This window comes from Grammomys surdaster, unplaced genomic scaffold, assembly GCF_004785775.1.
Source record: "Grammomys surdaster isolate TR1022 unplaced genomic scaffold, NIH_TR_1.0 149, whole genome shotgun sequence".
NCBI classification, from domain to species: Eukaryota; Metazoa; Chordata; class Mammalia; order Rodentia; family Muridae; genus Grammomys; species Grammomys surdaster.
In genome coordinates, this window is record NW_021604607.1 from 7,067,650 (window position 1) to 7,196,498 (window position 128,849).

The 128,849-nt window shown below is 45.6% G+C and overlaps 1 protein-coding gene across 1 annotated transcript; it reads right to left on the minus strand.

Annotated features, from left to right (window-relative positions):
- Nucleotides 1–34,542: 34,542 nt before the first annotated feature.
- On the minus strand, nt 34,543–113,391 carry Epas1 (endothelial PAS domain protein 1). Its single transcript, XM_028765084.1, has 16 exons — nt 113,284–113,391; nt 68,983–69,173; nt 62,509–62,660; nt 61,997–62,081; nt 58,426–58,544; nt 58,103–58,308; nt 49,327–49,433; nt 43,896–44,043; nt 43,101–43,315; nt 41,987–42,177; nt 41,141–41,251; nt 39,721–40,226; nt 38,879–39,005; nt 38,645–38,759; nt 38,264–38,437; nt 34,543–36,791 (listed from the first exon to the last, which is right to left on the minus strand). The coding sequence occupies exons 1-16, from the start codon at nt 113,307–113,309 to the stop codon at nt 36,640–36,642; spliced, it is 2,625 nt and encodes an 874-aa protein (XP_028620917.1). The 5' UTR covers nt 113,310–113,391; the 3' UTR covers nt 34,543–36,639.
- Between the last annotated feature and the right edge of the window lie 15,458 nt (nt 113,392–128,849).

Here is a 128,849-nt window from a genome sequence, read left to right on the forward strand (position 1 = left end):
ACCATCTCCCTGTATGATTACAGATGTCTGTCATCATATCCTGCTTTTGTATGCGGCTTCCAGGGACTGAACTCAGGTCACCAACCTTGTACAGCAAGTGCTCTCATGCTGATGTCAGAAGATCGTTTTAAAGAAAGAAAGAAAGAGTGTGAGTCTCTGACCCAGGAATAGCACGGTACAGACAATCAGATGCCTGTAGACTTGGGCTGTAATGACTTGAGCTTTCAAACACTCGGACAAGTTGAGCTTTGGCCTGTACCTAAACTCACCATCAAGGAATCCAAACATATCATTCTATTGACCATGGACCTTTATTGAAGGTGGAGTTCATTCCAGCCCACAAGACTAGGGGCAGGAGAAAATTCTTCCCAGCTCCAGTGTTTCATGAAGGCTTTAAGGTATTAATCGTTAGATGAAGGCATGGAGGTTTTAATCTTTAGAAACTGCAAAACTTGGAAATGACATTCCCCTCTGTGAACGTGCCATAGGGAAGCGTACCACTGTGTGTTGGTCTCTCTTATTCATATTCTGTCTTATTTCTTGATTTGTCTCTTTTGCCTATTTTTCCTTCAGCCTGTGTTTCTCACTGAAACACACCTGGATGTCTGTAACTGCCACAGATTTCTTTGGGAGCGAGTTGGGCAAGTCTACGTTTATTAAGAGCTGACTGTTCTAGAGTGAAGGTCAATATACTGTGTGGATATTCCAGAGGAGAAAAGAATAGGAAAAGGTCAGAGAACACAGGTCAGGTCCTGCCTGCCTCTCCTGCAAAACCCACTGGACCTCTTAAGGTTGCACATACCATCTCAGCCTGTGAGGTGGCACTATCATAATGCATCACAGACGTGTTCCAGAAGGGAATCTCTGGGACTGGTTTCACCAGAAACCAGGTCAGACTTTGTCATGGTTGGGGTCAGCCAAACACACCCTGTCTCAAGACCCCATGACCACAGTTAGCCTCACGTCGGGAAGCAGTGGAAGAGCCTCTGGGCAGAACTTCTTTTCAAGTGACACAGTCTACAGAATGGCAGGCATATCTGACACCTGGTTATCACTCTCAGTAGATAAGTTCATGTTATTTCACCGTACAAGAGATAGGTGAGCCCGAGTGTGTGGCATAGAAAGAACTAGGTGTGTCTCCCTGTTACTGAACTAAGGGTCACAGTCTGTATCCCAAGAAGCCAAATTTGGACACCTGTCATTGAGAAGCCAATTAAAACAGCCAAAATAATAGTGAAAAGCAGAAAAGGGGTATTTACTCAATTTAGCCACGTGAGAAAGAGGGGTAAAGAGCTTTAATGACCCTCTAACACCAAAACTGTCTTCAGGGTCCTGATGTGAGATTAAAGTTTAAATAGAGGACATATCAGCAGTCCTGGTCAATGTATGGTCTTGTCCACCACTGACCCATCCCTGTCTGAGTTTAATCTCATTCTGTAAGGCATTCTAGGAGAATTATGTCTAATCTTTGAGAAACAGGTCTCCATTTATCTATTTATCTGGAGCCCTTTCCTTCTCCAAGCATGAGATTCATGAGAAAATTTCCACTTGGGGTCCATTGTCCTAGTAGTTTGACATTCAGATTGTGAGATGTGTCTCTTTAGAATGCCTTCACTCCTGTGAGGACAGTCCTACCATGGGATATCAGTCTTCAAGGTGAGAAATGTGTTCTTGGCCATGGCCTCTTTCTTTATGTCTCCAAATTCAGTGTTCTTTCTCCATCGATAGTGCCTCCATTTCTTGGAACAAGTGTGTACATCCTTAAAGGCCCCTCATAGATGCTTCACAATTCCCTCCACAGCACTGACAGTTGTCCCTCTACACATGGGGTTGCTGCATCCTGTGGTCTGGAACATGCCTTGTGTTATTGCCACTGTGACCAGATCCTCTACTGATCATAGCACCAAGACTCCAATTAGATAGTAAACACACACATCTCAACTGTCACTTTGTAATTTTTGTAGACATGATCTTGATTCTACATGTCAGTAGGAGAGCGAGACCTCTCTTCCTCTTCCCCCACCATTCTGAATTGTCTCTTTCTAACTCCGGTGTATTATCATTAGCCGTATTCAGGGACTCAGTTTCTCTGTTTCCTGGGGTAACAAGTCAAGCCCTAAGCATGAGCAGATTAGAAAGCATAGGCTCACGTCTACTTCGCCAATGTTCTGCATTGTGGGCCTGCTCTATACATCTTCTTAATAGATGAAGAAGGGATGAAGAAGGGTCGTGACTGTAGATGAGCCACAGCCAAGGGGACGTACAAGCAGCCGGGAACAAGCTTGCATCGCCTCTGAAACCCTTCTCACTGTCTCTTCCATTTATGTCCCCATCAAGCCACACAATGAACCTAACAGGCACTGGGGAGGACACCACACATGTAGGAGAGCATTTGATCCAAAGGGTGGGACTTGAGAAGAGACCCAAAAGCTGGGAAGAGTACAATATTTTGCTAAAGCACCTAGGTACCTTGCTCTGCCTGGTACATTAGACATTGGATATTGAGGTTCAGACATTGGAATCTTATGAAATCTACTCATTTTAGTCCTATCTTACTAAAGAAAAGCTTAGATAATTTCATCAGTGTTTAAATAAATGTATTTTAGCTCCTGCTGCCTCCTGCTAAAGCCTGCACTAGTTTTCTTTCTCCCTTTCCAGACAATGCTATTCTATTTTCTTCAAGATCCTATAGAATGATCGGTCTCAGAAAATCATCTCTGACTACAGTATTTACGTGTTTTTACAAAGGGCTTCTTGAACTGGGCATGGGCTCAGGGGCAGAACACTTCCCTTTCCAGGTTCTGTTCCTAGCACCCCAAGGACAAAAGTACTTCTGGAGTTGCCTTCATTCCTGATGGTGAATCTGACGACAGTGACACCCACAGGTGGGACTAAGAGAGGCTTGGACACACTCTTACTACCTTTTCCAAGGCCCTTGTCCAAATCACGACTGAGTCTTGTCTTGAAATCAGTTCAATGGGACATAAAAATATTGTTCTCAATGAAGTGGAATAGGCTGGAGAGAAGCAGAATCAAATCGCACGTGTGAAGGTTAAAAGTTGTTCCACCAAGCCTGGATCTTGTATGTATACATACAATGTGCATGCAGAACTGCAATGTAGATGTGTTTAAAATGCACAGAACCCAGAGTAAATCATGCATCATGGCAACATCAGCACAGTAACACAGCCAGTGTGGTTTCTGAAACTAAAACAGACATGCAAGCAATGTAGTAGAATAGAAGACCCAGAAAAAAAAACACACACACAAATAGTCACTTTGACTAATTAAGCAAAAATATACACTGGAGGAAAGACAGCCTGGTGAACAAATGCTGCTGGGGAAAGTGGAAATCCACAAGAATAATGAAACTAGACCCTATCTTTTACCCTGTGCAATACTCATTTCAAACTAGATCAAAGACCTCAATGTAAGACCTGAAACTTTGAATCTGCTAGAGGTAAGCATAGGAAAAACACAGAAAAGACTGTCTGAAAGGACTTGTAGCTCAGGGAAAGATGCCAAGAACCAGCGACTAGGGTTGTATCAAATGATAGTGTTCTTTTGAACAGAAAAGGAAACGATAGCCGTATTTGGGCTGGGGACAGATGTAGAGGCAGGAAGAATGAGTTTGAGGTCAGCTGGACTAAATGGTGAGAGCTAACTCAAAATCAAGAACAAACAAAAGCAAGCACCAAGGCTGGGCCTGGTAGAGAGCTTGCAGCATGGGGGGGGGCATTGATGGAGAATCATGGGGGCCGAGGACAGGAGGAGAGAGAGTGGGGAAAGGCTATTTAGTAGATAAAACAGAGGTTTAGAGGTTTCTTTGGGTGCCATGAAAGATTTTGTAATTAAATAGAGCTGGTAGTTATATATCATGTAAATGTACTATATACCGTCAAGTCCAGAACTTTCAAGTGACTGATTTTTATGTTGTACAAATTCTACCTCATCCAGGGACAGTCACACAGCCTCAGAGGGAGACAGGAATATCACTTCTTTCTCAGAAATAGCCAGAAGCAGGGATTTGAGGGTGTCTTGGCAACAAGCTGGGTCTTTCTGCTTTTCTCCTGTTGCATCATGCCTCATGACTGTTCACAGAGTCCAGGGCAGCCTACAGCTTCCGGTGTGCATCACAGGGCTGCATCAGTCTCTGGTAAAGTGTGTCTGTATTGTATCACCCCTCAATCATCTGTGGATTAGAGTTCTTTTTGGGGAGAGGCTAGAGACAGAGTTTCTCTGTATAGCCGTGGCTGTCCTGGAACTTGCTCTAGACCAGCCTGGCCTCAAACTCAAAGATCTGTCTGTCTCTTGTGGATTAGATTTCTCAGAAAATATAAAGGGGCCTCTGCACAGTAATTCTCCTCAGCAAACTGGATAAAACACACAAAGTAAAAGCAACCACTTTGTGGGGCATCTACCTCCTATGTCTTCCCATCCCCCCAGGTGGAATGAAAGATTCTACCACGGGGGGGGGGGCTCCTGGCCATTGTTGATGGGGTTCTCAGCCTTGTGTCCAGAAGGTCCTTTACTAGGCAGAACAGGCTTGAATTACTGAAGGTGCCAGGACTCTGAGGAGTTATCGTGTTTTTCATTTCTAGCACCTCCTCCATTAGTGAGTCTTCTCAGCTCTATGTTCCACACAGATCCCAAGTCCCCTTACCCTCCAAAAGGCCCTGAATTAACAACCCCTCTCTACAAAGCCTCAGAGGTAACGGTAAACTGGATCTGGGCTCAACTCTCCTGAACCCTTCAGCACCTTTCTGTTGTAATTAGAACAAATGCTAATTGCTTACTAGAGCCTCTCAGTCTGGCTCAGGAACAGGGGCACTGGATGGCTGCCAGTCTCAGGCCTAAAGCCACCTAAAATGCCTTTAGAAACACTGAACCCTTTGCTTTTCCATAGATCAACTAAACCAGAGCCTTGGGTGGATGAGAGTGTTCAGCTGACTTTGCGATGCTCTCGGCATTGATAACTGCTATCACAATAGCCTGGAGGCCACCTGCCCTTCTCATGGCCATAAACTTGCTGTAGTTGCTCAAGCCCAAACTAGTTCATCAAGACTTGCTATTCTGGAATTCACTCTGTAGACTAGGCTGGCCTCAAACTCAGAGATTCACCTTTCACTTTCTGATGGTGCTTAAATTTTGTCTTCTGAATCTGAGCATTTGATCTACAGTGCTACCACATTTCTCCCCCAACCAGACAGTAAAATACATTGTCTTAGTGATTTTTCTTGTTATTGTGATAAAGATATTCAGCAGGCACAACTCTGGAAGGAATTATTTGGGCTCATGCTTTCAGAGGAGTCCATCACGGCAGGAAAGGAGTGGTGGAGAAATCAGCTGACGTCATAACGGGCCAGAATGTAGAGGAAAGTGACTAAGATAAAATATAATACCCAGGCACATGCTCTAATCACTTACCTCCCCCCACCCCGTAGGTGCTTCTACAGACACCCAGGACTGTTTCTTAAGAAAGTCAGTCATGCACTGCAGTGGTGGCACATGCCTTTAATCCCAGCACTTGGGAGGCAGAGGCAGGCGGACTTCTGAATTCGAGGCCAGCCTGGTCTACAGAGTAAGTTCCAGGACCCAGAGATACACAGAGAAACCCTGTCTCGAAAAACTGAAAGAAAAAAAAAGACCAGAAAAAAACCCAAAAAACAAAAAAAGAAAGTCAGTCGCTCTGCCCATTAAAATTAACCACTGCACTTGTTAATAATAGTTTATGTGTTAAACTATGTGTTGAGATGATAATCCTTTTATATATTGGACTAACCAAAGCATGTTATTAAGATTAAGCTTTATTTCTTTCCCTGCTATCTTGTTATGTGGTTACTAGAAAATTTAAAATCATACGCATGGCTGCCAGTCAGCTTCTGTTGTCTGTGCTCGCTGGAAGTCTCTCCCGTAGCTCCCACAGTTGCACAGTGCCTGCACTGGGAGTCTCACGCCAGGAAATCTGTAACTTTACAGGTTCCTATTTCTCTAGCAACTGATCATGGAGTTGCCCAGCTAAGAGGCTTTATCAGTTTTCCTTGAGACTCCTCCCAACCAGCCTTCTCTCTCTGGCTCTCTTCTTGAGTTTTTGTTCTAAACCAATTAGTAACTCACCTTCTCCCTCAACAATGGCTGCTCAGCAGCAGTCCCTCCTTGACAAGGCTTTCCTTTCTTAGGCTCCAGTTATTCATAGTAACCATGGTCTGAAAATATTAAGTGGAAAATCCCAGAAACAAGCAATTCATAAACCTTAAGTTGCATGCTATTTCAGAATGCATGACAAAACCACTTGCCCTGTTTTCTCCTACTTGAAACATTTGTTTCTTTATCCAGAGTATCCATACTACACAGGCTGCCTGCCCCTTAGACATTTGATATCTGTCAGTTATCAGTTTGACTATTTCTGTATCACAGTGCTTATGGTAAATCCTTATTTTATTTAACAATAGCCCCCGAATCATGAGTAATAATGTTGATTGGTAGGATATGGCAAGTAAAGGGCATAAACACTTCTTTTGAAAGAAGAGAGATCTCAGTGTATATGCAGCATTTGGGACTCTCTGGGGTCAGACACCCACTGTGAGTCTTGAAACATATCCCTCTACAGATTCTGGGGGGAAATAATGTATACTGTTTGGAAGTCTTGCTTTTCATTTTCTATTGTATCTTTTCTAAGAGACACAGAGACCATCAAAGAAAAATGAGGATTATAAGAGCTGGAATTATGAGAGTTTTGAAGTCACTCTTCAAATAATACAGATATTAATTGGTTATGTGAAATGTGATATTTAAGCTATATTCCAAATACTCAAGTAATCTGTGGTATTGGCAGGTAGCAAAGCACTAGCAGAATGTGACAAACAACACATATGTTTCAGGATATGAGGAGAGGACACTGGAAGCTTGTGTTGGAGCTGAAAGTGCACTTACACTAGGAGGGAGGCTTGAGTTTAAGAGATGGGGACTTTCAGGGACGGTTTTCTCTGTGTAGCCCTGGCTGTCCTGGACTTGCTTTGTAGACCAGGCTGGCTTCTAACTCACAGGGATGCTCCTACCACTTTAGGACTTCCTTAAGCCCTGAGGTGACCTGGAACCACAGGCATATTGGTTTTTCCAGATTTAGCCCTCAGAAGGCATTATTTTAGTAGCCAAGAGATTCCTGAGGATATGAGACACATGTATTTAAATCCTTATTTTGAGGCAGGAGACATGGCTCAGTTGCAGAGCTCTGGCCTAGCATGTGTGGGAATAGTCTCAACACTGAAAAACATTCTTGTGTCGGTCAGTAGACTTCTAGGTGCATGAATAAACCCCTTTCATTCATATAGGATATTTTTATCTACGTGAGTGAGTAACATAGGCTTGCAATTTTCCTTTCTTAAAATATTCTAGGTTACAGTTTGATATTAAGAACATGTTGATCTTAGAAATTCTTTCAAAGCTTGTTTTTCTTTTGATACTATGAAAATTTGTGAGAGATTCCTAAATTAATTAACTGTGGTATATAGTTCACTTGTAAGCAGCTAAACCTAAAAACTTTTTTTATAAGATTTATACATTAAGTTTCTCGAAGAGTGTTTAGCTTTTGATTTTTCTATCAGTTTTAACATATTTTAATATTTATTTATGTGTGCATCTTCATGTGTTTATGTGCATATGTGTAGGGCCCATGGAGATCAGAAAGTGTTGGAGCCCTGGAGTTACAAGCAGCTGTGAGCATCCTGGTATAGGTGCTGGGAATTAGCGTATGGTCCTTCGTAAAAATAGCAAGTCAAAATAACAAGTGCTCTGTGTGTGTGTGTGTGTGTGTGTGTCTGTGTCTGTGTCTGTATCTGTGTGTCTGTGTCTGTGTGTGTTTGGTTTTTTTGAGTCAGGTTTTCTCTGTGTAGCCCTGGCTGTCCTGGACTTGTTTTGTAGACCAGGCTGGCTTCTAACTCACAGAGATGCTCCTGCCTCTGCCTCTGCCTCTGAGTGCTGGGACTAAAGGCATGTGCCACCATGCCCAGCATGAATAGCAAGTGCTTGTAACTGCTGAGTCATCACTCTAGCACATTTTACTTTCTCCAGGAATTTTTCCATTTTTTTTTTACAATTTCAAAATTATTGTTTTTCTTTTTAAAATATTTCTTCAGAGATATGACTGAGAGCATCATCTCTGTAGGATCTGTAGTGATGCCTCTGTATTCATTCATAACATTGGATATTTGAACTTTCTCACTTACCTGAACAATCCAACCATGATTCATTAATTTTATTTGAATTTAAAAAACATTTTTGTAATATTTATTTTTCCTATAGAAGCCTACCCAAAAGTCTATGAATAAATATATATTGATTGCATATGTGTATATTCAGTCATAACTCAAATTAAGAAACTGTTAAATAATATAATCTAGTTTATCTTCACAATTAATGTATGTGACAAGAAGCTAAAAATACATAACATTGTTAAAACATCATAGATTATTTTTCTTGGGCATATCCATGTGTTCTGCATATGGATCAATAATCTCCTGAGGGGGGAATGGGTTGTTGAAAACAATCAATAGTATCTTAATGAAAACCTTATTCTCTGTGAGTGTTTTGTTGACTATTTTTACATCTATGTTCATGAGGGGAATTGGTCTGTAATTCTCTTTCTTTGCTGAATCTTTGTGTGGTTTGGGTAACAGAGTGACCGTGACCTCATAAAATGAATCCTACCACAATGACACTTGCTCAACTATGTTCATAGCTGCTTTTTTCATAATAGTCAGAAACTGGAAACAACCTATATGTCCCTCAGCTGAAGAACAGATAAAGAAAATATGGTATATCTACACAATGGGGGGTTACTTAGCATTTAAAAACAATGATATCATGAAATTTGCAGACAAATGAATGGAACTAGAAAAAAATCATCCTGAGTGAGGTAACCCAGATCCAGAAAGACAAACATGGTATGTATTCACAGGTGGACATTAGATGTTAAGTACAGAATAACCATGCCACAGACCCAGAGAGGCTAAGTAACAGCAAGGAGGGTTCAAGGGAGGGAAACATGGATCTCCCAGGGAAGGAGAAATAGAAAAGATCTTGCACTGGACTGAGGGCAGATGGGGATGGGAACAGGAAGGATCGATTGGGGGCCTGGGGAAGAATGAGGGGGAAAGCACTGGGGAAGACAATTGGAACTGGGAACACTTGGTGGGCAATGTGGAAACTTAGTGAAATAAAAACTCCCTGGAATCTATGACCCTAGTGAAGACGTCTACTAATGAAGGATATGGAGCCCTAGCCAGTAGATGTCTTCAATACCCAGACAAGACTTCCAGCAGTGGGACTGTGACATGAGCCCAGCCACAAAACCTTTAACCTACAATCTGTCTTGCCTGAAAGATGTGCTGGGCAATAGTGGTACAGAACTTGTGGGAGTGGCCAACCAACGCCTGATCTAACCTGAGAATCCTTCCATAAGAGGGAGCCTACGCCTGACATTGCCTAGATGGCCAAGAACCAGAGTCTGGACATCCCAGAGACCCAGAAAAAAAAAACCCACATATGACTGGCAAAAAAAAGTCAGTGAAATTATTTCTAATTACATTCTGCCATACTCAAAGATCAGTGCCTATCTCAGTTGTCATCAGAGAGGTGTCAGTCAGTAACTGATGGGAACAGATGCAGAGACCCTCAGCCAAACACTAGGTGGAGCTCTGGGAACTGCGAAGGGGAGAAGGAGGAGGAGAAGGAGGAAGAGGACGGGGGGGGGGGGAGGGAGAGGAGGAGGAAGGATTGTAGAAGCCAGAAGGGTTGATACCATGAGAATACAACCCACAGAATCAACTAAGCAGGGGTCATATGGGCTCTCAGAGACTGAACCAACAATCACTGACCCTGTATGGGTCTGGGCTGAGTTCTTTGCATATGCATGATGGTTGTGTGGTTTGGTGTTGAGAGGGAGTGGTGGTGTCTCTGACTCTTTTCCCTGCTCTTTGACGCATTTCCTCTTACTGGGTTGCCTTGACCATCCTTGACAGGAGGGTATGTTCCTGGTCTTATTGCAACTTCTTATGCCATGTTTGGTTGATAGCCCTGGGAGGCCGGCTCTTTTTTTGAAGGGAAATGGAGGAAGAGTAGTTCTCAGGGAGTGGGGGGGGGGGGTGGGAGGGAGGCTGGGAGGAGTGGAGAGAGGGAAACTGGTCAGGATGTCATGTATGAGAGAAGAATAAAGAAAAACTTTATACTTTTTTGTCTTTTAAATAAAGTTACTATGTTTGTAAAAGCCAAGATTTGCACAAGGTTTGTATTTCATTGCTAGTAATGTCAGTTTAGATGTCTTTTCCTAAGTCTTTGTGGTTCTAGATTTTTTATTGGAAAAACCACTCACTGGGCTAATTACAGTTGAAATCGTCAATATGCTGCTTGACCTGGTAACAAAGCTCACATATGTGGGCGGATAGAGTCTCACAACATGGACTGCTTCTAAGGAAATGCACCACAGAGTTTCATTCAACATCCTCATCAGCCTAAGACAGGATCTAGATCCTTACCACAGCGCTAAGCTCTGTTCTTTTCACACTTTCTGGTGCTTAGACACTGTGATAAGATGAGGCCATGAGGTAGCAAAGACTGTGGGAGTTATTTTCTGATGTCTTTGCTTGTGAATCCTCCCTCAGAATCATGCAAGTGTGTTCACACCCTTGCTTCAGCCTGGTGTGGTGGGCTGCAGTGTGAGTCCTGCATCTCTCCCTACTGTTTCCTCTGACTTTAAACTCCACCCCCTTCAGTGTGGGGCTAGCCGATGCCTGCAGCTGTGAGGAGCATCACTCCCGTGCCTGATTTGTTGAGCACTGTGGTCCTCAGAGGATGTTGAATATTGTCAAAGTCTTTTTCTACACCCATTGAGATGATCATTCATTTTTAGCTTTCACTTTGTTAATATAGCATATTGCATTTGTTGATATATATGTACCACTTGTACACCCATCAAGGAGTAAATTATACATGATTCTGATAAATAATATTTTACATATGCAGTTGAATTTGGTTAGCTAACATTTTGTAGAGGTTTTATGCCATATGAAATATGTTCTCTGGCCATAATGGAATTATATTAAACTGTAGTAAAATATCTAGAAAAATGTCCAAGCATTCAGTAATATCAGTTCAAGAAAGAGAAAGAATTTTTAACAGAAGGGAAATGAAAAAGACATAAAAAATTACAAAATAAGTCATTTTTATGTGGTATATATGTGTGTGGGGGGAGGGTATATAGTGTGTGTGTGTGCTTGTGTGTGTGTGATGTGTGGTATGTGTGAATGTGTGTGTGATATGTATGTGTATGGTGTGTTGTGTGTCTGTGTGTATGATGTGTGTATAGGGGGTGGTATGGCATATGTGTATGGTGTGTTTGTATGTGTGTGTGTGTGTGTATGGTGTGTGTTTATGTGTGTGGTATGTGTGTATGGTATGAATGTGTGGTCTGTGTGTATGGTGTGTGTGCATGTGTGTGTGGTGTGTATGTGTGGTGTGATGTGTATGTGTGTATGTATGGTCTGTTTGTGTGGTGAGTGTGTGTGTATGGTGTGTATATAGCCTGTGTGTGTGTGTGTGTATGGTGTGTGATGTGTGTGTGGTGTGTATTTGTATGATGTGTGTATGTATGTCTGTATGTGTGTGTGATGCATATGTGGTGTATATTTGTATGATGTGTGTATGGTATGTTTGTATGTGTGTGTGGTGTGTGTGTATACTTTGTGTATGTGGTGTGTGTGTGTGTATGATGTGTGTGCATGTGTGTGTGTGTATGGGGTGTGTGTGTATATGTGTGTGGTGTATATATATGGCATATGTGTATGGTGTGTGGTATGTGCATGTGTGGTGTGTGTATGTGTGTGTGTGTGTGTGTGTCTGGTGTAGTGTGTATGTGTGTGTTTGACAGTCAGAGGTTGATGTCAGTTGTGTTCCTCACTTCTTTCTTTCTTTCTTTCTTTCTTTCTTTCTTTCTTTCTTTCTTTCTTTTTTGATTTTTAAAAGAAGAGCTTTACTTAAGATCTATGTCCAGCTTGTAAATTGAACAGAAGAAAAAAAATAATGAGCACATACCCACCATTGGACTGGTGCTTTAAAACTAACATTTCTCCTCTGAGATCATAACAAACATTTCGAGCTTTCATCTTAGATCAGGAATCCAAAAGAGACTTGATAACTTAACCAATAGACATTCATTTTCTCTCCATTCTAGAGACCTGAGATCCTAAGATCAAGTCCAAGCAGATTATATCCTAGTGAGCTCTCCACGCCCGGATTTAAAGGGCTACCTCTGGACATGTCTCCATGTGAGCATCCTCCCCTTTGCTTTGAATTCCTGGGTGCCCTATGGATCAATCAAATTGACCTACAGACATAACCCTCATAATCCTCTTCTGAACTTACACATCATCCCCACCATAAACCTATGGCATCATATATAATCAGCAAGTAAGGAAAAGAAAAGCGCCATGCTCCTACATCAGCCTACAGCTATCCTCTGTATAATTAAAAATGGATTCTTTCCTCAGAAGATGATGTAAAGTCTTCAGCTGATGTTTGCTTCTCCCGATACCTCATCAGAATATAATGTCCTGAACTGTGTCTACCACTCTATATTCATATATGAAAACCTCAGATCCAACTGTATCTGAAGACAGGGGCATTTGCAGGTCATCAAGAACAAATGGACTTATAAAGGTAAAGCCTTAACCCAAGACTGGCTTTCTAAAAGAAAAAGGCAGTGAGAAGCAAAGGGGAGGACGCCTCCACTACTTTCTATCTAATCAGCAGAGTCAAGGTCCTTGACTTGAATGCAGAGCTCACTGCGTTGGCTAGTCTAGCCAGCCAACTTGCCCAGGCAGGGCTTGTGTCTCCCACTCCTCGAGCCCTTGGATCACAGGCAGACTGCCACGCCCACAGACATTTCTATGTCTGCTAGGGATCAGAACGGTGATCCCCAGGCTTGGGCTTGGCTAGTTCTCTGGTCAGCTCCTCCTTTCCTTGTATTCATGATGTTTATTTTCCTTGGGGTTTGTTAAAACTTTGGTGTCTGTAGACCTGCAGTTTGTATCATTTTGGGAATGTTTTTCAAACAGTATTTTTGTTCTCTTTTTTCTCCAAATAAATTTGCTTTGTTTGTTTTCTTTGCCCACATTCTTTTCTCCCATGGCCTTAAAAGTCTTTTTAAGCTTATGTCCTATTTCTTGTCTTGTTTTATTTTTCTACCTAACATGGACTGGAGCCATCTGGGAAGAAGAACCCCGACTGAGAAGAAGTCTCTATCACATTGCCTGTAGACATGTCTCTAGAGCATTTTCTTGATTCACGATTGATGTGTGAAGGTTCAGTATGTTGTTCTGGAGCTACCCCTGGGCTATATAAGAAAATCTGGGCAAACCATAAGAGCAACCAATAAACAGGCTCCTCCATGGATCCATGTCTGCTTTAGTCCCTGCCTCTATGTTCCTGCCTTGAGTTCCTGCCTGTCTTAGTCAGGGTTTCATTGCTGTGACACCATGACCAAGGCAACTCTTGAAAGGACGACATTAATTGGGGTTGGCTTACAGGTTCAGAGGTTCAGTCCATTATCATCAAGGCAGGAGCATAACAGTGTCCAGGTATGCATGATGCAGGAGATGTTGAGAGTTCTACTTCTTCATTTGAAGGCAGCTAAGAGAAGACTGGCTCCCAGGTAGCTAAAGCCCATGCCACAGTGACTTAGCTACTCCAACAAGGCCACACCCACTTCAACAAAGCCATACCTCCTAAAAGTGTCACTTCCTGGGCCAGGAATATACAAACCATCACACTGCCCTAGCTTCTCTTCCTGTAAGATGTAAGATGAAATACACCTCTTTCGTCCCAGATTGCTTTTGTTCATGGTGTTTTATCACAGTAATATAAACCTAACAAGACAGCCTAAAGCGGATGATTGTTTTGTATAAGTGTAATTACAGTATAATGTTTTGATCTAATCTATATATGCATTGTAGAAAAATTAGCCATGCTAATTAGTATGTCTATTGCCTACACAGTTTGTCTTATGTATGTGCAGTGAAATTATTAAAAATCAGTTTTAACAGAACTGAGATACACAATACATGATCAACAGCTGTGGTCACCAGGCTGTACTAAATCGGATTCCTCAGTCTACCTAACAGCAGCCATGTGCCCTTGAGTCCCACTTCCCTGGCTGCCCTCCTCTGCAGTTCATTTCCAATACTTCCTGTTGCTACGTGCCATCATTTCTGTTTGTAAAGCTGTTTTCCCTCGGATTGAAACTTTCCCTCTTGGAGGGAAGAGGGTGGGTGACCAAGGTAACAAAACTCACAAGAGACTCAGAAAGCCTTTCCTTGAGGCTGTGATCCATAAACAGGGGTGAGTGAAGGAGACTTGCATGGTACAGCTGCCTGCAAGCTGCACTAGGAGCCACAGTGATAAAGCACCCATGAGTCATCGTCCTCATCTGAGTAATCCCTCACCCACTCTCCTGCAAGTAATCCCTCTCTGGTTATTTACCAGGCTAGATGCAGATGGAATTGTTTAGTCTGTCAGTGTGCAGTTTGGGATAGATGGAAGCAGTCTCCTGATAGATGAGAAGTCACACAGCATCTGTTTATTCTGTCTAATGTTTCTTTTTGGACACTGAAGTTTTTATTTTTAGAGCTTGACTTGGGCTTTTCTACACTTTACTGTCTCTACCTAACTAACATACTTGGCCATCCTTTGCATTTTTTTGTGTACATGGTTATGTTAATTATTTAATAGTTTTGCTTGCTAACTTTATCACTTGTAGCATTTTGTGTGTGTTTCTATTTAGTTAATTCTTAATTTTGTATTTTCCTCTTTCTTTGTACATATTTTTTAAAAACTTCAAACTCTAGACAGGATTATGAGCTTTATGTTTTTAGGTGCTGCATACTTTCTGTTTTTCAAGACAGGGTTTCTCTGTGTAGCTCTGACTCTCCTGGAACTTGCGCTGCAGACCAGGCTGTCCTCGAACTCACAGAGATCCTCTTGCCTCTCCCTCCTGAGCACTGGGATTAAAGGTGTGTACCAACACATCTGGCTACTAGTCTCTTCTTGAACTTATTCTCTTTGCAGGAAGGGTCCAACCTCTCTGCCTTGTCCCCTTTGGAAAGAAAGTCTCTTGTGCCACCAATAAATTTAGCCCTTTGAATGTCACATCTAAAATAGGACTCAGTTTTTATGCAAGTCAGCCCTTCCTGGCTGAACTCCTTATAGGAGGACCAGGTAAGCTTGTGACAGAGCTTTTCCCAGCTCAAACCTCAACCACATCCAAGGAGAAGCCAGTGAAGAATTACTACAAACAAGGTCCTCAACACTGGGTTCTGAACAGGAATCAGTGATGAGCCAGAAAGAAGACAGGATGGTCACAAAAGAAGAATAAAGCTATGTAAATAATTTAGTTGAGGGCCAGGCATGGTAGGATGTACCCTTAATCCCAACACTGGAAATCACAGATAGGTGGATCTCTGTGAATTTAAGGCCTGCATGGTCTACAAATTGAACTTCGGATCATTCAGTAGGATTCTGTATCAGAACAAAACAAAACTAAAACAAAACAAAAGAAAAGACAAAAACCAAATTATTTAGCTGACAACTTTAAACTGTGCCTGAATTTAGACTACCAACTTCTTGAGAGATAAATTCAGTCAATTTTTAGTAGAATACCAGGAAACTGTGTCATTCATATTACCTGAATTTATCTGACTCTATCACAGTCTTGTCTATTCATGTCAGTTATTTATAAATCCTAAGCATAAATAACTTCTGTCAATTATAATTACATAGTTATATCTATAGAAATAATATGATAAACACTAACAAAAGCCTCCTCCACCACAATGGAATGAGGTGTTAATCCAATTAATTCACTTTATGAAATGTCAAAGTAGCTTTGGTCTCAAAAAGCCATTCCAAATTTGTAGCTTTTGTTTGAAAATTCATAATTTTATTGCTGTGTATGACCTGGAACAGCCTTTGGACAATAGCCACAAGTCTTTCTCATCCAAGAGTATGTTAGTTCAAGTTTAAAAGGAAAAACCAATATTTGTCTAGAGAGTGAGGGCTGTGTATTCATCAATTGTGCCATAAACTTATTTCTTTCATTTGTTTGTTTTAAATTGGGAGTCTGAGAGCTCCTGGATTTCTTTCCTCTGGCGTCTTAGGGCTGTTCATCCTGGTGCTTGACAGAGAAATAGATTTGGAGAAATTCACTGTTAAAATTTCTTAGCAGTCTGATGTTAGGCACAAAACAGGTGCTTGGGATGTTAGTGGGTTTCCCACGTTACTTATACTATGAGGTGGCAAAAAAAATGCTTACCCTGATGAGCCATTAGGCTCACTTCCTGCTGTCAACCAACACCAAACCTTTGTGCTATTTGAGTGTCTTCAGCCTTCTCTGTTAGATGCTGACACTTGGCAACATGTAGGACTCGAGGCTATCAAACTGCAGTTTACTTTGTCCAATGAGGTCAGCTCCCAGCCACCAAAGGCAGCCACCTTCCCTGCACACTTTACTGTCTGAGCAGAGTCTCTGTCACCTAAACATTTTGGTTTGCTGGCATCTGGCCCTTCTGCTCCCCGTAACTGCCTCTCAGGCTGTGTTTCACCTTGAGGCTGTGGGAGGTTAAATCCAGACTCTTTAACATGTAATTGCATCCTATTATTAGGTCCCTGGGATAGCTCAGTTTTAAATGACAAATCCACTCTCACTAGTTCCTGCCATTGCCCTCCAATCATGCAGAACAACATAACAAGCTTTCTAGCTACCTTGCTTCAGGATCAGTGGTTCTCAAGCTTCCTAATGCTGTGACTCTTTAATACAGTTCTTCATGTTGGGATGACACCCAGTCACACAATTATTTTTGCTGCTATTTTGTAACTGTATTTTTTTTTTTGCTACCGTTACGAATTTTAATGGAAATATTTTTGAATACAGAAGATTGCCAAAGGGGTTGCAACCCATAGGTTGAAAACCTATGGCTCAGTTGACTCACTGCCAGAGGAATCAAAACCAGTAAGTGAATTTGAGGCTTGTCACGGTTGCGTGCTTTTATGTAGCAGGATACGTATTCTGCTACATTGTATTTGCAGTGGATCTCGGTGATTAGGCAGTAGAAGAGGAGGTGGAGCTGGGAGAAGACAGGAAAGGGAGGGGAGAAAAAGAGGAAGAGGAGGGGAGAAAGAAAGGAAGGGGAGGAGAAGAAAGGGGCTAGCAGCCATTGAGAACAATGGATGAGTTGAAAGCTGTCCTGGGTAGCAACTTCTTTCAAAAGGTTAGATATTAGGTAACAACTCTAATTGTGTGGGCATATTGTTGATTGAGCATTTCTAAATATATAAATCCTTTAGATAATCATTATGCTCTAAGAGTCTCATTTCTACTGGATACCGGAGGGAGAGGAACCCAAGATATTGTCTGGGGTTCAGCCGAGATTTGTGGATGCAGCGTGGTAGATTGGCAGAGCCATCCCCCATTCTGGCATCTCGTGGGTGCCAGGGATTGTGCATCTAGCTAGCTGGAGCCCTGGCCAGAGCCGACGAGCAGCAGGAACATGGTGGCTGCCCAGGAACAAGGCAGACAACAAAACAAACAGGTGCTGTTTTCTAAATAAAACAGCTACAGAAATGTTTTTGGATACAGAAGATTTCCAAAAGGATTGCAACCCATAGGTTGAAAACCTATGGCTCAGTTGATTCACTGCCAGAGGAATCAAAACCCAGTAAGTGTATTTGAGGCTTGTCAGGGTTGAGCACTTTAACTGAAGAGGATCATGAGTCTTGAATCTCTCATCATCTGAGTCTCCTGGTTTTCTTTTAGATGTCTGGATTTTTTTCCTTTGCAGAGTCTCATGTATCCTAAGATAGTTTCAGATTCACTGTGTAGCTGAGGATGACACTAAACTTCTTATTCTTCTATCCCATCTTCCAAGTGCAGAGATTACAGGAGTACACTACTGTGCCTGGCTTATATATGGTGTTAGGGACTGAGCCCAGGGCTTCATGCATGTTAGGCAATCACTCACCCAACTGATCTGCACCCCATTCCCTTGGATGTGTTACAGATTTTCTTTCTCTGCTGGATTCTTAGGTTGTTAAGAAACACATAGACAACAAAGAGAGAGGAAGGCACAGATTTTATAAAGCAAAACAAAGGTACTGGCGACCTGGAGGGGACCTGGAGATAGCTTACTGATGAAGAGACTGTGTCTCAGAATTTTCAGGGTGTAAGTGAGGAAATGTACCTCACTGGTTTGTTTATATGCAAATGAGGTGAGAAGATAAGAGCCAATCAGGAGCAAATTTGCCAGACAGAGCCAAGTTCTCAATTAGGATCATAACTCTTCCTTCTCTTTCTGTTCCTTGATGGTATAGTGGATATGGGGAAAAGAAACTGAGGAAGTGGGCCTTTCATGGTTTAGAGGCCTGGAAATTCAGGGGAAATGAAATGATTTATAACACAGAGTTATTTTTTTCAGGATCTTGCAGATGGAATGTTCAGTTTCTGAATCCAGTCTGTCAGATATCATGAGGCTTTCAGACAAAGATGGATGCCTCAATGATACAGAGAAACCTTGGGTGGCTGACCAGGCAACCAGCTGTCTCTGTCATTTTTGTAGTTTAGGAAGCGGCTTGCCCTGCACGTCCTGTTTACTCAAGTAACATTTATCCTCCTCAGGTCTCTGATGGGGTTGAAGACTAGATAGTTATAGTCTTACAATTTTCCTTATTAAAGATCAAAGACATAAAAACTTAAGTTGTAAAGGATATAAGGAAGTGCTCTAGGATGAAAAGATGTTTTTAGGTGGATAAATGCAAGTTATGATAAGAAAGTGATTTAGGTACAGAGCTTTAAAACTTGTTAGGATAAGAGAGATAGTGGAGGACTTTCTCCACAGTTGCCAAATACATACAGACCGGATGTTGTAAATATAATTCTTACTTGATAGTTCTCATAATTGTTCTTAGTGTATATAGTTTATTAACATTATTGGAAAAGCCATTTTTGGACTAAAATGGGGAAAGGTAATGAAAATTTTAGTTCTACAAAATCCAGTTATGTTATATGGATGTTTTTGTTTTAATCCCAGGCATGGGGTAAGAGGCTGCTTCACAGCAGGTGATTATGATTTGCCTTGTGCACTAGCAAGGAGGGGGATGACTTTTGACAGCTGCAGAGTTTAATTCTGCAGACTCTGGAGAGGGTATGTAGCCATGGAGGGCCTGGGATGGTGGCGGCTGCTGCTGCCCCCACTGTTGCTGGTCCCTGCTGCTGCGTTTGCTGGATTGCTCGTTTGCTATTGCTAGATTGCTAGCTTTCTGGGTGTTCTGATGATGAAGACTGGACTTGCTCCTAGGAAGCCTATTCTGCAAATCAGCAGGAAATAGTCTAAAAAGTCTATGCCCCCTCTTTTCCTCTAGCCTTCTCCTACCTAGTGGTGGTGAGGTGTGGTGGGGTTGGAATTGATTAGGCTGGAGTAAGAATTGGGAGGGTGGTATGTATAATAACTCAATAAAATAGCTTAAAAATGCCATCATTCCGATCCCAAGCATCCATGCAAAAGACTGGGTATGGTGTCATGTGCCTGGAATCCCGGTGTCAGGAGGAAGAGACAGAGAATCCCAGGGCCTCACTGGCCAGCCGGCTAATCCTATTAGTAAGCTTCTGGTTCAGTGAGAATCTTTTTCCAAAAATAAACAAGATGATAAAGAAAATATCTAACACTGACCTCTGATATCCAGAGATGCATGCATAGGCATGTGCACATACATAAACATATACACACACCTACCACACATACACTATACACCACACACACCCCATACACATATACACCACACACACTCCATACTCACCCACCTACACACACATACAGCCCCCACACACACATGCAGCACACACACATCACACATACACCATACATACCCTATACATACACACGCCACACACACACCACACACACCTTATACATACACACACATGCCACACATACACACCCACACACATATAAACACACAACATACACACACACCACACACACACACCTTATACATACACACACATGCCACGCATACACACCCACACACGAATAAATACACACCACATACACACACACCACACACACCATACACACCCCATACATACACATACACCACACACACCACATACACACACACACCCACACACATACACACATACCACACACACCACAAGGTAGGGGGAAGATAAATGAAACTCTTAGGTGGTCATACCAATTGATCCTTTTACCAGTGATGAAGGGGAGCTCCAGTTGTTGACATCTGGTGGCTGTTTCCAGCTTTAGTCATTCTGGCAGTGGTTTCTCACTGCATCAGTGACTGCTCAGTTTAACCCTGAGGTTAAGCATCACTTGCTGCCTCCATAAAACTTTTGTCATTGTTGTTCTTCAAGTTAGGGTCTTGCTGTGTAGCTCTGGCTGACCTAGAACTCAATATGTAGGCCAGGCTGGCTTTGAACTCACAGAGATCTGTATGGCTCTGCCTCCCAAGTACTGGGCTTTAAGGTGTTGCACCACTAGGCCTGGTAGCTATAAAAGCTTTGCTGCACATTTTAAGTCTTGTGTTTATTTTGCCATGGGGCAGTTTTGATGGACTGATTTGAGGAATTCGTTGGACATCCTGGGTGAAGCCTTTGCTGTATGTAGGAGGCTTACGTCATCACTTACTCCGTGCATACGCTTTTCTTGCTCAAGGAGTCCTCTGCTTCTTGTGCATGATCACAGCATGCTCATCTTTTGGAAACTGTCTCTGTTACATTTTCTCTGCTGTGAATATGAACGTTTTATGTGTAGAGTGAGGAGACAAGGCGGGTTTTCAGAAAGGCTATTCTATTGAGCTTTATTGAATCTGTCCTTTTCACGTAGCCCTGCTGCATAGATCTGGTCACGTGGCGTGCCTAAACAGGACCAGGTCAATGTTTAAACTATGTTGTTCTGATCTGTTGTATTGACTCACTTTTTTCCTTACACAATACCCTACTGTCCAAGTTACTGTAATTTTATTTAAGTAGGTGTATGTGTGTGTGAGCGCATGTGCATGTACAGTGAGTGCATATATGTAAGTATGTGCCCGTGTGTGAGGAGGTCAGAGGACAACCTTGGGTGTTGGCTCTTGCCTTCCACCTTGTTTGGGACAGTGTCTCTGCTTACTGTTCCATGGTACAAGAGTGGGGATTGCAGACATGTGCTGTTGTATCTGGGTTTATACGGGTTCCGGGAATTCAAGCGTGGGTCCTGAGATTCCACATACAGCAATATACCCTCTGAGCCATCTCCTTAGCAGTAAAGTAAGTTTTACACACACACGCACACACATGCACACACATGCACAGAGAGAGAGGGAGAGAGAGAGAGAGAGAGAGAGAGAGAGAGAGAGAGAGAGAGAGAGAAAGTTGTACTTACGCCTGAATTTGAGGATAACTGACATTTCAAACTATAATAACTCATGAATATGGGGTAGCTCTTTATTTGGTATTCTGTTTTTAATATTTTGAAGCTTTTTATTTAGTTTTTATGTATGGTCTTTGATTGTCTTCTTGATTTTCATTAATTTGGTATATTAAAACTCATTTAAAATGGAACTTTTCAATAATTCATTGCTGTATATAAAACGTAGTTAGTGTGACATATTTGAATCACTGATTTAGCTAAATTCACTAACTAACCACAGTGATTTATCTCCAGGTCCTTTTGCATTTTGTATATATACAATCATAAAAGTTGTATATAATGATATTTCCTCATTTATGATCTCATACATTTTTCTTATTTTATAGCACTGCTTATATCACTTAATATAATGTCTAAAACATTACCAAATGTATATAGTTGATCTTTATCCTCTTTCTAACAACTTCTAAAATCCTTGGAATTTTCCAAGTGACGAGAGGCTATTGTATGCTAAGGTGGTTGGGACCTGGGGTTCCCTAGAGAACTTCAAGATTGGGATTGATCATCAGAAACACTAAGGCAGGGTGAGACAGTAAAGGCCTTCAGCCCCTAAACTCTACTGAAGCGGGGGAGGCACCAAATGGTGATCAGCTATTGTCGATGCCCTAATGATGACAGAGGAATGAACCTTCCATAAAACTCCAGAAGGAAAGGGTTCAAGGAGCTCCCAAACAGCTGAACACATCCTAGCAACACAGAGAGGTCCCTGAAGGAGTGTGGAAGGCCCCTGTGCTGTCAGCAGCTAGCTCATAGCCTCTTTGATTTCTATGGACTGTGTTAGCCAAATAGAGGTAGTACCTATGACTTGCCGCTGGAGTGGGAGTGGAGGCATTCTTGTAGGACTGAGTTCTCAACAGGCAGGATCTGATGCTATCTCTAACATATAGTGTCAGAATTGAATCGGTGTCTTCTGGAGAACTGTTTGGTTGGTCTGTGGGGAAAACCCTTCACGGTGGGCATCAGAACTGTGACATTCAGTATGAGCATAGAATAAAAAATGACTTTGTTTCTCTGTATCATTAGAGTTGAAGAGATGTGGGTTAGTGACCTTGTCTGGTTTCTCTTGGGAAGCTTTCCTTTTTTTTTCACTATTAAATGTGAGTTTTAACATTGAAGAAGTTCATCTCTAATTGCAAAATAACAGTCTCAGTTTCACTAAACGTCTTCTCTGTGTCTGTTGCTATGGATTTTTTCCTTTGTCTTCTTAATTCAGTTAGTCACACTGGTCCATTGGTCTGTGCTAAATACCTCTGCATCCCTTTGATAACCCCAGCTTGTTCACAGCACACGGTCCTTCAAGTATTACTGTATTTGATGGTAGCTTGTGGACGGTATGGGAACTGCTATGAGTCTGACACTGAGTCTATAAGCCATCTTTCTCGCTCTGTATGTGTTAAGGTTTGGCTCTTAAATGTTGTCAGAGCATATCTTACCTTTTATTCTCTAAGCATGTTTGACGTAGAGTGATATTTCTCAAATATTTGGAAGAATTTAATGCTAAAGATATCTGGGATTGAAGTCTTCCTAGTGGTAAAACTTTTATTTAAACTAAATTTTCTAGGGCTGGAAAGATGGCTCAGTGGCTAAGAGCCTGTGGTGCTCTTGCAGAGGGCCAGAATTCAGTTTCCAGCACCACATCAGGTAACCCAACCACCTGGAAAGCCTAGTTTCAGGAGACCTGACACTCTCTGTGGCCTCTGTGGCCTCAATGGGCAATGCATGCATATGGTACATTTAAATTCTCTCTCTAGTCTCTGTCTCTCTCTCTCCCTCTCCCTCTCCCTCTCCCTCTCCCTCTCCCTCTCCCTCTCCCTCTCTCCCTCCTTCCCTCCCTCCCTCTCTCTCTCTCTCTCTCTCTCACACACACACACACACACAAATAAATATAAATACATAAACAAATAAATGACAATTCATGTACATTCTTCTTAGTCTTGATTATTTTCAAAGAGATTATTTTACTTAATGTAGCAATACAAGATAGATTATATTAACTTTAATTTTAATTTCTGTTATTACCTAATGCTGGTTCTTGATAAAAATCTTGCTAGCTGCTTACTAATCTTATTGTTATCTTTAAAGGACTAATTATGGCTTTGATGATTTTCTTGGTTTTTTTTTGTTGTTGTTGTTGTTATATTTAAAGGCTGTTTGCTTTTTTAGCTTTTTGTTTGTTTGTTTGTTTGTTTGTTTTGAGGCAGGACCTTGCTAAGAAGGGCTCATGGTGAACGTCCTGCCTCAGCCTCCCAAATGCTGAGATTAGAGACAATGTGGCACAGGCTCAACATTCCAACTTCTTGTTATCAGTATGTACCCCGTTGATTCTCAGGGTGCCCTCATTTCCAGTAGTCACGTCTAAGGCTCTGGGCTCCTCCTTAAGTACAGCTGCAGCTGTGAGTCGTTGTTCCCATTGATATTTCAGATGTATTACTATTTTTTTGTTTTGTTTTGCTTTTCTTGAGATACTCTTACTCCACGGCCCAGGCTGGCCTGGTACTCCTGGAAATCCTCCTCATCCTCCTCGTCCTCCTCAGTGCTGGGATTACAGATGTGAGTCACTCTTCCTGGCTAGGAGTGTCTCCGTTTGCTTACTTACTTATTCGATGGTGGTACTGAGGACTGAACGTAGGCATATCGGGCAAGTACTCCACCATTTAGCTCTCTCTCCTGCTCTCAGTGGCTCCCCATCCTCTGCTTCTCTCTTTCCTCCCTCTCTTCTTTCATAGGTTATTTCAATTCCATACTTAGTGATTCATAAACTTACATGTGGTTATTGATTTGTATCATCATTACTCTGTGGCCAGGAAATATATTCTGAGTCATTTTAAACCTTTGAAATGCGTTACAGCTTGCTTAGTGCTGGTATGCAGCCTTCGGAAATTACCCTATACCTCTCAAAATGCCTAGTTTGTAGTTGTCGGGTAAAGAATATTTCAGTGCACTCTTATTTCTTAGTTAGAAATTTTAACTTATTGTATCATTATTTCATTTCACGGGGATAAAAAAAATCTACATGTCAAGACCCTTTAAAGTGTACAGTTCAGTGGTGTTTACTGTGTTAACAGAATTACAGAACCATGTCTAACTTCACAATGTTTTTACAATCCTAAGGAGAAACCATCACCCTTTCCCCTTTCTCTGGCTCTTGGAAACCACAGATTTAGTTCTGCCTCTGGATTTACTTATTCTGAACATTTCATGTAAGTGCAGTCATGCAGTGTGTGGCCTTCTGCTTGACATTTTTCACACATCGTCTTTTGAGGTTCTACAGTACTTCACTGCTTTTCTTTCTTTCTTTTTTTTCTTGTCCTCCAAATTTATTTTTTTTATATTCTTTTTTTTTATAATTTTTTTTTCCAAATCGTAATTCATTCAAACAGGGGTTATAAACACAGAAAGGCAGGACGTGGGGAAGGGGATGACACTGGAGTGTGGATATTCAGGGGGAATACAGATATCTTTCAGAACCGGGTATCGGCTGGGTGAAGGTTCAGGGGACAAGTCACTATGACTCTGCCTATGATTCACTTGCCCTTATCTAAGTTGGTATTGTCTGCCAAGGCTACCTATTTACAAGGTCTATGACTACTCCGGCTGGTAAATTTCCACAAAAGCTGCCTGTTTACAATAGCTTATAGTCATCAGTTTCAATGTTTTTCTACACCCAAGACTTGGTGTTAGTATACATGTAGGACAGGCCTATTGCTGATTTCAGGCCTATGGCTGATTTTAGGCCTTCAGTGTGTAATCAGGGCTGCCCCTGACATCTCCTCCCTTCTCTAAGCTTTTCTGTGGTTGGTAGTATTCCCTAGTATGGATAAACTGCATCCAGCTTGTTTATCCGCCCGCTGGTGGCTATTTGGGCCATTTCCCCTTTGGAGACTTATGAATAACGCAGCTCGTGTAAATATGTTTTAATTCTCTTGGATTTGTGCCTTGGAGTGGAGATGCTGGATTGTATGGTAACTCTGTTTAGAAAACTTTCTAGGAAGTTCTAGATTCATGGAGGATTCATACCCCACCAACATTGTTGTCCACATAGGATTCATTCACTCCAGTGGTCTCTGAAGTAGGAACTCACTATGGTCTTGCTTTGCGTTTCCTGGTGACAACAACTGAGCTGACTGGCCATTTGTCTATCTTCTTTAGAAAAATGTCTGTTCGGGTCTCTTAACTGTGTTTAAATTGGGTCATTTTCTTTCTAGTTGATGGTGTGTAGGCATCCTTTATATATTCTGGATAAGTCCCTAACTGGATGCTGGGTTTGAAAACAGTACCTCCATTTGCATGGACATGTGCACTTTCTTGACCCCCCTGTCCTTCCTACTTGCTTTACCAGCCAGTAGATAAAATCCCCTACTAAGATCACAGGTTCTCTACTTTTCTTAGTAGGTTTATCAGGCATTTATAAATACAGTATTACTAAGAGAAGGCATGTGTAGCATGTGTGAGGCCTTGAGTTTGATCCCACACCACTGCAAACAGAAGAAAAGTCAACAGGGAGACACAGCCTGAGTGTACCTTACTATTGAGGACCCCTCCGTTGCTGTGAACACGGGTTGCCCTGCTCCTTGTTTTGGTGTCTTATGCACAGCCTTTCTGTTAGGCACTGGAGTGGGCTCCAGTCCTTTCTTCAGTTAGCATCTGCACTGTATCCTTGTTGCCCTTTTCTCTCATCTGCACCTTTACTCACAAAGCATGTCTCTGGTGTGATCTCCTTTTATTCTCTTATTTGGTGTAATGTTTGCCCCTTAATGGAAGTGGTTAGCCTGCTTCTGTTTTACACAACTGCCAATAGATTTAACCTAGCATCTTACTGGTCGCCTTCCATTTGCTCCCCTACTCTTTTTTCACATACTTTTTAAAAATAAAATTTAAATTTCCCTATTTGTCTTGTCACATATTTCTTTAAAATTCTTTCATATCACCAAACAGATTGCAGTATCCATCCATCACTTATTAAGGCCGAAAAAAATTAGCATATTTACTACTTTCTAGATAATCCAGAGACTATATCCTGCTTAATTCCATTTACATTTTCCATCTTTGTGCTATTATTTAGTGTATATCAATCCTACCTTACTTTACACGGTTGTTGCATTTTAGATTTCTTTATTTAATTCTAATGTGTGCATTGTACCTACATGTATGTATATGCACCACCTGTATAACTAGTGTCTGAAGATATCAAAAGGCATTGATCCCCAGGACCTGGAGTTACAAGTGATTATAAGCTACCCTGTCGGCGCCGGGTCCTGAACCTGGTTCTTTACCAGAGCAGCTGCCTCTCTCCGGGGATCACTGTAACTGTCACTCTGCTCACAGACATTCTCTTCCTTTGAATTCATACTGCTGTTGCAAGGGTTAACATTCATTCACGTGAATTTGCTCATTTGCATACCTTTTGCACTGCATTCCTTCTTATAGGTTTCTTTTTTCTTTTTTTGCATATTTTTGTATATATGTTTTCCAGGGATCAATTTTAAATAAATTTTATTTTTGGAGTAGTTCTTTACAAAGATTAAGATGAATTGTCAGATTTGCTCCCAGCTGTTTCCCTCAACACATTTCATCACTAAGAGACTCTTTTTTTAAAAAAAAAAAAAAACCAGTGAACCAATTATTTGGAACGAAATGGCACATTATTTGAAATGAAAGCCCTTACTTTGTTCAAATTTCCTTGGTGTTTTTTTTTCCCAAGTAGTTTTGTTTCTGGTATTGCATCCTAAGGGGTGACACTATATTTAATTGTCCTCTGGCTGTCCTTAATAGAGACCATTTCCAACATATCTGTTCTGGGAAAGGCTGACACTTTGAAGAGCAGGGGTGAGCTAGGTCTGAATGATTTTTCCTCTTTGGGATTTGCTTGCGGTCCCTCATATAATTTATTCCAGTAGAGACCTTTGACGGAGAAGACATTGAAGCATCTTGACACTTTTTTGTCACAGAGGTATATATAATATTGTCTGGCTCCTCGAGCTGTAGACACACCCCTGAATATAGAAGTGACCACAGGCCCTGAGGGTGATGGTAAGGAAGAGATGTGACAAATCATATTTCTCCCAGGACTTCTGTCACCTGTCCGCCTTCAGGAGGTACCTGGCTGTGCCGAGTGGAGCTGTGTACCTTCTCTGTTACTCCTGGTGTAAGATAAACACTTCATCAAGTGCTTGTCCCAGGGAACTAGTAAGCTGCCCCCAGAGGAAGGACCGCTAAATGTGAGGCGGATCTTCTCAGGGCTCACTCTCAGGGTCATTCTGACTTGTGGGACTTGTGCCTTAGTCACTGACTTTTGGTGGGGTTCCACAGTGTTTCCAAGGACCACATAGTCCAAATCAATAGTAACAAAGGAAACAGTTTACAACTCTCGAGTGAACATAATTTCCAGTTTCCTCTGCCCCCGCTTCAGGGGCAAGGCCACTCCCTTCTCTTCATTCTCAGTTCCTGGGCCCAGCCATCTCTGAGGACCAGCACGGCCTGCACAAAGAGCCTCATATGGATTTGAAAGGGTAGTTTTTAATCTCCCCACATCCCTGCAGGACATTATGTTCTTCCATCTCTCCTATGCTTTCTATGTCATACTGAGAAAACACAAACACCAAGCTGAGGGGTAAGTGGACTCTGGGTAGGCCTTACAGACAGAGCCCTGCCCCTCACCTGGAGGCCTGTGTCCATCCGGGTGCACCTGGAAGAACCCCATTTACTGTGTCTTTCCAGGTGTCTGAAGCTGGTCTTTTGAGCTTCCTTGAATCTTATTTTCTCTGGAAACACTTCCTTGTGTATTTAATTCAATTTGGTGACATAGTTGAGAGTCCCTTTGCCATTTGGTCATCTTTCTTAGAATCGAGTTTTGTTTTTCTATATCTCTTTTAAAGTATGGTGCCTGGAGAGGGACATAATATATAGGGGTGGCTACCCAGCTATCCATAATACTGTAGGGTTACCAATTTCTGTCACTCAGCCTATTTTTTTTTTTGTTAGTGGAGTGCAGGGACACACTGTTGTTATCTTATTAAATAAATGAGCTGCACTCCCTTGCCAGTGTTGTACTTTCTCCCAGTTAGATAGAAAGAGCCCATAACTACCTCAGTACCTGGAGTAGTTACCCAGAGTGGTTTTCTTCAGAATGACTGACCCTCAGACTGAAGCCACCCTGGCTGACATAGTCAGCACTCTGGGATTTAAGCAGCAGGAATGAACACACAGATTTTTTGCATTCCCAAACTTGCTCCTGCCAGCCTTCCCCAATGGGAGACATCTTTACTTCCCAGAGTTGAATGCTGGAACCATGTCTTGGCTCTCATGAGGCTCCCTAACGATTGTCAGTGTTCACGCTCAGCTTCCCTCGCCTCACCCAGGCTAATGAGGGTTGGGAAGAGTCCTTTGTTTGGAACCAACTGGATCTCCCGGCTGCAACTGTCTCCTTTTTTTCTTTGGTCAAGTACTGGGCCCCCTCGTAGGGGTTAAAGCCCAGATTGGACAGAGAAGGAGAGAGCTGCCCCGGCAACTCTTATACTTGCTTCTGGAAAGCAAAGGTAAACACACACAAACGCACATGTTCACAAACGCACATGTTCAGAGTGCACGTGTGGGATGGCTCCTACGTGCTATAGAATATGAGGGAGGCAGGGGAGTTGTCATGGATACTGAGGAATCAGAAGCTCTCCCCCATGCTCCAAGAGAGGTCTGCCTCAGACTTAAGCCTCTGAGAGACTACCAAAACCCGGATTCATGATGCTTCTCAAGTGTCTTTATCTCAGAAGTCAGGACAGACCAAGGCTGCCAGGCTGCCAGTCAGAACTCAGCCCTGTACCCATGTGTACCCATGGCCTGTACATCTGCATCCCCTCCCACTCCTCTCCACTCTCCAGGTCTCCTCCCGCTCCCCACTCCCTCCCCCATCCCCTACTCCCCCCATCCCGATCCTGATCCCCACTGACGGCCAGAGCTGCCAGGCCTGGCCTCCCTCCAGTCATGAGCCATATCTTCCCTGGCTCTTCTCTCTCTCTGACCTCTACTGTCCCCTGGACCAGAACGAGCTCCCCCAGACCTTCTCCATTTATTTCAACCACATCTGAAACTTCAAATCTTGCTCTATTTTAAAGTTCACAGATTGTAAAAATCCCCCTCCTATTGTGTTGTGTGTGTGTGCATGTAAATTCTTAGAATCATCATATAGTATATAGAGTAATTTCAATTTTTCAAAGAACTCGCGCATAGTGTCCCTTTATATTCAAACTGTTCCTTTCCCTTATGCTCTGACAAAGATCTGTTCTCCGTTTACTTTTTTGCCTTTTCCGAGCGTGACAAACACAGAATGAGGTAGGATGTTCTGAACATCTTCTGTCACTGAGCCTAACTCCTTTGGGATCCCCATCCTGTTGCTTGGGTCCAGCATGCTCCCCTTGGAGCTCAGTACATCCACTCCATTGAACGGCTGTACCAGAACTGCTGTGATCTGGGCCTTCTGTTAAAAACCAGGTTGTTTTGTTTCTTGGTTACTATGAAAAATGGTGCTTAGACATTTGTGTGCAGGTTCATCTGAACCTAGTATCTGCACTTCTTTAGAATACCTAGACATGGTATCACTGACCCTGTGGTTAACCTGTGAGGTCTCCTTTCCTCTGACAACTCCCCTCTCTCTGCTTGGTTTCCTCTCTCTAACCATTAGGTGACCCAAGAATCATACAATTTCCTAACCCCGCCCTTTGTTTTCATTGACTATCACATCTTAACTATTTTTCTTTGCTCATCATTCAAGATAGCTTTCACAGTCCATTGTAATGGACACTCTGTTTTGTTTGGGTGCTTTTAGTTGTTTTGTTTTTGAGACACAGTTTTTCTGTGTAGCCCTGGCTGTCCTGGAACTCACTCCATAGGCCGGGCTGGCCTCAAACTCAGACAGACCTGCCTGCCTCTGCCTTCCAAGTGCTGGGATTAAAGGTGTGTGCCACCACTGCCTGGCATAATGGACATTCTTATTGGAACATTCACTTTCAAGGTTATTTATTTACTTAGTGTGTTGGGAAGGCAGGGCGTGCATGCAGTGATGCACTTGTGGAGGTCAGAGGACTTTCAGACCCACGTCTTTCATTTACTACATGGGTCCTGAAGACCCAATTGGAGCTCTAGGATAGAACTAAGGCTGGTAGGATTGACAAAATGTGTCTTCACCCACTGAAGCCTCCACAGGCCCTGTGTGCAGAGTTCTTAAGTCTCTCTCATGCACCCTCCTGCTGAGCCTGTGTCCTGGGAGGCTCAAATTTATCCATTCTGCTCTCATTAGAACAGGAAGATGTAGTTGGAGGGAAACACAGTGACTGTGATAATGGTCCATATATGACCGTAACTCTCCATCACCTTGCTTCCAGTATGACTGTTTCACACTGTGTGTCCACAAATGTCCCACAGCCCCACTCTCAGCCCTGGAGATAGAAGCAGTCCATCTGGAGCTGGCTCCTCACCTTCCCACCACTCTCCTTTTCCCTGACTGACTAAGTCCCCGCTCCATCCTCTGCTGTCCCTCCGTCGAAATGTCCAGTTGCCTCTATCCAGAGCTCCCTGCCCCTCAACCCCATGGCTTCTCTCGGGTCCCACCCTACCTTTCCTTCATCTTTGCTCTTGCAAAGATTTCTTCTTTTATGCCTTTATCATGTGCTCCCTCCATTACCACCATGCAAACATTTTCTAATATGTGACACCCCCTGAAAACCATCGAGTTTACAGTAGCGAGAGCTGACAAACACAACCTCAGCTGAGGGACCAAGGTTCTGTCAGCCGTGATAAGTTGTGATCACATATACTCTTGATATAAGGTGATAAGAATGGCATCTGGCCGTTGAGGTCTCCCTGCCATGCCCATCACCCCTGTATAGCCAGAAGACCAAGCAAGAGATCTAAATGAAAGGATGTTCTGAGAGCACATGTCCCAAAACTCAAGGTAAGCAAGACAAACGCAGACAGTGTGCACTCCAGAGTCGGGAGCAGGAGCTCTGTGAGTTCGAGGCCAGCCTGGTCTACAGAATGAGTTCCAGGACAGCCAGAGCTACACAGAGAAAACCCTGTCTCAAAAACCAAAACCATCCAACCAACTAAAAAAAAAACCCCACCTCACCCCCAAAATCACACCATACACACACACACACACACATAAACACACACACATAAACACACACACACACACACACACACATAAAGTTTAAGAGGCTTAAGGACACAGTCTTGCTCAATGGAATGTGCTTTGGATAGATTAAAAAAGGTGAAGGGCAAGAAAAAAATCAGGTTAAAAACTATACAAATTTTATTGCCAATATTTTAAAATTTGTAAATACTTACTTTATGTGTGTGGTGTTTTGCCTACATGTATGTATATGTACCATATGCATGCCTGGTCACCATGGAGGCCAGAAGAGGGCTTCAGATCATCTGTGAGTAAAGTTACAGAGTTATGTGCCCATATGGATGCTAGGAATTGGACCTAAATCCTCTGGAAGAGCAGCCAGTGCTTGTAACATACCTACTTCTACAATACAAACTTTAAATAATTTACTGACATTAGCTCATTAATCCTGACATCTATACTATATGCTAACAAAGGAGGAGAAGCACAAGAAATTATAATTCTGACTTTTCTATAGTGGAACCTGATTTTTTTCTTGCCCTTCACTTTTTAAAAATCTATCCAAAGTACATCATTCCATTGAGCAAGATTGTGTTCTTAAGCCTGCCTTAAACTTTACTGTGTGTGGGGAGAGGGAGTTGTGGGAGTTGGTTGAGAATTAGAAAATACCCTTTGTAAAGGAAGAGGTAGAGGCTGGACACCTGTAGGGACATGCTGGGGAAGAGACAATGTATGGGAGGTCCTGTCTACTGGTCAAGACCTTGGTCCCTGTCGCTATGATGCTAGCCTGGGCTCTGCTCCCAGCCATGCCTCTCCATCTCTGTATGGCTTTGCTTCCCTGATTCAGACTCCTTTGCTATCAAGTCTACAAGTTGAAAACTTAGAATGGGGTAGGCTTTAATCATCTCTCAGCATCCAGAGTTGACTTGCTGATCTGGGGATCCCCCTGCTTCAGGAGAAAAATAACAGGTTAATGTGACCACTCTTCTACAGAGTACACATGCTTTTTCACAGAAGCACAGGATGGGCAGGCAAAGAGAAAAGGGCAGGGGATGGTGGAAGCTTGGATGTCATAGAGGAAATGGGTCTGCATCATATCTTCAGCTAAACCACAGTTCAGCATTTGACCAGTCTGTCTTGCTTTGAGGGGATGGGGTTGGCCAAGCTCCATGTGATGAGGAGGAGCCCCTGATACTCCAACCTTGGGGGTCTGAGTTCCCCTCCCAGAAAGAGTTCTGATCTGGAGGCTACCATCTAGATTGAGGCTGAGCAATCCACTGAGAGAGGACAAACCTGCTGTCAGGAAGAGCTCAAGAGGCTCAATAGCTGTCCCTTTCATGTAGGGACCTGGTCCTGCTGCTGTGTGCACTGCATGGAGGGTCACACCTGCTTCTAAACAGCAATATAAAATAAAGAACAGCTGATACAATACATGAAGCAGCAGTGGCTGACGTGGGCTCTGTGTCTTATGCATACACATTCCAAAGAAGACCAAACTCCTATCAACCCACTAGGAACAATGGCATCCTATCCTTCCTCTTTGCTTGCCTGCTGAACTTAGCAGTCAGAGATGTTGAATACTGTCTCCATTCCACCAGGGCCTGGAGGGTCAATCACAGCTTTAGGTATGGTTAAGGCCATAGAACAGCATTATAGGCCCCTCTGAAGTCCCCAGGGACCGGGAGAGTGCTCCTCCAGGTGAAGTGTGCCATTTTCATAAGAGCTTAGGAAAAGGACAGTTGATGCTTTCAGGAAGCCCAAGATGGTGGATGAAGGTGAGGAGCCTGGCTTGGTCCAGATAATCCACCTCAAGGTCCAGAGACCAAGTCAGGAGGAAAAGAATAGAAACAACATATCCAGAATGCCTAGAGTTAAAAATAAGATTGACTGGCGTGTTCTTGTTTAAAATTTCCTTTCATTTATGACTTTATGTGGTATATATGTTTTGCTCACGTGTGTGCATGTGTATAATGTGCATATCACAAGCACCAGAAATAGGCATCAGAGCCGCTGGGACCAGAATTACAGTCGTGAGCCATCATGTGGGCGTTGAAATGTAATCTTCTACAAGGGCGAGTGCTCTTAATCGCTGAGCCGGCTCTGCAGCTCAGACAGAAATTTTCTATTTGAAAATGCCAATGGGTCCTAGCATAAGCTGTATTTCATAGCCAGCTGTGATGCGTGAAAGCAGCACTCAGCTTGACCTGTGTGACATGCGGAAGTCACTGTGGGTCTTGATCTCATCTACAGAATCATACACATAGCATTGCTTAGGCCGACAGAGCTAACAAGGTAATTGTGAACTCAAGTGTCAGGCGCTTATGGGGATGTTTGGACGGCTGATCATACGCAGGGCTGACTGTAAGAACAGAGATGCTGCTGGCCTTCTCTCTCCCCCTTGATCACCAGAAGAGTGGCTTTTACAGAAGCCACATCTGGAATAGGGACCCATCAAGTCCATGCCTAGCACTGAGCTTCTACTGTGTTCTGTCTCTGGCTGAAGACTTTTTCTTTTCTACCTATTATCTAGGAAGACCTTGCCGCCACACTGATGCCCTCACTGACTTGGCCCCGGGGGCCCTTCTCCTTGGAACCTCAGTGCCTCATGTGGGTCTCTGAGGGGAGAGACCATGTTTCTTCCCTTCTCTCCCAGCATGCAGGAAAAGGGCCTTAGTCAGACAGTGGCTACAGAAATACTTAAGATAGCGTACGGCTTCTAGGCTCAGGCAACTGTCAGACACAAATGTCTTCCTTCCTTTGTCAGACTTCCTGTGGGTGGTCTTAAGCTGGTCCAGCTCAGTTCCAAAGTTCGTTTCTGTACGCTATTGAATAAGAACCTTATTTTCCAGGGGTGCAGCCCATGATAAATGCACAGCAAACAAGAGGCACAAGCGGTGTAGGATCAGAATACTTTAATAAGATATCAGTGTCAAAATACATTTCCTTATAAAGTTAAGCTCCCGTACAGTTATAATGTCAGTAGGAATTTGACAATGCAGTAATGATCATGAAGTTGTTACATGGACAGGAAAGGTTAATATGAGACTCGGAATATTTCTCAGAGTGTTTTTAGTAAAACAGCAAAGGGAAATGCCCTTAATGCTGAGGCAACAACACAGGAAATCAAATACCAGCATTTGCATGTCAATAACCCTTCAAGTTCTGTCACTGTGTGTGTCAGGCCACACTGTGCACCGATGTGCAACTTGGACAACACCATGCCTAGGTAATTTCAGGTAGATTGACTTTCAAAGTTAATTTTTGGTTTGAGCAGCAAGTCCCTGTAGGCTTACTGCACGCTTGCCTGATGGCTTTGTGTGTATTGAAAATTTTATTGTACCCGAGTACAATCAACAACACCTTATGTTGATTGGTATCACAAACCTAAAAGGTGCTTCCCCTCCCGCTCAGAGAGTTACAAAGTGCTCTTGGAACACCATTTTCAGTGCTTTCTACCTGTTCATGTCACCTCATGTGACTGAGACCTCAACTAGAGGCTGTCCCTGGAGATCTGCCCGCTGCTCGCCAGCAGGGGGCGCTGCACCAAGGCTTCGCAGGGCTATTTGCCCTGCAAGCTGTGATTTGTGGCAGGGTGTAGGGCTGGTCAGACCTGCTACCCTCCACCTGGCACCCTCTCCCAGTTTAGCTCCAAAGCCTGGGTCCCTACATTTGCGAGTCCTCACTTGCTTCGTGAATTCCCATTAAAAAAACCATTTCATGGTGGCTGCGGAAACACCGAAATGTGCAGCATGAGAGAGATTGACAGTCACAGAGCTCAGTGCACTTGAAGGGCTAGCAACACTGCCTAAAAAAAAAAGTGAAAGCGCTTCCTTCCCGCCCATGACGTGACTTCAGAGCCTACGACCTGCCTTCAGAGTCCTCCGACAGCAACAGCGCACATATCCATAATGCACAGAGAACACAGGCGAGAAGATAGCTTGCAATGTTCCCCCTTAATAACCTCACTCCTGGGATCGTTTGTTACACGGATGGCATGTCACGAAAGCAAAAAGTCACCAGAGAGAAAGAGAGTGAGAAGATCGTGGCGGTTAGTACAGGCTTGCGCAAGTACTGCACAGGTCTACAGTGTCCAGAACACTGAGAACAATAAGATTAACAGCCCTAAAAAGACCTTAAAAGTGATTTCTGTGAGTAGGATTCCATTTCTAAGCTTTTAGATATTACAAAGTACCCATATATATGATGAACGCTAAACCAGGATATAAATTTTTCTTTAAAAAAAAAAAAACAAAACTCAGTTTTGCTTTTGAATAACAGTTAAAAAAAATCCACTGGAACCGGGGTGAGATGGGAGAGGTCACCAAACGGCTTAGGACTGCCACCACATGGCTTCACAGGTGATCCTAGAGGTGATGCTTCACATTGCCTTTTTTTTACCCCATGTAAGTCGTATGAAAATCGGAGCAAAGAGTTGGCTTTAAAAACACTAAATTTTACAATATGGTGATTAGGGGTGTGTGTGTGTGTGTGTGTGTGTGTGTATGAGAGGTGGTGTGGGGGAGGGACAGGGATGAGAGGGAAAATCCACAGCAGAGCTTGGAAATAAAAATTCTTTTCTCTTTGGCAACAACAAGGACAAGAACACTTTAGTTGAATGAAGCCAAAGCTTTCCTAAGGAGAGGCAACAGCCACCATGCTTGTTAGTATGGATACTGAATGTGAGAGAGAAGCCTTTGGGGAATATAAATTAGAAGTAATTCAAGGGAGGGACGGGGAAATCTTATAAAATTTCAGAACACTTTCATCAACAGTAAAACATAGCAGGTAAAACAACTATGTGTTTTTAAAACATGGATAATAAAGTGAACATGTCAGATAAAGGCCACTGCTTGGTGACCTGGCCACTAGGCCAGTGAGTACATCTCGTAAGAAGTGTGCTGGTGTTAGAGATACCTAATTGCAACACAGACGGAAGTGAAGCTGGCAGGACAAGATGGCGGGGCAGGGACATGCCCGGCCAGAGGCCCTGGCTCAGGTGGCCTGGTCCAGAGCTCTGAGAAGGTCTCTCCCCTGCAGGAGTGTGGAGCTCCCGGGCACGGGGACGTTCACCTCACAGTCATATCTGGTCAGTTCTGGCAACAGGTAAGGCTCGAACGATGGCCCCAGCAGTCGACTTGCCATGCCTGAAAGGAGGGGGGAAAAGGGTGTGAGGACCGGCACAGTACCTACTCCGCTGTGGATGACCCGGGAGAAGGGCATGCATGCAAACAACTGTCGCCAGCTTCCGGCAACTTCCGGTGCAGTAACCCTCTCGCCCTGGGCTCCATTCCCTGAACTGAGGACAGAGCCAGAAGAGAAAATACTGCGGCAACGCTGAGACCCAAGGATGGCTTGAGCAACAACAGGGCTCAGTTTCGAGACTGAGCGGAATCCCAGTGGCCTCTCCCTTCTGGGCTCCAGCCTTCCCCCTGTTGCCTGCACTTCTAAGAACAGATTGCCTCGTCCCTTGTTAATTTCACCTCTGCCTTCAATCTATGGGCAAAAATGATCTAAGTTGAACTTAGTTTTGCTTTCATTTCGACAGCTGGGGAAGTCTGTTATTTGCTGACTATGGCTGACCAGATGTGTATACCAGGGGTGAGTGATTGGTGGTTCTCTCTTTTAAACTTTCTCTTTAAGTCTTCTGGCTTGCCAGTCCACCTGCTGGTAAACAGCAGAACTGGAATATCAAGCCCAGGGCTTTTGGGGTTCCACAGAGGGAATTCTAAAGACACAGCTATAAATTTTCCCCAACTCTACTATTATAGACAAGGCTCTGGAATTTTCTTACTTAAACCACAAACTGTGCTGAGCAGATGCATCGGTGGGAACTCTTGTGTGTTTCAGTGGCAATAGCTGAACTTCCTGGATCACCAGGCTACCCCCTACCCCCACCAGTGAGTCCCCTGTGTAAGCTTTCAGAGAAAGCTTGTGGTGTATTTGTACACTTCAGGCAATGAGGAGCTGAGGAAAAGACAAAAACTCTTGGTCTTGTGATGCCAAGAGCCCAGGCCTGACCTGACTGATTACTGAAGGATTCCATCTAGAGTCCCATGGACACAGCCTTCCAGCCCACCTTTCCAGAGCAGCAAGCTTATCTTGCTCAGAAGTCCAGCACAGCCCTGGGCCCTTGCCACACTAGCCATTTCCTTCTCCCAAGGTTTCCCTAGTCTGAGTTGGTGTTAGAGTTTTAGGCCCATCCTCTGGGGAGCCTGCTTGGCCAGAAGTAACTGCACCTCTGCCCTCTCTCAGAGACAATAGCAAGGCCCCTTTCCTTACTCTCATCTCAGATTCTCAGTGAGGGAGCTTGTACCCTTCCAGGCCTTCCTTGTTCTTTGAACAAGTCATTGTCAAATACTTCCAGGGCCTGGTATCATGCAGGCTCTGGAATAAAGAAGAGGAAACTTGGTCCTGGCTAAACCATCCACATGGAGCTTGTCTGCATTACGAGCCCTGTGGACTGTAGCTAGTTGCCTCAGACCTGAGCAGAGGCTCTGAAGGCAGTCCGTTGTCCTCTGAGCTACTTCATGGGACTGGCTGCCTTCCAGCTTCCTGGCCAATCAGGCCACCTATGTGCACCAGATTCTGGGTGTGGTGTGAGTTCCAAAGCACTCACCTGACATCCTTTGAGCTCCTGGAGGACTGCAGTCCTGGAACGGGGAGGCATAGCACTGTGGCGGGAACCCACTCTTGACATTCTCCCCTGGGCTTCTGGTAGATGGTGGCTGGGGAGGTGGCAGGTGTCTCAGTGGCTGGCCTGGGCCTCTCATGGATTTTTGGGTGAATTCATCTGGAGTATCCAAGTCAGAGAGTGAAATGTCGTGCTGTCATTAGGACAGACAGTAGCTCTCAGCCTGCTTTCTTTTTCAGAAGTCATGTGGAGACCTCTGAACCGGAAGCCTGCTCACAGCATAGATATAACCCATTCTAACAAGGCTCACAGAATAGGCCCTGAGCCTTCAACCCTCCACCAGACCCCTGGGCCAGGCCTGCTTACCAGGGGCCATGTTTGCACTGATGGTCTTGTCAGGCATCAAAGGACAGGTCCCACCCATAAGGCTCTTCATGCGTTTCCACATCAAATGTGAACTGCTGGTGTCTGGAGGATCCCCCTGCAGATGTGACATGAAGTTGGAGGAAGCGGGCCCCGGGGATGGATGGGGTGGGTACCTCCCAGACCCAGAAGACTGAGATGCCCAGGGTGTTCATTCACAGTAAGGCCATGGCTCACCCCACGTGTGTCTGGGAAGGCTTGCTCCTCATACTCCAGCTGCCGCTTTAGCTTCAGCTTGTTGGACAGGGCTAGCATGGCTGGGCTCATCATGTATGGGCCTCGAGCCCCAAAGTCCTTTGCAGACCTGCCAATGCCAAGAGTAGAGGGTGTGAGGAGTCTATAGTCTCCCACTGCCTGGTGTCTTTACCAGAATCCGATACTTATGACTGAGATAAGTTATGACCCAGAGGGCAGAGTGCCAAAGGGCCTGGGCAGCTCTGCTTTACCTTCTGTAAGATGCTCAAGACTTCAATCACCTGCACCTCTCTCCACACCTGCCAACCTCAGGCCTGCCCTCATGGGTGGCTGCCCAGCTAGATGACAAGGATTTCTGCTCAATGCCTCCCATCCAGAGGACCATCTGGGGTGCTCTACAAAGGCTACATACTATAGACAATACACACCAGCTTCTGGGATTGTAGCCTACTGGGAAGTCAGGACATGCTGGCAACTGGCCCATCCCACAGAGGCTCTGGGTAGGAGCCTGGGCAGGTGGAAAGCACAGGACTGTGGAGGGAGTATTATAATACATGTCTGTACCCAAGGATGAACCCCCGGTAAGAAAAGTACCCTTGGGTTGATCCAAAGGTAGACACATGAGCCTGGGGGCACTAAAAAAAGCCCTTTCTCCTTTCTTCTTACATATCAGAGGAGGACGAGGAAAAGTACCAGCTGCCAAAAAAATAAGGGGATACGGTCAGCAGGAAGCCTATGTGAGTCTCTAGAGCTTCCACTAGTGGGTGTGTGCATGTACCCTCCCTGCCCAGTATGTCCCCTCCAGCCAGACATCTGTCACTGACCTCATCTTGAACATGGAGACATGAGGCGGGGTGCTCGGAGGCTCCAACTGCGATGACCCCAGTGGCAGTGCCCCCAGGGATTCAGTGCTCTGATCGCCCACAGGCCACTTTGTAGGGCCAAAATGTAACGGTGGATCTGGGGGCCACTGAGTGTTGGATCTGCCCCCCATAGAAGAGAGAGGGGTGCTGGCCTGGCCACAGCATGGGGGTAGGGACCCTTTGCTCCCAGCATCAAAGAAGACAGAGGACATGGGCCAGTGCTCGGGCTCTGTCCTCCTGCTCTCCACCGGCTGCGGGTACTTATCGAGGAAGAAGGGACCATGGGTGGCCCCTGGGGTTAGTGGCTGGAAGATGCTTGTCATGGTACTGAAACAGTGCTGGGGGGTGGGCTGGGGGCTCTCTGGCACGAGCGGCTCCTCCGGGCAGATGGGACTTAGCTGGAAGTCCTCGCCATCCATAGGGATGTAGGGAGCCAGGGTCTCCAAGTCCAGTTCATTGAAGTCCGTCTGAGGAAACACAGAGCAAAGCTGGATAGTGCCTGGTCCATTTAAGTCCTGCCCAGGGCTTTTCAAATGGTCAGTCCTCCCTTTAAACACCTCTGCGGGAAATGCTCGGATTTGCCACTGGGAGTACAAAAATTTCTGTTGGGCTATAACCTTTTCCTGGCATTTCTCCCTTCATCCTGTACAGTGAGCTTCCTCCCTTGACCTACAGTGCCTTCCCTTTCTCCTTCAGCTAGGCAAACCCCTGGCCTCTGTTGCCTGAGCTGTCCCTTCATCCTATTCTTACTACAAGTGAGCTCCTGGGATGGAGATCAGCTAATCTTCATCTCCCTCACAGGCCCTGGGAGGGACTGATGTTCTCACAGCAGATACTCAGGAACACCCATGAGAACACTCATAAGCAAAGACACACGCTACGGCTGCGGTCAGACAATGAGCCCTCACTGCGGATAGGCCTTAGTACCCAAGACTGGTACTGAAGCAAGTCTGCCTGCTTGTGCTAAGTGTTACAGACACACACAGGACAAAGACATGCACAGAAACAAGGAGAGGCTTTGCTGGTTAGGATGAGGCCACACACTGAGGAGCGTCGTGGAAGCTGGGCTGGAGAACTCAGTCTAAGGCAAATGGGGGTTTGAGGATTGCCCTGGGGATCTGGTCATCACAACCCCACCACTTACACTGTGTATGAGAACAATGACTGAAAAGTTTGGAGATGCCTCCTTACAAGTTTGCTGGTGTGGCCTTGGCAGGATCGTGAAGACGGTTTTCCAAGTAAAGAGGAGATGGGGTTGACAATTTAACAGAAGCACAGGACTGAACAGTGAAACGGCAGGTGGAGGGGTGCTCACAAGCCTCCTGCCCCCGAAGCTTTGCATAGCACCCCAGGAGCCCTCGTCACCTGCTGCAGGGCTTACCTGGGTACTGCACGGGTCCTTTGCCTCTGTGTCCATAGCAAAGAGCTTTTCAATCACTTCAATCTTCAAGTGATTCTCCAGAGATGAGTAGTAGTCCTCAGGGCTGCTGGGCTGGAAACCAGGAAGGAGCAGACCAAGTAAGGATGTGGTGCTTGTCTCATCAGAAGTCCGTGAAGACAGACAAGCATGTTTCTGCCCTCACTCTGCCTCAGTCCACCAAGCATTTATGAAGGGACTACTATTTACATGCTGTGTGAAGCAGCTCAGGTTATCAATCTCTCTGATAAGGAGATGCTTGCTTGTATCACTTCCTGGTGCAGTGGTTCTTAACTCTCCTGAAGCTGCAGCCCTTCAGTTCCTCATGTTGTGGTGAGACCCCCAACCATAAAATTATTTTCCTTGCTACTCATAATTATAATTTTGCTGTTATGAATTATAATGTAAATATCTGTTTTCTGATGATCTAGGCGACCCTGTGAATGGCTTGTTCAATTTCCCTCATCAAAGAAAGGGATTGTGTAACACAGGGTGAGAAACACTGTCCTAGGGGGTCTTGAGGCACAATTAGATAGAAGCTTGGCCAACAGGGCCCTGTGGCTGAAGCCTTCAGTTTGCAGAGACCAGCCTAGGTCTTTGCCGTAATTTCAGGTGCCACTACAAGGATAGGGGTGGGATACAGATGCTAAGAGCCAGCAGTCAGCTCTAGTGTGTGTCAGGACTTCTGAGCCATCCTTAGGGGCACTGTAATAACTCAAGGAGGAAAATACTTCTCAGAGTGTCTGTCCAGTCATCTGGACATGAGGGGCCCACCCGCCCTGTGTGTTCTCCTAGAGGGTGGGGGCTCACCGTGGAGCAGCTACTGCTGCTTGTGGCACTGGGTGTGGTGTTCCCGGGAGTGCCTGCCTGGGGCACGGTGAAGGCAGGCAGGCTCTCAGACTCACTCTGGACACTGTGGCTCCTTAGCTCTGAAGCCCACGGCTGGCCTGGGGGAAGGACGGCCTTGCCATAGGCTGAGGATTCATCAAAGTTCTGGCTTCCTGTAAAGACAAGACATGCTTGATGAACATTCACAAGATCTGGGCTCACTTCAGGGTGGAATAAGCCCAGAAATTTCACAAAAGGTCCTGAAATGGGGGCCTGAGGTTGACACCCTCAGTACTGTGGAGCCTAGCTAGGACCAGAGCTATGATTCGATATGGGGACTTCCTGTAAAGAATCTCCAACAGCATGTGGCTTTCAAAGACTACGCTTACTAGATAGCAGTTGTTTTCTCCAGAGGATTCCAGAACAGAGATGAGGAAGTTACTAGAGGAGAATTGGGCTATTCACCTTAGTGTCATCATGGGGCTGGGGGTTACAAGGTTATCTCATGCAAGAGGGCTCATTGAGCTTTATGGTTTTCTGAGGTGTCAATTTTCCTGTGGCCTCTCAGAGGCACATATCAGGGGGGGGGGGAAGGAGCAGTCACAGTTGAGCTGAAGAGGGTGCAAACTGGAAGAGGCCTTTCCTTATATAGTTCAAGGAGTCAGAGAAGAGCTCAGAACTCTGCCTGAACCACAAAGACTTCTCTTCTAGGAAGATGGGCAGACATTCGAACGCAGAGAACCACTGAGGGTTTCATCCTGGCCTACAGTCTTCTCTCCGCTGCTATTTCTGGCATTATTCTGACTTAGCCTTTCACCTGAGTGAGAGGGTGCTCTTTGAGACAGACTCTCAAGCCAGGTAGAGGATGGAGCCCTCGAGAGGGAACCCTTTCACTGCTCCTTCTTTACCCTTCATGAGGACATAGAACAACTCAGTGGCCATGAGTTAGTGCTTCTTTGGTGCCTAGCACAGCCTGACCATGAACAGGTGATCAGCAAGGCCCGAGTGCCTCTGTGGGAGGCTGTGACCGGGAGGCTTGTCACAGCCCCAAGTCCACAGAGTTCTATGGGTTCAACTGGGGCTAGGAAGTACCCACCGAAATCCAGAGAAATAATGGCATCTCCTGGGGTAGGGGCCAGCTGGGCCAGCTCCTCGGGCTCCTCCTTCAGTTTGGTAAATAGGTAGTTGCTCTTCTCAGATACGGCCACATCGTCACTGCTGTCAAAGATGCTGCTCATGGCCATCAGGTGCGGCTTGAACAGGGACTCCGTCTGGTCCATGGAGAACACCACATCGTTCTTCTCTATCTCACTGAGGGGATGAAAGAGCTGTTCAGAGCATCTGCATCTTTTAGCCAAAGCCCTTGGCTCCCCCAGACATGTCAGAAACCTAATAGCTAAACTTCTCAGATAGGCAGAAACACTGCTGGTGTTTTGGAAAGAATCTCACAATCACATTCTGAGTGCCACAGAAGCAGAGAAATTGAGAGTAACCTCAATCCGTGGACTGTTTGCTACCCTGGGCTTGAGCTGTAGGTACACAAGAGTCCTGGATTCCTAGGTCAGTTTCCTTCATATAATCAGTGGCAGCCTCGCATAGTCTTTCCAGGGATGGAGGAGGGAAGGCATAACATCCACATCTCCCTAAAAATGTTCACCCAGGAGAGCACTGTCTCCCATACACACAACATGAAGCATTATTGTATGCAATCTTCTCCCCCTCGGCACAAATCAGACATGATACCATAACGGACAAATGGAAAAGAAAGCTTTAGAACTATTCCTAAGATCTCAATGAAAAATCCTCCCAGTTAGAAGGATCCACACCACAGACAGTATGTGGAGGTACCACCCAGGGTCCTGAGAGGCTGGCTGCTCCCTCCCCGACTCACCTCAGGACATAGTTGACACACATGATACACTGGGGCTGTAGGTTGCGGGGGTTGTAGATGACTGTTCCCTGGGTCTCCAACCACACATATCCTCCATGTTTGGCCAGCATCCGGTACTGGCCGGACACCACCTGCCCCTTGGTGCACACTAGGGAAGAAAGGAGCCAAAGGTAAGACAGGTGGGGGAGCAGTGTGCAGCACACACTCTGATCCTACAGGAAGTGTCACCTGCCAGGGGAGGGGCATAGACAGACCTGCCAGATAGGCACTGAAGCCAGGAACAGTCAGCCAGTGTAAAGGGTTGGGGGAGGAGAAATCCTTTCAGCCAACTCTTCATTTCAAAACGAGGAATAGGAGGTTTGAAGGAAAGCAGATGACTGACTGCCCAGTGCAGGAGTGACTCCCAGTCAGCTCAGTTGAAAGCAACCAGGGAGTAGCACCCTGCTGACTTCACCTCCTGCAGGTGGTAGACTACATCTGGAAGGTGGACCGCAGGGCTGCAGCTCTGTTGCTTTTCCTGAGTGTGGAGGATGGAACAGAGCAAGGCAAGTGCTCTTCTACGGAGCTTCAGCCCCAACCCTTTCTGTTCCTATTTTGATGCAAGGTCTCAGTAATGAGTCAGGCTATCCTTGAACTCACTCTGAAGCCTAGGCAGGCCTTAAACAAGTCTTCTGCCGTAGCCTCCTAAATAGCTGGGACTCAACTCAAGAGTTGTGCCCCAAGACCCAGCTGAAGTTTGTTTTTTAAACTTTGTGTCCCTTAAACTTTCAAGGTCATCTGTTAGGTCTGCTACTGTAGGGGCCAGAGACAGTTTGAGAGGAAACTACTGCACTATTCAGCTGGGGTAAGGAAAGGCTTGTACTGTTAACTTAGGACCAGTAGCCTCCTCAGCCTCCTCCTCGGCCAATGGAAGGTCTTTAAACTTGCCAACTGCCCAGTGAGACTGCCAGCTTAGTTTCTTTCCTCTTCTAGGTTGTTCTAAGTAGTCAATTTCACAGTCTAGAAACACTGAGGGGTCCCACACGCTAGTTTGTCTTCTTCCCCACTTCTGAATGTATTTTTCATTTTTGCTGAAGAGCTCTCAAGGGCTCTTTTTCACTAACAGCTGTTGGCTTTAGAAATGTCTGCTAGTTTCTTAAACTGTCCACTGGCTTTCACCCCCTAGGAATTCATTGTTCAGAGCAGAAGTGCCCAGGTCACAGAGAACTGGACAGGGATGATGGGAGGCTCAGGAAGTCTTGCTGGCTTGGACACTTGGGGGAAGGAACTATCCTGGTGTGGTTTCCTCTTCTGCAAAACGCAGTATTGAGAATAATAGTAATGTCTATCACTGTCATTACTAACTGTCCAGGATGCATCCTGAAGATCAAATGCACTTGCCTGCCTCATCAGCTACACAAACACTGTTTAGAAATCTCCTCTCCCACAAGCCATCAATGCCCAGTCAGTGCTTAGATACTGTGCCAGCTATGTTACTAGGAATTGTTTAGGGCAACGCTTCCTGGGGTTCTGAGAGAAAAGCTATGCACCCTTAGACAGTCTCCTCAGGTCTACTAGTCAGCTCATGGGCCACCCCCATATTGGTCAGTCCTGCACAGTAGAGGGATGGCCTTGTTCACAGCCATGCCCATCACGGTCCTTCTGTTTTGGCACATCTTACCCTCTTAACAAGCAGCTGCAAGGGGCAGGAATGATCAAGAATTACATTTGTGCTTTACTCGACAGAGCCACCATTGCCTCGTGAGAAGAATTCAACTCTGTGTGACACTTAGGGCCCATTACACAGTGTACCCATGGAGATCAGTGTTGTGGTTGCCTTGCCTGACAAGCAAGGGTGTGGGTTAGCATTAGTATATGAAACTCCCGTTCCTCACTGACAGTGACTGCAGCCCTCAAAGATGTCCTTTGGCTAAACATTATTGCTGAATTGCAGTCTCAGACTTGAGAGTCTAGATTAGATTCCCATTTGCAACTTTATTTGCCTCTACACAACAAGCTTTATCAGATTTTAATTTATCTTCCATGGAGAAATAACCATGCAATGAGCTTTGACGAATGTAAACACCTAAGTAGCCATCACCACAGCAAAGGCACCAAACACTTCATCTCCCTCAGCCCCAAGGCCCATGTGCCTAATTCCTCCTAGTTCTGACTTCTGATTCCAGACGATCCCTGATCTTTTCCTATCACCATCTCCTGCCCTTTCTAGAGTTCTATAGGAGGAGGAACGCTGTTGATTCAAGTGGCTGACCGTATTATACTTGATCAGCATGTTCCCGCGGCTGTGGGTGTTTCTGTGATTCAGGGGAGAGAAGTACCTTGTACGCGTATACCAGGGCTAGTTTATACCTTCACCGGGATGTTTGAGTTTTCAGTTGTTGAGAATAAAACTGCAATAGGCATCTGTGTCAAAATCTTTGTGTGAACATGGCTTTCTTTTTCATGGGGTTGTAATGAGGTGTGAAACTTCTAGATTATCTATCTGCTAAAGACCATGTTTTTATTATCAGAAGTAGTCAAACTGTTTTCCCACACTGATCATCTTATCTTCATCTAATCTTTTAAATGGACTCCCGTGCAGGAGGGAGGAGAGACAGTGCTCTTTAACACAAGGAAACTCAGGCTGGGATTGCTTCACATTCCACAGGACAGTGATAGTGTTTAGATTCCAGGGGCCATGGATCCTCTCTGACTACATTATGTTGAGCTAAAAACAAGTGAGAAGAAAGGCCACTTTGTTAACCATCATGGACTCCTTGGCCAGGGAAGGAACCTTTATCTTCTTTCTCTGCTGTCCCTTTCTGGGTGACATGGAGGCCACCTAGCTGCAGTGAAATACTTGCATAACTTCAAGCCTGGAATTAGCTCGTTTACACAGTTCTTAGTGCAAACCACATTCAATATTAGGACTCTTCTTTCGTGAAGTTTACTGAGCAGAGGTTTTTAACTGCACTTCTGGTAACTGCAGAGGAGGGTCTGCTCTATCAGTAACCTCTAACTCACCAGGGTTCCAGTCATCTTATTAGTGCCAGCCTTGGTGAGAGGCCTGCCACTTGGTAGAGAGAGGCTTTTTATGGCCTTTAATCTTGTTTTCCTAAGAGCACAACAAAGAGAAACCAGCCCAACACCTCCCCTCTGAGAGTAACAGTGTATAGATTATGAGTCCATTTGGAAATGATAACTTTCAATTATCTACGTCTGGTTGGGGACTGAGCTTCTCCAGGCATTCTGATAGGAAACACACACAGACTACGACACTCGTGGGTGAATCGGAGACCCCCCACCCTGGCAGGGGATCTCTAATGTAACTGTACTTGTAGAGGGGGTAGGGTGGAAAGACTCCTGTGCCAGCTGATGATAACCTTGTTTCCAGCCCATATAGACTTGCCTTTCCTTGATGCAGGCCTCTTGGTTAAATGTAGGCCTCTGTGCTCAGGGCAGCTTTACCTAACTCCACTGGGCAAAATAAACAAAAGCAAGAAAACCAGAGTCTGTACTTTCTATTTGGACTTTGAGTTATCCTTAAGTATGCTGGGGTGGGGTGGGGGGTTTAAATATATGGATTAAGTAAAAAACGATATCCAACCTAAAAGTCAGCTGCAAACCAATAGAACCAGCTTTCTTGCTAATTCTTTTCATAGATGAAGGAGATCTAAACATGCCCAGTGAGCTCTCTAACAGCCTTCTCAGGAAACAAAGCACAATACTGCCCTCCAAGAATTCCCAGGTACTTTGTCCCACTGTGTTGACAGACTCTATTGGCTTAGAAGACCAAGAAAAAAGGAAGCCAGATCCAGAGGCACTAGCTGGTGAGCTAAGCCAGAGCTGTGTGTCTCTACCAATCAGCCTTGGGAGTGGGGAACCCCTAGGACGCACAAAAGCATTGGGACCTCCAGGAGAAGGCTGATACCACACTCTTGGTTAGGCCACAGTCACTGCATCTGGGAGTGTTCTGGCCTACTTCTGCCATCCCTGGGACCCTGAGTGGTCTGGGATCTAGGCTGTTAACATTTGCATATTTTTGTTTTTGTGCCAGAGATCACAGTAAGAGACTTTTCTGAGATGCTATAACGGTCAAAGGTCCCAGGGAGGAAAAAGAAGGGTGAATTTGAAAGAGAATCTCTCATTCTCTCCTTCCCTCTTCCTCCTCTTCCTCTTCCTCCTCTTCTTCTTCTTCTTTCTCCTCCTCCTCCTTCTTCCTCTCTCTCTCTCTCTCTCTCTCTCTCTCTCTCTCTCTCTCTCTCTCTGTCTAATGGAGAAAACCATGCTGTACACGGCTTGTGGAGTTGCGCTCGAGCTGTCCCAACAGAGGGGACAGAGGGGAAGCAGGCAGAATCAGGACTAGGAATGGAAAGCTGCACTTCCGTTTCCTATGTTGTCAGTATGGCTGCTAAGTGGCTTCTCAGTGTTTACCATCTGAATCCTCCTAGCCTATCCCCTCAGCCACACTGTGTGTACCAGTGTTATTATGCTTGGATGACCTCGTCCCCAAATATAATTTTGTCTATGAGATTATCATTCACCTGCTGTTTGTATTACCCTGAAGCTAAGAGTGATGATGCTAAGGTTAAAGGTCCCCTAGCTTCCGGGAGCTCGGACTCCTTTTTCTTCCCAAACAAGGACTCCGTTGGGTAGAGATCAAGTCTACCAATCCCTAGTCCTCAGAGGGCCAAGTCCAGGTTCTTACATTTTGATGGGTTTTATGTATTCAAAGAAATTACCCTGGAGCATCCACAAATGGGAAGACTAAATTGGAAATTCAGCCACGGGAACACTACAGAACCACTCAGTCCAATAAGGTGGCCATGTACCAAGAAAAGTTACTTAAATTATTTAAAACTTAAGTTTAAAAACATTTTTCAACATACCAGGCACATTACAAGTACTACCTAGGTCATGTGTGGCCTATGAAGACACAGAATGTTTCTGTGATAGGGGCTCTACTGGGCAGCTCTGACCCAGAATTCCTTTGCTGTACAGGCTTTCCCACATGCTTACAGGGTGCTGCATGGACAGCCTCCTCTCTTAACACCTATTCTTCTGTTAGCCCCATCCTCCTCTACTGTTGAAACTCATTAGTGCAAGCAAGCTCTCGTTGGAACCTTCCCAGACCCCTCTTCTATGCTGAGGTACTTTCGGCTCTAGTGCAGACCCAAGCTGGATACACACTGACTTGTAGATGCTCTCCAAGGATGCCCCCAACTGTTGCATAGAATGTTAGCCACCTATGAGGACTCAAAACTCTTTTTCTTAATCTGCATAAAAGCATTTATAGGCTGGTGGCTCTCTGACCGTCTTGAAGGTATCTACCTATCTACCACCCAAGATGGTAACTCTGGGAGGAAGTAACCAGGGATGTGTCCTGTTAACCATGTCCCCAAGGGCAGACTGCAAGGACATGGGGTATCTAGCAGGCATTTTAGGAACTCACGGTTCTGATGACTTTTGGTCATGTTCTCCGAGTCCAGGGCATGGTAGAACTCATAGGCAGAGCGACCAAGTAGCTCCTCAGGGTGGTAACCAATCAGTTCCAAGATTCTGAGTGAAAAAGGAAGCAGCAGGTGAGGAGGAAAGACTAAGTGGCCTTAGCATGTAATCATGTAAACATGTAAACATGTAAGCACGTAATCGGCAGCTTCAGGAGCTAAGCCGAGTGGATCAAGTATACACAACATTTCTTTATTCAAGCAAAACCCCATCAGACTCATCTGCAGCTGTGGATCTGCCCCTCACCCCACTCTCCTGCCCTTCCTGAAGCTCCATCTCAGAGGACACTACTGCACATGTGGCCTACTAAGATGTCCTGGGGTCAGGAAGGGTCACACAGCTGGCTTGATGTCCACGCAAGTGCCCAGTTCAGAACAGGAACAGGGGCTGAGGCCTCCTGGGTAGCTGCTCAAGCTCATCCTAGTTGAAGTTGAGGAATGTTTAGATGGGAATCCTGAGACCCAGATGCAGAGACAAGGAGGAGCTAGGAAGGGAACTTTTGCTACAGTGTCACCCCTGGATGCTGTTCAGGTGCTATCTATGATCCTAAGTGTGTCTCCAATAGCTTGTCTCTTCCCGTCTCCAGGAGGGAGAAAGACAGAGGTTGCTAAGGAAAAGAAACATAAAATCAGTCCTCACAGACAAACAAGCAGCAAGGCCAGCAAAGGGTGTGACTGCACCCAGCACAGAAGTGTTCCTTCTGGATGGTCTCGTTTTGGTGGAAGCTGGACAGGGACAAGTCAATGTGGAGAGTCATGAAGAAGCACTGAAGCCTTCTGTGTGGAGACATTTAAGTGAACAAAGGCCTGCCCTAGAATCACTCCACTGGCCACCTTGTGTGTTACGTGTCATTTGAGCGTGTGTCATCTTTAGATGCTTCCCACTTTTCTCACGGGTGCATTGACTAGTGCACTCAGCTCCTCACAAGCCAGTGTAGCCATCCTACTTGGAAGCACACTGCCTTAGGCCATGGTTGTGTCCACTGGACAGAGGCTAAGGACAAGGGAAATCAAAAGCCCCAGCTGCTCAAGTGGCTGTTTCTATTCATTCCATCCACAGGGGTAATATGCATGTGTGGTTGTTAGACCCAGTCCTCAAGGATTATCTTAGACTAGCTACTCTCTGGGCTGGAGCAAACTACCCAGGTTCTAGATCTCTCCAGAATCCAGTCTTTTTTGTTTCCAAGCAATTTGACTTTCAGTTAACTTGCAGGGTGCCTCTGTCATGGCATACTCTCCACCAACCATCTGTAGTCAGTTACTCTTCCAGGGTCACCTGAGGCCTCTTTTTCTCCATAGAGCTGCCTCCAATTCCTTCTTCCCTTGCAGAGGCCTAATGGCCATGTGCCCCGGCCCTAGGAAGGATGCACTGGTCTCTTATACCCTGGGCCTTCTCCTTTCTCCTCCCCACAATGAGGGGAGTAATCACTGAAGTCTGTACCTAAGGTACAAGGAGGTTTGACAATCCAGCATCACTGAGGAACCCGGTCACTACCCATCTACTTTCCTTGAGCATGATTAACCATCTCAGTCAACACATGTTTACATGTATGTCCACATGCATGCACCCACAGGAGCACCTCTAACAGCCCATCATAATCTTCAATCTGTCCTTCCATTATGTACAGGACCTGCTATTATGTGAGCAGAGAAGAGGTAAGTTTTCTGACTAGTCATGATGTTGGAGGTCCAAGTCTTTGCCAAGTGAAGGTTAGGAGCACTGACCAAAAGGCTCAAGTGCAGCTGGTTCAGCCCTGTGGAAGTGTCCCTTGTGAGAGGCTGGCAGAGGACTTGTGCCAGCTGATCATCCTCACCACAAGAGGATTCGTCCCCGCTTGGTCTCTCTCTAGGCTCACTGGCCATGGGCATGCTGTGTGGAGCCAGGACCCTGGAGCTGGTACCCAAGGGCACTTCAGCTGGTGTGAAGCTGGTGAGGATGAGGAGAAGAGCAGTGCCTGTACCTAGCCATACAGCCATTCCTGGTAAGCATTTCAAACTCTGCCTGGGAATCAGAACCTGAGTGGCAGCAAGGCCACTTAAACAGGGTTATTCATTTGCTATTCAGACTCAGCAGATGCAGAATTTTCTACAGACTCTTAATATTGAACCCACTGGCCTTCTAGGAAAGATATGATAGTCTTTCCGGAGAAATCCCATTTCCCTTCATGATTAGGATCTTTCCATCAAAATGCCTCGAGTAAATATTATAACAACCTCATAATAAGATGTTTTTATCTAACTACTGTCTCATCCTTTCAAAGGCACACAATGGGAATGTCCGAGAAGACAAACAAACCTAGGTTTCGGAGTTGCCAGTTATCTTCCCACTAGTAGCTTTCATTTATCTTGTCAGCCAAAATAAATATTTAATGTTTCCCTCTTCATTCCTTTAAACAGACTACTGTAAAAACTGGGAAGTGCACACGGACCAAACACAATCGCAGAACATGCGGGCTCTCAGACTTCACAAAGCCAGGAAGCCCCAACTTAAAGCCATTTGCCCCCAACTGCAGGCACACCGACGCCACAGGGAGGTTAAGGAACCGAGCTTGTTTATAGAGTTGCTGTTATGGCCCCTGGGCCCTCCCTGCTCAGTCCCCCAGCTGCACCAGATAAGAGTGCCATCTGGGCTCCCCGTCAGGGGAGAGGGACCTCTGAGTTCTTCCTAATTAGAGATCCTTGACTTGCTGGAAGAAGAATCATTTGGGGTCATCCATAAACTTAAAAGTCAACTCGGGACTGTTCAAGAGAAAGGGGAAACGTAAAAAGACTTGTCAGATATTTTGAGGATCGAGTGTATTCTTTAATAACAAGCAGTCAAAGAAGTAGACCAAAGAGGAAAGGAGCAGAGACTTGGGCAAAGCTATGAGGAGGCAGGAGAGGAAGAAAGTGAGGAAACAGACAATGCACAGTAGAAGGGTCTCTCTGTTCTGAAGTCAGACAAGACAATGGCTTTGACCTTCAAAGGAACATGTGTCAGTAAACTGTGAGGTGATGTATTCACTGTCTGCAATTGCTCTCTATTCTGAAGACAGTCTATAAGCTGGAACGGGGAGATGACTTAGTGTATTAAGCGCTCAACTGTGCAAACATGAAGATCTGAGTTTGGATCCCCAGCCTCTGTGTAAAAACCTGCTGCATGGCAGAAGAAATCTGCAAACCCAGTGCTGGGTCCAGTGGGTGGTGGTGGGATAACAGGCAGATCCTGGGAGCTTGCTGACCAGCCACGTTAGCCAAAACAGTAAATTCTGTAAGAGCCTGTCTCAAAGAACAAGGTAGAGAATCACAGAGGGAGATATCCAATCTTGACCTCTGACCTTCAGAAGAATAAAGGCAGACAAGTGAACCCATATACATATGTACATACAAACATACATAAAATGAGGTGTGGTACGTTAAAAACATGTGTAGTGTGTTCTATAGAATGGACCACCAGACGAAAATTAGGAAAGAAAAGATCTTGTGAATGCTGTCCCCTCTGGAGGCAGGAGACATCCGGTACATGCCATCCTTCCCAGCCTGTAGCCACCGAGTGCCATTTCTACCTCTGCTTCCTTCAGAGGCCAAGGGTTGGCTGAGTACATTAATCATGTAAACATGGTGACTAGGGAGTATCTGAACTCTTCATGAAGATGAAAGGTTTGAGCACTTTTTAGGCACCTACTTGCTTTCCCAAGAATGCTATCCCTAATAAATGTGTGGTCTCGGCGGCTCTTTCCTTCCATGCTTTAACGACCCCCCCCCCCCACATTCGTTTTTATTTTTGTATGTTTATAAGCACTGGCAGTGTATGTCTTTAATGATATCTAGATTATTCACTACTCAGATTTCAAGACCTAATCATGTTAGTATATTTTTACCTAGACTGTGTTTACTTTAAGGAACAGCCCTGAAGTCTTGCACAGTCCTCAGTATTGTCCAGTTACATGAAGTCTATACAGTCAGCTCTGTAGACCATCCTCTCTATGAGCTCTGTTCTCTCCGTTAAATGTTGTCTGTAGGGTGAAGTTATACACTGAAAGGTAGCCTGGTCTCCATTCTGGACCAGTTCTGTCCTGCATGCCGCCACCATCTTTCCGTTGCCAAAACCCCAAAGAGTAAAAAGAAATGTGAGAAGCAACTCATCCATGTTTTAGCAATGACATATAGTAAATTCTGAGATGAACCCCAGAGAATTTGTAGAGCATTTCCAATAGACTAGAGATTTAGGATAACATGTGAGTGTTTTTTTATACATTCAAACATGGCTAGGGCTGGTTCCAGAATCCTGTCAGCTGATTGATACAAAGACACACAGCACACTAGAGTCTAACTTCAGGATCTAAAGAAGCACTGGATAACTCTTGACTGAGATGTCTACAGAAAGAAAATGAATAGGCCTGCAAAAGCATTTAGAATTGATATATATAAAACCAAAATACTTGCACTGTCCTTGCAAAAGATCACCCTGAAATTAAGACAATATCACCCATTAGAAAAAGCAGCAATGTTTATTAATCATCTCCAATGTGCAATAGAGAACATATTATTTTATAATAAATTAGCTTAAAATTGGTCTGTTTTATTCTCTGACTTGACACACCTCATAGCTGTCTTCACACATGCCTGGCCCACACTTTCTGGTTCTTTATAATTTCCTCTTTAAAGCTGCATTTATTTTTGTGGGTGTGCATGCCATAATATGTGTGTGTGTGTGTGTGTGTGTGTGTGTGTGTGTGTGTGTGTGTGTAGGTCAGAAGACCACTTGTAAAAGCAGCTCTGTCCATATGGGTTCCAGGGGTCAAACTCAGATTCTCAGGCTTGGCAGCAGGTGCCTCTATTTGCTGAGCCGTCTCACCAGCCCAGGTCTTTATGGACATTCTTTTCATGATCCTCAAGGCTTCTCTCACTTGTGCTGTCTTACTCTTCCTAAGTTCTTTGAACGATTCCACCACACATCTTTTCCCCCAAAGATTCAAGTATGTGTGTGTGTGTGTGTGTGTGTGTGTGCACGTGTGCATACATACATGTGCATGTATATGTGTGCAGATGCCTTCAGAGGCCAGAGATTCAATGTAAGTAGAGCTGTAAGTAGCTGTTATTATGTGTATGGGGTGGGGGTCTCTGCAAGATCAGCACTCACTCTTAACTGCTGAAGCATCTCGTCAGCCACATAAGTCTTCCTAACTTATTAACCTAACTCCTGGCTATGCCTTATATTGTTTTGATGGGTGCTCTCAAATTCTTTGCCTGTAAAGGCTAAGTGGTTTTATTCATTAGTTTTAAATTCTTACTGTAATTTTCATACATCTTTCAAAGTAACAGGAAGACTCACAAAATCACACTGAGATTACATGTAATTTTTCAAAGAAAACCTTATCTTGATGAGTTGGCTTTCTTCACAGTTATTTTACTTGGCCACTAGATGGCATCTCACATGAATTTAAAAACCCACCCCTTTAAAGGATTTGAGAATGGCCTGGGTCTTTCTCCTGGATGAATGGCGTGTTCTGTTCTGTACTACGAATTCCTTGTGGTTTCATTAAGCTGTTCATATCTCAAGCTCAAAACCCTTAGCCACCAGGATTTGTTTTTTTTCCTCTTTGACATAATAGTTTCAAGACATGGCAGATGTTTCCCAAGTAACATCTCGGATTAGTTCCTTAGACTGTTAAGAAACAGACAGAATGTAACGTTTATGATAGAGTGCACAGCAGAGAAGGACATTAATTATACTGATAATACAGACATCCTTAGCACTCAGGATGCTGAGGTAGGAGGATTGTTGCAACTCACAGGCCAGCCTTGGGAGGATGGGGGCTAGAGGAAGACAAGTTTTTTCTTTTACCTGGCTAAGGAACTTCACTCCTGTTGACAGAGCCACAGCAGTCTACCCTAAACAGGCTGGGCACTCTTCATCTGGAAATCTGATGCCCAAAATGTTAAAAGTTTTAACATTAATTTTCAACACTTAAAAGTTTCAGATTCTAGATCATTTTGGATTTTGAATTTCTGGATTCACTTAGGAGAGTTTATGCAAAATTTCCCCCAAACTCACAAATGAGAAACACGTTTAGTTCCAGACTTTTCAGATAAGCAGTGTGTCTAAGCCATGACTGTGCTCTGTACGTCAGTGGAATGACAGAACTATTGGAGGGTTTAAAGTATTCACTGTCCCAAATAACTAATAATCAAAGTGACCAAGCCACCCCCAGGGACATAAAAGCGACTGTCTTAAATTTACTGATTGTGGAAACCTGAGTTCAACAAGCGGTAAGACTTCCCATCTGCTTTGCCTCTCTCCTTCCTCTCCTCTGTCTATAATGCCGACCCCTTTTTTCTTTTGCTATATATATATCTATCTCCAGAGGAAAGTATCAAACTTGCTCAGATTTGACTGTGGATTCAAACTGCCTTTCTTCAGATTCTTTCCTGGTTTCATTAGGGGAAAACAATCCCTTTTGTGTGAGATGTGCCCCTCCTATGTCAGATGTCACCAAACCAAATAATTCACTGGATAAAATGGGGGAACCCTGTTCTGCACTGGCTATCACACGTAGATGCTGGGCTTGGAGCATATTTCTCAGAAGGTCATGTTAGCATGTATATGTATACTCTCTCTCCCTCCTCTCTTTTATACACACACACACACACACACACACACACAAACACACACACACACTGCTCCACACCCCAACATATGGAAACAGAACAAGCCCCTCCCCCAATCCAAAGCAATCGAGAAATAACACCAAGGGATTAAACACTTAAAATAGTCCCTTCTTCAACTGCCCTATCTGTACCCTGGTTAACTAATCTGCTAATCGGTTAAACGCTCTGTGTGGCACTCTGTGTTTGCATCCCTCTGCAGTCGTCTTCCTAGCAGAACAGAAATCATGTTGGGCCATGTAATCAGCTTCCTTGAAAGACAAGTTTATGCTGAAAATACAGTGTGTCCTAAGACATCATAAGCGGCATCTCTCTGTACACAATGAGTCACAAAGCCCTAAATCACAGGATCCTTCTAGTGACCTGCCATCCTGAGCCAAACTAGGGAAGTCAACGTGGTACCTCTCTCTTTCTGTGCACATGGGGTCTTCATCCCTTTAGGTTCGAATTTCTTGTGACTTTCCCCCTTTGCCTTTAACTCAAGGCTAGAGCCTTTACCTGAAATCTTTCTGGGGGATAGTTCCCTCACCTGCCAGTTTGTTTTTAAAATCTCCTTTCTGTTATCGAGAGATGGCGGGTGACTTGAGGGTGCTTGGTTCTCCCTGCTTATGGAGCTGAGATCTAGTCAGAGTGACTCCCTCCTACCCCCCACAGTCCTGGCCACTCCTGGTGGCCGGGTAAGCATCCCAACTAACATTTCACCTCAAAGCTGGTGCCATGGATCTGGCACTGGGACTTTCAGGGTCTCTCTAAAAACTGTACAGAGCATACACCTCAGAGCTATCTTCTGCTCAGACTGTTCCTGTAGATACAGGATTGGATGTGTGAACATCCAGTGGTCACCACCATACCAGCAGTGGTAACACTAGAATGACCATTGGTGCTGACCAATACAGGTTAGGTTTCTCTCCCTATAAGCTTGTAGAACTTTTCCTAATTATATAACACTCACTACCTCCCACTGCCTTGAGACCTAACTCTGTTGTGATCAGAACTGGGAGACAGGAATATGTCAAGGATCTTTTACATTCCTTCTGAAATGGAGCCATAAGTGACAGCCAACACACCAGGTCCATCTAGACTCTGAGTGGAGGATCTAAGCCGAACCTAGAAACCAGACATGTCTGCCTAGAAATAGAAGACCCTAGCTGAGAAAGAGAGGAGCTGGGCCTGAGGGCTGTTGGGAGCTTTGGGGTTTGGGGGCCACCTGCTATGGGGAAGAGCAGGCTGTCTCCGGCTCCTGTGGACCAGACTTTCAGAGGCAAGCTTATTATTGCCTTGAGCTCAGGAGGAAGCTCTTTGCTTTGGGGAGGCCAGGAATAGAAATGAGCCAAGACACAAAGCCTCCACATGTACAGCTTTGTACTTTTCCAAGTGTGTTCACAACTGTGACCTCTCAGAATGATCCCATAAAACACAGCAGAAACAAATCATTCATTCAGAGTGACAAGCAGGACACTTGCCGAGAGACACTGCCGAGTTGAACTCATGCTGGGTAAAGCAGTCAGACATGGTGGTGCCATTTATTCAGGCTAGGGATACATACTCCAGTTCGACCCCCACCTGCCTTTCCTGCCCCTGGGGCAAGCCACTGCAGATCACAACTTGTTCTCACCATCCACAACTAGATCCCAGCAGCAGCAGCAGAAGTGGGTAGGAACTGCGGTGTAGTCTACACACACCCTGCATGGAATGACAACCGCACAGCATGCCTTCCTTGTGCACCCTCTGTGGTCTCACCTTTGATGAAGGTGAGAGCCTACACTGACCACAGATGACTCTGTCAGAGGCTAGGCTCTCTAGTCCAAGCCCACTCTCTTTATTGCTTCTGTACCCCACCCCCAAGAAAACGTCCAGTTGCTCTCGAATTGGTGATTAGAGTCCCGCCTAGCTCACTTAAAGTCTTCACCTGGAAGGAGGCTACCTTCTACAAACTTGCAACCAGCAATACCACACTATGTCCTGGTCCCATCCCTGCACTGTAGGTACACTCACACAGAAACACGCAGGTAAGATACACCCCACTCCCCCACCCCCCGTCCTTGCTGGGACTTCAGATTCCCAACACCCCACCTGTCATCACAGTAGGTGAACTTCATGTCCATGCTGTGGCGGCTCAGGAAAGTCTTGCTGTCCAAGGGGATGTCCATGTGGGATGGGTGCTGGATCGGCTCACACATGATGATGAGGCAGGACAGCAGGGGCTCCTTGTAGCCACAGAGGCTATTGTGAGGGGGGCAGTTGTTGTAGACTCTCACTTGCCCGGTGCAGTGCAAGACCTGGGGACAAACCATAGGAGTAAGACAAGGCCGAGACTGCTGAGAAGAGGGACAGGGCCTCAGGCACCCATGCTCCCAGCTCACACTTGACACTACAAGCTATGACTGATAGCCTACCTTCCAGGTGGCAGACTTGAGGTTGACGGTCCGGCCTCTGTTGGTGACTGTGCACTTCATCCTCATGAAGAAGTCACGCTCAGTAGACATGTCTTTGCTCTTCTTCCCAAAACCAGTGCCTGAGTGGGGAAGGGTGTGGGACCCAGTTGAATAAATCCAAATTACAATCTATTTGTGTTTCCTAATTGTTTGTAGTTGAGTGCCATGGGCAGTCCCTCATGGCCTAAATACTAATGGTATCCCTCAGCTGCTGCGCCTTGAATCCTGGCTCAGTTGTGGTCAGAACAAGGGGACAGAAATATGTCAAGGAAGGCTTTTACAAAGCTTCTAGTGATGTCCAGTTCCACTCAGGGGCATGGGCTAACACCAGGTCCATAGAGACTCACAGTGGAGGGGCTCCTGGGAGACACAGCTGCTCCCCTGCAAAAGCCAGATGTCTGTCTTGGAGAAAGAGGTGCTAGGCCTGAGGAAGGCTGGGTAGACACTCCCGTGTCACTGCATCACCAGGAGCAGGAAGGCCTAGAAGGCAGAAGCTGCCCCATGTCTGCTTCCCACTGTAGCTGTTTGTCACCTGAGAGTTGTGAGGCTACAGCCACAGTTGCAGATGTCTCTTCCCAGCCAGGCCTGCATCCTCTGGCGGGAAGCTTGAGAGTGACCGTGGTAGCTCAAGGACACTGTCCAGTTAAAATTATCCTCGGACAATTATCCTCTGTGCTCTTTCTAGCCTGTCTCTCAGGAACATGAGAGACCTATATCTTATCTGCATCCTGGAGTGACTATGTTCTTTCTGGATAATGTACCATTCATCAGTTTTCTCCCAAAGGTGACACATGTCAAGGAGGGGGAAGAATGAACATGGATGAACACACACAAACACACACACACACACACACACACACACACACACACCTTGTTTTTAACTGGAACTGGGTGGACAAGTCTATCTTAAAGATGTTTTTGACAAAGATCAATTAGATCACCTTTCATTCAGGATTAAGTAAATCGCCGAGACAAAGAACATACAGCTTCTTTCCTTCAGTACAAGTCTCCAAAGCCTGCCCAGTTTTTCTGCTTCTTGTTAAGCAGAATAGAAAACATGAGGCCAGCTGTGTCTAAACTGTGGCTACACTGCCACCTTCATTCTTGGCCTCCAAAGGCCCAGCATCACAGAGCAATCTAGGACCTTCCAACAAATAGTCACACTGCTTTCTAAGAGAAGCTGCCTCTGCACCCACACCACTAAGGAACCTTGATTTGACTGACAGTCTAAAAGAGTTGTGTATCAAAAGAACTGGCCTCCTTGAACTAAAATTAAACATCTTTTGCAGAACCCATTAAGTGACAGCTTGAATGTTGTTCTGATAAACTCTCCCCAATTCTTATAATTTTAGTTACTAGGTGGGGTTTGTATATGATGAGTTATAACTGTATTGAGAGCTCCCAGGAGTTAAGAATGAGGGAGCTGGAGATTGAATTGTGACTAATAGTCTGGGTTGTTATTGTGGGCTCCTAACTTGCTATGCTAATCTCTGGAGTCTCCCCATTCTGATGTCTGATAGTATCACCTCAGCTTGAACATCTTCAACATCCCTTGACTGTTTGCAGGACAAAGTTTGAGGCTCTCCACCTCACCATCAAAGCATTCCACAGCCTGTCTCCTGACATTCTCTTTTTCCAGGAACCCATATTGACCCCTTGCTTTTAGGCCATGAGTCTATGCAGCCTGAAATCTTCAGTGAGGACTTGCTGATTGGCTGAGTTTGCCTGATCTCAAATCTCTATTCATGAGTCTGAGTGTTTCTCAGATAAGTGGAGGGCACTCAGCTGTGAGCCAGAGAACCTAAACCTACATTTGGCCTCATCTTTTGCTATTGATTTGAAAAGAAAGACTTTGAGCAGCACAGGAGTTGAGATACTTGGTTCATCTCATAGACTCAAACAGAGATTCTGGTCAGCAGTTGATTGAGACCAAGAACCCAGGGACCAGTGTTCTCTAGAAGAGAAGCAATGAGAGACACCTCTTTACAAAGTACTTCTGAGAGCCAAGCATGGAGGTGCATGTCTGTAGTTGATAGCCTCTTCACCATCAAGAACCAATCATTCTATATAGCCTAGTGTTTCTCAGTACCACAGGCAAGACAAATAAACTCATGGTGGTCCCCAGCCTCTATACTCTGGGAGCCAGCTGGCCAAGCAATCCAGATGAGAGGTCAGGGCAGCATCAGAAAGGGAGGTGGTTATAATTTTACAAAGCTTTGTAAGTCTAAGTGTGGATTACAGTAATCTGTACCAACAGGAGAGGTGAGCCAATAAAGCCTCAGCTTTTGTATCACGCATGACAATGACAACACTTCACAGGTGTGGTATCACTGCCTTTGTTATTCAGGTTGGATGAGCTCACACCCCATGGTAGTGACAGGTGAGAGAAGTAAAAGATGTTTTGATGTGGGCAGTCTGTCCAGACCAGTGATAGACTCTTAAGTACAGACAGAATCTTAGCAGTCATTGGGAGCCCCTGCTGCCTACGGCTATGGCTCCTTTTGTTTGGTTTTGAAAGGTTTACTGAAGTTTTTATGAGCACATTTGTGCAAATACCTGCAGAGGTCAGGGGAGGACCCTGGATCTCCTGAAGCTGGAGTTACAGGCAGTTGTGACCCACTACCAGTCAAAAGTCCTGGGAGGTCAACTTAGGTCCACTGGAAGAATAGCCTGTACTCTTAACCACTGAGCCAGTTCTCCAGCCCTAAAGTTTCAGTTCTTCTGAAAATCTCCACATTCCCGTAATAGCTACTCTTCAGTAGTAATCCTAAGGGTCACGCCTCTTGACACACACCTGACACACAGGGCAGGCATGAACCTTGCACTCACCAGCAGAATAGGGTTAGAAGTGGTGACATGCCCATTTCAGGACTCAGGCCTAGGAAGGTCTGCCAGCTTCAACAATTGCACTTTACAGGGAGAAGTAAGAAATGTGGCTCTGAGCTGTCATATAACATGGCTACTCTAGTGTCTCCACATGACAAAGGCTACCAGGAGGCTAAATAGACTGAGAGCCATAGTCACTGTCCCAGCTACAAATCTGGTGATCCATTTTAATCACTTCAACCTAGTTCATCCCCTGATGACTGCAATCCAGCTGATGTCACATAGAGCTAGAGACCTGCCCACAGAATCTCCAGAAATGTGGGAGATTGCTTAAGCCCTTGTGTTGGGTGGTTTGATACACGATAAATAGCACCTGTAGCAGTTCCCATAAATAATTTGGCATAGATGAAGCTATTGGTTTGGGTGGTGTCACTTAGCAGGGATGATTGATCTCAGGTGATGAAACGTCCTAGAGATGGCACCCTGACCTGGTAGTATGACATCGGGCATCTTGGATGGTCATTAGGAGCTATTCTATGTGCTGGGTCTCATCTCAGTGGCCGAATACCCACCCAAGAGTTAATCCAACTGGAAACTATGGATGCCAGTTTTTTCACAGCACCATACCGTAATCCTTTTGGGCTATTTGTGTAGACTTGTGGGGAGGGGATCACGGGAAGAATGCAAACATAGAAGAACACTTTACCATTTTTGAGAGTCAGGTTCTCACGGATCTCCTCATGGTCACAAGGATGAGTGAAGTCAAAGATGCTGTGTCCTGTTAGTTCTACCTGTTTCAAAAGCAAGGCCAGACACTGTTACTATGATGAAGTCAGACTCCAGGAGGAAACTAGATAACAACATCTGTATTCAGAGACAGGAAAGGAAATGAATGGGGTGCTCATCAATAATCTCCGGCCAACATTGGGTCCATGGACTTACAGATGTGACAGAGCAGTAATGGCGGCAATAGGGACTTGATTCATATGGTTGCCAAGTTAATCTAACCAGAAGAGACCTGACAGGGCAGCCACGAGCAATGCAAAGCCCCATGACACTGGGAGCATGTTTCTCGGGGTTTGTGGCCTAAGGACTGTCATCATCATATGGGAGTGTGTAAGGAAAAGTCAAGAGAGATGATGCCTAGGACCTCCTGTTAGCTTCTATTTCCCCAAATGTAGACATTTTTTTTCTATTGAAAGAGGCAGAGGGTGTCACCTGGGTAAGTCCCATGAACTTGCTGATGTTTTCCGACAGAAAGATCATGTCACCATCTTGGGTCACCACAGCAATGAAACCCTCCAAGGCTTTCAGGTACAAGTTATCCATCTGCTGGTCAGCCTCAGCTTCAGATTCATTTTCAGAGCAGACTGGAAAGAGTGGACATGGACAACACTCATGGGTGTTAAAGCAGACAAGACTGAGGGGACAAGCATGGCTCTAGAGCACAGGGTGGGCTTTTATGGGAAAGGCATACTGCCAACCATCTAAGCATTTGCCACACGCCTGATGAGCAAAGTCTAGATGAAACACCCAGGCCACACTGACAAATGACTTTGGGACAGTGTGGTTTCTGTGGTAGCAGAATTTGCTGTCCAATAGGAAGGCTGGGGGAAGGGTCTAGAGGTACAACGCTAGACATCATAGCAGCAACATCTGATACTTTAGCTGCTAACATAAGTGGAACAATAACCACAGACAGGCAACACAGTAAACACTTTACATGGGCTTTACAGTGACTCACGAGGCATGTAGCATTGAGTCTCATTTTATAGGCCCAGGACTATAGGCCCAGGAGGGCCCAGGACTGCTATGCAATTTATGGAGTTTTGTGCGAAGTAAAGAACATGGAAACCCCTGCTCAAAAATTAAGCTGAGGCCAGAGCCTAAGGCCATGCAAGTAAGAGGAGGCTGTACCCCACCCAGGGTGTGCTGGAAGGTCTCCCCCACACTTCCTTCCTAATTCAGGGGAGCTGGGAAAGAGCCCTTTCTTCCTAAAAAAAAAAAAAAAAAAAAAAAAAAAAAAGTTCAGAGGTGTAAAAGTTGCTGCTCCAGGGACCACGTGCTGAAGACTATTCCCATGGAGAGAAAACCAGCCGGGCTGGGCAAGAGTGCTTGACCTAGGAAACGCGCAAGAAGAAGGTTTCAGCTGCGTTTGAGTTACCCTAGTGAGGTGGCCACTTTCTCCAGACAAACAGAGGCCAGCCCTGAGGCCTACTGAGAATTTATTTTCTCTTCAGCCTCTTTGATCTCAGTGGCAACACTGACTTCAAAATCTGGAGAACTCCCAAGACAACCTATTTAGGTTACTAGACCCAGAGAAAATAGTTCTGCTTAAAGTTTCCTGTTTTTAACAGGCCTCGCACAGCCAAGCGGGCTTTCCGAAGTGTCCAGTCCGCTTACTTCCAGGAGGTGGCGAAACTGGCTACAGTGGCGTTGCCTGCCCTTTGGAGAAAGGTGCTCTGGGGCCAGACACATGACATCTTGAGACTCAAGTCACAACAACTACAGGGTCAAGGAAGCCAGCAGCCCTCTCCTTCCCTGGGACCTTGGAGCAGCCAGGCTTGGGCGTGGCCTCTTCCTTCAGTGGAACTATTTGCTCTTGTAGCACCTGCTTATTCTCCTAGGAGTCTCTGAAGGAACTTGGCCAGGTCACTCCCAGCCCAGAAGAGGAAGGCAGACATCCCCCTGCTGCACCCAGAGTCCTGAGCCTCCTGTCACATCTCTGTTGAAAACTGCTAATCCTCATGGCTGTGCACACCAGACTTCCCCTAAATACATATCTGACCCTGCACTGGGCTTGGGGTAAGCTCACTCACTGCAGTTACGAAGCTTTTCCTCCATATCTTCCCTGGGCTGGAATAAGGGCTGGGCTCACCCGTGGCACTCATTACACACTCAGTTCTGTGGAGAACTGGGGACACGGCAAGCAGGGGTGCAAGTCCAGCCTTCAGGCACCAACAAGCTTCCAGGAAAGACATTTGTTGACGAGTCTAAGCCCCTCCTGGGGAAACTGCTAAGAACAGAGAGCAAACTGTGGGTACAAAATAAAGTAGGTGCTTGCTAAGGTACTGGGCTGGTTCTCTAATCATCTGGGGTTCTACATCCTGGCCATTTGCTTCCCAGGACCTGTCAAGGTTCGAATCTCAAAGAACTGTGGTATAGACGAACTGTCTCCACTGAGAAGGAGCACAAGTTTCTTTAATGCTAAAAATAGCACCAGTAAACAGGCTTTGATGACTCCACAGCCAGGATATGTGCAGCTGAGAAGGTTGTGGAGCACCTTTTCCGGAGCACTGCTCACTTCCTTTAGACAGCACCGCCCATGGTGGGTGACACACCAGAACTGTAGAGCCATTTGCCTCGGGTGAACTAGCAGGTGCCAGAGCAAGGGGTCTCTGACTGGGTCTTTGAGGCCAGCAGTGAGGCTGCTACATTCTTACTCCACCAGGATGATTCTTCTAGATGTTTCCCTCTTCAAGAAACTCTAGAACTCCTAGACTGTTTCAGAGAAGCTTAGATACAGGCTTCCTACTTCCCAGGTGCTTGGTACTAAGTTATCTCCACGGAGTCTTTCCTTTCAAAGGCTGTGCCTATGCAGTGCCTCCTCTCCCAGCACCACAGTGCTCAAGTCTTTCAGACACACAGAGCTGCAAGAAAAGAGAATGGGCCACTTTCTGTATCTTTGGCTGTACCTTATGCCCACTGTGGGCAGGCTTGGGCCCACTTTCAGCAGTGTAATAGATCCCACCTGACCTTGCTGCTCTCCTGGTGTGCCCCAGAAGTCCATCACTGGAGAGTTTTATCTTGCTCTTTCCACACTCGCTCACCCGCGATCCTTGCTCGCCATGCTAGCCTTCGTAAAATGCTATACAGAGCTACAGTCAGTTGCTATCTCCTGACTGACCAGACTCTCTGCCCTAAGAGAACACTACAAAGTTAGACTTTCTTGAAGGGACTGCTGGCTGCTCTCAGCCAGGAACATCCTGGCATGAATCATCCTGCTGGCCTCCTTCCAAACAGCACAGAAAAGGCCTTGATTTTGAGTATAGGTGGGGCCATGGAGTGGGAGAGTAAAACAATTGGGCTGAAAACCAGGGAAAACAGGTCTTACCATGAGGCATAAGAGGGCACAGAAATCACATCTCCTGCCATAAGTCTGTCCTTTTTGTCCTACTTTTCCTGATAGATAAGTCACAGTAAAAACTTTAAAATCATGTCTTGGGTTTTAATGTCTTAAGGATCAGAGAATCATATCCTGAGCAGACTATTTGTCTTCACTAGGCAAATGCCAGGAATCAAACATAAATAAATTCAAATCAAAATAATCAAAACTAAACCTGACATTTATGTCTAGAAAATTGGCTTTGTGCTGACCTCCAACTCTACAGTAACAAGAATTTGATTTCTGGGGGGAAGCCTCAAATCAGAATTGGGGAGAATGTACATTCTGCACATTTACTGCGAGCTAAAGCTCTCGGAACACAGAAGCGACTCTCCTTCAGCTCCAGAACGCAGGGCTCATCTTGAAATAGGATTTAAGACAATTGAGTGATATTTCCACTCATGTTCCCGCCAGAATGTGTTCTGTCCTCTTGGGCCAGCATGGAAGCGAGTATCGTAAAGCTATTGTTTCGATTTGTTTCCTGTGATATGAATCTCAACTGTGGCCCGACTCAGCCTGGAGTTCTCAGTGCGGAGGCTTCCTTCCCAACATTCCCACACACAACAGCCTACTGTGAAAATCAAAGGAAGTGTGTTGCTAAGAAAAGAAGAAACACCCCTAATGCTAAGCCTGGTATTTTTTTAGGCATTTGAACTATGAAGTATACAACCTCAACTTGCCTAAGTAACGAGTCTGTGGTTTGTTTTGAGTTGGGAAAGTATATGTCGATAACACTAGAACTGCTAAAAGGTGGGTCCAAAGACATTAGGGTTTGCTGACTTTTCTCTTACATCGTTTCTTTGTATTAGAATAACTTCTAAGCTATAACCTGTACAGCAGACTAGAGACTTTCATATCATCTAACAATGTTGCATGGGCTGAGGCCCAATGAGAGAAAGTCCTATACAACATCTCTGAGAGAGATGGCAACTACGCCAATAAGCCAAGTGTAGGAGGATATCTGCTCAAAGATCCTCTAAACTTTTTGTCATATAAAAACAAAAAACAATGGGGGCTGGAGATATGGCTCAGTGGTTAAGAGCACTGACTGCACTTCCAGAGGTTCTGAGTTCAAATCCCAGCAACCACATGGTGGCTCACAACCATCTGTAATGAGATCTGATGCCCTCTTCTGGTGTGTCTGAAGACAGCTCCAGTGTACTCATATATAATAAATAAATCTTTGAAAAAGAAAAAAAAAAACAAAAAACAAAAAACAAAAACAAGACAAGACAAGAAGTATGATTCAGGGTTGAGAGGATGGCTCAGCAGGCACAGCAAGCTGCACTGATGAACATGTGCGCCCTCAGCAGTGACTGAAGTTGGCTGTGTGTGCCCGCAACCCTGAGTTTGCTGGCCAGCCAACCTAACTAAAATGGTGAGCTTCAGGCTGAGTGAGAGGTCCTGTCTAAAAGAAATGAGGTAGAAGCCATCGAGCAAGACCCAGAGGCCCTTCCCTAACTTCTCAAGAGCATGAACTCACACACAAAAACAATGGGTGGGTGGGGAGGAAAAGGGTTGCTTTACATTCCAATTCTGAAAATGATTTCTACAACCAGTCCAGAGAACACCTGGTAGGAGCCCCGAGAACTGGCAGAAAAGGAGAACTAAGCCACATCTCCTTCCATGGCTGCACTCAGGGGCACTTCTTCAAGGTTGCCAGGACTAGATGACCAGAACTTGTTTATCATGCTCTAACTTTTCTTTCTACAGAACTGAGAGCCCCAGACTGATGCGCCAAGCGTTCTGGTCTGTCTGTGCTTGGGCTGTTTAGACAGCAGGCAGTCCTTGTCCTCAAGACTCAGAGCTCCTGAGCCGGGACGTGTGACATCTGGTCCTGTATCTGTGGCTTTATGTAGTACATGGAGTGTGAGAGGGGTTGCACCAAGACACATGAGGGCAGATAAGCTCAGAAGACCCAACCCTAGCCAAGGCCTCTGCAAATCAATCTGCCTCACTGAGGAAGACACACAGGCTTCTGTGTGGGCAAGCACAGACAATGTGTTCCCACTATGACAGCAGGACACAGACAGCTCTCAGAACCTCCTGCCCACCCACTGCTCCTGGCTAGTCCTGGTCAGGCTTCAGCTGCTTCACATTGGCTCCCTGCCCCTTATCAACTTTTTTTTTTTTTTTTTTTTTTTTTTGCTTGACAGGCTTTGCAGAATCCTATAAATCACCGAATTGCTGTCCCCATTTCTACAAGAGGACAAACTCTGTGAAAAGAAGGCCTGCAAGGAGCCTGGAACAGACTCTTCAGGAGTCTGCCTTTTTATTTAGCAGTCCAAGCTTTACAAGGCCTTAGTCTGAACTTCCCTCAACCATTGTCACCCACAACTGAGTAATTACTGTTGCTCTGCTGTGTGTTCAGCAGCTCTGTCCTCGCTTTCTCTACTCTCTGTTCATTTCTGTGACAGCACGGTCACCTCAGCCTTGTAGCACAGGCTTAGCCTCCAGCCTAAGGGTTGGGGGTGGCAATAGGGTTGGGGGTGGGGTGAGCAATCATTCTCTTCTCCGAAGGTCGTTTCCATATATCCTTCCTGTGCAGAGGGCCCAGAATAGCACAGGCCAGTCTGGCTTCCCCACCTCATGCTGGATTCCCCTCTGTGCAGGGGGCTCTTGCCCAGAATAGCCATTTTGTTACAGGATAGCAGAAGGAGTCATCTCCAGAGTGACACACTCACTCACTTAGGAAAACTGAAAATGAGCCTCAGAGTCTTTTTTCCCTCCTGACTGCCTCCCTTGCTCACGCACTCAGACGCTGCACAGTCGTAGTGCCAGCCTGGCTGCTATATGCTGCCCAGTTTCCTTACAGAACTGATAAATCTGACAAGATTGCACATAAGATCTGAAAGTGGAAATCCCAGGCTGCCTCTTCCTGGTGAAGCCTAACAGGAAATGATTTTTGAGGAATGTAACTCTGAGAAAGGAAAGAAAACATTTTTTATGGACTGTTGGTAAAGAGATGTGAGGGGAAAAAGAATGCACTGGCTGGACGAGAGTGAGCAATGTTTGAGGCTGTCATCTATCACAGGGCTATCTCATCATGGGGCTACCCACCCATTAGGAACTGAATGCAGCTGAGCCACTGTCTCTACTCAGTCCTACAGTGCCCCTGCCACCGACCCTGCTCTGCGCAGTGCCCCTTCTGCCTTGCTTCTGGGAGCACCTCATACTCTTGCTTGGGCCTGTCCTTGACCTCTTCCCCTGGGTGTACTTGTGAGAAGACCATCACCAGAGAGGAGATGCTACCATAAAGGAACAGGGCCAGCAAGATGGCCCAATGGGTAGAGGCACTTGCTGCTAAGCCTGACAACCTTCAAGCCCCAGATTCCAGATCCCAGATGATAGAAGAGAACAGAATGAACTCCCAAAGGTGGTCCTCTGACCCACATGCATACACTCACACGCAAAAAATAAATGTAACACTAAAGGCCATGTGTCAGCCTTTTTGTGGGTGGATATTTGTAGGTGTGTCTGGGAGTGAAGCCTCATGCCAGCTTGGGCCAGGACCTGTCAAGCCTTACCTGAGGACAGGAGCTTATGTGTCCGCAGGAAGCTGATGGCTAGACGCATGATGGAGGCTTTGTCCAGGTGGGAGCTCACAGTGTGGGGCAGGGGTAACTCATGAGCCAGTTCATAGAAGACCTCTGTCTCCTTGCTGCGCCGGCACCTTGCGGCATCTCGGGATTTCTCCTTCCTCAGCTCTGAGCTGCTCCTAAATGAAGAAACGAGGGGTTAGTCCCAGAAGGTCACTGTCCTCCATCACACTGAGTGACCCACTCATCCCCACACTCACAGTAAAGCCAGTTCTCCCATTAAACCCATCTGGCTCAGCCCAGGGGCGCTACGAATGAGCCACCTTTTGGTTTGGCTCTGTTTTTTTGAGTGGGTGTTTTCTCAAATAGCTTTCTTCTCCTACATTCCTGCAGGAGCCAGAACTGGGCTTCATGTGGGTAGGGTTAGCAAAGATTTAATTAAATTAGTGAACAAAGTTTGAGGACAGAGGCCAAAGGGCATCAATGGAAAGAGAAGGGTGAAGAAGCTACAGTCAGTGGCACACACAGTACTGTTAAAGACCTCTCAGGAAAAAGAAGACCAACTCTGGACCTAAGACCCTATTTCAGATCTAAGAGAGATGCCAGATTAGAGGCTGAAAACACCAGTAAAGCCCAAGAGAACATGAGGCGGACACAACTGTTTGCAGTTCAGAAGTGTAAACCTCCCAGGGTAACTGGTAGTGGGTACCATCCTTGCTGGCCTGAGGTACCAGACTGACTCTTCTTTGTTGCAGGAAGGGACAGAGGGCACATACTCACACCAAAACTTGCCTCTTTCCAGAGATCCTAAAGAATCTTACCTGACCTTACAAAGTGCATATCAAGTACTAACATGAGCACGTTTAAAAGTCAGGATATCTATCTGCCTGCTAACTCGTAAGATTCTACCACAAAGGCACTTAAGCATCTCCTCATTGGTACCCAGTTTTCAGTTATTGTGAGGACTTAATGTGTTCATTTATGTGAAACTTTTAGCACCGGGGTGGGGGGAGGGGGCATAGCACATTCCACTATAAGCAAACATTAGCTTAATAGTAACAATCTGTCCGTGTCAGCAGCACAGGGCAACCATGTCCTCAAAAAAACTGTGTCATCATCAGAGTCCCTTGACGTTGCCCATCGTCGACAGCCTAAAGCCTTCGACCATCGATGTGACTCGTCTCACATCAGTGTTTTGGGGTTGTGAACTTGTCTAAGACCCCCCATAATTAGACATCCAAATTCAAAACTCACATAGTTGGGATTGAACATAAGACGCCTTCTCTAACTAAACAGAGAAGGGGGAGATGCCAGAAGCCAGGACCCTCGCCCTTACCCTTACCCCCTACCTTTCCCCACCTGCACAATGTCCTCTGAAGCTTGGCAACTGCAAGATCCTGCTTAGCAACTGCAGATAGACTCAAAGCAGAGTACCATGTCTTCTTAAGAATAGCAGGGAGACCATAACTCAAGCAGTGTACCATATCTTCTGAAGAACTGCAGGTAGATCATAATTCAAGGCAGTGTACCATATAGACCATGACATGTTTCAAGGCGCAGGCCAAGAAGATTTTGTACTTTTCCACCACCTGGACCCTCTTACCCCCTCCCCTTGTAAAACATGCTATAAAAAAAAGCATTTCATGTTCAAAAAAAAAAAAAGAAATTAAAAAAAAAAGAAAAAAAAACTGTGTCGCACACAATACTTTCTGTATGTTACATAGGGGAATATCTAGAAATACAGTAGTAGTTTACTAACTTTTTTTTTACAATGGTCCCAGTGTTACAGTTACAGCATTTGATATAGTTCAGCTACTACTTTACACAGTACAGTGCTAGCATCTTTAAATTTCACAAGTTGCTATGAGAGTAGCTACTATTAGCATCTCTGATATACAGAGGAGAAAAGCTAAATGACTCACCTGTGGCTGCCAGCTGTAAGTGGAGTGGTGAACTCTGTCCCGGGCAGGGCAACCCCAGAGTCTAGGCACTTAGCCATTAGTGACTAAGAGTTGTGGAGTAACCGGATTAGGGAGCTCATCCTCCTGGTCTACCAGGCGATTATATGTTTTCTTGTGTTTCTATAAGTAACATATATTGCTGGTCTAATAAAGAAATGTGTTTGGCATTTGCTTTTGTAGATGTTGAGTGTGTTCTGTGGCTCTCAAGGCCTTCGTCCAATCAGCTCCAGTCTGGCTTGCCCTACCTTACCCTCTGAGGTTGTCAAACCCAAGGGTTGCTTTCCTTTCTAGCTGGCTTTGAGCCTCTCATTATCTGGACAGAACATCACTACTTGGGGATTCCTGGAATGTTGACATGCCTCTCATCTCATCCCTGTGTAGATGTGAGGCACAGACCCTGCTTTGACGTTACAGCACACTTCATTTTCAGGCCGTCCAGCCCCCAGATGGATTAGCCATTGGATACCAGACTGCAGGAAGAGCCATACAACACTCTGATGGTCAGGCAGAACCTTGTGAGAATTGTGAAAGAGGGAATTGGGTTTTCTTGCCCCCTCTCCCTTTTGTTTTCCTTGTCTCCCCTTCTCTCCTCCCCCTCAATACCTCCCCTCCCTGCCTTTCAGTTCTCAGGAATCTCATACCTCTGTATCTCTACCCCACCCATCTCACCCCACAGAACCTGCCCTCTGGGAGAATCTGCATCTTCTACCAGACTTTAAGGGCAGTCTTGATCCCCGGATTTTGCATCTCAATCCTGAGCTCATTGGTGTGGGATGCGTTAAGGATTCACAGGAGGAATGGCTGCCCTGGAAAACTACAGCTCTGGGACATGAGATCCAGGAAGGAGATCCTGAATTCCACTCCTCAGCACCAGTCCTCACACTTCCTGACAGCAGCAAGGTTAGCACATAACCCTGGCAGTGGAAACATCTAGAGCAGCCATGCTTCTGTGAAGCAGTCATCACTGGCTGTGTATCAGCAACAATACCATGAACAAGACCCCGTGCTGAGTTGTGGAGGAACAGGCCTCGCTCCCTCAGCCGCATAAACACTCATTGATACAGCATGTGTTCAGCCATCAGCAGGGTTCTGCCTGACCATCAGAGTATTGTACGGCTCTTCCCTCAGTCTGGCATCCAATGGCTAACCGACAACTACGTATCACTCCATTATACTTTCTTGCTGATACAGCTCGGTAGACACTATGCAATTTACCGATAGGAAAACTGAGGCTCAGAACATACCATGCCATTTTCCCAAAGTCTTAAAGCAGGAGCTACATAGGCATGAGAGGGCTTCCAGTCAGGGAGCAGACAGGCTGCCTAATTTTATCCTTGCAAACATTGTTGCCATTTCAGAGACTTGGAAACTAAGACTCAAGTAGGTTAAGTTCTGTGCTTAGAGCAATTATCTAATTAGTGGCAAAGCTGGGGATAAAATATTACCCTCCCCCACTCCCTATCCCCAGGTAGTAATCTGGACAGTGTCTATCTGTAAGAGTCAGTACCCTTCCTTAGCAAGAAAGAAGGCAGCTTCAACATTTTAACATTTAGAAGAAAGGCTGAGAACCTAAGGCAAGCCCTGATTTTAAAAGTTGTACACACCCTTTTATATAGCTACCCTTTTTTCCAGTTCCACTCTTGAACTAGCTTGATTTTAATTAGATTTCCTAGTTAATCTTGACATAGTCCAGAGATGTCTAATGTTGACTCTAGGAAAAATAGACAAAAATCTGTAACACTGAAATCATTTAATTAGCAACCCCAAAGAACAAGAATAATTAACATGAAGGCACAGATAACAGAAGCATGAGCTTGTCCAAGGCCACAGTGCTATCTGCCCATCTATCTGGGGAAGAAAATATGTTCCCTGGGCTCTGGTTCCTGCACCTGTAAACTAGGAAGAAGACTCCATGTCTTATCAGGATAAAATGAGACAAGTGCAGAATCCCTAGAAGGTTCTCTGGCAATCAAAACTATCACAGCAGATTGAAGATCCACCGTCTGGCTGCCCTGGGCATTGCTGCATCTGTCCTTCCTCTCTAATCAGGCTGTCTGAGGGACCAGGCTATGGCACACAGGCTGATCTTGACTGGTTCTGCATACTGCATTTGGCCATCTTCCTAAGCCAACAATGAGTTTCATTTCCTGAAATACTTTTCTTCTGAGATGGGTCCTACAATGATCACATTTTGCTTATCCTTATTGAATTCATCCTAAAATTTACATATTAAAATCCATTGGCTTCTCTTAAAAAGAAATCACACCATAAATATTTAATTAGGAGAGACTTGGTATTTCCTTACTCCGCATTGCTTTTCTCTCCTAAGTTTTTCTTCCCATCCTTGATGACTCTCCTTGAGGTGGCCTGTATCATATGTGGGGTTCCAAACACACTACCTAAATGTGGTTTTGGCTTCCTGTCCTTACACAGACCTGGGTTGGCTTGCTGGGCCCCATGCTGGCCCCTGAGGTCATTGGAGAATGAATGAGGCCCACAAGCCTCCTTCTACAGAAGTAACCAGTCGGTGAGTGTAGCAGTGGGTCCCTGATACATTCATTCGGTGACCTACTTTTGGTCCAGATCCTCCTTTCTGATCTGCAAGCACCCAAGCCTGAAGGGGACCCTCGCTGTCTCCAACAGACTCAACTTTTGCTGGGATCGCAGTCTTCAGATATATAAGTCATAATATATAAATGTTACCATAAGAGGTTAAGTGACTGAGAGGTCAAGTGGGGCTCACAAAGCCAGCTGGGGTCAATCTGTTGGTTGGTGACAACAATCTAAACATATGCTAAATGACAGGGCACTGTGAAGGCAAGAAATACAGGTCAAAGCCAAGTGGGAAGGTGGTGGGCTTTTCAGTGAGCTGGTGAAGCTGCCAGACAACTGCCTGGCCAGAGAAATATCAACTTTGGGCTAGAGAGATGGTTCAGTGGTTAAGAGCACAGACTGTTCTTCCGAAGGACCTGGGTTCAATTCCCAGCTCCCACATGGTGGCTCACAACCATCTGTAAATCCAGTCCTAGAGGATCTGATATCATCCTTTGTGGGTGCTGTGTGGACATGGTACACAGTCATAGAGGCCAGAAAAATATCCAACACAAAATAAAACCAAACATATAAATGAATATTTTTTAAAAAGAAAAATAAAAATACTCAGGGTCCCAGAGGGAAGAGTCGCTGGCCCCCGGGCTTAGCAGCTAATTACTTCACAGTGAACTCAGAGCTGAACCCAAGCCTCTGGTTCTTGGTCTTAGATGTTCACTGGAAGAGCCTTTAAAATGGATGCTGGGGTCCTGCCTCGGATTGACTTAGATTTGATGTATCTGAGGACATCATGACTACCCCCTACAGTTCTTATTATCCAGGGCTAAGAACAATTGTTACACAGGTGTCAATTTTTTATCTTTCTGAGATAGAGTTTTCCTGTATAACAGCCCTGGCCATCCTGGAACTTGCTTTGTAGACCAGGCTAGCCTCAAACTCAGAGCTCCACCTGATTTGGCCTCCATGCTGGAATTAAAAATTAAAGGCCTGTGTGCCACCACAGCTAGACAAAGCTGTCAGATTTTAAAGGCTCCTTTTGTTAATTTTGTGTGCATTATGTATGTAATCTGGAATTAAGGCTGTGTTGGAAATACAATTATCCCTTTTCTCAAACATTCAGGAGGAAAAGGAAACTCTCATTTATGGAGCTCCGGCCACAGGGTTCTTCCTCGATGATTCCGTTTGGCCCATGCTTACATTGGGATTATTGTTATCGATGTCATTTTAGCAAAACAACCATTTTCAATGTTGGCTTGTATCAACATCACTTGCGTTCTTCTTACTGATATGGACATCAGGGTCTGTTATTATACATCACAGAAAGCAGAAAGCCCACGAATACATCTGAGACCTGACCATTCCCTTCCCCTCTCCCTTACATGGTGTCATGGCCATCATGTTGAGCAGATCTGAAGTCACTACCATAAGCTAAACAGATACTGTTAGGGCTGGTGGGGCCTTCGCTCTACAGATGCTATAGCTACGGGGAGGGATCAAAATAACAGCATAGAGATTTGTACCAAGTATCACAAAGAGGACAACTGTTACAACAGTCACTTCAGGAGAAGGCTAGGGCTTATTCTGCTGAGGTGGCCACTGTGCTGACATTTTGGAAGGTGATTTAGGAATTTATGTTGGAACCACAAAAGAATATCAGTTACAACATTTAATAGTGCTGACGTCATCCCAACCCTCTGACTGTGTGTTCCCCAACTTATCCACCCTTTTAGTCACCAGACTGGACTGTGGAAAGCTCAAAGTTCTTGGAAAGAATAAAATGTGCTCTCAACTGATAAGGTTTTTTTTTTTTTTTTTTGCCACAACTGGAGGTACTCAAAAGAACAAGACTACTCACAAGAATTCCTCAGAGGGTAATTCTATAGGCTAGCAAGAACAGGTCTATGGAGACAATGTTCTAATGACCCACTTTCTGGGAGCATTCTGATATTTGTCCAAAGGCAGTAATGGTCAGTCGGGGGCAGCTATAACAAAGGGAAGGAAAGGCTATCGGTCGAAATGGAAGATATTGAATTAAGAACACAGGAAGAACTGAGACCTGAATGAGGGGAAGAGACAGCAATGTACTTAGACAAACAGACATGGTCTCTGTTCTGGAAGGGAAGACCAACAACAGAGTAGCAGAGGGAGGAGTGGCTGAAACTCTCATGCCCCATCTCAAGGAAAAGTCCTGATAACGGTCTTTCATCCCAGCCTCCCCTCATGGGGAGTTGAGCTCCCAGCTGCCTGACCCTCTCTGCAGATCAGTGTCCCCAGAGCAGCAGGCCTGGACTACATTCAGAGCTGACAGTAATGTCTGGGGGCTCACCCCACTTGCCCCTTTAATGGTCAATTCAGCTTGGGGCCAACTGGAGATGCTTATCGGACTAGCCTCCCTGCCCCAGGCGGCCTTGCAGAAGACAGTAACAGATTTAATTACTGAGCAGCCCATCTGGGGACCCAGATACACAGATCCTTCTATCACCTTAGGACATGTGGAGTCCCCAGCCCTGCTGGGAAAGCTGGACATACACAGAAGTAGCTGTGACAGACTGTCCTTGGGCCAGCCTCATTCTAGCCAGGGCTATGGTCTGAATTTTATGTCTCCAAAGTTAATGTTGAAATCCTTGCCTCTAAAGTGAGGGTGAAGCTCTGGGTATGAAGAGTAACCTCATCAAGCAGGCCCAGTTGGCTCCCTGGTACCTTCCATCAGCCCCACTATGTGAAGCAAAGGTGGATCCACAGCAAACACCCTGGCTCAAACCTGGATCTTGGCTGCCTAGACTTCAAGCACACACGCAATCAACCTCTGCTGTTTGAAAGTTTGCCCACCTATGGCTTTTGTTTCTTCATTCTGAGTGCCCTGTGGCAACAGGCAAACACTAACAGACCAGCAAATACTACTTTACATTTGGATTACACACACCACCTTAGGCACTTTACAAGTAAGTAAATCTCACATCACGGGCGAGAAGGAACAGCTGCCAGTATTTCCATTTGAGAGATGTGGAAAACTGAGGCTTAGAAAATAGGAATATATGGAAGTAGATGGAACTCCTCAGATATGTTTTCAAGGGCTCATGAAGAGTCTGTTGACAAACAGCTCTAGGCAAGCAACAAGTAGAGGAGACCTTTCATTGCCTGTCTCTTATAACCTAGAATAAGGCCAAATCATTCTCAGTAAGGGTGACTTGGGAAATACACAGATGGATAGCACTGAATGTATGGCTTTCCCCCCTGACTTTTTTACTTAACACTGTGTATAATGCTCATATTTCTTTCTAAATATTCCTAAAAGCCAGTCATTGCATACTGTGTGAACAGAGACCCCAATGTATTTGATGATCCCCATACCCAACGCTTAGCTACTGTGAACAACACCATGGTGTATGCCTAGGCACTGTGTACTGCTTTGTAGTTTATTTCTTATAATAAAAGTGACATATATCCAACTCTCTGCCATCTCTACAGGCACTTCACAGCTGATAAACAGATGTGGCAATATCTATAGCCTCACTCCTGAGGCAGGGGAGTCGGCAGAAGGGAAGAAAACCAACCACGCATGCTCTGCTCTGGGCCTAGGCCCCACATGCTCCCCTTCCTAGCATCTGTTCTCTCAGGCTTCCTCTCTTCCTTAGATCTAGGTAAAGCATCTGAAGAGGCTACCTTCAGCTTTAAGTCAGTGCTGGAATGGTGGCCATCTTGCAGGTCAACAATTCCTTGTCCCTCACTATAAGCTAGCGCTCTCCCATTGTCCTCACACAGTGAGGTCTAGAGAAGACTTGCAGAAGTTTACCCGTAAAAGAAGAGCCAACAAGCAGCAGTGGGGCATCTGTCTGTCAAGTATTGTCCATGCTGGCCTCTGATGGACTTTACTGCCTGGCACCTGCCACTGTGCAGACTCTAGCTAAAGGGTTAACTAGGATCAGCAAATTGAAATGCTGCTGCTGCTGCAACTAGCAAATAACCACAGGCAATACTTTCCATTTACTAAGAATCACTTATCCATCCCTACTGCCTCTGACTTAACCCTCAAGTCTCATGTGGCCTGAGGAAGCAGCTCCCAGAGATGGAAGTTGGCATGCACAGCCCTCACATCCATGTCCACGGAGCCCACATACCACAGCAGTTTGTAATTGGGCAATCTTCCCCAAATGCCAATAAACAGTCCCCTCTTGCAGCTCAGAAGGCTTTGCTGAACCAGGCACATGGAGGGTATAGAGCTCTAAGAACGCTGAATTTGAAGCCATTGAAAACACTCTCTTGATCTAGGAAGTGACGAGAGGGGACAACAGAACCACCTTCTAGGCCATGTTTCAAGGGGCAAATCTGCTGGAGGGAAGGGGAAGTTCTCCTTTGTTTGGAGATCTACATCTAAAGACAAAAAGTTAAAAGGATTAAAAAAAGAAAGGAGGGAGAGAGGGAAGGAGGAAGGACGGAGGAAGGAAGGGAGCAATGGAGGGAGGGAGGAAGAAAGATAGGAAAGAAGGACGGTCAGACAGAGAGAAGCAAAGGGGTTGAGTAGAGATGGAGACTCAGACTGTGTGCTTGCTGTGGTTGACAGGTGTAGTGGGCATCACCGGTGAGCACTTCTTTCTCCCTGGACTGTTTCTTTCGAGCCTTTCCTCTGGGTCTCGGAGTGAGCCCCATGCCTCAGCTGCTGTCCTCTCAGCCACCTTCCCTGGATCCCACAGGCACCCAACAACACATGCTGTGGTTGGTTCAAACCACAGCTCGTGCAGCCCGTTCCTACAGCATTTCTTTCTGAGAAGCAAGTTAACAACAAAATTACACAACAGAAAAAGAAAGAAAAGGCTAGTCTGTGTGTGAGATGGACTCCCTAGCATGAAGCAAGGCTCCGAATCGTGGAGAACGCTGGCCTACTCCATGTAGCCCTAAAGATTTAGCTCTAGGCACTGACACTTCCCACAGCCTTCCAGAATGTTCCCTCTTCACCAACTTAGCCTGTCTCTGTTCTGCTGCTCCTCTTCTCTCCTCCAGAGGGGTCCCTGTTCTCTAGGAAGGCCCCGCCTGTCCTGACCTCTCCACATTGCTCCAGAGATTCCACACTGCACAGTCAGCCCCATGCTGTTCTCCCTTTTATTTCACCCCATGTAGACATGTTCTTCTGGGAAGGCCTCCACCCTTGGTTCTCTCAGAGTCCTCTTCTAAAGCACAAGCAGTACCAAAGGAAGACATAAAAACCACCTCAGTGACTTCTGTGGTGTAAATTCCTCAAAGTTGCTCACTGTTTGAAATCCTTCCTAAGAATTCTAATCCAGCACGTGATTAGAGCAAGAAGTTTCCACACAGGAACAGTTATTAGTACAGAGACACTCAAAGGTAAAAGTGTGTGTGTGGGTGTGTGTATGTGTGTGTGCACGTGCGCACGCGCACGCGCACTCAAGCTCATGTGATCCATCCCTCTGAATAAACACCGGGATGTGAACTAGCCTATAATGTCACTTATACTGTGTACACATTACACTAGGGAACTTGATCCAGTGCACTTTTAAGTTCAGGTCTGGGCCAGGGCATAAGGGTCTACTTTTCTAGTACCATCCTAGCTGGTGCTGATGTTGCTGGTCTGTGACCTCACACACTTTCAACAGAAAGAATTCCAGGACCCTTAAGATCTTGAAGCCAAAGACACAGTAGAATGTGCCCACTTAACCCCACGCCATGTTTGGCCAAGGGTACTTACTGCGTAATGGGTCAGAGCTTTTCGTCCGCCAGAAAGAATCACGTTCATTTGTACATGTCTTTATGAAACTGCTCCAAGCTTGTTTGATGTCACCCCTTTCTGACTCCTTGTTTCCCCTACTGCCATCCTTGGTTCCAGCTTCCTCTGTCACTTCTGCCCACATTACTAATGTCATTATCAGAGGATGTCCCATCTTACCAGCTTTTCTGTGTGATGTTCCTACTGCTTTAAGGACTGTAGCAGCAGAGACATAGCACTTTCTACCTTTGCATGTGCTTCACAGGGCCTCAGCTCTGGACAAACTACGGGAAAATGTCTGCTAATTGATGTAGGGCAATTCGAATGCGCCCTTTACTTTCTCCCTTCCCACCTCCCCAGGAAAGAGAGGGTGATCCCAGCTGTGCTGGCTCCAGCCTCAGCCCCCAGCCACACTCCCCCCCTCCCAGGGAACTGCAGCTGGGCTGCTTGGGTTTTCTTTTGCTCTCTGTAGCTCCTCTTCCCTACAGGGAAGAGTTAAGACATTGGGAAGGTCTCTTCCCACTTGGAAATCTCCATTTCCTTCTACAGCTTGAACAAGAGAACTCTATGGACAGAGGCAGCGCCAGCCAACTGCACAGGGAGTGAGCCCAGTCTGAATGAGGCTGTTCTAAGCCCGCCAAGTCAAGTCATTAAGATGCCAGCCCCGAGGTGCAGCCCCCAACGTCACCTCTGGATAGCAGCACCCTCAACCCCAGTCCCAGCAGTAGATGAATGGTTAGCACAGAGCCAGGAAAGCAAGCAAGCTCTTTCATGAACAGGCATGGAGAACCTCGTCCCTTTTAGGATGGGCATAGGATGCTGCAGTGGAGCAAAGGGAGAAGGCATCTCCTTCTCTCCCTGCCTCATCTTTACCACTGAACTAAAATTAACCCTCTGATTTTATGTGGAATTGCCAAAAACTGAGTGCTCCTCAAAAGGCACCCAGAAGGGCGGAGGAGGCAATAATAACATTAGAGAAAAATATGCTTGGTGCCAAAAATAATCACTGTGTCATGAGAAAACAGAGCCGGGCTGCCTCTGCAGCCAGCACTGGGGATGCGCAGGAAGAAGGGGCAGAAAGTCCCTACAAGGGTTACACATTAGGATGTAGAAAATGAAGAGGAGGAAGAAGAGGAGGAAAGATTTGGGAGGGGCCCTGGGGATGGATGGTGGGTGAGGGCAACTTCTCAACTACAAATCATAAGTATGGGGGCTGATCCTCTCTCTACTTCAGACGCTTTAATATTAAAAAGAAAGACAAAGTGTTTGGTCTTTTCATCAGGACTGGTTCTCAGTCACAAGCTAAGGTGGAGTACCTCAGGATCTGTTCTTCTAATCCGATTCAGTTCCAGCACTGTGGCAGTGTGTGCTGTTTAGAAACACACACATATCAGGGGGAAACCTGCAGGATCTCTGTTCTCCACCCATGTCTCCATACGCTATTAAAATATTCAAAGGAGTGAGGATGGAGCTCAGTTGGTGGAGTGTGTGCCTCATGTGCAAGCCCTGAGGTAGATACCCAGCACCTCCCAGGCCTGGTGATGCAGGCCTGTAATCCTGGCACTCAGCAGGATGATCAGGAGTTCAAGGCATCTTCAGTTATACGGCAAATCCAAGGCTAACCTGGGCAGCACGAGACCCTGTTTTTAAAAAGAGAAAATTGGTACAGAAAAGGAACGAGCTGAAGGAGAGAATCTTGCTGGTTCTATTGCAAGAATTCTGATGTGTAGCCTGTTTACATGGTCACATGTCTAGCTTTCTGGGTCTGATTCATGGCCACAGTGCAGGCTCTTGTTTTCTCCCAAATTTGTCCCTTTCTTGATCCTGTGAGAATCGAGTATCTGTGCATATTTAGGAAGCTTTACTCCATTCCTTTGCAAAGAAGTCATCCAAAGCCATGAGAAATGCCAACGGCTTCCCCCAGATGGTAACCCTGAGTAACCTGGGAAGTCAGACTGTCTTCCCCAGCAGGAGCTTACTCCCTGCACTCATTCCACAGGCGTGATTCCCTCCTCACATGCTTGGTCTCTCAGCAAGAGTGACAAGCGGAGATGGCTCTTCTGACATCAGGGAGCTTGCAGAGAAGTTCTGTTCTGGAGGGCTAGCTTCCTCCCCAGTCAACACCACAGTGTGAGAGGAGAAAGTCCGAAAGGCTGGAGAGGTAACTGGAAGAGAGAGCAATGGAGGGAAGGAAGCCAGGACACAAATACCTCTGAGGGTAGAGCAGGAGCCAGTGGTTAGGAGACAGCGAAGCGCAGGAGCGGCAGAGTGGGTGTTAGGTGTGCAGACTGCCCTGCGTGCATCAGAGGCTGGGTGGGAGGCAGCACGGCAGCCAGCTAGACCCTGTTCATTCTGGCGGCTGTGCTTTGGCCACACTGGACAGTGCACATGAGAATCTCTCTTTTGACACCAAAGGCAAGAGAAATGGATATCTTTGTTAAAAGCTTCAAATACAGCAGAAATGGCTGGGATGCCATGGTCTGGATTCCAGCTGGGGCCACAGAGACCTGGGCAAGGCATTCTTGCTGAAGAGCAGGTTATACACCTTACCCATGGGGAGAAAAACAATACCTTACCCAGGCTATACCACTTCTCAGGCTGCATGGGTATTTGATTTATTTCCAGATGTTTGCCCCTGTCTTCCAGATGTGTGCCTTTGCCCCTCACACCTGTATACCATGGATCAAGAACAACGCAACTGCCATCAGACCTCAGGAGCCCAATGCCCTTTCTCCTGAGCCACTTCACAAGTACTGTTTCCCTCACTGCAACAGAAAGTGGCTCAGGACTGCTCTCATGGGGAACATAGGCAGCATGCCCTTTGAGGTCTCCCAGCCCCAGTCTTATTCTCTACACTTGGATCCCCTCATCTGAGATCCAGCTGTATCAGCCATGCTTCAGTGCCTCCCCACATGCCACATCCTGTCGGCCATCTAGCTAGGTCCCCAGTTGCTTTGCTTTAGCTGAGAGGATCTTCTTCCTTCTGACCTTCCAAGCTTTAAGGTCCAGCACAACCTGCCACCCAGTGACATGGATGCTATCTCCCCAGCCCTGGCCTGAGTACTGGGACTTGACTCTGCTACTCAGCTGTGAGGTACTGGACTCTTACTATTCCTTATCTTGTGATTCCCCTCTGAGAGGCAGGCAAAAGGCAAGCTTATGAATTATATACCCCACAACCTCCCCAGCAGCAATAGCATCTGGTAGCTCTTTCAGATGTGATGCGGCCAGCTGGTGAGAAGTTAGACAAGCCATACTCTTCCAGCCATGGGAGCAGGATGCCAGAGTTCTAATGCTTTGGTGCTTTCTGGCAAAAATAATTAATTAATTAGTTAATTAATTAATTAAAAAATAAAAAATAAAAATTGGTAAAGAAAAATAATGGTGACTATACTTGAAGCCCAGTTATTTAACACCTGAGGATTCACTGTCCCTAGGGAACTAACTTATCCACATATCCTGAGGATATTCTCACACAGATGTGGTTGCCTGTGCGTGCTACCTACATTCAGGTGTTTTGGTGAGTGAGCTGCCAATCGTTGCCCGCTGGCCTAGGAGAACAGGCTCAGACAGGAGCCACTCTCTCCCAACCTGGGGAAGTTCCTGCCTCGATCCCAACTCCTCGACCTAACCGAACAATCTACCACTCAATGCAGTCTCTCTCACAGGCTTTCTGCCACAGATGTAGCTGTCCCTTCAGTCATTTGTCAGGGAGGATGCTTGGCCTGGGTTCCCACCTCTGGTGGTGAGGTAACATGGAGCTGAGAAACTAGGACAAGCCCCACACCCCACAAGAACACCCCCACCCTAAGAAAAAACACCAAAACAAACATGTATACAACTAAATGACAACCTTAAAATCGAGAAGTAGATTTATGGGGTAGCCAACACTTAAGACAGACTCCATCTGCCTGATTCTCCACACTCCACCCCCAACCTTCAATTCATACCAGACCTAGGCACACGTGCCACGCCAGGAGTTGGTGGAGCCGGCTGTTTCCCTTATCTGTTTACCTGCTAATGCAAGTCTCTGCTACTGGGGTTGTCAACGACCTCTGCAAATCATGTTTATTAGGGATAATGTAGTTTTTACATCATTACCCAGCCCAGCAATCGAAAAGAAAACAAATTGGTATTTTTTTCTGTGCAACACTCTTTGCACCTATTAATGGTGACAGGTGACAGGACACTGCTTTCCATGAGATTCTGGTGAAAAGGCTCAATGCTCCATCTGTCCCCTGGCCAAACAGTTGGAGAACCCAGACCCTCCTCTCAGAGCTCCTGAAGCAGGGGCAGGTTTCTAGACCTGTAACAGTCCCTGCTTGACCGTCAGGCCTCAGCAGCCTGTACATCCCGCTCTGCCTCAGATACAGTTGTGCAACCTTCAGACAGGATCTGTGATTCCACTGTGTGGAAAGCCACAGAGAAAGGCATCCAAGGCCCACTAAGACTCTGCAGTCAGAGAGGCACGCTGTGTTCCACCAACATGGGGAGTCCAGGGGGCTGTGTGAGCCTGGAGATTCGCCTGGGCTGTCACTTAGTCTCGATCACTCCCAGCCCTGCTGACGGGCAGAAAGCAGATGCTCACCTCTTTGGAACTGCCCGGGACAGACTTCAGTTACTCTGCTCTCTCTTTCCTTAATTATTTTTAAAATGTCAGGTGCAGCCTCCGTTTCACTGACATAGCTTCTAATGGCCACCAGTATTCTGACAAACACACTGTCCTTTTCCCCATGGCAGTCTGCCAAATCCCACAGCTCTGACAATGCTACCTAGGAAAAAAACGTTCTGAAGCAACTGGAGTCATAAAGTGTCACTCAGCAGGTGACGGCCCTTGCTGCCAGTCTGAAGCCTTGAGGAGTTTGATCCCTGGGCCTCACAGGATGGAAGGAAAAGTTCTGGCTCCTTTGGGTTGTCTTGACTTCCACGAATGCACTGTGGTGTACTCTCTCTCCACCTCTCTCCATGGACTTAAAACACTAACAGCAGATAAGCACCACCCTTACTTTGCTGAAATAAAAGCCCATGTTCCTGTGCTTTTCTGTGACTTTGTAAGCTGCACAGCTCTTTGGAATTTAAATCCCACCAGGTATTTGTGAGCCGTAAGCTTTCACTTACTGAATGTCTCCAAGTGCCTACCTACTAAGTGTGAACCTCGCCCCAGTAAACGAGCCAGGCAAGCAGACAGCTGGGCAGCCTGGGAGTTTGCTCCGATCTAGGACAACTTACTTTAGTTCCCATTACATCTCTCTGCTCCATGGAGCACTTGAGAGGAAGAAACATGCTCAGAACTGTGTCTGACGCCTACCAAGCACTCAAGTGTTGGAGCTACGGCTGCTGTTGCTAGTCAGCAGTAACGGGGATACAAAGGGCACCTAACTAGAGTGGAAAGGGTGGAGCTGCTGAGGGGTTTTGTCTTTTGAGTTTCAAAGAACAAACAGGAGGAGACGGCCAGAACCCAGGGCAGTGTCAAGCCTGGGGAGGCTCAGGTTGTAGGTGTGGGCTCCTACATACACCTACACCTCATGAGACAGCTGACCTTCAGGGTGACAGTTGGAATTGAACCTGAGGTGTCCTAAGGTGCCCTCAGCCGGGAGCAGAGCAGCTCGCTGAGCCACGGCAGCCCTGCTGTGGGATTCCTTCTGGATTTGCGTTCCTATTGCTTCAACAATGAGATGATTGTGTGACCATTACAAGAGGAGATTATCTCCATGGGCGCTGAGCCCATGTTGGTGTAAAGACCCAGCCTTGCCAGCACCGAGATTCCTGAGGTCACAGCTAAGCTGCCAATTCTAGAGAACACTCTGGCAAACCTTAAAGCCTCCAGAGAAACTGTCCTTTGCGGGATGACTGGACTTACAGGCTAGAGAGTACTGAACAGGTGCTGGGCAGAAGGAGCCAGGCATGTGTGGGGAGCACCCATCCAGCAAGGAAATCTGGGCAGGAGGAGCCAGGCATGTGTGGGGAGCACCCATCTAGCAAGGAAATCTATGCAGGCCTCACTTGGTGCGCAAGGACTAAAGGAAGGAAAATGTAAGAAAAACAGTCCATGCCGTGAAGTGGTAACTCAGGCTCAGCAAGGTCCTGTTTCTAGATCTCTGGTCCCTAGGAGGAGCAGCCCACCCACCGCTGATGCTCAGGCCCTGTAGAGAGGTAGGGATGAGACACAGAGCTCATTTGACTTAGGCATGAGGAAACACACGCAAATGAAAGCACGGAGTTTAAAGAAAAGGGAAGGGGTGGTTACTGCTCAGGGCATAACAGTTTGGAGACCTTGACCGGGATTTGCTAGAGCTGTCATTACACTGTCTTACCAGGTTCAAGTCATCCTAGAGACGACTTGTGCCAATGGCTGGAAGTAAACTTCGTATCTGAGAGAGGAGGCTGGAGAAATTCAGATGCGTAGAGTCCACACAAGCAGGCAGAGGTGGCCCAGACTGAGAGCCTGTCTTTCAGAAAATGATTCCTGTTATTTGAAGAGGCAGTGTCTCAGGGGAAAATAAGCTTGCCTCAGTGGGACAGTTCCTCAGTGTTATTCCTCCTCAGCTGTCGGCTTCCTATATATAAACATCCTCTTCTTCCTTCCTAGGTCTCCCTGCCTCAGACTCCCCACAGGGACCATCAAAAAAGGTTCTGAGTCCTTGGAAAGAAAGAACATTCTAGAAACAGGGCCTCCTACCCTATTGTTGCCTAGCACCCAGATAATAATCCCTAAACTACGGTGAGTAACCAATCCTAGGTCTCTACTTTCGGACATGGCCCAGTTATTCAGGACAGAGTTCTGAAACGGTCCTTATTAAGGAAAAGAAATGTAATACATAACCCAGCTTAAAAACCCAGGAAGCCCTAACATTCTATCAAGTTCCTACGACTTTTTCTTTCCCCCATAATCCTTGGCTGAGTTCAAAGGTGAGCACTTTCCCAGAGGCTCATTAGAGCTAACGTTTATTTCATATATTTTGGACTTGCTTATTTGGAAGAAAATAAGTTTTTTATGAACGAAAAGGGGAGGGGACAGGAATAAGACAAGGCTTTGGGAAAGAAGTGCCTAAGGAGGCTTCCTGGAAGGCAGACAGACTGCCTGTCTGTCCCCAGAAAAGAGCCTCAGCATCAAATCACTGTCCTCTCTGAACCCCATGACTCCTTCTGTCCTGCCTACTGTGTGAGTGCCTTGTGAAGGGGTACTCTCATGGCCAGTGTGACATGTCCCTGTGCCCTTACAGAAGGTGAAATGGGCCACGTCTCATCAGGATTTCTGTGGTCTGTAATGGGAAGGAGTCTCAGCAACAGCTGCAGTCTGCTGATCTGAAGCTAGGGTGTCATGAACCACCCTATCGAGCCAGGCTATCTCTGACTGCTCAAGAGATGAGTGGGAATTATCAGTGTCTGGGCAAGGCCAGAGAGTTCACACACCTCGTCTGTCATTTACATCTCATTTCCTGTCTGAGAATAAAGTACCACATCCAGATGCACTGACTACCTGTGATGAGTAGTGTGTGTGTGTGTGTGTGTGTGTGTGTGACAGACAGAGAGACAGAGAGAGACAGAGTGTGTGAGAGAGAGACAGAGAGAGTGTGTGAGAGAGTGCGTGAGAGAGAGGGAGTGTATATGTGTGTGAGTGTGTGTGTGCAGTGCATGCGTGCGTGTGTGTGTTGGAAGAGGTGGCATGGAAACTGGTAGGTAGCTGAGGCCTCGCCCATTGTACCTCCCAACATGGCCTCTTCTTACTCTTCAAGACCTGCATAAGCTTCTTGCCCACTCTCCCCAGCTCTATAGTGAGATGGCCTGAACGCCTACCATCTGTTCTACTACTTTGGCCATTAGGAGTATTCCCTTGTTGCTGGATCAGCCAATTTGCATGAGCCCTGAGGAACTATGGTTTACTTATTATGAAACAAATTTGAAGGGGTTGCTAAGTATCCTCCAAATGTAGATGTAGACACTTGAGGGGAAGAAATGCCTATATTCCCTTCCCACAACATAGTAAAAGCTTAGGCACTGGAGGAATTCGTAGAAAAATCTGGCTCGGGAAGCATAAGGCCATTCAAAGTTTTTCTCCAAGCTCTGGGTAACATGAGTATTGTGTGATCGGTATTGCTTGTATGCTGCCCTCTAGAGGCAGGGCTGAGAACACCACCTGCTGTTGAAGCTGAGCAGTGCAGGGCCCCAGATTTTCCCAGCCACTGGAAACTGAATTCTCCTGTGTGCCAGATACATTCTTCTGTTAGAACAAGTATCCAAGAATATATGGGAAACCAGTTTGGACCACATCATACTTTCAGTCTATACTCCTTTTCATAAAATTTGGTCTAAGTCCTAAATAGGAGGCTGTTTTTTCCAGCTTCAGTATTAAAGCCAGTGTTTCTGGGATATGACAAGGTACACAGCTGCTGTCAAGTCTCCTTACGCTGGTCCATAATGAAATGTCTTATTGCGATGTTCTTCAAATCCATGACTCAGTATTTGGGCTTTTATTTATTTACTTTCGTCTTATGTGTTAGATCTTTTGCCTACACATATGTATATATATCGCATGTCTACCTGGTGCTCAAGAAGGCCAAGAAAGGGCATTCGATTCCTTGAAATTGGAGTTACAGACAGTCAGCTGTGACTGACTATGTGGGTGCTAAGAATTAAACTCACGTCCTCTGAAAGCAGCCAAGTGCTTTTGACAGCTGAACCATCTATCAAGCCAAACTGCTCCAAGTTTTCAATTTCTAATGTTCTTTAATTCTAGAATGTTCTCCTATGTCTTAGTGAATATTCTCACTAAGACAAGGTCTTAAGGACAGAGAGACATTCACACATGCCCAGTACAGTACTGGAATATACAGCAGACACTTAATAGTTATCCAGCCATGGATCACATCATTTAGAATACACACAACCTCAGTATCTATTTGCTCTAGTCTCTTTACTGTACAGATGCAGAGAAATGGAGACCTGAAGAGTGGTAAAAACCCAAGGCTAATTCAGCCCTTCATCTAGTGTCCTGACACAAGGACAAACCTTCATGATGACTAAGCCCTACCCTCCGATTCAGTTTTACTTTAAACATATAGGTACAGAGGGTTTAAAGTACTTTATCAAGATACCTCAGCTAGGAGGTAGGTCTGTGACTTGAGCCTGCAAGCCTACCACTCTGCCCTGTTACTCCTCTGCAGACGCTCTAAAACCGTTTCTCCCAGTTCTGCCATTCATTGACGGTCTCATCTTGCCTTTGCCCACCCTCCACTTCTCCATAGCGGCCACAGGAAGGAAAGGGATGTCTATCTTTTTGAATCTTCTGAGGTCTTAGGTCTAATGATCCTCCTAACATGGGTGCTTAGCAAATAGAAGGCCATGGACAGCTGAGGAGGCGATCACCATCCTCCAATGCTGTACAGATAGATCTCTTGATAGCTGTTTTTCCCCCACGAAGGAGATAGGAATCTGTTAGGAGTGAAACTGCCTTTGCCAAGACCTCTCCACCCTGGCCAAAAGTTGCCCAATTCTTGCACAACTGTGAAGTCACATGGGTGTTCATCCCCCAGGCAGGTGATGTGGCCACTCCTTCCTGAACCCATTCATCACCCTGCAGACTCATCTCAGCCCTCATACTCAAGGGAAGCACTCCAGGAAGCTGGGATGCATTTGAGAATACACACCTGGACTGGAAACCAAAGGCCTTCTGCTTATGTCTCCAGCTGCTCCTGGTAGTAAGATGTTGATTCCAGAGGGTCCCAAATGCACCAGGAAAGAGACTGCTTTCTCGAGGGGAAGCCGATGCCTGGAGGAACTAACCCAGCGTAGGATCATTTTCTTCTCGGCTTGATCACCCCTCGGGTCTCAGACATCCCAAATAGCACCCATCTTAAGTCAAACTGCCCCTAGCAAGGGATAATCAGTTTCTCTTCATGGGAGTTATTGTTTTAGGATTTAAATGACATTCAGGGGGTACCTTTCAGGAACCTTATACATTGGTATGGTTCAGTCTCTACTTTTTTGGTCTTTGTTTTGAAAACAAAAAGATCTAACATGAATTCTGAAAATCCAAGGCAGTAGAATTTCAAGGTTTTTTTTCCACTGAAATGTTCATGTGTATGACAGCCATGGGTGGACACAATGCTCACATGAAGTGACACTGCATAGCCCAGTAGATGGGGTTTTGTACACCTTGGAAGTATAGAGAAACTGGCTTGTGGAACTCATCCTCTGATCATCAGTACCCAGACCACAGTTCTGCTGCTGACCTATGGAAAGGATGACTAGGCCAGATAGCTTGCCTCTACCAATCTGACTCGCCGGACTCTGCTGAACCAAGAGGAAGACAGCACAAAGTGAATCATGCCCTCCTGCACCTACCTACAGGATATTCTTAAGTGGAGGCTAGTAGGGCTTTTAGCATAAAGGAAGCACACCCTTGGTGCCTCTCCCAGTCGCTTGGCCCCAAGCAAACACCCACGTCAGCAGAATTTTCTGCTTTGCGTTCCTCCTCCCATTTCCAATGAATAGCAAAACAGCTTCCCTTCCTAAGGTAATGAAGACCTAAAATCTTCCAAATGATATTAGTATTCTGACGTAACTCAGGAATGGTTTCCACAATCCTTATCTTTAAGACTCTGATCTATACATCTAGAACCATTGCCCAGCAGAGAGCACTGAGTCCATGGTGTCTTAGGACAACTTCCATGGTGGGTTTTTAATTTTTTTTTTCTTTTTTTTTTTTTTAAGATTTTTTTTTAAACTATTTATTTATTTACTTACTTATTTATTTATTATATGTATGTGAGTACACTGTAGCTGTCTTCAGACACCCCACAAGAGGGCATCAGATATCATTGCAGATGGTTGTGAGCCACCATGTGGTTGCTGGGATTTGAACTCATGACCTCTGGAAGAGCAGTCAGTGCTCTTAACCACTGAGCCATCTCACCAGCCCGTGGGTTTTTAATTGTAAGTAAGAAGGAGGCTCTTACAAAGACCTGACTATAGAAAATCTTCCTGTTCCATCAGGAAACTTCAGCACATCCCAAACTATACCATTCCATTCTTTTAAAAAAGCTCCTGAACAAGCCCCCGTATTAAGGACCCTTTCTGCTTAGTCCCAACACTATGGCAAAGGCCTGTAGCCAAGCTACGTGAGGCAGAGTAAGACCAGGGAAGGTCATGAGCCTGGCTCCAGCCCAACCCATTTGCAGCAAAAAGCAGAAATATTAACCAGTTTTATGTTTCTGTATTCTTGACATTTAAGAAAACAGCTCTGAATCACAAATTCTGCCCCTCTTATGAAGTCTATTACAAGCTGCAGGCAGATTCCTATCTATGTAGCAGTTTTTAGAATGTGACTTTAAAAAGCTTTAAAAGTCGTCATGGATGGATGAGTGTAGGTCAGTGGATGAAGCCTTGCTTACTCTATGTGAAGCCTTCCATTTAATGCCCAGCATTAAAAACAATTTTACCTATAAAATCCAGTGTGATGTAGAAAACCCATAGCATCTAGGAGTTGCCCAAGGATGTCCACTTTCCATTCTAATCCCAGTCTCCTGTGCCACAGGCTGGATCACAGGCAAAGTAGGGCATCTGTGCTGCTCTGTCTGTTTTGTCTGCCTATTTAGAGCCACCTTTCCTCCTCAACTAATACGACAGCTTTACCTTTTTGTAAATTAAATTTGCATTTACAGATAACATTTAATATAGTGAATATTTACATATAGTATTTACTATACACATGTCTTAGTAAGTTATGCGGAGAGAGAAACACACACAGTGACACACATCACCACCACCTGTTCTACCACCACCTCCACTACCTCCACCTCTACCACCTCCACCACCAACACCTCCACCACCAACACCTCCACCACCAACACCTCCACCACCTCCACCATCACCAGCATGGTTTGTGAACCATGTTTTTAAGTACATGGTTCTTGCTTGTCTTTGCTCCTTTCACTCTGATCTCATGCTAAAGATCAAGTTCAGGACTTCGTGTATGCTAAGAAAGACTTCACCATTGACCTACACCTCCTAATTCTCCCCTTGTTTTTAAGCTGCTTATAAACAGTTATTGAGAGAAGAGATCACCCTGTATACACAGAAGTCACAGACTAAATATTTGTTATTGGTGGTAATGAGGAATAGGCATTGTGTGGGTTGGCAAAGACATCTGAAAGACGGTGGTAGGTTATTTATAAAGCCAGAAGAATTACAGCTATTGGTTAGGAGGCTTCTGATGCACACAAAACCCTGCTTAGGCTTCTATTCCCTCCTTGTGGAGACATGTAGCCCGCATCCTAGGGACAGAACAGTCGCAGTAGCCACTGTAATCTATGATTTTTTAAAATTTTCCTTTAAGACTGAAGTATGTCTATATATGTGCATTTTGTTTTTAAGGACATAGGAAAGATGACTTGAAGAGCAGATGTGTTGTGTGAATCCCAGGTGCTGCCTCTCCTGTCTCGATCATCCCTCCTGCTTGTGGGCTGAATGTTTCAGTGTATTTGGACACAGCTACCTTTGGCACCTACCGTGCCTACTTTTCTTAGCAAGTATTTATTGAGCACCATTTTAAGATTTATCACCACACTTAATGCCAAGTAATGGAATATTTGGAACACGAGTTAAGGAGAAAAACTATGAAAATGTAAAAACCAAACCAAGCAAACAAACCTCTTTAGTAATGTTATCTATCTTAAACTTTCTAAGTACCCAGTGTTGCCTGAGAGCTGAACAAGGACTCCAGCGGTGATCTATTTAGGCCTAGAACAATTGGGGATGCCATGTTCCTTACAAATCCAAGCTACAAACCACTTCTCTCCCAAGCAGCCTAGAGCAATGCCTAGATAAGTCATGTTTAGTTTTAGCTGCATTGGCTGTTCCACTGGCACAGCTCCATAGTAGGTTAGCACTGGGGTAACAAAGGCTGATGCATAGTAAGGCTGTGAGCACCAGGCTTCCTGGGCCACCTTTGGAGTGACTGTGATAGGTTAATACCATGTACCCTTGGAATGGCAGAAAGGAATGCTCCAGCACTGCACTTCTGCCATTTCTGAGAAGATAGAGACAGCAGGTGCTTTAGGGTCCCTACCCACACTCAAGTTCAAGCTGTCACCCACAGTGATTGAGATGCAAGGCATTTGGCCTTTTTATGTCTTATTCCTCATTTTCTCATCATCAGTGTAAAGCATCAAGTTCTCAATGTGAAGACTGAGGACCAGCAATGTCTCCTGGGAACTTGCCAGAAAGGCAAAAATCCCCAGGCTTCGGCAACAACAAACTGAGAAGAACCAGCACCCAGAGGTATTTGTTTTGATGTGTTTGAGTGTATGTGTGTGTGTGTTCACTCAGATGGGGGTGTGTGTGCACATGGGCTCTGATCTTTCTCTGTAACTCTTCCCTTTATTCACTGAGACAGTATCTCTCACTAAATATGAAGCCTTTTTGGCTAGGCCATTTGGCAGTAGACTCCCGGAATCTGCCTGCCTCTGCATTCCAATGCTGGGGTCATAGGCGCACACACACCGCCTTGTTTTCACAATGTTCTTAATCACTAAGCCACACCCCCAGCCTGTGCTCTTGAGTTTAGATGGCCCCTGTATGGCTTGAATCTGTGTTCCACTGTGCAAGCCTCTTTAAGGATGTGATGTGAAATTATAAGTGGTACTTCCTTATAACGACAACGGGTTCCATCCACGGCAAATGGCTAGAAGTTGTTTCAGGTCTGTAGCAGGTACACTATAAGTTCTAAATATAGGCTGCCAACTTAACATCCTTGGATGGGGAAAAGGAGAGATGTATACATTGCTTCAAGTCGGAAAACTAGATAGCAGGGTGATTCAAAGCCCTAAGCAAGTGCTTGATAAGATGTCTGGGTGAAGAAGAGGAAAGAAAGGGCCCAGGCTCCTATTGCAGATGACAACAGTGCTTGTTCTCTGGGCAGAGGGATGCTAGCACCTACCTGCCATGCTAAACCAGGAAGGCTTATCCAAAGCCAGCCTACAGCAAGCTTGCTTTAGATAAAACTCAGGCTGAGAGTTGTTAAGTTTCCAAGGCCTTCCATTTAAGACTGTTTTATCTGCTTCACAATACAACCTCGGGGAACGGAGTTGATGATCACACGGTGCCTCCTTCCCTCCCCCCTTCCCTTGAAGGCCTCGTTTGCCTCATAGGCATAGACAATGGGTGAACGATACTCAGTCCCACCCAAGCCACTTATGTAGGGGTGCCAGGCCAAGAAACCACTTTTCGATGACTTACTGGAGCACTATTATCTAAAACCTAGACTGTAATGGCTGGCTGGCAAGGCCATGAAGAAGCCTTGAGCACCCTTCAGAATGCAAGCTAGTATAGTCTACAAAGGCAGAAAGGAAGTGCCTTAGAGATTAGTTGGACAACTATTACATGACCCAGCCATTTCATTGAAGTTAATGTACCCTAAAGAGCTAAAACAGGGACTCAAGAGATATTTGTAAACCAACTCCTCAACCTTCCTAAAGCTGTGACCCTTTGATGCAGTTCTTTGTGTTGTGGTGACCTCCAGCCCTACAATTATTGTCACTGCTACTTCATAACTGCGATTTGTGACTGCTAGGGATTTTAACATAAACACCTGAGTTTTCTGATGGTCTTAGGTGACTCCTGTGAAACCTGAAAGGGTCTTGACCCACAGGTTGAGAATTGCTACCATAGAACACTGTTCACAACTGTCAAAGGAAACAACCAAAATCCCCACTGACAATCAGTAGGTAAACACCATGTGGTATGTACATTCAATAGACAATCCAGTTTGCATGGAGCTTTGACCCTTACAATATGGGTGAAATGAAAATATGCTAGATAACAGAAACCAGTCACAAAAGGACATCTTCAACTTTCATTTGTATGAGGTACCTTCGAATTGTCATATGTGGTTATCAGGGGCAGGTACAGGCAGGACTTGTGTTTAAAGAACTCAGAATTCCAATGTGGGATGAGGAGAGGCTCCTTGAAGTGGACAGTGGTGATGGCTGCACAGTGTAGTGTGAATATGTATTCTCACACAATTAAAGATGGCTGAAACTAGGAGCGGATGCAGCTAATTGGTCGAGTGTTGTCTAGTATGCAGAAGCTCTGTGTTCAATCCCCAATATATTAGCTGGATATGATGACTCACGCCTACAACCCCAGCAGCCTGGAGTTGGCAGCAGAAGGGTCACAGGTTCAAGGTCATCCTCAACAGTATATAGGGCATTTGAGGCCAGCCTGGGCTACTTGAGACCCTATGTCAACAAACAAATTAGAAACAAAAATAAACAATCCCTTTCAGAACTCAAATAACCAAAACACAACCAACTAAACAGAGCTAAACATGCCAGACCTGTCAGCCACCATAACCCTGCCCCATGGCCACTAAGGAAAAAGAAAACACACTCTTAGAGTGGCCCTAAGCTAATCTCCTGCACAAAGTAAATGTGTTGAATAAAAACCCTGAAGCCTCTTCATGCCTAAAACTGGAGTCCAGGGCCAATGCCTACTCTCCAGGCGGGTTCCTACTGTGCCTGGGTAAAGCTGGAGCCCAGGGCTAGATGCCTACCCTCAAGGCAGGCTCCTACTGTGCTTGCCACACTTGAGACACATCTCCCGGGAAAAGAAACTGAGTTGAAAATGAAGACTTGGCTGGGACTCTCCAGCTTCACCCAGTGGCTTCAAAATCTCCATCCTCCCTTCCATTAAGGAAGGTTTGCTTCAACCTTTCCATTAGTCCACAAACTACTATTAAAAAAGCCATTTATCAAATTAACACGGAGTGCTGCTAAAGTCATCTGCAGGCTCCGTGCACTTTGCCACGTAGGAGTTACCATGCCAACATCTGCCGTGCGCGAGCTCATTGTACAGACCTATCAATTTTAACAAAGTCCTGCTTCATAACTCTCACTGCCAATTCAGATCTCTCGCCCCTTCCTGCTTCCCAAATGCACATGTGTGGTCAGAAACCCAGCAAAGCCAGGTACTGACCTAGTAAAGAGACCAATCTGAAAAGCCCCTTGCTGAATTTGTACATTCCAATGACTTTGAAAAGCAGAGCTCATCGATTCCTCTCTTTAACTTAGTCCCAATCATTCCTCAGGAATACAGCATCAAGGAATTTGATGTAATAACAGTCTGGTCAGTAAATCTAGACTAGGGAGTGCAGGGTGAATAAACTGAAGGAGAGACTGTAATTATGCAAATTATTCCAATAGATCGTTTGCAGGAAGCTATCATCAAAATGAGGTAAATCCTTGCAGTCCACTGGTGCCAAATTCTGTGGCAAGATTTTGTTGTAAAAGGTTCTTGAGCTTTAAAATAAAGGTATTCAAGTTGAGAGGTATTCTCTTGCTTTTTTGACTTAAGTAAAAAGTTGAAGCGAGAGAGTTTAGGAAACAACTTTTCTTTACTAAAAAGTAAACCTTGCAAGCAATTCCCAAGGGGAAGTATTAAGTCCAGTCTCAAACAGAAACTTTTGGATGCATATATATATGATATATATTATAAGTATACTGTATGTATGTTATACATTTTTTAACCAAGTTTCTGATATTTACACACATATATATATATACATACATACATACATACACACACACACACATACATATACACACACATATACACACATTGGGCAGAGGATGTGGTTCATTGGTAGAGCACTTTCCTAGTAATCTGTAAGGCCCTGGGTGCTAGCCCCAGTACAGTGTGGAGGATGGTTGATCCAGTTTAAAGGAGAATCAAAGAAAGCAGGCAAATGCTGTAGACACTCAGATCCAACACAGGAGCACACGTGTGTTGTCTACTGCAGATTTGCAGCATGTGGCCTGAAAACTCTCATGACCTCCCTTTAAAAAGTACAGTTTTCAGAGGTAAGTCAGAAACCCCATATCTATAGCATGATTGGTTTTGTTTTCAATAATCAAATTGGAAGCAGGTCCAAACATCACTGTGGATGTTTTCAAGTTCTCGTGTCATGCTAACAACACTGGACAAAGAAAGGTCACTTCCTTAAAGATATGACAGTGTTACAAATTTTCAAGAGGGCAATAGCCAAGTAAAATTTAAATGAAGCTTCTCTGGATTCTTGCGCATGGGAAAGCCACCAAAGTAAAACTTGACCCACCAGCTAGTGGGTCCCTCACTTAATGCACACAGGGCCTTGCCGAGAGACAGAGAGATCATTTTCTCTCCTCAAAGTGAGACCAAGCCCAGCCCTCAGAGCTGTCATGGAAGCACCTCCTCCCGTGTAAGCATGTGAATTGTTCTAAACCTATAGAAAGGCACACACAGGCGCAGAACCCTTTTTTACTTTGCAGTTATTTCTGGGACTCCAGAGCATACTGTCAGAACTTCAGGGGAAACATTGCTTTTCAGGTTTGAAAATAACTGTTGGGCTGGTTACTACTTGCTTTTTGAGCCTGGACATGTAGTGGATGGGAGTCTCATGAAGACACATCACTAAGCGGAACTTAACACAGCTAACGTTGCTGAGAGCCCACAGCCGTGGGTCAGCGTTTCTGATGGAGGAGAAGCTATATTCACTGTGTTAACAGAACTTATTGCGGAGTGACAGAATTTTGTTTTTGTTTTTGTTTTTGTTTTTAACTTTTAGGCTTCTATGGTCACTTTATGGGAATGATTCATATTTTTTTATGATCAGAAGAAAACAATTTAACTACTTTAACAATTTTTCAGGAGAGCTGATTCATGAATATAAGAAGACGACTGTGTGTACAGGAGCAGGTGAGTGTCTGTGTATACAGTCTGCAACGCTTCCTAAGCCTCTTGCTAAAAGCTTTCCTCAAACGCTCTGAGGGCCTCTGCCACCAGGACCCAGAGCACCCACGGATTAGATCCAAATATCACCCATCCTCCCTCCACATCCTACTCTCTGTCCAGCAGAGCCAGTGAGCTGCCCCCACACTGGGGCCAGCCATTCAAGAGGCAAGGAAATATTATGCAAGAACACAGGAAGTCAGAGGAGACAGGATTCTGGGCAGGCCTGGCAAGGAGTCTGTGTGAACTCCAGCGAACAAGCGGACTTTGCTCAGCGGGGCTAAAGGCAGCAGAGAGCCTTCCCAGGGCGGTAGAGCAGAGCCGTCCACATCATGTTTCTGGCCAGCGGGTGGCCATCCAGAACTTGATGTACCTGATAGAAGGCAGATAAACGAGTCCCAATATTTCTGCTTTTTTGGCCCAAGTTCAAGGTGACTCCCCAACACTCTTGCACTGTGACTCACCTCTGTCCTACTGCACAGTCACCCCTCCCCCCATGCAGCATGACTTCATTCAACAATTTAAGGCCTCATTGGCTTTCTAGCTGACTTCTCCCTCGGTGCCTCAGGTTGAAGGACTGTATTTTCAGGCTGCGTGTGTCAATCAATTCATGTTGCTACCAGGTCTGAGCACGCCAGATACATTCGTACACAGGAATCATGGCAGCAATGTGCTGTTCCTTTGCAGCAGTGTGTGTCGGTGCAGCCTTGCTCAATTGCAGGGCACAGAACAATCACCTGCCAGATGTGAAAGAGAAGGCTCACAGGCAGCCAGTGTCTAACCCCGGTCCATCAACGTGTCAGAGCACCCCTTTCCTAATCTTGGCACTCTCACCCCAGAAGCCTGCATCATGGGAGATGGAGACACATTCTCCTTTTTGGAACTTTCTACCTTATCCGTACCTCAGTACCTCAGCTGACTTTTGGGGGCTGTTATTAGTCCTGCTATACTGACAGCAGTGGACTGAACCAGGTCCATCATCATGGAATATCCATCTGGAGAGAGTTACAAAGAGATGGAGAGGTGTCCTCCAGCCCCTGACAATAACTTCCCATTGCCCTTTCTGAGGTCAGCATCTGTAAACAGGATGCCAGACCAATGGAAATCCCCTTAAAAGCAGAGCTAGAGCCTCAAGAACTTGGAGGTTATCTGGTCTGGCTCCCACCTAATGGTTCATGTTGGAGTAACTGAGGCCAGAGATGATCATCTAGCCAGCTAGTGCCTACCTCTTCTCAGAAAATTCACTAAGCACAGCACATTGCCCTGCAGAAGGTCCAAACTTCCATGTGAGAGGGAGGGCGGGGTAGGGCACACACGGGTTGTGGAGCTAGGACCCCAACCCCATGGAGACACAGAACCGGCAGTGTGAGGCAGCGCCCACCTTGCCTCACAATTTCTAATTGTGGTAAGAACAGAGTAGCTATCCCCCTGGGACTTGGCTGTGCATTCCCAGACGCTACCAGCACACAATGGCCCTTACTTCTCTGGGGTAAACATTGCCAAATATGACAAACAATAACATCGCCACAACAGAAAACTATGGGGCGAAGAGAGGCAGTGTGGATCTTTGCAAATATAGTCTGAGGCTAGGGACGTGTTCAGGTAGGAACTGCCAATCCCTGGCATGGTCATTACACTCTGTGTCTTGACTACCTCAACCCTATGCTAAAAGTGATAATTCCTTGACATTTTCATCGAGAGCTTTGGAAAGAACAAGTATGGCGGTACCCATGTAATCCAGCCAGAGGGAAGCCAGCACGGACTACATAGCAAGACCCTACCTCAGAAAACAAAACAAAATTAGTTTTAGAAAAACAGTAAACACAAGATGATTGTAAACAGTGGTAAAGCACTATCAAATATATCAAAAAAGCACTCTGATATGCAAAGCAATATCAGAGCAACTAGTTCACTGAATGAATATATATGTAAGAAGCACCAACTATGCGCAGGCTCCGTCCTAAAGGCTCAGCCCTTGGTGGTGAGCAAGGCGTATGTGGAGCCTGTACCTTCAGTTTCACCCTGGCAGGGGAGGGTGTGGCAGACATAAATAAACATGTAAATTACATGTGGGGAATGTTTAGAAGAGAAACAGACAGGGTTAGAGGTCAAGTGAGGGACGTCAGGAAAGGCTTCCCTGAGGAGGTCATACTTAAGCTGAGACAAAGGCTTGAAGTCAGCTGGCCAGTCTCCCGAGTGAGGCTAAGGGAAGAATGAGCTCCGAGGTATGTGGTTCAGACATGTTACAGTTGATGATGAGTCTGAGGCCAGAGCTGAGTGACCTGTCAAGTCACATGATCAGCAGCATACAGTATAGCCAGGCCTCTACATTCCAGGAGACCAAGGTCTCTTTCAGGCACCACCTGTTTCTAGGTTGTCATTGACTCTCTTTGGCATAAAATAATGCATCAAGATATAAGCAAGTGGCTATGGGACATATGGCCCTGGTTCTGTGTGCTACATGGAAGGAATGGTCATCCTTGTCATGAACGCTGGCCTGTGCCATCTCCTTCTCCACCGGTGAGAGGAAACAAACCGAGCAGGAGAAGGGTGTGTGATCTGGTACTTATCAAGACTTTCTTCAGATCTCCTCAATCTTGGGGTATAGACTCAATGATATGATTGGCAAGAACCTATAGGTCCCAAATGTCCAGGTGGAGGGACCCACCCGTAGAGCCTGGAGACTCTTTCAGGGCTTCCTCCCATCTGCAGGCGGTTCACTTTAAGAGGTAATAACACGCCTAATGAGTATATTGCTCTACTTGTTAACGACAATGCCTTCGAGGTTTGCACTTTATACTTCTCAAAGTTCTTTCCATTGAGATAATGCTCACAAACAGCTTTTAAATATACATTTAAGACGTAGGGTCTTACTAAAACATTACCTGGTTTCAATCTCTGAATCCTCCGCAGAGACAGCAGCACATACATCTAGCACCCAAGGGAGACACAGAGAGGTAAAAATCTCCATCCTAGGTCACACAAACCCGAGAGTAAACTAAAGCAGTCTGACAGACTCCTTAAGACTTCCTTAAGAAGCTGCTTTGAACTTCATGGGAAGGCCAGCTTAGCCAGGGACACAAAACAAGAGCGGGTGGCTATGATGGCATTTAGAATCTGGCAAAACCGAAGTGAAGAAACACAGAAGGCTTGTGGTCATTCTGACGCTATTTGGAGGCAAAGGAATTCAAGTGGGTGAAAGCTTGTCACTCCCCAAAATAAACAAGGGCCCTGGGGACCTAACTCCAGGAGAACTAAGGTGAAGTCACTACCCTTGTACCCATACAAGCAACTACAGGTGGTCAGAGCTAAAAGGCACCCATTGATTTAGATAAAAGAAGAGTTTCTGAGATGCTTAAGAGGTGGCTCAAGGTGGAGGGTTCCGTCACTCTGAGAGCTGCCTGGGGCCTCTAGTCCTCTGGATCTCTCCTTAGCCTGGAGCGAGCTAGAGAACACGAGAACCACACTAGCTTGAGATATGCCCAGGCCCTAGCATCTCACTGACCAAGGCCAGGTAGAACTTGCTATGAGGTCAGGAGAAGCAAAGGTGAGTTGTTTGTCTGTTTGTTTGTTTGTTGTTTGTTTTTTAAGGACTGTTTACTTAGGAAAAGAAAGAGAACACAAAGGCAGGTGGGATGGCTTAGCAGTTAAGAGCACATGCTACTCTTGCGGAGGGCCCAGGCCCGCTTCCAAGCACCCATGCCTGATGGCTCACAACCACTTGTAATTCTAGCTCCAGGAGATCCAGCGCCCTCTTCTGGTCTCTGCAGGTACCTGCACACATGTGTCACAAACACATGTGCATACACATACATCTTTTTGAATATTAAAAAACACAGATACGTAGACATGGAGCCATCCCTCCACAGGTTCGCCAATGTTTAGTCACAGGCGAATTTGGTTAAAGCATCTTCTTTTTCCTTTCCTGATGCCTGTAAGGAGCTATGGGAATGTCAATGCTACCCTCACATTTATAGCATGGAGAGATCTGAGTGCATGTGGTCAGATCTGGTCTTGGTCTCTGGGTTTTCTTAGAGCTTTCCAGAGGCCCGGGGTGTCAGTTAGCCCCTGGATAAGGACCAGTCTGCACTGTGCTGCAGAGCTCCACTGTCTTCTGTTCTTGTTCTGATGGGGTGTTTACAGCTCCCTGGCTCCAGAAGACTCCTCTCTGGGCTCAGGCTTTAATCTTGAGCAAACCACTGACCTAACTAACCCAACCTGCCAGGACTGAGCAGCGGTTTCTCCATTCTACAATCACTGGGGACAGAACTAACAGTGGAGACATGACAGTTGTTATTGTGAGGTTAAAGTTTAACACGAAACTGTTCAGGAGCTGTTACCTCCCTTGAGGTACCACTGGGCAGGGTAAACTAATGTAACTAGGATCAGTCACTGGCCTCTGCTGTCCCTGGCATGGCATCTTGTCCAGGGATTTGGGATCTTTGACCAACTTCTGGCCCACAAATGTTTAGCTGTGACCTTAGTGCTTCTAAATTCCTCCAGGGAAAAGGTTCCACCTGCTTGTAGAGAGGAAAGGGCTCTGACTGTCCTAACCAGGTGACTCCGAAAAACGATTCTTCCCCTCTACCCCCCCACCCCCCGCCCCCTCTGGCCCTGTCAGACTCAACATCAGATCTGGGCCTTAAGGAGAAGGCCACAGAATGGCTTGGCCTGAGTTCTCTGGGCAGGGTGTGGATGAAGAGCTACTTGACTCAGCCTTGGCTATCTAACTCCCTCCACGTGTTCGATGCTGAAAGGATGTCTTATCCTTCTCTAAGGAGAAATAGCAAGAAAGGATATGACAAGTGGCTTTAACAAGTCCCCAATGGAACAAAGGCTTTGCCTTCCTAGTGAGACCATGGGGATGAAGGGCAAGGCCATTTTATGGAACAGAAAGCCATACCTCTTCAGGTTCCCACTCTAAAATCTAGCACCTATCACTTTCAAGTAATTGTGAAAGCCACAGAGAGATATGTACCTGACTGAATGACAGCCAGGTTTCTAAGAAAGATCTTAGGGGTCAATGCTTTGAGGTCATTGTTATGGAGGGCCTCTAGGGCCTCTGCCAGTCACTCCTAGGTGTGCACACTCTAGCTAGGTTTGTAGTAATGAAAGTGCTCTGAGTAGATTCTAATGTCTTCAAATAGGCAGGCCAAAGATTCCATCAAGCTGACATGAAGAGGGCCTGTCCCCGGATTCGCTAGCCCAGGCCCGGGCTCCATGTCTTTTACTATAAGAGCTACTGATTCCGAGTTGGAATGAGTGCTCACCAGTCCTGTCCTGCGCACTCTGCTTTCCTCGCCTGCGGTCTGCACTGCCTTGTCCATCCCCACTGTAGCCTGCAGTGGCTACCTGTGCAAACCCAAATTATAACCTTCAAAGCTGAAATCTTATTTAATGTTCTCTTAAAATTCCCTCCGGTCTTCTCCAGCCCAGCCCTTTTTAACTTTATACAACCCAGAGCTCTCAATTCCTATCCATTTTCTGTTTCTGACTCTATGCTTTACCTGGGCTAGTTTTTACTCCATAACAAGATGGCTAAGATTCTCATCAGCGCCACACACCACTACACACTAGTTTAAACAAGTCATCTGAAAAGACCAGAGTCATCAAATGCTTCATTGTGATCTTTCTATGCACAGTCCCCAAATTAGTAGATAACCTGTAAGTACGTACACTCAAGGGCGGCTTTACCACAGACCTCTACTGACTTGCATGGTGGATATCAAATAAGGAGGGGGTAAGCTGATCTGAGGCAAGGTTTTTGCCTGTGTTTTCCATTTCTCGGAACTAAGGTCCCCATATTCCTGAATTCCATCTACAGACAACTACAGAACACCTAAAATGGAGATAGAAAGCAAGTTTTAAACTCATTATGCAAATTTAAAAATTCAGACAGGAAATCAGATTGATACAGGGGCACGATGCACTTTTGACTGAAGGTGGTTTGCTTTCCACGGAATAGCCTTTCAGAGAGCTGGTGTGCGTTGGCCTAAGTTTCCCATCTGGCAATTTGTTAACCCCAGAGTTAAGCTGAAGAATTTATCTAGACAACTCTTCATTCTTGATGTAAAGTACTGACCTGCCTGCTCCTTGCATTTGATAGCAAATAAGCCTCACCTGGTCAGTGCACTGCCCCCCATTATTTTCCTTTCTTGTTCTTTCTAAACAGAAATAGGTGAAGGGAAGTCGTGTGGATGGAGACAGCTGAGCCCAAGAAAGTGGGACATCAACAAACATTCTGTATTTATTTTCTTAATGGCCGTGATTTCAGAGAGAAATGAAAAGGATCAACGTCTCGTCAGCATAGCAGAAAATCAGACACCCTGCTCTCGAGCCACGCGCAACCTTCTGGAAAGGCAAGAACAAATTAAAGTGTTGTTAGACAACAAGGAAATATAAAATAGCAAATGGAGGGGAAGGGTTGGGGTGTAGATACTATGGGATTTTGTTAAAGACAGAGAGCTTGGGCTCATGGGAGAAGCCATGTGAGTATTTGGGTAGAAAGAGTACAGAAGCATCCAAGCATGGACTAACTCGAGGAACCAGGGAACAATACCTGTGTGGTGGAGGAACAGGCTTGCACCCCGTGAGTGATGCACCATGAGTAGTGCAGTAGGAGAACTGGGAGTAAGGACCCTCATTTCCAGCAAAGTCACCTGCCTCATAGCTTCCCTTCGGGAAGGCCCTTGAGTCAAGTTCCTAGCTCTTTAGACTGAGTATTTAGATAATCCTTGGGGGATCTTCAGAGAAATCCCCTCTTGCCACAAGGAAAATTTGCTGTACTCCCAAGACAGCAGAGAAGGCCTGAAACAGGGCAGTATTAGCACCATGTAAACATCTTCTGAGAGCCGTGGAGAACCATGTCTGTGCCAGAATCTGGTAACTGGTTTCCATAGAACAGCAGATGACTCTAGGGCCCACACAGTGCACTAGAATTCTCCCTGATTCCTTGACCACCACCAAGGCCTTCGCCAAAATGGGCGGGGCCCGTTGGCTGATCCAAGAAAGCAGAGTACCAATAATGAAGCCAGAAACTGAAAAGGGCCTTGGCTCTCCACCACACCCACCATTAACTCCCTTAGGTTCTGGGTATAGAGTAAAAGAGACTCCTGGACACGGTGATATGGTTACAATTACAGACGCTCCCTTGTCACCAGTGAAATGTGACCTTCATATTTCCCTTATCTTAATATCTAGGTAAACAGGTGTTGTGCAAGTACACAAATAAAGGTTCTAAAGGTGAAATGCAGTGTGTCTGGTAACACCACACTGCTCTAAGCAGGGACAAGGTGAAATGCAGTGTGTCTGGTAACACCACACTGCTCCAAGCCGGGACAAGAAAGCCTTTTGGCTCTGCAGACTTTCTCGCTCCCTTTACCCTCAACACCAAAATTAGCTCCATCGACCTCAGCCAGTGCTGGAGTGAAGGCTGCCATTCCAAAATAGCATCTGGGAACTGTGGGACACACCAGAGAGAAACACAGGGGACGGTGGCTCACAGGAACGTACGGAGAAAGCCACTTCACTGGACTGATTTAAAAAACCAACAACAACAACAACAACAAAACCCTAAATACATAGAAAATAAGCATTCTCAGGACTTCTGACCTCAGAGAATTACCCTTAAGGCTTGTTTTATATGCCTTGATTTATTCTATTAAGTTTTTCTGTTTTCATTCAGAAGGCACTGTGGGGTCATAGTTTCATAAAACATTGCAGCGTTTTAAAAAGTATTTATGCAGCGGCTGTGCTTCAACCCCAAGCTTTACTTTACAAACATGCATGGTCTTATTATTGCTCTAAAACCAGTACTTGAGAATTGATTTTTAAAACTTTGTTTTGAAAAGATTCTCAGACTCTTAGGTATAATTCTGTTATTCCCACATGGAATTCATAAACAAAACCAAGTAACTGTGTGTGTGTGTGTGTGTGTGTGTGTGTGTGTGTGTGTGTGTTTAAAGGCACTCTTTTCCAACAACCATGTATGACGTATTTTCCAGAACAATCTTTCTCAATATTCCAAAGTGCTTCGGCAACAGGAAGTCATAAAGGTAGGAAGGAGACCTGTAAATATTTGCTGTAATTACTCATTAGTAATGAGGACTTAGTTAGTGCTGCAGTTTGAGCTGCTCCTTTGAGTTCCTGGCTATGACCCCTCCCAACAAAACAACACAACACAAGGAGCCCGGGGTGGTGTTCTGGGCCCAGCCTCTCCACACCTAGATCACTCCTAGGGTTTGGCTTCAGATGAAGTGGTTTGATTCTTTCAGCAGCTCCCGTTTCCCAAATGCAAGAAGCCGCTGATGCACTGCCCTCTTTTCTCACCCCTACAGGAGGCAGGCAGTCAGGACAAACCTTACACAGCCATGAGGCTGAGAGAGTTTTCAGTCATGAGTAAAGGGTGTGTGCCACATACTATGCTGTCAAAAGACACAGAACCCTTCATGGCTAGACTCACAGCTTCGTGGTTTAAATTATTACCCGTTCCAAACCATATACTGTAGTTGATGTATTTTAAAGGACTTATAAAGCATTCTTAACTTTCTTACATGGAGCCTATGTATTCTCTTAGCAAACTACTGACTACTAATTGTGCACTTCAAACCAAAGTGAGACCAAAAGAGGCCACTAACACTTCTCATTAACATCTAAAATTGCCAGTGGCTGTAGCCTGGCATTTGGGGGTAGCCAATATAGCAGCATGGGTCAACCTCTAGAATATCACGGTCAACAGGGCAGCACAGTAGATCTGTGTATCTACATGTTTGGTTACATAGTCTAACCAGATGAAAAACATGAATCATCTGATTCTTACCTATGACATTTAAATGTTTTTAATCGTAAGTTACCACTAGAAGGGTGAATGAGTGAGCCACTGGGGGAATATAGGAAAGTCCTAAAGGTCTATTTCCATGACGCTGTGGAATTAAAAACATGTCTATGTATACATGGACATATATACATACATATATACACATATATGTGTATATTTTTTAGTATATGTGTCTCAAAAGTTTTTAAAGATTTATTTATTTATTTTATGGATATATGTGAGTACACTGTCACTCTCTTTAGACACACCAGAAGAGGGCATCAGATCCCATTGCAGATGGTTGTGAGCCACCATGGGGTTGCTGAGAACTGAATTCATGACCTCTGGAAGAGCAGCCAGTGCTCTTAACTGCTGAGCCGTGTGTGTGTGTGTGTGTGTGTGTGTGTGTGTGTGTGTATGTGTATATTCGAGAGCACATGCAGTGGCTGTTGGAACTGGGTGTCAGGTCCCCAGGAACTGGACTGAGGGGCTGTTATGAGCATATGGGTGCTGGGAGCCAAACCCAGGTCTTCTATAAGATCAGTAAGTACTCTTAAGTACAGATCCATCTCTCTCTCTCTCTCTCTCTCTCTCTCTCTCTCTCACACACACACACACACACACACACACACACAGAGAGAGAGAGAGAGAGAGAGAGAGAGAGAGAGAGAGAGAGAGAGATTTTCATGTTTTTGTTTTACTTGCCAATAAGCCATTCATTCTGCAATCTCATTCTGTATAAGAAAGTATCTATCTGCTTCCTAGGATCTGGCATATAGACTACTCATAACTTTAAAGAATCTTGTGCTTTCTGGTAGGCAACACTATATAACAGGAGCCTGGAGGATGTACTGGTGGCCTCTGAAAACAGCCTGAGGCCACAAGCAAACCAGTATTTCTTGAGCTATTAGGGAAAGAAAGGTCACTCAGAAGTACATAACACTCTGGTCATGGCCATACTTATCTCTGGCTCTGGGGATCTCAAAGGACCGCCACATTTCTCTCAGACTCAGTCTTTCAGATTGGTTCTGTCTTTGAATAACAGGACCAGAAAAATATCAGCGAATTGCACACAAACTCTACTTGGAAACTGCAAGTGTTACTAGCTGCATACATCCATAGATGCCTCACCCCACCCCACCCCACCCGACCCCACATCTATGCCTTGACCCACAACTATTCCGATATGTTTCAATGCAATCAAGGTTTGTGGCAAGGAAACTCAAGATCACAAGGTTCTTGGTATATGCCCCAGCGTGCTCACCAGAGAAAGGCTCTATAAAAATATGATCACGACAATCATAACTACTCTTTATCCCCCCATCCATTCTTTCCTTCCTGTGCTTGCAATTTCAAAAGATCAAAGGAGCCAGAGGAAGTCCTGTACATCTTGATTTGTAGATGGTTTTTCAGAAGCTACAGAGGAAGAGCCCCTAACAGGTCCCTCTACACAATGGAGTCCGAAGACTGAACAGTTCTTGAAGTCTTGCCACCAGCAAAGGGTGGGAAGAAAGCTTTGAACTTCTAGGGGCAGTAGAGAATTATCCCCTGTTCTAGCTGAGGTAATATCTATTAAAAGAAGAAGAAGGAGGAAGAAGAAGAGGAGGAAGAAGAGGAGGAAGAGGAGGAGAAAGAGGAGGAAGAGGAGGAGGAGGAGGAGAAATTCCAGGAGTTTCGGGAATAGCCTTTGGGTCTTCAGTTCCTGCCTGTGTGTGAGGTTTGATACAAGGGATGAGTCACGAGAAAAGTCATTATAATAATTATAAACACAGCAACAAAAGAAGTTATCATTTATAGAGTGCTTACTGCATTCAGACATGGTATTAAATGCTTTATAGGCCTCTTAGGTAAGGCCAGGAGGTATGGAACGGTGGGTGAGAGTGTGGACTCTGGAGACACTGTGCCCAGGGAGTCTCAGCTCTGCTATACTGCCTGTGATGATGGGTAGCAACCTTGCTGCACCTGAGTTCCCATCGGTGAACTGGGGATAATAACAGGGCTTATCTCACAGGGTTGTTAAAAGGATTAACAAAGTTAATCCGGAAAGTTCTGAGGACCATGCTGGCACAGGAAGACTGAGGGCTCAGCTTTCTGTCTTGTCCTCCTGCCTATATAGCTCATTCCTCCCAAGAACACATCCATTTTTAGGGTTCAAAAGAATCTATAGGTAGTGGGGGATAATGGAAACCATGAGTGTAAATTTCTTTTTATAGACACTCCCTAAGACAAAACAAGACAAGACACTGGCATTGAAATGTAGGAGCAGGCAGCCTGTAGCCTTGAACTCAGGGAGGGCAGGTCTTGACTGCTAGACAGGCAAGCAGTAAGAAGGCATTGCCTCTTCCAGATCACACCACCTTTGAAAGGCTACTACTACGAGCTGAACAAAGAGTGAGGAATAGCTCAATGGTAGAGAATGCTTTCCCAGCCTGTACAAAGCACTGGATTCACTTGTCATGAAGAGAAGAGATTAAGATTAACATTTAAAAAAAAAAGACAAAACATACGCTCTACAGAATTTTAGAGATCAAATACTAACTGGAAGCCCATTTACAAGGCTCAGGAAAAAGAACCCTCTTTCTTCTCTGCCTTCATGGAGTCAGTCAAGGCCACTGTTGTCCTCAATGGAAACAGAAACCTCTGGGTGTCACTGTGGAGGCCTGCAGATTCTTCACCCAGAGCAAATGTGTACATCAAGCAGTTAAACTTGGTAATCATTTTGTCCATGTGTCAACATTTTGTGATGGAGAACTCCCGTGAAGCCTCCATGTATTTACTGATATCATCCCCAAGTCCTAACTTCTACCACCACATTGTCTCTGGGATCCAGTTTACGCTGGTGTCCAGCGTCTACCATTTATTTTCTCAGGGAAACTGTGAGCCAATGCATCTCAATCATAGTGGGTATAGTTACCAAGTGAAATGCCACTCAGAATTTCTTTTCTTTTCTTTTTTTTATTGGATATTTTATTTACATTTTATATGTTATCCCCTTACCCCATCCCCCACCCACCCGGGAACCCCCCATCCCCTTACCCCTCCTCCTTCTTCTCTGTGGCTGTAACCCCCACCTACCCCCCCCACTCCCACTTCCCCACCCTCAAAATTCCCACCCCCTGGGGCGGCCAGCCTTCATGAGGTCAAGGATCTCATCTTCCACCTGTGCCCGGCAGGGCCTACAAAAGAAAACTCCTGAGTGGCTGACACACCCAAGGCTTCTTGTGTGATCCTGTCTGCTCCCTAGGCCCCTAGTCAGACCAAGCAATTGAAAGTAATGAACGGGCCGGGCGGTGGTGGCGCACGCCTTTAATCCCAGCACTTGGGAGGCAGAGACAGGCAGATCTCTGAGTTCGAGAGTTCGAGGCTAGCCTGTCTACAGAGTGAGTTCCAGGACAGCCAGGGCTACAAACCAAAAAAAAAAAAAAGAAAAGAAAAGAAAAAAAGAAAGAAAGTAGTGAACGGATGTCCCATTTCTTAGTTTTTGGCATTTTTTTCCAGACCAGGAATATTCATTGCCTTACTGGTTAGTATCTTGGTATGGATATCATCATGAGACTCACCAGCATGGTTCTGGAGTGTGCAAGACAGAATAGTGAGAAAACACCGGGAGAAAACATTACTTACTCAGTAACATGATAAAACAAAAAAAAAACCTCAGTAGTTTATGTACCTCAAAACTAAGGAAAGGTCCATCAGGAAAAATGAAAGAGGAAGCTATTACACTGAGATAGGACAGAACCATTTTTTGCTTTGTTGTTGCTGTTTTTAAAGCAAGTAAATCCTGCATAAAAAAAATCTTCTCACAAATGGAAACACCTCAGTCTTGAAGGAGGTGCTCTCAAGCACAGTGGGCTGAAGCCCCGGGGCACTAAGAATTCCCTACTTGCTTCTTTCTATTTCTAAACACTTAACAACATAGATTCCTAGAACACTGGGCATGGCCATGTAAACACACACAGAGGCAGAGAAACAGTGGCAGAGAGGCTGATTTACAATGTAAACAAAGTAGACTGTTTTCAGCTGGTGGCTTTCATCCCTGTGAAAACGCCTAATCACGCCAGGCAACAATCTAGTAGCTGTGGAATGTTCTCTACTTCACAAAGCAACTTGCTACATCCAGACACTGAGGAGGGTCCTTGCATTGGTTTTGCTTAATATCTAGAGTAGTAGGGTTTGTTGGGTTTTTGTTCGGTTGTTTCGTTGTTGTTGTTGTTGTTGATGATGATGATGATGTTTTTCCCTAACTGAAATAAAGGAAGGGTACTCAACCAATGGATTCAGATTCCTGAAAGTTTCCATTGCCTGGTTGACATCATTCCTGCCTCAGAACAAGGCTGTTGCAATTATCTGGGAAAGTAAATCTAAGTTTTGAAGGTTCAGGAGTCTGGTGGTGGTGGTGAGCTACACTAATTCTTTGGAAATCCTCACTGGTTAGAGGCATGTCTGGGCTTGGGGGGTGGGGGTGGGAGGTGGGCTCTGCTGGCCACATGCTGTCTGTAATGAACCAACTTTCTGATTCTTATCAGCACTAATTTTTCCTAGTTAGGACAGGAGTCATATTACCTTCCCTGGGCCTTATCCAGAAAGAGAAAATATGTTTATGGCTTCCATGCTTGTTTATAAAATAATCTTAAAGCCTCACAATAAAACTGAAAAAAAAAAAACTCAAAACAACCTGAAGTCACCACATTTTTAAAGACCTCTAAGAGAGCCATCTGAAGTACAGTTTAGATACCAGGCTGATAGTGTTATACACCACTTCTCTACCAGGCTAGACTCTGGTTACTTCCACGAAAACTGTTGTCAAATGTTGAAGGAACGCTAATTAGAAGATAAGCTTTCAGCACCATCTTCTCAGCTTGGAAAACTGATGGACTTTGAGTTCATTTTAACAGAGAACAATTAGATCATCTGCCAAAAGAAGCCAGTCACAGAAAACTTGAAGGTCCAGGTATTTCCAATTCTTTGTCCATCTTTGCCCTGGTACCAAGTACCAGAAGTTCTCCTGAAAGATATTTGGACCAGAGTCTGACTTTGGGCCTGGTCTTGGATGCCTGGCCATCCAAGGACCTCACTTCTATTTATCTTAATTGCTCGGCTCTACAAATCCCCACTTGAGAGCATCCAGAGAAGTCGGCTTCATCAAAACTCAAGAGACCTCACTGTAGCTCCCCAGTCTGCTAACCAGCCAACAATCAAAAGTCTGTATCTAACTATTACAAACAAATATATCTACCCACACAGGGATGCTTGGGACTAAAACAAGCCTTCTGGTTTCTCGAGGGGCTGTTTCCAGAAGGAATAATACAAATGTTCAGTTATGCTCTGGAGAAGAAACAGGCCTTGAACCACTAGTGGAGGGTATCCCCCATCCGGGAACCTTTGCTGATCACATTGATTTCCTGAGGGGCTCTGGAAAGCTTTAGGCAGCCATTTAAGGGGCATCAACTTTCAATGACCTGCTTCACATTTTTTAACTACATCTTGATGCCCCAAGAAGCCAGCCAACTCAACCAGAATCTCAAAACCATTATCCTAACAGGCATTGGACGACTGACTACTCAAATTAGGTCCTCTTTTTCGATAACACACACACACACACACACACACACTGCAGGCCCGGCTACCACTGGGGCATCACACTACAGGCAGCAGATTCCTAGGAGGTTCACAGTCTGTGTCACACTGGTTCTTAAAGTGGCCGCTGTTGTTGATAATTTGTTGTGTCATTACAGCAGTGTTCTTCGAGGCTCCGACTATACTCTCTGCCAGCTCTCTGCAAAGAGACTCTGCAAGCCGGGTATGGAAATAGCTTTCTCCATTGTACCCTAATTCTCCCAAAGATTGATAGATCTAAGCGCAAGATGACATTTCACACTGATTACTGTCAGACCGCATCAGGGAAATGCGACAGTCACCTATAGGCAGTGCAGTAATAAAATGTTCAGTAAGTTCCCCTGGCTCCTCTCTACTGTTCAACTTCGTGTTTTTGATTGTTTGTGATTGCACTCTGATTTGAGCTGGAATCTTAGTCTTTTCTCTCGCTTCTCTTTCTCTACCCTCAAAGGACACAGAACCTCAGAGCTGTTAGGCGATAAGGGGGAATCTAGAACCGGACTCAATACCTTCCCCCTCCTAGAGATCGCCAGCGCAGTGCGCGGGCGCCTGGCCAGGACGGGTGCGATTCGCTGGCGTTTATCAACTCCTTATCGGTGCCCTGAGGTGGGAGCTGCCGCTTTCGACCAGAGGATACACAATTCCTGGCTCACGTCCCTAAGTGGAAGTCCAAACAAAAGCCAATCTGCTCGGAGCTGAGTCCTCACCTCCAGTCTTTCCCAGCCTGGCCGCGGATCTCCCGCAGCACGCGCCACTCTGCGGTCATGCGTTCGATTCCGGACACCCCAGCTAAGTCGCCGCGGAGCGCAGTGCGGGAAGCACTAGCCCGCGGCGCGCACAAATCGAAACAGGATTAAAGTGCCAGGCGACCAGCTACAAACTTTTGCCAGAGGTGAGGATGCACCCAGCTCCTCGCGGACGCATTGTGCGCTCCCACCTCGGCTCCGAAAACTGGGTGTCAAGTCACCAGATCCGGGGCGGATTGAAGGAGGTTCGAGAGCAGCGCCGAGTTGGCCCGAGTTGCCTCTCACCCAGTGCGGAAAGGTTCGCGAGGGCAAGTCTTCGTGGCTGCCCTTCTCTGTCTTAAGAATCAGACACTCGGAGCGGCCCACTGTCACCACTCCTCTCTCTCTCTCTCTCTCTCTCTCTCTCTCTCTCTCTCTCTCCCTCTCTCTCTCTCTCTCTCTCTCTCTCTCTCTCTCTCTCTCTCTCTCTCTCTCTCTCTCTCGGACACCTGCCCCCGCAGGGCAATCCAGGTCACTCACTTCCCACTCTCTACCCGAGTCTAGGTGCAGGGTAAGGTTAAGGGGGTTGAATAAACTTGGGTGCCATCTGGAGCAGGACCCTTGGCCGTGTTCCGGCTTCTCGGGCAGGGCGCGCCCCGGAGTTGCGCTTTGCCCTCTATTCCTTGCTAGTTTGGGGCGCAAAGCCAACATAGGAGCGCGCTCGGAAAGACCTGGAGGGTCTTAGGAGAAGAAAGACGTGCCTGCTGCTCCAGCATGGAAACCCTGAGCGTCAAGGGCATCAGCCCAGAAACATTTCAAACCGCTGGCTGGGAAAGCTTGGCGCTCTAGGGACGACAGACTTTGGAAGGCGCCGCGGAAGCACCCCTGACCTCCAGGGCCATCTCTCCGTGTCTCAAGGTCTCAGAACTATTAGGTTTGCAATTCTACTGCGAAGTCGCAGCTCCGTGTCCCTAAAGGCAGCACCTGTTTGCTTACTCAAACCCCCCACCCAAGAGCGGTCCTCCGGCCTCCGAGACCTCTCGCACCCCTCTCGCAAATGCTCCGGATCGCGCCCGCCACGCGAAGTTCCGCCAGTGCCTGGGACCAAGTCGGTCGCCAACTCTGTCGCCCGCTTACCTTTTCTTCTCCTTGTCAGCTGTCATTGTCGCCGTGGCCCTCCGAGACCCGGAGCACCTGGGTTCCTAAACCCCGTAGGGGCTTCAGCCGCTCTCTTTGCTGTGGACCTCCTCAGCTCTCCGTCGCCCCGGCAGGTGAGAAAGGTCTTTAGTGCTCGTAGGTCCGAGTCCCGCAAAATCAGGTGGAAGTTTGCGGACGCCTGGCTAGGTGCGGAGGAGGGAGGAGAGGGGTGACGGGGAGGAACCTGCAGGAGGAGGCGGGGCCGGGGAAAGGAGTGGGAGGAGGTTGTAAGACGCCAAAAGAGAGAGCAGCGACAAGGGACCAGAAGTTCCGTTTATCCCCGAACAAGAGTCACTTTTCTAGGATCTGGCAAAACCAAACCAACCAACCAATAAGCAAAACAAAAAAAAAACAAAAAAACAAAAAACCAAAAAACAAAAACGGTGGCTCGAAGAGAGCAAGTTGGAAAAAATCCGGGGGCAAGTGAGTGCGGCGGCTGAGATGACCATACAGTCTCAGGACACTGCCGAGGATTGTACGGCCGCCTCAGGAGAGCTGGAGCGGAGCGCTGCGGACTCCGGAGCTGTACACCGGCCGCTCTCGAATGTCCGGCCTCCTCAGCTGCCAGCCCACTTTAAAAACTCGGACGGCCCGCCCGCGGGAGGGCGCGAGGGGCGCGGGAGTGGGACCGCGGGGCGGGGGGCGGGGCGGGGCGCCAGGCAAGCTCCGCCTCCACCCTCAGGCTCCTGCCCCGGCTTCCCACCGCGTCCCAGCCAATAGGGAGGCGCGGCCACAGCCTCTGCCCTGACCCCGTCCCGCCCCTTTCTCTCGGGCAGCGCTCCTCCGGCGCCCGCCTGCCCTCCCTCATCCTTCTGCAGAGCAGTGACTTGTTTTTGAGGTCGCTGGTGGCGAATAACTATATGGGACACCGAATGGAGCGCAGTTAGCGCGGGGCTGAATAGTGGCAGGGATCTGCTACCCAAGTTCGAAGTATGCCTTTGCGCCTGCGTCCTTTCAGCCTCACTTCCCCCAAAGAGCCAGGGCAGAAGAGCTGGGTCGGAGGTCGCTCGCGCTGCTAGGGCATGCAGCGCACAGCGACCCACCCACCCCCGCTTCCGGTTGCTGTTATAGGTCCCTAACTCAGCCTTGTGGCTCCCTTCGCCCAGCAGGAATAATTCCGAGCACCCCGACCGCAGAGCTGCGTGTCTGCGCTCTTTTTTGGCGAAACTGACCTTGACTTCTGAGTCTGGAGAGGCAGAAATGTGTGGGAGAAACTGGGACAAAAATGATCTAGGTCCGCTCCTGTCCTGTCTTTTCCTCACCCGGTTTATGGGTTGTTTTGACGTGCTTGTGGTAAGCTGTTAGGTTTAAGGGCATGCCTGAGAAGAGGGCCATGGAGGCCCTGCAGGTCTCTGCCCGCTCTCAATACCCCAGCATCACCGTGGGTTCCCCAGCGAGTTCCTGAGTGTGATCTTGGGGTGTGTTGATAGCACGAACAAATTATTGGATCTGCCCTTCCGGGGTTCGAAGGATACAGCCAACTGAGGGATGGTTATGACGTCTCCTCTCCCACAGGCAGGCAGAGAGCTCTTTGGCCTTTTCCACTTGTGAGATGCCCACTCCTTCCCTGATTTTAGACACTTTCCCATTTCCTACTTAGGTGACCTGCAGGAAAATCTCCAGACAGAAGAAGGGAACTGTTGATTTTTGAAGGCTAGGGAAAGGGTCAATGAACTCCATAATTGTGAATTGCGGAGAAAGCACGTTCCCTCAAATTGGGCCTCACTGGGATCCAAAGTCTGTGCTTCCCGAATCATTCTTGCACCCAAATTTCCTAGTAAAATTATAACCGGAGACGGGGTGTGTGTCTGTGTGTGTGTGTGTGTGTGTGTTGGGGCTGGGGCAGATTTTAAGTTTGTTTAGGTACCAAGAAGGTGGGTGCTTTATGAAAGTCTTGGGAAGGTATCTGAATGAATGGGTGCTTGAGAACTTGGAAATCAATTGTCATACCTGAGGGTGATTCCAAAGATCATCTTTTTCACTCTTAGAGGCTGGTGCGTGATTTCCTATGGCACTTCTACATCCAGACACCCAGGGTGACTCATTTATTTGTCTTAATGAAAAATTCAAATTGGTAGACAAAGTTATAAAAAATAAAAGCATATTTTATTTGCTTTATATTATATATTCTCTTGAGACTGGAATTATTTTATATATTGCTTCTCTTGAGACTGAAATGGAGGGAGGGGGAAAAAGACCAGACAATACAAAACCTCAATCACTTTGGCAGCTTCCAGGCCCCAAACATTGTTTTTCACCAGAGCTTCTGAATCCTGAGCTGTACTTGACAGGTGACTGAGCAATACCTTTACCCTGCAGGGAACATTTCAATAGGCTTGAGGTTATGAAATTCGTTTGAGAGTTTGGTTTTTTTTTCCCTTTGGCTTTTCGAGACAGGGTTTCTCTGTGTAGCTCTGGCTGTCCTGGAACTCACTCTGTAGACCAGGCTGGCCTCGAACTCAGAAATCTGCCTGCCTCTGCCTCCCAAGTGCTGGGATTAAAGGCGTGTGCCACCACCTCCTGGCTTGAGATTTTTTATTTTAAGAGGAAAGTAAGGGTCCTGGATTCAATCCCTAATTCACAGTCACTTCTAAAGTAGGGGTTCTGACTGGACATAGTGGCTCACACCCTTAATCCCTGAATTCCAGAGGTGGAGACAGGCTGCTGTCCAGGCCTGAGTTCGAGGTTTGAGGGAAAACAATTTTTGCATAACATCAAGACCGGAGATGCTTGACTGTGCAAGTCCCTACTGCAACCAGATGTCCAGGCATGGAAATCAGCATCTGAATACACAGAGCACAAGACCATCCCCCAACACAGGCCAGCCTGGGCTACAAAATAAGTTCCTAGTCAGCCAGGGTTAAACAGGGAAACCCTGTCTGGGGGTGGGGCATGGGGTGGGGGGGATGTAAGAGGTACCTAAGAACACTAAAATCTTTCCTATGCTAGTTGCATCCATCCCCTCTTTCTAACCTATAAATTAAGTGTGCCTATAAGATTCCCAGAAGGACTAGATGCAGCCTTGCACAGAACAAAGCCCGGAGGCCTAAAGACCTCTTAAGATGTCTTCAGCACTTGGTCAACAGCCTTTGTAAGGAGCTGAGAATGTAAGCCAGGAGCTGAGAATGTAAGCCAGGCACAGGATTCTTTCACGTTTTGGTACCCATGGAAAACTAAAGGTGGGCAGCTCTGAATAAAGATGGTGGGGTCTGGGAGGGAGCCAGGACCCTAGCTTTACAGGAGTGTCTCTAGAAGCATCAGTCAGTGTTAGGCTCACATAGCAGCAGAAGGCATCCTGAAGTAAAGCTCCCAAGCTGCTGAAGGGTGTGTGTGTGTGTGTGTGTGTGTGTGTGTGTGTGTACAAATCACTCATCTCCTAGAAAGTCTCCCCACCTGTGTCTTGGCTCCCTGAGACATTGCTTGGAGTCAAAGGCTATGACATCAAATGAATGTCTACCTAGTTATTTTACTAAGAGATGAAACTGGCCAGGCACTGCAGGCCCACAACTTTAATTCCAGAACCGGAGAAGCAGAGGCAGCCAGATCTCTGTGAGTTCCAGGCCAGCCTAGTCTACAGAGTCAGTTTCAGAATAGCCACAGCTACACAGTAATACCTTGTCTCAAAAGGGGGTTGGGGGCGAGCCTGGGGCTTTAGTCCCCTCCGTCTTTGTAGTGTATCCCATTGGAAGGATGAGCTATTGGTAAGGGGCTAACTTCTAGACCTACAGAAAGCAGGCACTTGTGATGCAGCAGAAAAGTGGGAGAATGATGACTCAGTAGTCCCCATCAGAGTAACAGGCATGGCCCAAGATATGCTTTGTAATCAGGTTGGAGTGAGTAGGGCTCCAGAGAGAGAGCATGGAAAGCAGGACTATTGCTTTAGTATTTGGCAAACCTTCAGTTCCTTGTCACAATGAGATCAAGAAGAGGCAAGAGAGGGCCCCTAGAACTCAGAAATTGAAGGAGACACTCAAAGTCATAAAAAACATGCACTTGCCACTGTTCTATAGATATTCTGTTTTGTGTAATACCTCTCTTGTCTCTGTCTGACCAGTTACTTGGTTTGGGACTGTCAGGAACACGGGAGGTAGCAGATAGGAAAGGCTATCTGGGAGAAGCCATTGCTCCTCCTTTCTGAGTCACCCCTCCCCCCAAGAGTTAATCTGAATAATCAACTTCACTGGATTTAGAATCACTTTGGAAACACAACTCTGGGCTTGTCTGTGAAAGTGTTTTCAGAGACTGCGATTCCAGATTGAATGAAAAGGAGGAAGTGAGCTGAACACCTGTGTTCATCTCTTTGCTTCCTCACTGCAGATGAACACAATGTTGCACGCTCCTTCACCATTCTACTGCAGTGTCTACACCAGATGGACACAATCTAACAAGCTGCTTTTTGGTCCTCCTGCCGTATCTACAGCCATTCTCCCGGTTACACTATCCCCAGCAGAGTAGATTGTGCCTCAAACTGTGTCCAAGCAAACTCACTCTGCTTTAAGTTGCATTGGCCAGTTATCTTGTCACAATAACAAGAGAAGGCGTACACACACACACACACACACACACACACACACACACACCTCCATTTCAAACGAAGCCAACCCATTCTGTAACTTTACAAAACCTATCTTTTTTTTTTTTTTGGTTTTTCGAGACAGGGTTTATAGCCCGGGCTGTCCTGGAACTCACTCTGTAGACCAGGCTGGCCTCCAAAACCTATCTTCTAACTTCACTCTTTAACTCTGAACTCTAGTACCAGAAAATCATACTCCTGTGTGTGGCTCCTGACCAACATCCTAAGGTCATTTCATAGACACATGCTATATAGATGCTAAGAAACATTATGGTTTTTGGCCTATATACTCAAGATTTGTTATCTTTCTAAAGAGGGTCTGTGATTTTGAGGAAATTGCCAAACGCTTTAATTCTGTTGGACTGTCTGACTCCTGATAGAGCCATTTGGTTACAACCAACTCCACTCCTCCTCCTTCACATCTGGATTACCAGTGACTTAGGCTAGTGGCTTCTGTTGGCAGATCTAGGTATAAGGTTGTAGCACTGAGAGGCTGTCCTGTGTTTCTCCCTGTGTCATTTAGCCAGTGAAGGAGCCATTAATCCACAGCCACTCTGCTGTTCTACTCCAAGGAAAACATAATGTACCAATCAAGTCCACTCCCTCCTGGAGGAACCAGCCATTTGCACAACACTACCTGTCTTAGATAATAAGTTTACATTTGCTTACCTTGAAACCAGCAGAGAGCTCTTAAGTGATAACGATTCTTTTTGTTACCTCCAAACAGTTTTAAAACTGCTAAATGTATATAATTGTATTAGTTAGTTAGTTAGTTTTATCAACTTGATACAAGCTAATCATTTGGGAAGAGGGAAGCTCTATTGAGAAAACGCTCCCATCAGAGTCCCCTTTAGGCAAGTCTGTAGGGACATTTTCTTAATATGATTAATGATTATGGGAGGGCCCAGGCCACTGTGGGTGGTGTCATCCCTGAACAAGTGGTCCTAGGTTGTATAAAACAGTGAGATGAGTAATCCATGGGGAGCAAGTGGGTAAACAGCATTCCAACATGATCTCTGCTCCATTTCCTGCCTCCAGGTTCCTGCCCTGATTGAACTCTTGCCTTGACTTTCCTCAGTGAAGGTCTGTGAACTGGCTAATGTCTAATCCAAATAAACCCTTTCTTCCCCAAGTTGCTTTTGGTCATAGTGTTTATTATGGCAATAGAAAAAAAACTAGAACAATAATGAATTTAATCTTAACATTTTCTTAAATATGAAAGTTGAGCACAAAATTAATGCTCTGAGTCTCTGAACAATAGCTATGTAAGAATTTATTGGTGGGGAGTGTGTGGAGAGAGAATGAAAGGCAGACAAATCTGGAATCACAGCCAGATCTCTGCTAGGATCTAGAAAAGGCCAGCCTGGACTGGCCAGGCAACAGGTTGGTAGGTGTGACATCAGAGGTGACAAAGTAACAGCTGTGTGAGAGGAATGGCCACCAGGAAAGAAGTGCTAGCCCCGCCTTGGAACAAGCATGAGCAGAAATGAAACTGTTGTTGTCACTAAAAATGATGACACTGAGCCCAACTGCCCTGGCCCTGGAGCCTAGATGACCAAGAATGTAGGGGTTAGAATGACACCCCCCACACACACACACACAGCCAGCTGGAGTAGCCTTTACCTATATACCAAGATCTTAAAATGGACCTCTTTTTATCTCTATTGAAACAGAGGTTTCAAACAATAATGAGTCCCCATTTCCAAGATGCAAAATACAAGAAAGCTTTTGAGAATGGTTTTGTGTGTTTTCCCTAGCCACCGTCCACCTCAGGGAGGCTGAGATTTCCCATAAGGAAAACTAACAACTAGATGGCCTGATGCAGTTGTCAGCATTATGGTCCAAACAAGGGAGAGCACTCACTGTTCTCTCCAACGCTAGTTTCTGGGACTCTGAGAGATCACATAGAGAACTCATGGATATTCCTATAGCTCAAGAATGCAGGGAGTGCAGAAAGTGCTAGAAGAAATGGCTATATCCACATCTAGAGGTGACCTCCAGTTGCTTGCCTCACAGTAATGGAACAGGCAGAATTCCACAGAATCTGACTCTAAAATGAGAGTTCATGGGAGCCTTACTTAAGACATGATTGTAGGTGAGACTTCAGTGACATAACAGAGGAAATAAAAACAGACAGAGGGAGAAGTGGAGTTTTTAGGCTGCCTCTATAAAGGCCTCATCCAACTCCCTAGGGCAGTGGTTCTCATCCTGACACTGTGCGCTTCAGTATAGCTTCTCATGTCCTGGTGACCCCAACCATAATGGTATTTGCATTGAAACTTTATAACTGTAAATTTGGTACTGTTATAAATCATAATGTAAATAACCGACATGTGACCCCTATGAAAGGGTCACTCAACCCTCTGAAAGGTGGAGAAGTGCTTCTTTAGAAAGCTACTCTGAAGCTGGGTTGGTTCAACAGAGTCGTCCCATGGCAGGGCAGACAGGATGATAAATCTGAAGTGTGTGATCTTCAGAAACACCATGTGGGTAGGTGGGTGGATGGGTTAGCATGCCTTTTATTCTAAAGAAGCCAGTGGAGTGATGACGCATTACGTTCAGGACCAGATATGGAATCCACAAGACGAGTTTCACTTGGAATATTTAATGAGCGGCTGTCTACTCAAATGTACTCCAAGAAGTCCTCAGAGAAACAGGTTAACACATCACAGGAGGCAGAAGCTGAGGGAAGATCACAGAGGCCAGCTGAAGAAGAAGCTCCTCTTGAAGGGACAGCTGGGTGACTGCAAGGGTAGCACATGGGCACCGAAGAGAGAAGCACCTGTTGTGGCCAGAGCAAACCAGAGGGAAATTGTACCTGTGCTTAAAAAGAAGGGGTTGGGGGAAGTGAGGAGAGAGAGACCTTCCCTCCTGGCTCCTCCTCCTTCCTACATCAGAGAAGCTGAGCAGGCTGAAGCAGGGATGGAGATGCCAGATGGTTATCTGTATTGGCATCCTCCATGGCCAGCAGTGAACCTGGCATAAAATGAGCGTGTGATAAATGACATACTTGTATAAGAGCCCTGGCATCTGCATCACAACAGGCACAGAACCTGGGTCTTTCTGAGGCATAGGTTTCTGAGGACAAGGAAACTACTGAAGCATACACCACAGACTCCTAAAATCACGTGTTCACGCATGCTCACGCATGCTCACTCACACTTGTACCTCTGCAGGTGCCCTACCAGGAAATAAGCGCCCACACAAATGGAGTACATGCCTCTGTCTCTGCCCTTTGACAAAGACCAGGGACACGATGCTGAGAATGTGTCTGTAAATACTTAAGTTTTAAACCCTCGGGATTTGTTTCTTTGTCTGCTCAGAGGGTTGAGGTTCTGGCTTATGAACCCTGGGGGGAAAGGGGGTGTCCAAGGCCCGCTAAGCCCAGCGTGCCCAGTGTTGTGTCCCAATGAGAGAAAAGTGAGATGTGGGTGTGTCAAAGACTTTAGATATCGGGCATGCTCTGTGTTAACGGATGACTTTACAGCATAGTAGAATAGCTTCTTTATTATTCTATTTTGGCCGAATTGAAGTGGCTCCTGCTCAGATAGTCATTTATGGAGGTAAGATATTTTCTGGCCTAAAAACATGCTAGAGGCAATGTTTAGGGCACGTAACTCCAGGATAGACAGCCCAGACTTCACTGTATATCTATGTACTACAGAATGACATGCACATAGCAAAGCTTAAAGAATAATGAGAGCTGTAATTACAAAACTACCGGGAAAAATCCATCAATGACTTGAGCTAATTCCACCTGTTAAGACTACACAGTTCATCTAAAAACTAATCAAAGATGGTGAGGGTAAAACACGGTATTGCTAATTTTCCCTTCAAATTCTGTTGAGGCATTATCCTATTTGACTGTATTTGTGTGAATCTTTGCTTAGTTAATTTATCTCTCTCTTTTTTTTTAAATCTCAGCCCCTAAGTGTTCAGCCCATGTTCATCACTGTGACTGATACTCACCTAAGACAGATGAATGGCATCTCACTGTACCTGTCAAACCTCACAGTTTACTGTTGGAGATAGATGTGTGGATAGAGTTAAGAAGCCTGCTTTCTGAGAGCACAGGGTGGCAAGTGCTAGTTAGACATAGGAGAGGGAGAGAGAACCCAGAAAAACCTTCAGAGAAGGTGACACCTTGGCTGGATCTTGACAGGTGACCACGAGTTTCCCAGTGAGCAAAGCTGACGAAGAGAGTCTTGGGTAGAGGGTGACAGCTGAGTCTTTTCTTTCAGACTCAAAGCTAAGGAGCAGCTCTCCAGAAGCAAGGCAACCCTTTGTCAGTGTTTATTGTTCCAGATCTCCTGGATCTCCTGCTTTTACTGGTTGGGACATTCAGGCCAGTGGCTACCAGAACAAAGATAATGAAGTGTGATCACACTTATGCTAAGTGTGAATTGGACATGACTATCGCCTTTCAGATCTGACACTCGAGCTGTCCCACTTGGATCTGTTCCTGATAATTTAGTGATCACAATGACACCTGAGTGTAGTAGTGTATGAGCATTCCTTTGACAGGTAGCAGCCAGTGTGCAGCTGTCCTTGACCCCTGCAGCTCCTTGCTCAGTTAACCAGGAACTCAACTCCGTGTCCTTTAAGAGGAGAGTCTATGGGCTGGAGAGATGGCTCAGTGGTTAAGAGCACTGACTACACCTCCAGAGGTCCTGAGTTCAAATCCCAGCAACTACATGGTGGCTCACAACCATCTGTAATGAGATCTGATGCCCTCTTCTGGTGTGTCTGAAGACAGCTACAGTGTATTCATATATAATAAATAAATAAATCTTAAAAAAAAAAAAGAGGAGAGTCTATCTGTCTTGTTCAGCACAGGCTTTTCAAAACCATTTCTGGTCTCTTTCCCCTGGCATTTTGCACAATAGACATTCATACCAGAGGGAAGTTCTCGTGAGTTCTAGCCCCTCTGAGGGCCAAGCGCTCTGAGCACAGCACCAGTTTCTGCCAATGAGCGTGTACACATGACACTGAGGTCAAGGCACTTGGCTATAACATCTTAGGGGTGTTAAGTGGGTCAAAGGCAAATCCAAGTATCTCCAACTCAAGAGACTGTATAAGAACATATGGTGAGGGATGCTCAAGGACCAGGAGAGGAGACAACAGGGGAATCTTGGAACCCTCTAAGATTTTATCAAATGTCTCATCTGGGATACACACACCATGACATGCCCTCTCTATGAATTTCTTTTCCCACTCCTCTCCCCTCTTTATACTCTTTCCTCCTTCCCAGTAAATATCTTTTTTATCTCCAGAAGTTTCTACTGAGTTTAAAGGTGTCAGTAAGTAAGCACACTGTTTACAACCTTGCTGATCACATAGATAAGGAAGCATTGTCCAGGCCTTTTCCCCCATGGGAGACAGCAGAGTTCACCAGGCTCCTGTGAAGGAAGAACTGGGGGGGAGAGGCAGCTAGGTATTGTGTTCTCGGCCAGCTTTTGTGGTGGCCTTCAGTCACTCAGGTTAGTACTGATAACGTGGCTCTATGCTAGGCCTCTGGGTGACACTAGGGTGGGCATGGAGTCAGGGGCTGCTAGAGAAATGTGTAAAAGGAGGAACTGGGAGAGAAAGTTACCTCTCTCTATTGTTACAAAATCACTGCTTCTGCTAAATCGAAGAAAGTGGGTCCGCCTTGTGCAGCGGCGGAGGAAACGGCAAGGGTTGGAAAGACTGGAAAGTACAAGTCCTTAAATTGGACAGATTCAAGTCTGGGACGGTCAACGCACTGAGTGCTGGGCTGCCCGTGGAGCCTCAGCATCTAACACACCCGTCTTCCTTCTTTGGCCCCAAAGTCCATGGAGCTTGGAGCTGGAAGTCTGCTGCCCAGATTTTGCCTCCCCTTCAGGTTCAAGTTAGCACAACTGTGTCCAAGTTCCAGTTTCTCATTTAAAGGAAACATTCTACCTCACTGACACAGAGACAAGGTCATGGGTACCAGCCCAAGGGCACTTTAAAGTACAACATAAATGTGGCCATGTGGCCATGATCATCCTCTGTCCTGATGTTTCTTACACCATAATTTCCTTTTTTGAGGCAGAATCTTTTTTTTTTTTTTTTTTTTTTGGTTTTTCGAGACAGGGTTTCTCTGTGTAGCCCTGGCTGTCCCGGAACTCACTCTGTAGACCAGGCTGGCCTCGAACTCAGAAATCCACCTGAGGCAGAACCTTTACCCTGTCCTGTAGACTGGTCTCTTCATGACAACCCTTCTGGTTCCTCTCCCCTCTCTTTATCAGGTGGATCACATATTAAACTCCCATAACATGTTTTCAAAGGCAGAGTCTGAAGAAGACAAAGGACTCTGGGAAGGAACTGAGGAAGTCAGTCTCATACACCAAAGTTACACTAGTTCAAGAGATGTAAAGACTTAGTTTGTGGGCCGGACATGGGAGGTGGACGCAGATGGTTTTGTGCAAGTTCCAGGCCAGCCTAACCTACATAGTGATTTTCAGGCCAACAAAGGCTGCATAATAAAGCTCTATCTGAAAACAAACAAACCAACAACCCAAGGCAAATAAATAAACAAAGTAAAATCTTAGTTGGGGGCTCAGCCAGGATGTGGTTTAGTTGGGAGAGCTCTGGCCTATAGTCCATGATGTCTTCGGTGTAGTCTCCAGCACAGTGTGACACCTGGGGAGGTGGTGCACACTAAAGATCCCAACACAGGGAGGCGGAGACAGGACGATCCAAAGTACAAAGCCATAAAGCTGTTTGGCAGTTTCAAGGCCAACGTGGGATACAAGAAACTGTGACTCAGAAGAATAAACCCCAAACTTAGTTGTTTGTTTTTCTTTTTTAAAAAAAAAGATAAATTAATATCAATTTTTTATTAAGGATTTTGTAAGTATTGAGAAGGGCCTCTCTCCCTGCTCTTTCAATAGTAAGCCTCTGGTTATATTTTTAAAGTAGGGTTGACAGAGACACAGGCAGGGTGACTTATCTAACAGGAACAGCAGGTTTTTCTGCTGTCTCTTTCTCCTTCCCTCCCTGCCTGACATCACTTTGTCACTCCAGTGGAAGCGTCACTCCAGCCCCACCATTAGAGAGTGCTGTGCAATATCCCACTCTCTACCCTCCTGTGGTTTTCTCTGTTGTTAAGACCTCTCCTTACCTACAAAAAAACCTCTTCTTCTGGCTCAAATGTTTTCTCCCAGGCCCGAGCTGGTCTCAATTACTCTCCAAGCTGATGCTCTAAAGCAATGGACCAGAGGCTGTGGCTTGAGTCTGAGTCACCTGCAGAGATCTGACCCACATCTGGACTGTGTGGAGCATATCCAGTGGCCCTGGCCTCCACATCTACCACGCTCCAGAGGGATCAAAAGCCAGGAGAGGAAAAGTTCAGGCTACCTGGCTTCCAGGAGGTGGTAGATGAATCAGTGGTACTGTCCATCTTTCCCTGTGCCTGGAAGCACTTGGCTCTATATCCCTGGCCATCTCTGTCCTCTGTGACCATCATTGCCTTCCACTTGGGCAGACATGACTGGGTCTCACTTTTGAATTACCCTTAAAGATACATGCCTCCCTCATTCTTCCGGATCTCTCACACAGACCTTCAATGTTTGCGGTCTGATTGCTCCTTCGTCTCCTGATGGGTAGAGTGGCAAATCAGCCCCTAGAGTGGACTTTGTCTTCAATTTTCCCTGGCCTAAGAGGTTCCCAGGATGTGAGGAACACTGGCTTTCATAAAAAAGAGAGTTACAGAGGTATGGCAGATACTTTAGAAAAATAATCCCGAAGACTGGGAGTCATCTTAGAATTAAAGCAATTTGGGCTAGTCAGCCCAAACTTCTACCAACTTCTTTTAATACCAATTTCCTTGTCTGTCAAATGAAGATGCAACTGCCCATTTCAGAAGGATGTTGTGAGAGTCTGCAGTGATTTGATTCAAAAATAAACTGCACATCTACCTGAAGCATACACTGGCTTCTTGGTTTTTAAATTTTCCTTTATTGCAATGTCTCTCACACACAAGGCAAGTTCTCTATCAGAGGCCAACGTCTTCAGGTCAGTGTCTGTTTTCTTGTTGTTGTTATCATTATTATTATTTGAATGTCTGGTTGTTTTGTATATGTAGATATATGTATATGTGTTTAAACAAAAATCTCTTTACTGGGATCTGGCCTGCAGGGCTGAGGGTTGGGCACAGGAGGAACACACTTAAGTACTGTGACCTTGCTTGACATGCTACGGGCTTTATTTCTCAATCCCCTGACAACTGGAATGGTTGTCCTTCAGCAAAAACAATAACAAATAACATTTAAACACTTCCTGAGGGGCTTCTAATATCCCCATAATCCACCCTACCCCATCCCATCCCCACTAATTGCTTCTAAGAAAAGAGGCAGTAGGGTAGTTTGAATCAAATCTTTGGTGTCAGAAATGGCCCTTGTTTCTTGTTCTAGGGGTGAGTGGCCTCCAAGGTGAGGGATAAGAGAGGGAATTCTCTTCATTTCTTCACTGAGGTCATTGACGACCAATGACACCTTATTCAAAGTCACCGCTGGTCTGAGAACAGAGGAAAAGAACCTGGCTGGCCCTGGGGTCCCATCGCTGAGTTTGGCCTCATCACCCAAATCAGCTAAACAACCACAGTACAAGTGATGTCTTAGAAGCCACAATGTTCACAGTGGAAATTAACTCACACTGCCTTCCAGATCCCAGTTAGCTGATTGTATGAGCAAGTGTCCAGTTCCTGGAGGAGGGCAGATAAACACAGCCTTTGTTCTTGTATGGCTCTTTGTTCTGCAAAAGTAACTTTTTAAACATTCTATCATGATCTATTCATGATCCCCACCAAGTCTCTACGACATGACTACTATAGGTATTTCCAATGGCTATTTACAACTAGATAACCATGCGGGTAGATTAGACTGAACGCTGACGCATCTGAGCATCTCAGATCTCAAGGCATATTGAGGGATCCAGGGCTCTTATCTCTTAGAGCATTGTTTTCCTCTGTTTGCTTCCCTCTCGTCAATGCCACAGGCTATTCTCCACAGCCCAGCCAGAGTCGTCAGAGTCTCATGACCTCCTATGAGTGTGTGTCACTTCCCAGCTCACTGCACCCAATGGCTTACACTGGAGATAGCTGCGATCCTGGGGGCTCACCTGGCCCAGCTACCTGGCTCCCCTTCTCTGTTATACCAATCCCCTTTCCAGGCCTGCCCTGCCCAGGCTGCCCTTTCCCCTACTTATCCTTCAACCTCTTCCTGCTCCTCCAGCCTGAGGCTTCCAGGCCAGTCTCTCTCACTGCCTAGTTTTTGCTTTCTGGAAGCATTTATTTGCTGAATGTTAGCTGCCCTTCTCTAAACAACTGGTCTCCTCGTGGTCAGGGGGATTGTTTTGTTCATGCTGAATCCCCAGGATCTAGGATAGGACCTGCAAAGAGAAGGCTTTTTGAGTAAATGGATACTGCACTGTGTTGATCAGAGTAAGAGAGACAAAGTACTGAAGTTAGCCTGACCTAACTAAGCCAGAGATCTGGGACAAAGAGGCTGTTAGCAGCAGGAAGTGCTATGGCTAACATAAAGCGGGTGGGCTCAGAGAAAGACTTCACAGTGTTATTGGGTCAGCCCATCCCTGACCAGTCTAAGGCTCCTGAGCTTGTTCTCTTCCCTCCCTTCAGATCTGACTAACAAACCAAACCTAGCCATAACTTCTCAAGATGATTGTCTCTAACTCCACATCACCATAGGTTAGGCTGTGAGACCAGCATCGTTTTTGACTTGAACCTTGTACCTAATCATCTCCTCAATGTGATACTCTAATCTGAATGACCACCGTGAACCCCTAAGTACAGTTCCCTTTACTAAGGAGACCAATCACAGACCCAGGGAGCATCAGACCTAGCTCATCACGCTTCTGCCCTAACTAGCCTCCACCACGAGGCCTCAGTTCCAGCAGTGGGAACTGATGTGGAACTGGTACCAAAATCAAGGCTGAGGATTATAAAAAGACCTTATAAGTCACCTCATTTCTTGGGATAGTATTATAACTAATAAATGTATCATTTATTTTCTGCTTGTCAGTTCTTTGATCCTTTGTCTTGCCTTCTTTTGGATCCACTGATCTGTATTCACTTACTATCAAAGCTCTGTTTGTTCTTGAGTCATGTGTGTGTGTATGTGTGTGTGTCTGTGTGTATGTATGTGTGTCTGTGTGTATGCATGTATATGTGTACCCTTAGTTTATTATTTGTCTTGAATTTGCATACAAGAGCCTGAAATACAGATTAGAGAAGTGGCCCAGTGAATAGGAGTGTTTGCTACACAAACTTGAAGAGCCATGTAAAACACTGGGTAAGTCCATGTATGTACATGCCTGTAACCCCAAGGTTGTGAGTGGTGGAGACAGGAAAGTATCTGGGACTTACTGGCAATCATACTAGCTCTAGATACACGAGAGAGATCATGTCTCAAAGAAATAAGGGGGAGCATGATAGAGCAGGACACATGATGTCCTCCTCTGGCCCCCAGGCTCACATAGGTAAGAGGACATGTGTACATGTGTGCAAATGCCACTCACACATATATAATTATATGTTATATAAAATTATATATATCATATGTAATATACATATTATATATTATATAATATATATTATATATTATATATCATATATCATACATCATACATTATATATTGTATATTATATAGTAATTATATATATTATATATAACATATTATATATAACATAAATAATATAATTCCCATTTACTGCTCCAATTCTCTAGTTTACTATTGTCAAATATGCCTTACATGCCTTATATGAATACAAACCCTACTATTGTTCTTGCTATTGCTTAGAAAATTGTCTCTTAAAGTTATTAGGCCCTAAAATATAACGCTTTTAAGAAATATATGTATGTATGTATGTATATGTATATGTATATGTATATGTATATGTATATGTATATGT

Excerpts from the sequence above, each read along its gene's own strand:
- Epas1 (XM_028765084.1), bottom strand. The coding sequence starts at position 113,309 with ATGACAGCTGACAAGGAGAAGAAAAG. Across the intron at positions 69,174-113,283 it reads GCTGACAAGGAGAAGAAAAG|GAGCAGCTCAGAGCTGAGGA; the intron begins GTAAGCGGGCGA and ends TTCTTCATTTAG. Across the intron at positions 62,661-68,982 it reads ACATAAGCTCCTGTCCTCAG|TCTGCTCTGAAAATGAATCT; the intron begins GTAAGGCTTGAC and ends CACTCTTTCCAG.